At 41.8% G+C, this 121,213-nt stretch overlaps 1 long non-coding RNA gene across 1 annotated transcript; it reads right to left on the bottom strand.

Moving 5' to 3' along the window:
- Positions 1–33,636: 33,636 nt before the first annotated feature.
- Positions 33,637–91,779, bottom strand: LOC117369252. The gene is made up of 3 exons (XR_004541105.1): positions 91,574–91,779; positions 40,143–40,261; positions 33,637–33,771 (listed from the first exon to the last, which is right to left on the bottom strand). It is a non-coding gene; the product is annotated as an uncharacterized LOC117369252 (long non-coding RNA).
- Between the last annotated feature and the right edge of the window lie 29,434 nt (positions 91,780–121,213).

The following is a 121,213-nucleotide window of genomic DNA, read 5'->3' as shown; positions in this document are numbered from 1 at the left end:
CTGCTATAAGCAGGGAGTGCCTCAGATAAGGATGCCTACTGGCGACTAAGTTCACTTTAAGCACCGCTAGGTACAATTCTATAAAGCAGGGATCTCAAAGTCCCTCCTTGAGGGCCGCAATCCAGTCGGGTTTTCAGGATTTCCCCAATGAATATGCATTGAAAGCAGTGCATGCCCATAGATCTCATGCATATTCATTGGGGAAATCCTGAAAACCCAACTGGATTGTGGCCCTCAAGGAGGGACTTTGAGATCCCTGCTATAAAGGGTGCCTAACTTAAGATTGACATGCATAGGGTTGCCAGATTTCCTCTTTGAAAAAAAAGAGGATGCCTGGCCCCGCCTCGTTCTGCCTCCAGCACCACCCTGCCCCCACACAAAACTCCCCGAGCTCAAAGGCCGCATATGGAAGCCTTCATGCATACGCGGATGTCGAAGCAATGATGTTGCATGCATGTGCACCTGCGGATGATGTCGTCATGGTGACAGCCGCGCATGTGCAAAGGCTTCCAGTCGTGGCATCCGAGCTCAGGATTTCCAAAATCCAGACAAACTGAAAGGTTTTGGAAATTCCTCTGGGCGCCCGGACAGTCCTCTAAAAAGAGGACATGTCCAGGTTTTTCCCCGGACCTATGGTAACTCTAGACACGCAGTAAGCACTGCGTTCCTCGCCACCCATGAATTAGGTGCTGTTTATGTAATTGAGGCCATTTATATTGTAGGTGGTAAAGGTTAGGGTTGCCAGACCCGCCCATTCCCTCCCCAATCCCGCACCCAGTCCCACCCTAGCCACGCCCCTGCTGCCCACTCTTGCTCGTAAATCGCGTTGGACAGGGAGGAAGTCTGCACATGCACGGATGTTACACGATGATGTCACATGCACGCATGTGATATCATCGCATGACATCGTGTATGCCCAGACTTCCTCCCTGTCCAACATGATTTGAGAATGTTTTTCAAAACCCGGACAAAGCGCCGGGTTTTGAAAAGCTTCCGGACCCCCGGACATGTCCTCAAAAGGAGTACATGTCGGGGGAAATCGAGACGTCTGGTAACCCTAGTAAGGGTTCATGTGGCATCCGTGAGTTAACCAGTTAGGACTGGTTAATGTAGATGCACTAACTGGTTAGTACAGGAATGCCCATTTTCCACCCCAATGCCCCCGCCAAAAAAAAAAAAAAGAAAATTTTTAGCTTGTAGTTAGAGCACACATATTTCAAAGTTACCGTAGGACATCTGAGTACATAATAACATAAGAACATAAGCAGTGCCTCTGCTGGGTCAGACCAGAGGCCCATCAAGTCCAGGACCTGTATAGTAATCCTCTATCTATCCCCTTCTATCCCCTTTTCCTTCAGGAAATTATCTAATCCCTTCTTGAACCCCAAAACCATACACTATCCTATTACACCCTCTGGAAGCGCATTCCAGGTGTCCACCACCCTTTGGGTGAAGAAGAACTTCCTAGCATTGGTTCTCAATCCGTCCCCTCTTAATTTTTCCGAATGCCCTCTCGTTCTTGTAGTTTTTGAACGTTTGAAGAATCTGTCCCTCTCCACTTTCTCCATGCCCTTCATGATCTTGTAAGTCTCTATCATGTCCCCTCTAAGTCTCCGCTTCTCAAAGGGAAAAGAGCACCAGTTTCTCTAATCTTTCAGCATATGAAAGGTTTTCCATACCTTTTAGCAATCGTGTCGCTCTTTTCTGGACCCTCTCGAGTATCACCATACCCTACTCTTTTTATTTATTTTTTTTAGTAAAGGACCCTTAAATGCATACTGACAAAGGCAAAAAAAAAATCATTTGTACCTTACCTGATAGCATTCTATTTTTTTTTTATAAGCTTTATTTATTGGATTATTCATTACAATACCTTAGTAACAAACATTCATGAATGAACACAAAAAATGCAAATGTAAATTCCCTACAAGGAACAACAAAATATATAAGGAAACTAATCAACCATATTCTAGTCCACATTATTGCTGATCGCCAGTACTTTAAAATAAATAATCAAATCAAATCTTCCTATCTACTATCTAGGAACAGGCAAATGGCTTTTATATATATTATACATCATCCTCCAAAAGTAAACTCAATATTAGAAATTAAACTTTCAGCAAAGGTTTCTCTTTAATAAAATCTTCCATCTGGGCTGGATCAAAAAACACATATTTATCACTTCCATATGAAATCAAGCATTTACATGGAAATTTCAAAAAGAAAGTAGCTCCGACTGCCAAAACCTTTGGCTTTAGCTGAAGGAACTGTTTCCTCTTGAACTGAGTTTGTCTAGAGACATCTGGAAAAATTATCACCCGTTGACCACAAAACATCTCTTGTTTTTTCAGGAAATATAATTTCAAAATATCTTGTTTTTCAAGCTCTGTCTTAAAGAAGAGTTGCTCGTTTATCAATTATGTCTTTAGATGACTCCAAAAACTGTGATACATTCAAACCTGATAGCATTCTTTACCTTTTTTTTTTTTTAGCTAGTAATATCGCAGATGGAAACTGTCTTGCATGGTGTCTACTAAAATAGCCTCATACCTGTCAACACTGTATTCTTTTTCTGTATCCACTCCAACGATGAATGCATGTAAAGAGAATAACTACTGATCAAATGCTGGCCTTGGACCATTTGTCTGAATTGGCAAACTCCTTCTTGAAACAATGACATGAGTCCTAATCTGTTATCAGTCCCGGTGCTGCCATAGTGCATTAGAGCTGGGATTCGCAGCCTATGCTTTGGTTTTGCCTCTGTCTCAACTGTTTTCTGGGCCAGGTTTGATTTACTTTTTTTTTGTCCATGCAGCTAAAAGTATGACTTTTCTTGCAAGCTAAGAGGCACATTTGGGAACTTTTTGCCTCATTAAGGGATATTCAGTTACACTGTGCCTGTAGGTACCATTTTGCTTCTAATCCTTCCAGACACTTCTTTATTTGTAAATGATTTAGTGAATGAATCTTAGAATACTTTTAGGCACATGCTCATTTTCCTTTCTATATATTTTTCAGGAACACTCATTTTCTCCATTCTATTACTGCTAGGAAAATGTTTGCCCTTAGCCCTTTTTATTCTCATTTCTATCCGTCATAAATGGTAATAAGTCTTCAAACTCAACATTTAGCGCCAGATTCACCATTAAGATCCACGCTAACAGGTACATAATCAAAACAGAAATATGTCTAAAAACCTGCCTAATTCGGCACTTGGATGATCAAAAAGACAGGTCATCCAAGTGCTCTTAATCAAACTGGGTTTTTTGTAGGCCTTTTTAGTGCCTCTGTACGCCCAGAGTGAAAAGGGGCATATTTGAAGGAGTGGTTAGGGCGGGAGGTAGGCGGGATATGGGCCGACCTAGACTTACTCCCTTTTTTACAAAAGTGCGCTAAGCTTTTTAGCACGCGCTAAACATTAGCATGCAGTAAACACGCGCTAAACACTAACGCGTGCATGTTAAAGAAGGATTGGATAAATTCCTGACAGATAAAGGAATTGAGGGATATAGATAAGGATAAAGATAGGATATAGAAAGGGTATCAAGGCAAATTTTAAGGGATCGCATACAGGTCATGGACCTGATGGGCCGCCGCGGATGCGGAGTGTTGGGCGCGATGGACCACCGGTCTGACCCAGCAGAGGCGACTTCTTATGTTCTTATGTTCTTTGATGCGTTAGCGGTTAGTGTACGCGTTGATTTAGCATGCACTAAATCTGTGCTAAAACACTTAGCGCACCTTTGTAAAAGAGGGCCTTAGTCGTCTTGCAGCGATAATCAAAAGTTCAACGAGATTTCCTAGACAGAACTTATACGTTGTGACTTAGGCAATCTAAAAACAGGTCTAAGTACCCAGAAGGTATACAAAGTGACCAGATAATCACTGCAGGGACAAAGTACAGACCCCCACACACTCCCCCAGTGATCACTGACTCTCCATACCACCATAAAAATTGGAATAAAAACATATATACCTGTCTCCAGAACATCAGCACCTGGCATAGGAAAGCCTAATAGAGTTACACAAAGGTGTCTTATGTAGTCTGGGGGATGAGCTAGTGAACCATAGAGAGGATGACCCAGGCCCATAAACCACTCTAACCACTGTATTCATGGTGAAGCATGTGCACCCCCCAAAACCCTACTGTACTGCTATACAGGTAACACCTGCAGCCATAAGGGCTGTTGGGGTGATAGACAGGTGGGTATAGTGTGTTTTGGGGGGGCTCACCATGACCTATAAGGAAGTTGTGGTGAGATGTTTATGTAGCACCCTTTTTGTGAAGTTCACAGCAGTGCCCTGTAAGGTGCCCCACTACTCTGTTGCCATGTCTGGGTGTCCAGTCCATCACTTTGCTGACCCCTCCCATGTCCAAAAGGTCTTGTTCTAGGCGTTTTTGACTTGGTCGATATTTTGGACAAGAATGGTGTATAAAGATAGATGACTTAGCAGTCTGGATGATCAAACGGCTGGACGTGGAAGTAGACAATTCTTGGAAAAAAGTATTTTGGACATATATTTCAAGAATGGACTTTGGACGTTTCTGAGTTTGGGCATCTAGTGACTTAGGCTCAAAACGGACTTAGACTTTTTTTTTAAATTATGCCCCTCCACGCTAGTGTTCTGTAAAGCAGTGAATCGCAAACAGTGTGCCGTGGTGAGTCCGGTTTCCTACATTCATTTATAGGTGTGCATTAGTGGAAATTGTAGTTGAAATCACCCATTATTATTTTGTTATTCAGTTTGTTAGCTTCCCTAATTCTGATAACATTTCAGCATATCCATTCATTCTGGTCAGGCAGATGGTAGAACACTCCTATCACTATCCCTTCCCCCTTTTACCCATGGGATTTCTACCCATAGTGATTTCAAAGTATGTTTCAGCTCCTGTAAAATTTTTAGTCCATTCGATTCAAGGTCCTCTTTAACATATAATGCTACGTCGCTACCAATTCGATCCACTCTGTCACTGCGATATAGTTTGTACCCCAGTGTGAAAGTGTCCCATTGGTTATCTTCCTTCTACCCGGTCTCAGAGATGTCTATTATATCTATTGTTTTATGCAGTACACTATATTCTAATTCTCTTAGCTTGTTTCTTAGACTTCTGGCATTTGCATACAGACATTTCAAACAATATTTGTCATAACTATTTACAATTTGCTCAGCAGTTGGCATGAATAATTTGCAATCTTTACAATCAGCCTGTTCTGTATTTAAGGAAACCTGGTCTACTGTGGCCTATATTGTAATCTTGCTATCAGGATGTTCTGTCTTCCCTTTTATGAAACATGCTCTTTTGAATGACAGCCTTCCTTCAGTTTCTAATTTTAAAGCTGCTTTATCTTCTTTTTAAATGTTGATGCCAGCAGCCTGGTTCCACCTATCTTTGCAGAATAGGTTCCCCCTTCCCTAGAATGTTACCCAGTTTCTAACTAATCTAAATCCCTCCTCCCTGTACCATCACCTCATCCACGATTCGAGACCCCAGAGTTCTGTCTCTTGGGTCCTGTGAATGGAACACTTTTGAAAATGCAACCCTTGAGGTTCTGGATTTTAACTTCCTACCTAAGAGCCTAAATTTGGTTACCAGAACCTCCCTATCACATTTCCCTATGTCATTGGTACCCACATATACTAAGACAGCAGACTCCTCTCAAGCACTGTCTAAAATCTTATCTAGATGATGTGTGAGGTCTGCCACCTTCATACCAATAAGGCACAGGAACAAGCGATCCCCACACCCACCAGCCACCCAGCTATCTACATACCTAATGATGGAATCTCTCACTTTAATGACCGTCCTAATCTTTTGCTCCTGAGCAAAAGCCCATGGAAACACATCTTCAGTGCGAGAGGCCATTGCATCTCCTTGTGGGCAGGTCCTGGCTACAGGATTGTCTCCTACTTCACCAGGGGTGATGCTCTCCTTTAAGAAGACTTTCCTCCTCTGAGGCAGCACAGAGGCTACCAGACTGGAGATAAAACTTCTTTATAAAATCCCTGTAGGTCTCATCTATGTACCTCTCTGTCTCCCTCAGCTTCTCCAAGTCTGCTACTCTAGCCTCAAGAGATTGGACCCGTTCCCTAAGTGTTGGGAACTCTTTGCATTGAGCACACACATAAAATCTCTCACCAACTGGGAGATAAATATATGACACTCAGTGCAAAAGACTGGAGAGCCCCCATCTTGATGCTAGACTGCTGCCTGCATCTTAATATTGATGATTTCTTTATTAAGATGCTAAGGGAGTTGAAATATGTACACTAAGGTCCCCTATGATTGCTAGCTATATGTTAGGTTATGGTAATGTTTAATTTTTATTATTACTTTACAATGTTGTATTTGGTAGGTTACCCTCCAATAATTTATTTAAGAACATAAGAACACAAGCAGTGCCTCCACTGGGTCAGACCAGAGGTCCATCGTGCCCAGCAGTCCGCACACGCGGTGGCCCAACAGGTCCAGGACCTGGACTGTAATCCTCTATCTATACCCCTCTATCCCCTTTTCCAGCAGGAAATTGTCCAATCCTTTCTTGAACCCCAGTACCGTACTCTGCCCTATTACGTCCTCTGGAAGTGCATTCCAGGTGTCCACCACACGCTGGGTAAAGAAGAACTTCCTAGCATTCGTTCTGAATCTGTCCCCTTTCAACTTTTCCGAGTGCCCTCTTGTTCTTTTATTATTCGAAAGTTTGAAGAATCATCATATTTGAATATTTATTAAGAGCTAATTACTACCTAATAGAGATTAGCTAATTACTTTTTTCCCTTCTAATTGGTTAAAGGGCCTATAAATCAGAGATCAGAAAATGGGTGGGTGGGAGTTGGATTGGGTGGGAGGGAGGGAGGGAAGGAATTAAAGTCTAAACTGAAACCGTGTCTATTACCTGTGCTTTTTAGCAGTTTTAAAACATGCCCTTGAAATGCTAGCCTATGTACACTAATAGACACTTCCTATGCTAAGAAAAAAAAACAAAAAAAAACCCCTGTCCTTAAAACTCCATTGCTAAGTGAGCAAAGTACTTTAAATTAAATTAAATAAGTCCCTGAGCTTTTCTATTATCTTTAGAATTCCCTTTTCCCAAGTTTGTAATCAATATCCCAGCATACTCTTACTCCGTCTCTGAAAGTCCTCTCACGTCACCTCTTCTGGACTGAGGAGGAGAGGGTGGTGGGATCAGCAGTGCTCTGTTTATGTGCTGCTAGTTCCTTGCTGATTCACACTGCAAATAATATGTCAGTGGGCCCTTTTGAACTTTTGTCTTTTGCCAGTCACTGTAGTTTGATTGACAGATAACTGAACACAGTGTTTTTCCTGGTGCCTAAAGAAAACTCCTGCAAGATTCTCTGTAAAATGTATTCTCTAGTAAATACTTTAAACTAGATAGTCACAAATAGCTTGCTTTCTGTTTGTAATGATAATTCTGTCTTTGAAAAGGCTAAATTACAAAAAAAGTTCAAACTGAAGCTGCCTGTACCTATTAGCTGTGCTTTATACTGATACTATAGCAATTTTAAAACAGCCCCTTGAAATGCTAGCCTATGTACACTAACAGACTTATCCCTAAAACTCCCTTCTTAGTGACAAAATAGCATGTGCTAATAAGTGTAAACTTAATTTATGGCACACAAGACTCTTAAAGTATATTATATTTTTTAAAATGTTAATTCAGCTGTAAATACTACTGTATACAGTATATAAGTGAATCACAAACTGTGTGCCAAGGCGCACTAATGTGCCGCAGTCAGATTGCAGGTGTGCCCCGCAGTGGCGTACCAAGGGGGGGGCGGGGGGGGGGAGATCTGCCCTGGGTGCAGCCTTAGGGGGGGGTGCACAGCCGGCCAGGTCCAGAAAATTCTACTGGGCTGATCAGCCTGCCTCTCCCTGACGTCATTTCTGCCATCAGAGAGGAAGTTCGGGCCAGCCAATCGCTGCCTAGCTGGGTGGAACTTCCTCTCCGATGGCAGAATTGACGTCGGGGAGAGGAATACGGGTCAGCAGGGAAGACGCAGGGAAAGAGAGCTTGAGGCGGCAGTGGCTTTGGAGCATGTTACCCGATGGCGGTGACTTGGGGGTCTGTTCCCCGATGGCGGCGGCAATGGCTTGGGGAGGGCAGGGAGAAAGAAAGGGGGCAGAAGGAAAGAAGGGAAACAGAAAAAAAGAAAGGGGACATGAAGAGAGAAAAAAAAGAAAGGGAGGCAGGGAGAGAGGAAGAAAAAGTTGGGGGAGGGAATGAAGTCTGGAGGAGAGGAAGCATACAGGGAAAGAAGGGAAGAAAGATTGGATGCACAGTCAGAAGAAGAAAGTGCAACCAGAGACTCATGAAATCACCAGACAACAAGGTAGAAAAAATGATTTTATTTTAAATTTTGTGATCAAAATGTGTCTGAATTTATATCTGCTGTCTATATTTTGCACTATGGCCCCCCTTTTACTAAATCACAATAGCGGTTTTTAGCACAGGGAGCCTATGAGCGTTGAGAGCAGCTCCCTGCGCTAAAAACTGCTATTGTGCTTTAGTAAAAAGGGAGAGGGGGGATATTTGTCTATTTTTGTATGGTTGTTACTGAGGTGACAGTGCATAGAGTCATCTGCCTTGACCTCTTTGAAAAAAAACCCAGAATAGGAATAATAATTAACATTTTCTCAGCGTACAGTGTGCTTTGTGTTTTTTAAAAATTTTTATTGTTGATAGATCATTTTGACTTGGTTATTTTAAAAGTAGCTCGCAAGCCCAAAAAGTGTGGGCACCCCTGAGCTAGAGCATTGAAGCTGCGTGTTTCTGCCGTGAAGGTCATCTCTGACGCAACCGGAAGTTGCATCAGAGACGACCTTTAAGGGAGCCATATGCAACTACAACGCTCCGGCTGCTGTAAGAAGGCAATTTAGACATCGCCGGCCTCAGAGCAGGGAGGTTTGTCGGACCGGGACTGTTGTTCGGGCCGGGGGAGGGAGAAAGCGCCACAAAGGTAAGGGGCAGGGAGAGAGAAAGGGAGAAAAGGTGGGGTGGAGAGGAAAACAGGGTAAAACAGAGAGGGGAGAAGGACGCTGCAAGCACATGGGGAAGACAGAAGGGGGAGAAGGACGCTGAAAGCACATGAGGAAGACAGAGTGGGAAGAAGATGCTGAATGGAAATGGGGAACAGAGAGTGGGGAGAAGATGCTGAAGGAAAATGAGGAACAGAAAGGGGGAGAAGATGCTGCAGGAAAATGGGGAAGAGACGCTGATGGGAAATGGGGAAGAGAGAGTTGAGAGAAGACGCTGGCAGGGAAGAAAACAGAGATGCCAGACTATGGGAGGAGCAGAGGGAAGAAGATGGGTGCCAGACCAATTTGGAAGGAGGGAGAAAGGGAGAGGCACAGTAACAGAGCAAATGGAAGATGCAGAGAAAAGAGAGACAGTGGATGGAAGGAAGAGACTAACAAGAAGATGAGGAAAGCAGAAACCAGATAAGACAAAGGTAGAACAAAAATTTTCTATTTATTTATTGCTTTAGGAGACATGTGTCACTGTTTCTGTGGTGTTACATTGTATGCAGAGTCCAGCTTCTTGCTGGTTCAATTTAACCTTTGTCTATGTATTTCTATTTTATCCCCCTTGTACAAAACTGTGGAGCATTTTTTTAGCGCCAGCCGTGGTGGTAGCAGCTGTGATGCTCAGAATTCTATGAGCATCAGAGCTGTTACCACCGTGGCTAAAATCCACACTACAGTTTTGTAAAAGGGGGAGGGGTTAGTTTGTGATGACATATTCCATACTAGGCGAAGGTGTTTTCTGTTGTCTGTGTGTTCGAAAGACATGGTTTTCTGTTAGGATTGATGGTGTACTAGTTTGACTTGTTTAGTTTTACAATGGGTGTATTGATGTTGTACTGCTCACTGCAGTATGTAAGATGCTGCCTTTTCCTAGGTACTCATGTGTGACATGTGGCTTGTTACTAAAAATCATGTTTTTCGTACAGATGGGGGGGTGCCAAAAAATGATGGGCCCCGAGTGTCACATATGCTAGGTACACCACTGGTGCCCCGAGACGTAGGTGAGAAAGAGAATTGTTGGTACTGGCTGACTTCCTACAGAATGTGCCTCTCACAGACAGTCTCTGCGCCTCACCTGTTGAGCACCCCCCCCCCCCCATTAGTGGCTCAAGGCCTGTCTGCAGGGCCTTCGCAAATGCGCAGATGGCATGATGATGTCACGCATGCATGTGATATCATCGCGTCAACGCCCGCGCACTTCCTGGTGCCCTCCAGTCGCGGCCCCCTGCTTAAAGTGCTGTGGCTCCGGATAGTTTGCCAGACATTGGTATATATTGTAAATATTTTCTGCAGTTCTGAGGTGGAATAAGGCTGCCAACTGTTTGCCGGACAGGTTTGATCCAGGCCTGTGTTTACTCCTTTGCATAGAGGGACTTGTTCTGATTTCCCCACTGAATTTCTCAGAAAAGTAATGCTACATATCCCAGCATACACTGTTGTAAAACCAGAACTGATCAACCCTGTCCTGTCCTTTCTAAAAGCAGCAGGAAGCTAAATCTAGAGAGGAACAAAGTGGTGTTTTAGAACAGTGCAAACATCTTGCAGGCTTTTTGTATTCTTGCCTTATTTTCTACAAAACCTCAGTCCGGAGCAAAGCATTAAAAATGTACTGTATAGCACATAAAAATAGATGATCACTCAATGCTGCAGAAAATGATCACAATATGTAGTCTTTAGTCTACAGCTGGAAAAACATTGTAAAAAAATATAATATAGTTTATTCTAAGGGTCCTTTGTGTCACTTGTTAATGATCCTTGTTCTAATTGACTGATTTTGTCCTCTTATTTTTGGCCTGTGGAGGGAAAGTAAAATGGATATAAAATGATTCCACTTTATATTTAACATGCTGCTTTGGCCTATAGAAAAATAAGAATTTAAGTTGTAATGCTGATTAAATAGCTGCATGCCTGCTTATAGTGCAGTCCTGTTTACAACATGCAATTTCATTTATTTGTCTACAGAGATAGGAACCCAGGCAGCAGCGGCAGCTGGCAGACAAGAGAAGAAATAAGACCTTCCACAGTCATTGTCCGCCAGGTTACTGCCCTGACATTTCTCTCATCCATTGGAAATCATTGCGACTCTCAAACAAATATGTTACCCACAATTACAAGTGTGCCTTAAATGGCAGAGCAAGACCAGGAAGTGACGGGGGCAAACCTGTATGCTTTGAAGTGATTCTTTTAAAAAAAATCTCAATAAATATTTTCTAAATAGTAAGATAATAAAGAAAAATAAAGAGCCAATATCCAAAATGATTAAAGTTTCAAGTTTTTATTAGAATTTGATGTACCGCTCAGGGTACTAGCCATCAGAGCAATATAAGTAGTATACCATATAATATAAGTTTACAATATAAGTAGTATACCAGAATTGCTTTGCTACATTCACAGCCCCTGTTATCAAGCTGCACTAGCGATTTTTTAGCGCAGGCTGGTGTGGTAGGTGCTCTGACGCTCACAGAATTCCCATGAGCATCAGAGCATTTAACTCACCAGCCCATGCTAAAAATCTCTAGCACAGCTTGATAAAAGGAGGGGTCAGTTAGAGAAAGGTAATTATAAATTAAAAGAAGAGTCTCCTGGCCGGTTAAATCACCTGCTAAATATTCAGTTGAATTTAACCAGATAACACAGCTGAATCAGCACTAACCACACTATCCAAACTTGGACAGTGTGGAGGGCACTCTAAGGGCAGAGGTCTGGGTGCACTAAACTCACCATGTGTGTAACAATCGTCACTTAACCAGCTGAACTGGGTTAGCAGCAGTCGTAAGTTACTGACTAATGTCTACAATGGCTCACTGAGGGCTTTTCCTTGCGTTCATTGCAGCCTCTGACTCTGCCATGCAAACAACATCATTAATATTAAAATGAGATCATTAATATTTAAATGAGCACCCCAATCGATGCCGTAACATTACTTAGGCATGCACTAAAAAAAATGACTACTAAAAGCAACATGGAATTGCTGACAGGTTGAGGGGAGACCCAAGGGGAGGGGCCTTAGGTGTTTGAGCCAATCAGGGCCTTAGGCCCCTCACAGTGTATCTCAGGATATACCCAGAAGGGCCTTGGCTTGGGCATCTAAGACCCTTCCCCCAGGGAGGGGCCATAGGTGCTTGAGCCAATCAGGGCATTAGGCCCCTTCCAGTGTATCCCTGGATGCACCTTGAAGGGGAAGGCCCGCCATTTTGGAGAGGCAGACCTGCAGGCAGAAGGGAACAGGCATCCCTCTTGCTGGATTTCTTTGACAAAGTAAGAGGGGGGTTTGGGGGAGTGCTTAAGCTGTAGGGGTTCTGAACTGACTTCCCCAGACCACCAGGGCCTGCAGTCTCTTGAGGACTTATTATTGGGGTGGTGGGAGGGATCAGCAGGGAGGGCTTTAGTATCAGGGGGGATGTCACCTTGATGATTACAATTTCAGCAATTCCAAATAATTGAGAAATGGTATGACACACAGATGAATAGAAACCCGGAACCCTACACTGTCCATGTTTCGGCTATTTGTCTGCCTTCATCAAGAGTCTGCAACTGTAAGTCCAAGGCCAAAATAAAGAGTGCACTCAGAACAATGGAGGTATGAAATGCCGATGTAGAACACAATTGCTGAACTGAGTGTTTTTTGTGTGCACACTGTGTATACTCAAATAGAAACTGACCCGAATATAAACCGAGGTAACTTTTTTCCCCCCCAAAAAGGAAGAAAAAAGGTTGACTTGAATTTAAACCGGAGGGGGGGAGGGGGATGTTATTCAAGTGCCAGGCTCTGCACCCTGTTATCCCTCCCTCCCTGCTCTGCTGGTCTCTGCATCTAGCCCCTTTCCTCCCTCCCTCCCTTGCCAAGCTGTGCACCCAGCCAACCTCCCTCTCTGCCCTGACAAGTTCTGAGAGGGGGAGGGAGATAAAAGTTAGTAGAGTCAGCCGGGACAAGAGACGGAAGGGATTCCTCCTGTCCTGGCCCACCACTGCACCAGCAGGTCTCATGGCAGGCCCAGCAGAGGCCTGCAACAGGCTCGGGAGGAGGAAGGCAGGTCAGTTCTGACCCAAATATAAACCAAAACCCTTATTTTCGGACCCTTTTTTTGGCCCAAAAATCTCAGTTTATATTCAGGTATATACGGTACTTTATATAAGGGCATGCTTTGTATGGGGAAGATGTTTTCAAAAAATTGCCCTTCTGTGGTATGTTATATTGATTATATACAGTTTATATCATTTCTACCCTTTTGCAGTTAAATTCTATAGTTAATCCTCTCACTTCAAATGTATATTAATGATTATAATGCAGTTCCCCTGTTGTTACTAAAGTTATTTATTTTTGCTGTAACAGCCTCAATGAAAATATATATAGTTGTGTTTTCTCAGGAAGAAAACCCACCAGAACAGTAATACATTGTATGCTGGTTATCCAATTATGGCTTGTTAAAGAATGACTTTTGTCATATATTTGTAGGAGGTTAGTCCTTGTATATTAGATGAAAAACTAGAAACAATCAAATAAATTAAATCATCCTTTTCATTCATCCTGTATCTTTTCTGATAAGTTCAGTGTTTTCCATGTTTTACAACTGAATGTCGGTTACTTTGCAAAACACCACTATGAGTTTTGACAATATACTAGAAACCCCTAAGGAATCCAACTAATTTCTGTTCAGTGGAAATCATTTTCACATTAGTCTGCATGGAGTGTTATACAACCCAATTATCACAATATGTAGACATGTATAATAAATAAAGTATTAAAGATCCGGTCTAAGGCAAGCTTATGTGAACAAAATAGATGAAGCACTTTACAGTTGAAAGTTTTAATACGTTATTGCATATTAAGCCCCCCATGGACCGCTATAAATGCTGGCTTTTTCTAATTATGACCGGGATAGCCATGCAAATGATTACTCGCAATTGGAAGAATTGGGATCGCCTTAGTTTTCCTTTCTGGTGGGCAAGTTTATGCTTAACTTATAAGTATGAGAAAATGAATGCTGACATGCTGGGGCATAATAAGATATTCAAATTGGTTTGGGGTCCATTGACGTCTTTTGTAGATTTGTTATAGTTGCCCTTTATCTTTATTTTCCATTGTATTGCACCCACACATCTGGGGGTGGGAACGGGAGGGGGGTATATCTTTTGTTTTGGTATTATTATTCCTGATGATAATGATGGATGGGGGAGGGAATTGTTATCTTTTGTATAGATTCTGATTGTTAATAAGTGCTTATTTGATTATTATTATTATTTGTATGTAAATTGTATTGCACTTTTTGTTGGCATTAAAAACTAAATAAAGTTAAAGAAAAAAGAAAGTTTTAATACAGCAATTAGCAAAAATTGAACCAAGGTGCTAAAGTTGCAAAATTTGCTCACAGTAACTCTTTTAAGATAATTTTGTTAACACATCTAAGACTCAAAAAAGTGTGACTGAAATGAGCAGCATAATTTTGTAGACATTATCCTACTGATTTTAGAGTTATCAATTACTAAATGATAGTAAGTTTCTATGTATCTAAGGGCTCCTTTTATTAAACCACAGTAAAACTTTTAACAGTGGGCAGGTAAATGCTCTGACGTTCATTCAAATCCTATGAGCGCTGGAGCATTTACCTCTCCAGCTCATGGTAAAAAGCTCTACCATGGTTTGACAAAAAGAGCCCTAAATTACTTCTTGGTTTCAGCATAGTTTTTGTAAAAAAAAATAAATAATAAAATTTATTGATTTTCAAACTACAAATGCACAATAAATGATTCAGCGCAACAAAACTTACAAATATTACTGCACAAAAAAATTTTCCCCCACCCTCCCAGTTACTAAAACACATTAAATCAAAACCTTCACAAAACTATTCATACATTCCTATATCAATACCATTCCCATTCCTCATAGAAACATAGAAATAGACGGCAGATAAGGGCCCACGGCCCATCTAGTCTGCCCACCTTAATGTCACTCCCCTACCTTTGCCCTGTGAATAGATCCCATGTGCCGATCCCATTTGGCCTTAAAATCAGGCACGCTGCTGGCCTCAATCACCTGTAGTGGAAGACTATTCCAGCGATCAACCACTCTTTCAGTGAAAAAGAATTTCCTGGTGTCACCTCGTAGTTTCCCGCCCCTGATTTTCAACGGATGCCCTCTTGTTGTCGTGGGACCCTTGAAAAAGAAGATATCTTCCTCCGCCTCGATGCGGCCCGTAAGATACTTGAACGTCTCGATCATGTCCCCCCTCTCTCTGCACTCCTCGAGCGAGTATAGCTGTAATTTGTCAAGCCGTTTTTCGTATGGTAGATCCTTGAGTCCCGAGACCATCCGGGTGGCCATTCTTTGCACCGACTCCAGTCTCAGCACATCCTTGCGATAATGCGGCCTCCGGAATTGCACACAGTATTCCAGGTGGGGCCTCACCATGGATCTATACAATGGCATAATGACTTCCGCCTTACGACTGACGAAACCCCTTCGTATGCAGCCCATGATTTGTCTTGCCTTGGACGAAGCCTGCTCCACTTGATTGGCAGACTTCATGTCCTCACTGACGATTACCCCCAAGTCTCGTTCTGCTACCGTTTTTGCTAGGATCTCGCCATTAAGGGTATAAGACTTGCATGGATTCTGGCTGCCCAGGTGCATAACTTTGCATTTTTTGGCATTGAATTTGAGTTGCCATGTCCTAGACCATCGCTCCATCCCAACCCCCCAGGATGTGTATGTTTACATGTCCACAAAATGAAAAATTATTTCTCTTTACAATATTTAGCCAATGGCTCCCAAACATCCATAAAATTCTTAAATCATCCCTGTTGTATGGCCATGCAACGCTCCATTTTATATGTATAGCACAGGGATTCCCACCAGAATGTGTAGTTCAACCTATCCCAGTTTTTCCAATTTCTTAAAATAAGCTGCATGGCAACCCCTGTCATTACTAATAGAAGCTTGTTATTTCCCATTGTTCAGCATTGTTTTTCACATCATAGCAATTTAGTAAATGGTGGCAGATAAAGACCCGTGTGATCCATCCAGCCTGCCCAACAGTCTATTTTTTTTTCTTTGATTTTTCTCTGAAGTAGCCTGGCACTGTCAATAGGTTCCAGCTACTGGAGTTGCTGTCCAATCTCACTCCAGCCTTTTAAAACTATCCCAAAGTATTGTAGTTCCCGTCGAAGCCCATCCCAATCATACGGTCATATACGATATGTACATTGATCATGCAAATCTGCTCAGTTCCGGCCCTAGTTCTTCAATTTATACCCTTCACTTTCTGATTAGAGATGCTCCGGGTTTGTCCCATGCTTTCCTGAATTCTATCACCATTTTTCTCTCCACTACCTAACCTCAGGAGGGCATTCAAGGCATTCACCAGAATCAAAGAAAAAGCGTCGGGATCACAAAAAGGTGTTTATTAATTTTTACTAATCATGTCGTGACCATACTTGGACTCTTCAGGAAGACACATAGGTTGAAACACGGACCGTGTTGGATCCCCTTCCAAGTTGTGGGTACAATTTATTGACTCTTCTATTTTGAATAAAGGTCTCATTCAGTAACATCCATCACCTCAGTCTTTTTGGCTTTGGTTGGACAGCATCTAAGCCCATTTTTAAAAAAGGGCTAAAAGTGATCACTTTTTTCAGTGCATCGGGAAACCATGTTAGGGCATCCATCGCTCTACTGGTTTACATGGCATTTTAATATGGCTGGGAGGTGTTACCTCATGCTCCCTACAGTCCAGACATTAGTCCACCAGACTTTGACCTTTTTTCAAAGTTGAAACAACCTATGCGTGGACATTGTTTTGCATCTCTGAAAGAGCTTTCTTCCGCCGGTACTCGAGCCATTCGGCAACTGAACAAAACGGTGTCTTGGATGGAATAATGAAGCTTCCCAGACTATATTGAAGGATTGTAAAGAAATACTTGAAAAAAAAAACAAACAAACATGTAAATTTAAAAAAATAGTGTGCATTATTTATTAAATGACCCTCATAACTAGTCAAACAGACATAGTGGCAGAAATACCTATAAGATCACTTATGTTCAATGAAACTTGAAAACGAGTAACAGGATTTAAAATGTTCCATAAAGCACTCCATAAAAATATTTTGATAATAATCTAAAGAAGTGTATGTATTTTCAAAAATCCTCAAAATACTTTTAATTCAAGGAAAAAAAAAAACCCTTAAACTTATCTTAAATAGAACTTCAATGTATGGCTTCTCTTACAAGTCTGAGATATACACCCAACATCGAGATGTTTTGGGACAACCATTATGTTTTGGTACAACCATTGTGTATAACACTCACAATTCCTTCTTGCAAAAAAAATAAAATTAAAATATATATATATTTTTTTCTTCACTTAGACTAGAATCACCAAACATCTGGAAAACAAGTGATTCTTACAGATGATCAAAAATGAATGAAAATGATATGTGAAATTAATGTGTCCATGTACACAAGTTTGAAGGACTAGAAAAATATGAAACCGTGTATTGAAACCAAAAGGTTCAAAATCAGCTATTCAAAAGAGTGTCTCAAACTTCAATAGTTATGCTGACGAACATTTTCAAACACAATACAGACACCAATTCGCATGTACTGTTTCCATGGTTTCACAGGAAGTGTTGCAATGCAATGTGATGGAATTAGACACCTTTATGAGCAGATCTGTTCATTAAAAGACAGGGTACACAATGAACATCTGTACAAGTCATTAGTATACACGTAAACCTAATTAATGATGTACAATTGATTTGTGCATGTTCTAATATGTGTATTATGCTCGCATTACAGATAAATGTATGATATGACCTAAAAAGCACATGCAAATAGAGAAAAAAAATTGAAACCACTCCCCCCAGCTGAATATTTTTAGGCCTAGCGTATCTCTACCTAGGCAACAAGATACAAAGTAGGGAAGTAGGAAACAAAATACAAAGACAATCACAGGCAGACATATTGTTCTGTACTACTGCTAAAATGAGAAGTGAATAAAATAAAGAAAAGAATATCTTTGAGGTGAAAGCAACCTTATGGAAAACACATTTAGATTTGATAATGCCAATGAAAGAAATGTTTACTACTTTATACTGTCTGTCTTGTTCAAGAATTTTCCCGTAAATTAGCAATTTTACTGTGGCCACAGTTTCTTAAGAGTCTAATGCTGTGCTGAGGATTGTTGCCTCATTTGTGCTTTAATGGAAAGATGTGCCTGATTTAATATCGCATCTATTTCTCAATTTAAGGATGAAAGCTCATACTATTTGAGAGGCCTGCAGATGTGTAAAAATGTCATCAATTGTCTTTTGTGGTCTTGTTATAATCATAACCTTATCATCCTTAATGCAGGAATACATTTGTCTTACCTTAGTTGTCTCAATCAATATGTCAACATTTCTCAGGCTTTGTCCACTTTCTATTAAAGTCTAGAATTTGCCCAGGAACATGTTCTAGTAGATAGATTTTTTAAATGCAAATATAAGATACGGTTAACTCATTTAAGTTTTTCAAGAAATTAACCTTATTGTTTAACTTGGGAAGGGCTATTTTTAATTCCACCATATTTAACATTTCTCTAATGGGGAATATATATTCAACATTTTTCATGGACAGATTGCTAAATAATCTTCCTGCTGTTAACGAGGAGATAGAAGTTGGTTACCTACGTAAAAGGACCCATGAATGAGGGGACAAAATCGAGAACATGTAGCCACCAAGTACCAGTAATCCCGTTGCCCATTAATTTTTTACAAGCTGAAAAGCACCTGCAGTTTATCAATCACTTTTGTCTGCTATTTGTCCAAAATAGTTCAGCTCTTAACTGCTGCACTTATTCTGTTAGGTTTTACATATTTACATATTTCTTATTGCACAGCATCCTCTAAGATGGACCAAAAAAGCATTCTAAAATCTCAAAAATAATAATAATAAATTTAAATTTTTATAAAACACCTCTCCTGATTGTACTCAGTTTCTAAAGTTTTCATTTCTGTCAATTTTTCTTCCTGTTTTTCCAATTTCTCAGTCGCTTCTTTTAGAGCCAAATCCTGCTGCTCTACTTTGGAGTAGATAGTCCCATAATCCGTGTTTAAAGTAGAGAAGGAAAGCTTAAGATTTGCATCCATAACTGAAGTGGCCTGCCAAAAGGCTTCCATGTCTATCTTATCAGGTCTCTCCAAAACCACAAAATTGATGTTAGACCCGCCAGTAGGACCTATCACCTCAGCCCTTGTGTGGGGTAATTGATGGATTTCTCCTGTCACTCCATCCCCTGGTGAGGCTGGTGTGGCTGGCCCTCCAACGCTGAGGTCCAAAACCTCCTGCGCGGGCTTCGGCTCCTCAGATGCTCCCTCCACCAGCTTCCTTCCTGTTTGGAGTGGAGCTGACCTTTGCTCTGGGCTTAGCACCACCCGTTCCTGTAAGCCGAGTTCGCCCGAAGAACTCGGGCTCTTCCCTGAAGTAGTTGTAGCAGGTTCACCTGATCGCAAAAAGGCTCCCTCTATAGTCGTCTGAATCAGCCGTTGTGGAGTCGCCGCAATCACTGGAGGGTTGGTGCGAGGGCCTCTCTTCCTCTTCCCCATATTCATATGGGGATCGTTGTTCAGCAACTCCGGTAAGGACAATTTAGCGGAGCCTCCTTCTCAGGCGTCCACTCTCATCGCCATCTTGATTTCGTCCCCGCCCATTATATTCTATGGGCGCTTTAGTATTTAGCACACGCTAATCTTTAGCACGTGCTAAATCAATTAGCATACACTAAATCGTTTAGCTCATGCTAAATCGGTTAGCGTACTTTAGTAAAAGGACCCCAGAGGATCATTTCCTTCTTGTTATTTTATATTATTGGTCACTGTTAGAAACAGGATACTGGGCTAGATGGACCTTTGGTCTAATCCCAATATAGCAGTTTTTTATGTTCATATATCTTCATTTTAGTGATAATATTTTTATCTCTGTTTGTAAAGTGATATGCATTATTGTTTTAGTAATGTTTCTAAACTGTGTACTGCCTTGAGGCTTTTTTTTGTTGTTGTTTATTGATTTTCAAACTTTGATAATGCAATACAATTGGTAAATCATAAAATACTGCATAGAACGCACTAATAACTATACAATTATTATATTAAACAGTCATTTATTCCCATCCTCATCTTAATTATTAATACCATAAGTACATTTCCCTCCCTGGATGTGTAAAAAAATCTAATGAAAAGGGAAGAAACATGACCCTTACTGTAATGCAACAAAAGTAGTCAATGGACTCCATACATCATTAAAAAACTTATTAGTCCCCAAACATTCCACCATCATTCTTTCATACTTATATGTGGTACACACATTTACCCACCCAAAAAGGCTTTTATTGGAAAAGTGGATTATGAAAACTGGGGGGAAGGGCCAGGAGGGGGCATGGCTATAAAGAGTTACAGTTTCCATGTTATAATATTATAATATTCTTACATACTAGTGAAATATTGCACATCAGTTTAATAAGCCTCCATTTACATTTTAGCAAACAGATTTTCAACTTCTGCTTACATTGAAAATGCAAAACAGAAATCTCTGCGGACAAGTCTAATTTGTTCCATGACCTTTATAAATCATTCATTTATAGTAATAGAACAAGATGTTATTTTGTAGGTCCCCAGCAATGTCTTTATCCTTTAATCAGCTTTGTTTCTAGTGAGGATGAGTAAAAATGTCCATTTTATTGCAGCAGCTTCTATCACTTAGATTTTGTAATTATTTTTTTTAAGGCAGAAATATGATTTGGGCAAAGTTAATAAAACTGCAAATAACTATTTATGCCTTGAAAAATATAATTTAGCAGTGCTTGATTCATGTGAGCTAAAATGTTCAAATATACTTTTGTGATTTGTACTGAAGAATCATCTCTTGTTTCTATTTTATTATTGGAAATAAACCTGATATACTGCTTCTATAACATTGAGATTTTCAATAAAAATAATTCAAATAAAAACAACCCATTCCCTTATTCATTCTCTTTCCACCTTTTCCTTACGCTTAGCCTCCCTTTCACCCCCACTCCCAGTCATACAAATTAAGAAAATGTTGATCTATTGTAGAATAGGGGGTTTCAACTCAGTCTTTGGGAAACACCTGGCCAGTCTAGTTTTCATGATATCTACAATAAGCATGAGATAGATTTGCATACAATGAAGGCAGTGAATACAAATTTATTACATTACATTAGTGATTTCTATTCCGCCAATACCTTGCGGTTCAAGGCGGATTACAAAAGAAGTTATCTGGCAATTTCCAGAGGAATTGAAGACAAGGGCGAGTTGTTTCAGAGAATTGGGATGAGTCTTGCAGTGTTAGTTTGTCTTCAAGGATTTCTTGAATAGAATGTTTTTTATTTCTTTTCTGAATAATTTGTAGTCTAGGGCCGTTATCAGTGAGATGGAGAGTTGGCAGTTCAGTTTTGCTTCTTGTGTGGCTAGAAGGCCATCGTACAGTTTTTTTTCGTTTGACGTCTCTTATTGGGGGATGCGTGAACGGTTTGTGTGTTCTCCTGTGTCTGCTTGAGGTAGTTTGGATTAGCTCAACCAGACATGGAGAGCCCACAAACCGTTCACACCTCCCCCAATTAGAGACGTTAATCGAAAAAAACTGTACGATGGCCTTCTAGCCACACAAGAAGCAAAACTGGACTGCCAACTCTCCAACTTCATTCAGATGGTGTAAATTAAATCACCATCCCTCAAGACCTAATCTTAGATTGTTCGATCCCCGATCCTCAGAAACAACACACTAGGCTCAAACTTTTCATTTACCTAGTGATTAACATGTCGCTTCGTCACTGGATCAAATATTATATATTCAATGCTTGCATTGAATTCATTTAAATCCTAATTTCTTCATAAATATTCATTGTATTTTATATTTTTAAGTTATAAAGATATTTGTACTTAGTTTTTGTGGTCAGTTTAGGGATAAGTATTATGTCAACATGTTTCACTGTTACATTTTTGCAAGACAACAAATCCCTGCAATGAAAGAGCAAAAAATTACATTCCTGCACCTTTTCTAAACCTAAATGCAAAGTAGTAGATCCTTTACAAGCTTTCATGTACGGGAACAGACTGCTTACCCATTATTTATCTGCCAAATCTAGCGATTAAAATTAATTGGAATATTTTACAGCTCCATGAAGGGTTCAGCCAAACCCTGTTGTTTGCCTGTAGACGGGGGAAAACCATTCAACAGATTTTAGGACAGTATAGTCCAGGCAGAATGGGGCTAATAGGGACCAGTCATCAACAGTGCCATCACTGTCAATGGTGCACTCAAACATTGGAGGGTCACCATTGGGAAGACCCTCAAATGGGCCAAATTATAAGATCCAAGGTTAATACGGATTGCAAATCAATGAAGGTAGTGTATATCCTTACATGTTTGTGCAATTTAGCATTCATAGGACATACGGAATGTCCAATTCATCTCAGGTTAAATGAACATAAATATCGTATGAACACCAGTAGGTTTTGCAGGAGTCCTTTAAGTAGCCCCATTGCTCTGTTGATATGTCTACATGGCCAGTCCAATATAATTCTAGCCCCTCCCATATCTAAATGGTGCCGATTTGGATGTTTCTGACTTGGAGAGTTTTGTGATTTAAAAAAATGAGGCGGTCTAGACGTTCTGGTGGCCAAGATGTCCAAGTAGACCATTTTCAAAAAATATATATTTGGACGTCCAGTTTGAAAATGGCTGTTTTATTGGCCTTCGATTTTGAACGTTTTGCTGGAAATGTCAAAATAAGGCTTAGATGTTCTGTTTGAAAATGATGCTCAATACTTTGACTTGCATATTATTATTATTGCTGCAATTTTTTTTTTACAGTGTTACCAGCAGATAAAAAATTTTATTTCATTTTTTTGGGAAAATACACAACTGCTAGAATATATTTCTATTTAGATTAATCACATGAAACAATGGCTTTTGTTTATTTTAAATCTAGATACCTCAAGTGAGAAACTCTGTTTTCACAAATAAAAAAAAAGTCACAGAAAATCAGAGACTAATGCATGTTAAGATATAGCTAAGATCCTACATCAGGGCCTGAAATGCTGAGGTTCAGCAGAACACAAGTTTTATGATGGCAATATCATGAAAAGGGCAACTAGAATCTGGAAGAAATTAAGGAGCCTTTTTCTTGAGAGGAAAATAAAATCTGTATTAAAAATCTTTCTGTTTTACCTAATTGAGGCCCTGAATCACATAACTGTACTTTTACACCATTAGAACAATAATACCTTTTACCTTTGGGACTTTAAACATGAAACTTGGAAAACGTACAGACTTATATTTATCCTTTTAATATGCTACCGTGCTTTCTCCTGCTTGTGAATGCTTGCTGTTTACCTTCTTTGCTCCCTTACAAAATGTTTAATTTTCATTTGTTTAACAAGTTTGCCAGTTAGCGCAAATCAAATTGTGTGCACTTCAGCAACTTAGGAGACAACTTTCCTCAGAAATGTGTATATTGAGAAGCTATGATTCCATCTACCGTAGCAAAAGGTGACAATTTAAAACAAATGAAATAGGGGTGTATGCAGGTATAAGAAATTCAGGAGCCCTTTTATTAAAACGACATGCAAGTAGCATGCACAAACAGGCAAATTACCACAAAATGCTTAACGTGTTTTATGGTAAGCTTTAATACATGGTTAGCGCACCCAAAAGGCTTACCATAAAACGTATGAAGAATATTGCGTTAATCTGCCTGTTGGTGTGTTCCGTTTGCATGTTATTTAATTTTTTTTGCCAGTCAATATTCAAAAAGATTTAACCCACCAGAAACGACTGCTAATAAGAAATCATGGAAACACGTTGATTTTTGGTATTTTGAGAAATACAGGAGGAAGGAGGGTTTTTTTAGCCAATTATTTTTTTCCCCCTTTCTACAGTCTGTTATCTTAAAACATATTGCAACAAATGGGAATCTGGTACTTTTTCTCCTTCTACAGCAAATGACTGTCCTTATACAAGATTTTTTGATCAAACGTTTACATTCCAGACTAGCTAAATCAGGGGTAGGGAACTCCGGTCCTCGAGAGCCATATTCCAGTCGGGTTTTCAGGATTTCCCCAATGAATATGCATCGAAAGCAGTGCATGCAAATAGATCTCATGCATATTCATTGGGGAAATCCTGAAAACCCGACTGGAATATGGCTCTTGAGGACGGAAGTTCCTTACCCCTGAGCTAAATGAACACTTGGTGGAGTACTCTAATTCCACTAAGCTCAATCTTATTCTTTTAGAAAAGTATTGAAAATCTATTTGTTTGATAAATTCATATCTTGATCGTTTAGTACTGTATTGATGATATGTATATGCTATGTATTTATATGATTTACTGACTGTTCAGCTTTTCTTGATGTGAGCCGCCTAGCACTCAAGGGTATGGCGGTATACAAAAATAAAGTTTATTATTATTATTTTTGATAGAGGAAATATTTGATTGTTTTTGAACCCCACTATTTACTCTTATCCACTGAGAATGGATGGATGGATGATGATGCCACTGACTCATGGCAACACACACAGTGAGGAATCTACTCTGTGATGTTTCATGGCAGAGTACAGGAGCGGTTTTGCCATTGACTTCTCCCGTGCAGTGTATGGATGCACTATGTTGCTGCCCAACATACAGTAGAACCCCTCAGTCTCCTGTCCAGGTACTAGCCAGGTCCAACCCTGGCAGATCCATAACTGCACAACATGGTATGGTTCAATCTCAGGAAAGGTTTCACTAAATCTACCACACTGACCAAGGTCCTCAAATTCAAGGACACAAACTTCAAAGAAATGGGAGACTTCATTCACCAGGCGCTACAAAGCCAAGCAGAAACCGATAACGTGGAAGAAATGTGGTCGACTTTGAAAGCCACCATACAAGAAGCAACAAACCGCTATGTTAAATCAGTAAGTAAACGGCGAAGGAACAATAAGCCACAGTGGTTCTCTGCGGAGATTTCGGACATCATCAAGGAGAAGAAAAAAGCATTCATCTCTTACAAACAATCAGGGAAACAGGACTCTAGGTAAGTCTATCTGGCCAAGTCAAAAGCCGTCAAAACAGCAGTTAGAGAGGCCAAATTCCGCATGGAGGAGTCTCTAGCGAAGAACATCCAGAAAGATAAATCCTTCTTCAGGTATATCAGTGACAGAAATAAGAACTCAGGCGGGATAGTACGTCTTAGGAAACCAGACGGAGACTATGTAGAAGCGGACTCGGAAAAAGCCCAACTGTTAAATGAATACTTCTGCTCAGTCTTCACTCGCGAGGTGCCAGGACTCGGCCCTCAGCTACAGACAAGGGTTGACGCAGATGACCCGTTTAGTAATTTCGAGTTTACACCCAGCGGTGTCTACTGCGAGCTGTCAAAGCTTAAGGTTAACAAGGCAATGGGGCCTGACAACCTACACCCCAGGGTGCTCAGGGAGTTGTGTGATGTCTTGGCGGAACCGCTATCCGCGCTCTTCAATCTCTCCCTTAGTACGGGTAATGTCCCATTGGACTGGAAGATGGCTAACGTCATTCCACTCCACAAGAAAGGCTCCAAGATGGAGACAGCAAACTACAGACCGGTGAGTCTCACATCAATAGTGTGCAAACTAATGGAAACTCTAATCAAACATCAATTGGATACGATCCTGAACGAGGAGAATCTACGGGATCCCCGTCAACATGGATTTACTAAGGGGAGATCCTGCCAATCCAACCTGATCAGCTTCATTGACTGGGTGACGAGGAAGCTGGATGTTGGGGAGTCCCTGGACATCGTATACCTGGACTTCAGTAAAGCATTCGATAGCGTACCACACTGCAGGTTGCTGAGCAAGATGAGTTCTATAGGATTGGGCGACACATTGATGAAATGGGTTGGGAACTGTCTTGGAGGTAGGCTTCAGAGGGTAGGCTTCAGTGGTGAACGGCACCCCCTCCGAAATGACGGAGGTAATCAGTGGAGTGCCGCAGGGCTCGGTCCTGGATCCGATCCTATTCAACATCTTTATAAGAGACTTGGCAGAAGGGCTGCGAGGTAAAATAACATTATTCGCCGATGACGCCAAACTAAGCAATGTAGTGGGCAAAAGCACAACAGACATAAATTCAATGTCCGACAACATGATGCACGACCTACTCCTACTGGAGCGCTGGTCTAGGTCCTGGCAACTCAACTTCAATGCCAAAAAATGCAAAGTCAAAATCCATGCAAGACTTACACCCTTAATGGCGAGATCCTAACAAGAACTGAAGCAGAACGAGACTTAGGGGTGATCATCAGTGAGAACATGAAGACTGCCAATCAAGTGGAGCAAGCTTCATCCAAGGCAAGGCAAATCACAGGTTGCATACGCAGGAGTTTCGTCAGCCATAAGCCTGAAGTCATTATGCCATTCTATAGATCCATGGTGAGGCCCCACCTGGAATACTGTGTGCAATTCTGGAGGCTGCATTACCATAAGGATGTGCTGAGACTGGAGTCGGTCCAGAGAATGGCCACCCGGATGGTTTCGGGACTCAAGGATCTCCGGTACGAGGAACGGCTGGATAAGTTGCAGCTGTACTCACTCGAGGAACGCAGAGAGAGGGGTGACATGATCGAGACATTCAAGTATCTCATGGGCCGTATCGAGGTGGAAGAAGATATCTTCTTTTTCAAGGGTCCCGCAGCAACAAGGGGGCAACCGTGGAAAATCAGGGGCGGGAAACTGCACGGGGACACCAGGAAATTATTTTTCACTGAAAGGGTGGTTGATCACTGGAATAGTCTTCCATTTCAGGTTATTGAGGCCAGCAGCATGCCTGATTTTAAGTCCAAATGGGATAGACACGTGGGATCTATTCACAGAGAAAGGTAGGGGAGGGTCATTGGGGTGGGCAGACTAGATGGGCCGTGGCCCTTATCTGCCCTCTATTTCTATGTTTCTATGTTTCTATCCTCTTTAGTTTGGCCTTCTAATAGAAAGAGTGGGTCTACTCAGGGTGGCCAGGCCACAGGCTATCCATTCAGAATATTGATCATTTAATCCTACTTTCTGTTTTCTATCTTTTAATTGAGGGGTGGCAAAGTCGGTCCTCAAGAGCCACAATCCAGTTGGGTTTTCAGGATTTCCCCAATGAATATGCATGAGATCTATTTGCATGCACTGCTTTCATTGTATGCTAATGGATCTAATGCATATTGATTGGGGAAATCATGAAAACCCGACTGGATTACGGCCCTCTTTAACCAGTTCTTAATCCACAAAAAGTCATGATCTCATATCTCATGACTTTCTGATTTCCTCAGGAGTCATTCATGAGGTACTTTGTCAAATGTTTTTTGAAATTCCAAACACTTACTAGCCTTTTACTAAGTCCTTTAACTAAAAATTAGCACGCGCTAAATGCTAACATGCGCCAATGCATCCATAGGATATAATGTAAACGTTTGCACGCATTAGCATTTAGCCAGGATCCAGGATATTACCACTAGCCTAGACAAAATTCTAAAACCTAACGATCATTTTCCCATGTTTCTCATCCATGTAGGCACAAACGACACTGCTAGGAACGACACAGAGAACATCCCCAGAGATTTTGGAGCGCTGGGAAAGAAGCTGAAGCAGATAGGAGCACAGGTGGTCTTTTCGTCAATTCTTCCAGTGAGAAACAGAGGCAGAGCTAGAGAAGAGTGTATTCAACGGACTAACGAATGGCTCCGCGAATGGTGCATAGAAATGAACTTCGGATTCCTGAACCACGGCGAGATGCTCCAGGGACTGCAGGGACCAGACGGACTCCACCTGACCAGAAGAGGTAGAAACGTATTTGGACATTGATTAGCCCGCCTACTCCATAGGGCTTTAAACTAGGTAAGTTGGGGGAGGGTACATACTTATATCCCAGAGCAGTAAGAAACCACCCTGAGGAGGCAAGTGGCATTCACACTACCAAGTCTAAGGTAAGTACCAAGGATACCCACAATATTTCAGGGAGAAAGATCACTGATAATTTAGGAGCCACACTAACTCATAAGGGAATCTCTTCACAGATATGGAGGGCTATGTATGTTAATGCACACAGCTTGGGCAATAAAATTCTAGAATTAGAGACTGAGATAACAAATGCCGATCTTGACGTGATAGCGATATCCAAAACCTGGTTCACGGAATCGCATGGGTGGGATATGGTTATACCAGGGTACAACCTACTTCGTTGCGACCAAGTAGGTAAATTGGGAGGAGGAGTAGCGCTATACACTAAGGAAAGCATCAAAACCACCAGAATCACAGATATTAGATACACCGGGGAATCCCTCTGGGTGAACCTGGCCAGAGGGAAAGAAAAATGCCTATACCTTGGTGTGATATATAGACCTCCCAGGCAACAGGAGGACAAAGACATGGAATTAATTGAGGACATAGAGAACATCACACTGCGCGGGGACTCAGTAATGCTAGGAGACTTCAACATGCCAGATGCAGATTGGAACACACTCTCCGCAACTACGGGTAGCAGCAAAAGAATATTAAACTCCATAAAGGGTACATGTCGCAAGCAATTGGTGATGGAGCCCACCAGGGACCAGGCGTTACTAGACCTAGTCCTCACCAACGGAGATAGCGTCACGGAAGTCTCAGTAGGAGACACACTGGCCTCCAGCGACCATAATATGGTATGGCTCAACCTCAAGAAAGGTTTCCCTAAGACAAACACAGCAACAAGGGTTCTCAACTTTAGAGGTACAGACTTCAATCGCATGGGAAATTTTGTCCATCAGGAGCTACATAAACAAGCAAAATCTGACAATGTGGAGGATATATGGTCGTCTCTGAAATCCATACTTCACGAAGCAACAGACCAATACATAAAGACAGTAAGTAAATGCAGGAGAAACAAAAGACCCCAATGGTTCAGTAAAGAAATTTCAGACCTAGTTAAACAGAAAAAAGACGCATTTATCACCTACAAACATTTAGGCAGAGAGGGGGCAAAAGAGGACTATCTAGACAGATCTAAAGCTGTCAAAACAGCAGTCAGAGAGGCCAAACTCCGAATGGAGGAAGAGTTAGCACGGAAAATTAAGAAAGGGGATAAATCTTTCTTCAGCTATATTAGTGACAGGAAAAGGAACAAAGATGGGATAGTACACCTGAAGCAATCGGACGGTAACTTTGCGGAATCAGATTCTGAGAAGGCAGAACTACTAAACCAATACTTCTGTTCAGTATTCACCCGAGAAGCGCAGGGAGTTGGTCCAGAGCTGCAGACAGGAGATAACCAGAAAGACCCGTTTCAAGATTTTGAATTTACGCCCAGTAGCGTCTACGACGAACTATCAAGACTCAAAGTAAACAAAGCCATGGGACCAGATAACCTACATCCCAGAATGCTCAGGAAGTTAAGGGAAGTCCTGGCAGAACCATTATCTGTTCTTTTCAATCTTTCCCTAAGCACAGGAAGGGTCCCCTTGGACTGGAAAACCGCCAACGTAATCCCACTCCACAAAAAGGGCTGCAGGACAGAGACAGCAAACTACAGACCAGTGAGTCTCACGTCTATAGTGTGTAAACTCATGGAAACACTGATCAAACAGAATATTGACACAATCCTAGACGAAGAAAAACTGCGTGATCTACACCAACACGGGTTCACCCAGGGTAGATCCTGCCAATTTAATCTGATTAGCTTTTTTGACTGGGTTACTAGACAACTGGACGCCGGAGAGTCACTGGACGTAGTGTATTTGGACTTCAGTAAAGCATTTGATAGCGTCCCTCATCGAAGATTACTGAACAAGCTGAAATCGATAGGATTAGGAGACACTCTAACTACATGGGTTGGGGATTGGCTGAGCGGCAGACATCAGAGGGTGGTGGTGAACGGTACCCCATCCGAAGCATCAGACGTGATAAGTGGAGTGTCGCAGGGCTCGGTCCTGGGTCCGATTCTATTCAACTTATTCATAAGAGATATGACGCAAGGACTTAGAGGAAGGGTATCACTGTTCGTCGACAACGCCAAACTTTGCAACATAGTAGGCAGAAGCTTATTACCTGATAATATGACACACGATCTACTGCTGCTGGAACAATGGTGAACTACTTGGTAGCTAGGCTTCAATGCTAAAAAATGCAAGATAATGCACCTGGGAAAGAGAAATCCGCGTAGAACTTATGTACTAAATGGTGAGACCTTGGTTAGGACCACAGCGGAATGCGATCTAGGAGTGATCATTAGCGAGGATATGAAGGTTGCCAATCAAGTGGAGAAGGCTTCCTCCAGGGCAAGACAAATGATGGGGTGTATCCGCAGAGGTTTTGTCAGCAGGAGACCTGAAGTTATGATGCCGTTGTACAGAGCCATGGTGAGGCCTCACTTAGAGTACTGCGTTCAGTTTTGGAGACCACACTACCGAAAGGACGTGCTGAGGATCGAGTCGGTACAGCGAACGGCCACCAGGATGGACTTGGGGCTCAAGGATCTCACGTATGAGGAAAGACTAAAGAAATTGCGGCTGTACTCACTTGAGGAAAGAAGAGAACGGGGAGATATGCTTGAAACATATAAGTATATCACGGGACGCATCGAGTCAGAAGATGATATCTTCCAGCTCATGGGACCCTCGACCACCAGAGGGCATCTGCTGAAAATCAGGGGAGGGAAGTTTCATGGCAACTTCAGGAAGTATTTCTTCACCGAAAGAGTAGTGGATCATTGGAACAGACTCCCACTCCAGGTGATAAAGGCCAGCAGCGTGACGGATTTTAAGAGAAAATGGGATACTCACGTGGGATCTTTAAGGGAGTAAACTCAGGGGGGGGATACTTGGAATGGGCAGTCTTAGTGGGCCATAGCCCTTTTCTGCCACTTTTTTCTATGTTTCTATGTTTCTAATTTTTAGCATGCACTAAAACGGCTAGCATACCTTAGTAAAAGGGGACCTTAATATCAACCTGCTTATCTTTATTCACATGTTTATTCACCCATTCAATGCTATAGATTGCTGAAGCAAAATTTTCCTTGACCAAATCCAAGTTGGCTTTGTCTTATTAATCCATGCTTATGTATATGCTCTGTAATTTTGTTTTGTATAAGTCTTAACCATTTTGCCCGGCATTGACGTCAGACTCACTGGTCTATAATTTCCCAGATCACATTTGGAATTATTTTTTAAAATTGGGGTTATATTGGCCACGTTCCAGTCTTTTATGTTAGCATTTTTTTGCAAGTCCCATGCACTAATGGAAAATTAACACAGGACCTGGCAAAATAAAAAAATAAGCCCTGTTTTAGGAATGCACTAGAAATGGACTTAGCATGGTGAAAAGTCTTACATTGGCATCTACTAAGCTCATTTCAGTAAAAGGGCCCTTCAAAATATTTTTGTTTTTTGCAGCAATATTTCCTGATTGTCATTTTTGTGTGTGTGTGTGTTTGAGGAGGGGGGTGGGGCTTGTTGAACATATTCATTTTAAAAGGGAATTTTTAGAATGGACTAAATTTATTAATAAATGATAAGTGACATCAAGGAATGCTAAGTTGATCAGTGTCCGTTAAATCAATTAAGATTGAACTAAAGGGTAGATTTATAACAGTATTCAAGCAGGAAGGGAGACTTATGTCCTTTAAAACCCCCACTCAGTGGGCCATCCCTATATTCAATGGCTTAGCCAATCAGGGGCTGATTCTGCAAGTGGCACCTGCCATGGCAGGTGCTCGTTTTCTAGGTGCCTTCTGTGTGTCAATCACAACCAGGCGCCACTTTTAGAATCAGGATACTGGCACCTAGCAAGGACCCTAGGTGCCAGAAATGTAGGCAAGGGTTTTTCAGGCCTACGTTTTTTGCCCCTAGGGTCTTTGCAGAATCGTGGCTAGAGTTGCCTATTGACACCAAAGTCCAGCACTGCTACTAAACATGCCCACTTCTGGGCTTCATCGTCACTAGGCAATACTAGGCACCATGAACACAGGCGCCAGTCCTGGAGGCCACCTAGTGTCACCTTGTTTTGTTTTGACAAGGCTTTAATTGGTTTTTAATGGCGCAATCAATTATCATGCCACTTAAACAGGGTTGTCAGATTTCCTCTGAAAAAAGAGGATGCCTGGCCCCGCCCCATTCCATCCCCAGTCCTGCCCCCATTCCGCCTTCATCTCTGCCCTGTTCCTCCCCAGCCCCGCCCCCCCACACAGACTTCCCCGAGCTTGAAGGCCGCATTTGGAAGCCTTTGCGCATGCGCGGACATCGACACAATGACATCATACGCATGCACGTGAGCGTAGGACATCCTTACAGTGACAGCCGTGCATGTGCAAAGGCTTCCAGGTGCGGCCTCCGAGCTCAAGATTTCTAAAACCCAGTCAAACTGCCGGGTTTTGGAAATTGCTCTGGATGCCCAGACAGACCTCTAAAAAGAGGACATGTCCGGGTTTTCCCAGACATATGGTAACCCTACTCTTAGAACTAATTAAAACCCTTAAGTTAGTCGCCAGTAGGCCAGTAGGTGCTTACTGGTGACTAACTTTTGGCGGCTTTTCATGAAACCAGCCCTTAATGCTGCTAAATATCCCCTTTGATCACTGCAGCACTGAGCAAGTAATTTCAGAATGGTCCGTTGAGGTTGAGTTGAGGTTGAGCTGGCAGTTCTGGCTTTGCCTGCTTAGCTAGGTATATGTCAACAATGAATATATGCTAGCATCTAGATCAGGGACGGGCAACCACAGTCCTAAAGGGCCACAACCCTACAGGTTTTCAAGATTCCTACAATGAATTTGCATGTATTGTTTCTGTTTTATGCAAATCAGTCTTACACATATTCATTGTGAAAATCTTGAAAACCCAACTAGGTTGAAGCCTTTGAGGACTGCATTTGCCCACCCCTGATTTAGATACTGTAACTTCTGACCCCCAACATAAGAACATAAGAATTGCCATACTGGGACAGACCGAAGGTCCATCAAGCCCGGTATCCTGTTTCCAAGAGTCCAACCCAGGTTTCAAGTGCCTGGCAGAAGCCAAGAGTAGCAACATTCCAGAGCTGAGACTGTGATGTCATAATGCCTCATTCCATCAATGTATAAGAGCCAAACTCATCAGTGATGTCACAATGGCTTGAATGTGCTATACTTGGCTCACATAAGAACATAAGAGCTGCCATACTGGGACAGACCAAAGGTACATCAAACCCAGGTCCCAAGTCCCTAGCTAGATCACAAGTAGTAAAACAGATTTTATGCTGCTTATCCTAGGAATAAGCAGTGGATTTTTCCAAGCCATCTCAATAATGGCCTATGGACTTCTCTTTTAGGAAATTATCCATGGAAGGTCAGCAGCTTTAGAAATCACTGACCACTGCTGGATGAATACTGGGGTGTAAATATTTTAAACACTCTAATGGATACAACGTGCATTAAAGAATTCACATACTTACAAAGGAAAACACCATGGGGCAGCTAGAAAAGGCAGAAAAAAACGGCATAATGAAAAGAGCACAAAGGGATAATAACATTGTACATACAAACATAAAAACAGGCTGCTTCTGTTGTATTCTTTTTCTCTTGTCAGGGATGTCAGTTTGGCCTCAGAATGACTTCCCTCCTCTTTATTGCTTACAAAGAAACCTTTTTGCACAGATAGGTTGCCTGCTGAATTAAGATGCTCTTTTCCACAGTATATTGCTTCTGTCAGGGCCGATCCGTTGTTTCTGCAGATAATAATGCCAAATACGTGAACAACAATCAGCGCAGTGTACTAATGAATGCACCTCCCTATCAGATTAGCTTGCCGAAAGACTTTCTACTTAAATTAAAGCTTGCTCAGGCATAATACTAAATCATGCAAATGGTCCTGGGCTTTTCAGGTAATACCGTCATATATTAATGTAATTTCTATCCACCAAAGCATGCAGATGGTTCCAGTCTCTAGCTGCTTGTCTCCAAAGCCTTTCCTGGGCTGCCATTTTGTAATTACAGTGCAGGCAGGTTGTCTGCATGCTGCCGCTAGATTTCCCATGGTGCACTAGCAGGCTAGGCAATGTATTTTAAAATTATTCTTCTTGTGTGGCCCTCATAACATAAATGTAAATCTTTTATGCTAACGCTGTCAGGGGTTTAGCAGAAGGGCTCAGAGGTGCTCTGATGTAGAAATCACCAGTAATCCATCAACTGAATACCATCTGGGATGTGGTAAATGACTCACAATTTGGAAGCACTGAAAGCAAACACTTTACAGTAAAGTTATATCATACATACAGTACTGTAGCAATTTTGCTTAATGGCGAATGCCTAAGATATCTACGCATTCCAGAGCTTAACATTGTTGTTCAGTGGCTTCCTTCTAAACCAGTATTTTGTAATTATTACCTGACGATGAAAAAAAAAAATACTGAAATTTCCCAATATTTTATAATTATTACCCGAGGACAAAAAAAAAACCCCTGAAATGCCACAATTTTTTTTTTTTTAATGTTGCTGTCAGACCAATACCCTGGTCTGACCCTTAATGCACATGTTAACATTTCAGAATTACTGGTATTCAAAAGAAACTGTTTGGAAGGAGGTTTTTAAGTGGGGGAGGGGCTGCACGGTCTATTTGCTCTATAATTCAAAAGGAAAAACCTACAAGCTTTGGAGCACTCAGTGGTATGCAGTATGTCTGTGTTCTGTGCCCAGCAGTAGCTGGGATTTATGACACAGACATCTCGGAGGACTGTGCCTAAAACAAGCAACAACCCATCTGAGACCACTGCAGGAACAACGTTATATTGTCTGTACCGACTGACTGTCTTACAAAGAAAGGGGCTGCTTGCTGGGTTTCCTGCAGAAGCAGCAGTATACTTAATTACACTGACTGCCAATATCTTGTAGTCTCCTGCAGCTGACTTTTGCAGAGCATTTTGTGCCATAGGTTTAAGAAAAATAATCATTGTTATTTTGGCTTTATAAAGCATTGGTGTATCCAGCAAAATCTCAACCTTGCAGTCATGACACTTGAGGCAATGACACAACCAGTATCTAGCTCGTGAATTTAATACCTCTCGGTTCCCATCACTCTTTTTGTTTTGGAAAATTATTTTTACTTGGGGGATTTAGATCATGCCTTTTCAGCAGTAGGTTCAAGATGAGCTACATTTAGATATAGTGTTTTCTCATCTTTGTATGCACTAATGTAGGCTGTTTGAAAATTGCTCCCTTTGTTTGAACTTGGCTCTATGATATGGCAAATGAATTGTAGAATGACATAAAAAAGTAACAGTAAAGCATTGAGCTTGTGAAGAATTCAAAGTGCCAATAATATTACAAATAACTATGTTATCCTCATTTTTTTTTTTCACAGCTCAGATCCTCTGTAGTTTGACCTTGAACAACTAATGGTTTCAATCCTTAGGGAGAAATATTTTTTTCACTCAGAGAATAGTTCAGCTCTGGAATGCATTGCCAGAGGATGTGGTAAGAACGGTTAATGTAGCACAGCACATGAAAAACATAGCTTTAGTTTTCTTGCTAAAAAGCTACCCTGGGGGTCTTCAGGTCGCAGCGGGGGGGGGGGGGCGCCCGATCATGGCGGGGGGGTGTCCAATCACGGAGGGGGTGCCTGATGGCGACGGGGGGGGGTGCCCAATGGCGGCAGGAGGGGGTGCCGGATCATGGGGGGATTGTGTCAGATCGTGGGGCCTTCGGGGAGAGCAAAGCTGGTTCTCATGGGGGGGGGAGCAATGCCGGTTCTTGTGGGGGGGGGAACGTATCAAAGCGAGTTTCCATTATTTCCTATGGGGAAACTCGCTTTGATAAACGAGCATTTTGGATTACGAGCATGCTCCTGGAACGGATTATACTCGTAATCCAAGGTACCACTGTATCTGTTTTGATGTGTCCCGTTTATGTGGTGCCTTATTAAATGTATTTTGAGCTTAATAAAGCAAAAATAAAAACCCAGAGAGCTATTTAGCAGATCACATTAAGAACATCCAAACTGTACCTAAGATCTGGAAGAACGCCCAAAGAGTGCCTACGTTCCGTCCATAGAACTCAGGTCTATCTGAAGCCTAAACTGTGCTCAAAAGTAGACTGCCTTACAATGCCTATAAGACCCAGTTTTACAATTGCTATGTAGCTTGGTAGCACACTGGTTAAACCTATACCCTTCTATCCTAATGTTGCTGGTTCAAATCCCAATCACTCTATCTGATAGAAGAGAAATAAATAAAAGCATTAAACAGATCCAACTCCTAGTATTACAATTATAATGAAAAACAGCATAAAATCACCATTCTAATAAAATATTATAACATTAAGAACATTGTTTGAACATCTAAATCTCACCTAAAACCTGATTCCCTAAAGGATGCCTAAAAAGTTAGAAGCCTAAACAGTGCTGAACTCTGCTGAGTGTGATTCTACAAAGGGTGCCTAACTTTAGATGCATTTTGTAGAATCATGGCCTCTCTGTCCATAGTGGACTCACAATCTAAGTTTATATACCTGGAACAATATAGAGGGTTAAGTGACTTTGGAGTGGCAGTTGGAATTGAACCCAGTTCCCCTGGCTCTCAGCTCACTGCGCCAACCATTATGCTACTCCTCCATTTATAGATGTATCTCGGATCTATGTAGAAAACTCCATTTTAGAAAGCTGTGATTTACACGTGTAAATCTGCAATGCATGCATATGAAAAGGGCATGGTTTCGGCAGAATTAGGGCAGAGCCAAAAATATGCATGTATTCCTCATTTCAGTCTCTGAGATTAAAGTTTAATGTTGGGATTTACAGTGGCTGCCGTGGACATCTATGTTTTGTAAAAGTGCTCAGTTTTGGCAACACTTGACAAGAGGTATTAAGAGAGCTTGCCCTATTAATCCCCCAATTTCAGAACTGGCATTCTTAGATTCTTTCATTTCTAGGGATAATGCAAGCTGATTGTTTGGATTTCAATTTTTGATGTTTGTTTCAAAAGGTTATTTGGGCAGAACGACTGCTAGTCATATTGGGCCTGATATTCAGGCCACTTTTCTGGCGTACAAAGTGAAGTGCTGCTTGACTGTCTTTTTTTATGATGCTAGCCATTTGGCTAGTGCTGTGAAACAAATACCTGGCTTGTGACTATCCATTCAAAGGTAGACTGGCTAATTTGCAGTCCTAATTTTAAATGAACAACTTTTCTATTTACTAAGGCCTGAATTCTGTAAATGGCCCTGTTCTCAGCGGCCATTTTAAAAAAATGGCCACCGATCACTTGTCAGTCACGCAACGGCACCATTTACAGAATTGCAGCTACACGAAAGGTAGGCATCTAGAACTGTAGGCCAGAGTTTTAATTCCGGCACCTACCTTTCATGAGAATCACCTCTACAGAGGCGCCTCACAACACCTAATGCCACTTCCGGCGTTAACCACCCCTACAATGGCATTTAGCGTCATAAGGCGCTACCAAAGGTGCGATAATGGTGGCATTTGTGGAGGCTTCTTTAGGTGCCTCCATATTATTAAGTTGAATTTTAATAGGTTTTTAATTGGTGCACCGATTAAACCAATTAAACCCAATTAAGTTACTTGGTGTTAGGGTGTCTACTGCTGCCTTACTTTTGGCACAGTTTATAGAATTGGGTCTTAAATGGACATGGCTTCTAAGGTCTAGATTATGTAAATGATGCCATTATCAGCGGCTGTCTAAAAAAATGGCCGCTGATGTAATGTAATGTAATTTATTTCTTATATACCGCTACATCCGTTAGGTTCTAAGCGGTTTGAAGAAAATATACATTAAGATTATAAATGAGAAGTAAGAAGGTACTTAAAAAATTCCCTTACTGTCCCGAAGGCTCACAATCTAACTAAAGTACCTGGAAATTAATAAAGAAGAGAAAATAAAGATGGTTGAAAAAAGAAAAATTCTATGTGAATTTATAGGATGGAAATTAAACTGACAGTGAAGAACTGTATGAAAAATACATATGGAATTCAGTTAGAGAGGGTAGGTTACAATCTATTTATGGTATTTGTTTAATTGGAAGGTGTTAAGGTGGGTAATTTGGGGGAAGATTATCTGAAGGTAGGTGAATCTTCTGGAGGTAAAAGAGGAGGGGTTAAGATATTTGGATGAATTTTTTGAAAAGCAGGGTTTTGATTTCTTTTCTGAATGTTTTGAAGTTGTCTGATATTGTCATAAGATTGGAGATGGAATGGTTGATTTTTGCTGCTTGTGTTGCTAGAAGGTTGTCAAACATTTTCTTGCGTTGTGTGCCTTTGAGTGGGGGGAAGGCGAAAGGGTTCGAGGTTCTTCTGTGTCTTGATCACATGTCGATCACACAACGGCACCATTTATACAATTGTAGTTTTTGTCTAAGGTAGGCAGCAGAAATGTAGGCCAGGGTTATTAAAGCCTAGATTTCCAGTGATGAGAATCACATCTATAGAGGTGCCTTAGAACGCCTAAGGATAACCATGCCATCTTTGACCTTAAGCATTCTAAGGCACCTCCATAGATGTGATGAAGGCGACATTTGCATAGGCACCAGTAGGCGCCTACATATTTTTGAAAACAATTTTAAAATTGTTTTTAAATGGCTCCGATGCTCATAGCATTCTTATGAGCATCAGAGCTTTTACAACAGCGGCCGGCGATTTAAAAAACCCATTGCGCTGCTTGATAAAAGGAGTCCTTAAGGCGCCGTTTATAGAATATGGACCTAAATGCATAGATGTAGGCTCCATCTTTGCTTCCTCCCCAGAGCCAGCTCCTTCTTATATGGATAAAAGCCGGCAAGTTAAATGCCCAATTTTATCCATATTAGGGCTGAAAATAAAAGATAAGCGAGTTACGTTAATAAACTTATAATTTCCTTTAATATTAGACCCAAAATTGTTGTGGTTTTATTAAATTACATATGATAGTAATTTAATGCTACATTTTTTTTGTAACTCACTTGGGGCTATTCGAAAAGCAAGCAATTACAAAATGAAGATAAAAACACACCCACATTCAATAACGTAATTACATGCAGTTCATTTTCAACTATGCTCACAGAGGCCACAGAGAAATAGTGTCTCTTCAAATGAATACATCCCCCTTTTACAAAATTGTAGCGTGGTTTTTAGCACTGGCCGTGGCGGCAACAGCTCTGATGATCATAGGAATTCTATGAGCATCGCCGCTGTTACTGCTACGGCCGGCCCTGAAAAACACGCTACGGTTTTGTAAAAGGAGGGGATAGTTCTTTCTGTTTAAGTGATCATGTTACAAGAAAAAAATCTAGAAGTGAACTGTACGTAACTTTAATTCTTTGAATATTATACAAAATATCTTTCAAGCAGAAAAAGAATAGCAAAGAAAATATTCAGTACTAAAAGTTGCTTCATGAGAATTTTGAAAATATACTTTTAGATTTCCGTAAATTATATCATCTTTTATGTGGGAGATACTATACAAAAGTGCATGGATTTATTTTTAGTAGCTGTTCTGGATCTGACAACTAATAAATATTAGTACTAACTTTATTAATACAATTTATTACCTTACAGCCCTAGCAATCATTTCTATTGTAGTCTTGCCATCTGAGAATTGATACAATGCAAATATCATTTATACGGTAAAATGAAAGAAAATGGTGAAAGATGTAGCAGTGTTCACTCTATATATATCTTTCAACGTGTTATTGTGACCCCTTATTATATTTGCCTTTCGATCTGTTGCTTGCAACTTTATGAAATCAATATTAATGCAGTTTGTTCAGGGGAAAATAGCTGGCAATATTTGTTTGGTGATGTTTGCTTTGACCTTATGGTCGTTTCATTGCTCTGCCTCGTTTCCCCATGATCATGGGTTTGAAAACTAAAACTACCTCTAGTGCTTAAAGAGAAGTTCTAAAGAAGAAGATATTTAGTATTTATATATCTCTTATAGCCTTATATACCTGGGGCAATAGGGGATTAAGTGACTTGCACAGGGTCACAAGGAGCAGCATGGAATTTGAACCCACAGCCTTAGAGTGCTAAGGCTGTAGCCAGTGGTGTAGTAAGAGGACATGGGGGTGGACTACCCTAGGTGCCGTCTTTGTTCATCCGCTCAACCCTGCGTACCTCATTAAAATTTCACTGGCACGAGTAGCATCTTCCACTTGCTGCTCGCACTGGCCTTAGCATCCTTCTGATGTCACTTCCTGGTCACCACACACTCACCAGAGCAGGTAATTCTGAAACTATAAAGGAACACAGGTGCTTGCTTTCCTTTACAGAATACTAATGTTAACAGGCTATTTAAATGTATATAATTTAGGCAAGAGCACTTAAGGCAGCTATAGAGTTGGTATAAGCATTCACATGTAAAATGCCAAAGAAAGAAGTGTAACCTATAAGCAGTGTTTTCTAAGTTGATCCCAGACTACACCCTTGCGGTCGCCGGGAGGGTGGGGAGGATCGCGTTTGTCAGGGAGAGAGGGCCCTTGGCTGTTTTTTGACAGGTCTGCCTGTCTTTTCTTTCTTTTTTTTTTATGGAGCAGATATTTTGCGTTTGTAACAAACGCAAAATATCTGTGCCATGGAAAAAAAACGAATAAAAAAGATAGGCAGGCCTGTCAAAAAAACCTGCAGACCTGTTGGTAACTCAGTTACCGTTACAATATCCAAAATACTGAATGAAGTGTGTAATAATTGCTTAAATTATCCTAAAAGCCTCAGCCCCACCACTCCACCGCTACATGTTTCTTAAAGCAGGAAGAATTACATGGTTCTCATCACCGGCTTTCCGCTAGTATCTTTGCTGAGCCAGATGGCAAGGAAGGCTACGGGAGGCTCTTGATAAAGCACAGGAGTGCAAAACATGTCGGGTCGATTCTCCCAAGTCATGTCAGCTTTAAAGATAAGTGGCTTTAAACACTAAATGGTGATATTATAGTTTTAAAGAAAAAAGTAAATTAAAATAATAATAAAATAAAGCAGCAAAGATACTAGGGGAAAGCCAGTGATGAGAACCACGTAATTCTTCCCGCTTTAAGACACATATAACAGTGGAGTGGTGGGGCTGAGGCTTTTAGGATAATTTAAGCAATTATTACACACTTCATTCAGGATCTGGATATTGTGACTGTTACTGTCATTCCGAATTAAGGACATAAAAAAAAATTTACATTACTGAGGAGCTGTTGGTAACTCAGTTAACGACAAGTCTGCCGCAGTCGGGTTTGACAATAGTCAAACCTGATTCGAAATAGCCAAGCAATTGTTAGTGAATCAATCGCTTGGCTATTTTACATGGGGGTTTTACTTATTTGCATGCACAGATTGGGATCGGATCACTACACAGGTTCGTGTATCCGGTTGGAGGGAAATCGGGTCCCAAAAAGCTCGCAAACTGATTTAGGGGATCAGGCCGGAAACCACTACCTGGTGGCACACTTCAGCTTTCTGCACCCCATCAGATTCCCTGTCTCACTACCTCAGACCTCACCATCCGCCTCCGTTATTTTGACTCGGCTGTTGCTTTTACGCTCATGGTTGCATGGTGTTTGAATAGTTCAAAGTAGCAATCAGGCCCCAGATGGCAGAAAGTAAGATGTGGCCTGAGGTGCTGCACTGCATTCTTCCCTCTACCAGTCTAAACTAGAGCATGGTGTGGACGATGAATGAGGAGAAAGTAAATGAACTGAGATGGGAGGGTATGATGGAGGAAAGAGAGGTCTGAATAAAGAGGATGGGAGGATGGTGTAAAAGAGGGGTTTGAGAAATGGAAACTTGGGGAAGAGGGATGGGTGGTGATGTGTGAAAAGGAAACTGAAGAGAACTATGAGAGGGGCTGGGGAGAGTTACAGTATGTGAAATAGGAGCTAAGAAATGTGAGTGATGTAGAAAAAGGAGTAGCGTGTTTGTGGAAGGGAACTTGGAGCAGGATGTATGAGAAAAGGGGAGCAGAGGGATAGTGGATCGGTAGGTATGTGTGTCTATGTGTATCCGAGCATTTAGAATGGGAACCGAACGGAATTGAAAGAGAGCTATGGCTTGAGAGAAATGGAGAGGACCATGGTAGGAAGGAGGAAGGGTTTATGAGGGAGAGTAATACTGGAGGTGGGAAATAAATATCTCCCTTCTCTCTAAATTCCATAAGAACATAAGCAATGCCTCTGCTGGGTCAGACCTGAGGTCCATCGTGCCCAGCAGTCCGCTCATGCGGCGGCCCAACAGGTCCAGGACCTGTGCAGTAATCCTCTATCTATACCTCTCTATCCCCTTTTCCAGTAGGAAATTGTCCAATCCTTTCTTGAACCCAAGTACCGTACTCTGCCCTATTATGCCCTCTGGAAGCGCATTCCAGGTGTCCACCACACGTTGGGTAAAAAAGAACTTCCTAGCATTCATTTTGAATCTGTCCCCTTTCAACTTTTTCGAATGCCCTCTTGTTCTTTTATTATTCGAAAGTTTGAAGAATCTGTCCCTCTTTACTCTCTCTATGCCCTTCATGATCTTGTAAGCCTCTAGCATATCCCCTCTAAGTCTCCTCTTCTGCAGGGAAAAGAGACCCAGTTTCTCCAATCTCTCAGCGTATGAAAGGTTTTCCATCCCCTTTATCAGACGCGTCGCTCTCCTCTGAACCTTCTCGAGTAACGCCATGTCCTTCTTAAGGTACGGCGACCAATATTGGACGCAGTACTCCAGATGCGGACGCATCTGCCCGATACAATGGCAGGATAACTTCTTTTGTTCTGGTTGTAATACCCTTTTTGATTATGCCTAGCATTCTGTTTGCCTTCTTAGCAGCCGCTGCGCACTGTGCCGTCGGCTTCATTGTCATGTCCACCATTACCCCCAAGTTCCATTCTTGGGTACTCTCATTTAATAACATCCCTCCCATCGTATAGTTGTACCTCGGGTTTCTGTTTCCCACATGTAATACTTTACATGTAATACTTTCCACTCCCTCAAAATCCCAGGACAATTTTCTGACTTCTTCCCCCTTCACTCCTTATCCTTAGCCACGTTTCCTTTCCCCAAAATTTCCTTCCTATTTTTAATCTCCTCTCCCCACTCCACCCCAAGATGTTTTTCTTTCCCTGAGTCAGAAATTGCACTCTCCAACCCCCCCCCCACCTCAAGTAAGGGACTGATTTACTAAGATTTTTTTTTCAGTGGGGTAACAATCATGATTCTAGCTAAACTAATAATTCAAAAGTAGTATGCTAGTCTACTTTAATGCACAGAAATAAAGATTTAATAAATTTAAAAAATATATATTTAAAATGTATCCTTTTTACTGGACTAAGTACTTTTCTCAACTAGGCTTATTGAGAGCTAAAGCACTTTTTCCTCAAATCAGAACAAGATGTAAGAAAGTAGAGGCAGTGAGACCAAAAAAGAGAGCCACATGGCAGCTTAGGCAGGAGAACAGAAAGGTCAGTGCTGACTCAGGCAAAAGTCATCCTCTGACAGAATGCAAATTATTCTAAAACCTGCTCAGAAGCTATAACTGCACAGCACTGCACAGGAGAAAATACAGTTGGACTGTTCCCTGTTGTGACTGCTGGGTTTAGTTATAAGAATGCTTAATTATAGCATCAACAGATCAAACAGTGACAGGTGAGATTTATGACTTGCCATCTTTTCTACGGCAGCTTTCTCACAAAAAAAATGCTGATATAAAAGATTCTGAACCCAATTTTTGTTTTGGGTGTTCAGGTTGCAATTTAGATGTACAGTATTTCGGCGTATATATGAGTATATCAAACTACCAGAATTATGGGGCTGTGGCAAAAGCTGCAACATTCACCCTTTTCCTTGGAATTGGCAAGCCTTTAATAAAAAATTGGCATGGAATACCCCACTGGGGGGGGGGGAGGCAGAGCTGAAGCTTCATTGTTGGCAGTAGTCATGGTGGCAAGGATGCATTTTTTGTCTCCACACCATAGCCCGCTGCTCCAGTACTTGTACTTATCACTCTACATCACCTAGGGGCTTAGAGAACATGACAGTGCAGTGGATCAAGCCATATTCTCCATCTAGGCCAGTGTCTCTCAAACTGTGGGCCAAGGCACAATGGTGTGCCCCGAAGAGATTCTGGGTGTGCTATGAGAGATTCCAGAATTTTACTTTATTTAAAAAAAAATCCCTTCATAAGTATATACTAGCATAGATGACCATGTACATCGCGTATGCAAGAGTTTGTCAATGTTACCGTGTTTCTCCGAAAATAAGACCTACCCTAAAAATAAGCCCTAGCATGATTTTGGGGGTATGTCTTAATATAAGCCCTACCCCCTGAAAATAAGCCCTAGTAGTAGGCAGCCGCGTTTCTCCCCGCCCCGCCAGCCGTTCCCCACCATTCAGCCAAACTGCCGAACCCCCACTGACACTCCATCCTTCCCTCCCAACCGATCCCTGCTGACCGTGACCATAAATACCTTGGGTCAGCAGCATTCACAGACTGCTTCATAGCCTTCTCGCTGGGGCCGTCTGTGTACTAATGACATCACCAGTACACAGATGGCCCCATTCTCTTCCATATGACTGCCAAACTCTACATTCAATGTGCATGTCCAGTTCTTTAAACTTGTTGTAAACCGCATTGAATCCCAGCTGAAAAATTGTGGTATAGAATAAAAATATATGGCATGGTATCTAACGTTTATTGTCCTTTATAAAATCATCCCATATACAACCTTGCTCCTGCAATGAATAAATTAAAATTATCAAAACAAACATTTCCCCAAAAGACATGGGGACTATCTGGACTAATGCAAAAAGTTTGATGAGAAATATGCACAGGGATTTCCAAATGAAATCTCTACACCTGAGATCCTCAAATCCAGTGTTTGAGGTCCACAACCCAGCCTGGTTTTCAGGATTTTCACAAAGAATATGTATGAGATCTATTTGTATAAAATATAAGCCTCAAATTCAGCTGGATTTCATACATATTCATTGTGAAAATGAAATGTATGCATAGAAATTCTGAAACCAGGCTCACAGTTATGGACCTCAAAGACTGGATTTCAGGACCCCTGCTCCACATGCTGCTTGCTGCCTTCATTCTATTTCTGCTTCTTGAAGGAGTCTTGTGTGCTGTTTCACACTGTGCCTGTTCTTATCCGGAGAATGGAAGACAATTTTCAGATGAAATTTGCAGAAATCATTAAAAAATTGCCCTCTTAAACCTAAGGGCTCCTTTTACAAAGGTGCGTTAGGGCCTTAACACACGGAATAGCGTGCGCTAAAATGCCATGCGCGCTAGCTGCTACCGCCTCCTCTTGAGCAGACGATGGTTTTTCAGCTAGCGAGCGCTATAGCGCGCGCTAAAAACGCGAGCGCACCTTCGTAAAAGGAGCCCTAAGTTTTTCTAAAAAAAAATTGTAGAATAGAGTATTATTAGTATTACTCATATTTTATTTTTACTTTAAATTTCACCACGCGCTGAATTTCTTCCAACCTAGACCTCAAAGTTGAATAGACTTGCCGCCTTCTGAAAAATATAGACCAAACTTGCTCTCAAGTTAAGATCTTTGGACTTGTTAAATAATTTTCTTGTCAAAACCCAGCATAATTAAAGCAGAACATCTGAGTAAGGATTTCCAGAAAACAAAAGAGCTGAGCTGTTAATGTCTGAATCAAGAAACCCAATTTTGTATGCAGCAGGAGCGCTGAATGGTGAATTGTTAGATCACCCTCCTACACGTTCAATGTCACTGGAGAATGAAAGCATTGTCAGGCACTACTTGGAATTCTTTGGCAGACTGTTTTTTGTTGTTGTTGTTGTTGTTTTAAATCTGGACCCAAGTGGAGGAACATAATCAGAATAGGAAGATAAAATTAATTTTTATGCCAACTACTAAAACTCTTACAGAACAGGGAATTGTTTATACATGAGAGGAGGCCAGTGTGTCATTTGCTGCATGTTAAGCAAATAGTACTAGCAACTTTTATATATATATATATATAGCTCAGCAACTAAAATAAAATGACCAAGATCCTTTTTAAAAAAAATTTAAGCTTCTTCCCTAAGGAAATATTTCTGTTTAATGATACTGAACACTTCTCCCGCTTAGCTCCCCTCACTGTTAGAATCAAAGACATCGGGGTGCCATTGTGTTGGTGTTTATCTGAATCCCTTGCAGCTATCACACTGATGAACATAAGCCATAAATAATATCTTATGAAGAACTGAAAGGAACGTTTGAAAAATGAGACTGTTAAAAATGGGGAAACGGTGAGCATGGCAGACAAATACCATTGAGCCCATCCAGTCTGGTGATCTCCATCTTTCGTCCTACTTCTGCAGATCTTCATTGATCCTTGGCCTTTCCTTGTTCCAGAAATCTTCCAATACTTTCTTAAAATCTAGCATTTTCTTTGCTTCTGTTATCTCATACGGGACTCCGTACCATGGACCCATTACTCTATGCACAAATACTCCTGAGTCTCTACTTTTTATCCTCACTCATAGCTCCCCCTCATTATCAGGACTGGATTTGTGATTTCAGCTAGAACATAAGAACATAAGTATAGCCTTACGGGGTCAGACCAATAGTCCATCAAGCCCATTAGCCCGTTCTCATGGTGACTGATCCAGGTCCCTAGTATCTAGCCAAAACCCAAGGAGTAGCAACTTTCCATGCTATCGATCCAGGGCAAGCTGTGGCATCCCCATGTCTTTCTCAATAACAGACTATGGACTTTTCCTCCAGAAAATTGTCCAAACCTTTCTTAAAACCAGCTACACTATCCACTCTTACCACAACCTCTGGCAATGCATTCCAGAGCATAACTATTCTCTGAGTGAAAATTTTATTCCTTCTATTGGTTTTAAAATTATTTCCCTGTAACTTCATTGAGTGTCCCCTAGCCTTTGTAATTGTACCCGTTCTACTCCACTCAGGATTTTGTAGACTTTGATCATATCTCCCCTCAGCCATCTTTTTTCCAAGCTGAAGAGCCCTAATAACCTTTTTAGTCTTTCCTCATAGGAGAGGAGTTCCAGCCCCTTTATCATCTTGGTCGTTCTTCTTTGAACCTTTTCTAGAACAGCTATATCTTTCTTGAGATAAGGAGACCAGAATTGAACGCAATACTCCAGATGAGGTCGCACCATGGAGCGATATAGAGGCATTATAACATTTTTAGTCTTGTTAACCATCCCTTTTTAAATAATTTCTAGCATCATGTTTGCTTTTTTGGTCACTGCCACACATTGGGTAGAAGGTTTCATCGTATTGTCTACGATGCCACCCAGATTCTTTTCTTGGGCGTTAACCCCCAAGGCGGACCCTAGCATCCGGTAACTGTGATTCAGGTTTTTCTTTCCAATGAGCATCACTTTGCATTTTTCCACATTAAATTTCATCTGCCACTTAGATGCCCAGTCTTCCAATTTCCTAAGGTCTGCCTGCAATTTTGCACACTCCACATGCGTTTTGACAAAGTTTAGTATCATCTGCAAATTTAATCACTTCACTCATTGTTCCAATTTCCAGATCATCTATAAATAAGTTAAATAGCACTGGTCCAGAGGTTAAAGGCAAGGATCTCATACTAAAGCTCAGGGAGCCAAGGGAGAATCCCTGGAGAGTGAAGTATAGGGTTGGTAGTTTTGGAGAGTGCCATGGTAGCATCACCTAAGAGGTAAAGGGTCGTCTAGGATTTGATATACTGCTTTCCAGTGATACTGTACAACCAAAGCAATTTATATTTTATTATATACCTAAGAATTGCCATACTAAGACAGATCAAAGGTCCATCCAGCTCAAAATCCTGTTTCCAACAGCTGATAATCCAGGTCAACAAGTATCTGGCAGAGAATCCCAACAAGCAGGAAAGTCACATGTAACTTACTCCCAAGGATAAGCAGTGGCATTGCCAAGGTCTATCTTAATCATGTACAACCTAAAACTAGTCACCCCAGCAGTATACAGTAATATAATGAAAATCAATAAAAAAAATACCGCTAATAGCAAACAATACACAACAGTATTGTTAGCCCGACAAACTTGAAGGGCTAGGGCCTCAGAATCGGAGCCTACGCACAGCAGTGAAACTCACAGACTGAGGATAATCCGCGTAGTGATACAGCTCCTGCTCCAATCATTGGCCGATGTATATATTTTTTAAATAGTTTTCTAAAGCATTTCAATAAAGCTAAAACTGCCTCGTCGTGGAGGTCGTGGTTTTGGATCTAAAAAATCCTCGTCAGAATTAGAACTGAAATTAGAGGATTCAGAGGTGTGATCAAACGCTACTCTCTTTTCGGTAGCGTGATCTCCAGAGTCAGATGATTTTACCCAGGGATAGACTTTATGTTGGAGATAGTCCTGTTCATCCCATTTAAACTTCTTGAACTTGTCTCTCTGAATATCAGTTCTGAACATATCCACTTTCAATTTCAGATCATCTTGGTGTTGTTTAAATTCGTTCTCATTTGAATTTTGTTTTAACGTTTTTAATTTCTCTTCTATCTCTTCTTTAATCTTAGTCATGGCTTTCCTGGTACGATCAATAATCAATACCATCAAGTCCAGAGCACATTTATTTAGGATCGCTATCCAATTCTGGTTAAACTCAACATCACGCTACCGAAAAGAGAGTAGCGTTTGATCACACCTCTGAATCCTCTAATTTCAGTTCTAATTCTGACGAGGATTTTTTAGATCCAAAACCACGACCTCCACGACGAGGCAGATGGTGAAGAGGGAATGGCCGTGGTCAAGCTCAATACTCTTATCAACATCAGAATCAAACTCAATACCAAAACCAACGTCCACAGACGCGATCCCAAAGAGGACAAAGATATCCGTAAATAGGACACAAATAAAGAAGACAACGGATATGAAGATTGTGAACTTATCCGAACATATAATAACTGCTGATGAATATAGTCTGTTGATTAAAGGTCTATCATTCGTACCTACGACTCCTGTAGATGTTTTTCAGAATAGGATTGATTTAGAAAAATTTTTTCGGACCTTTTTCGGATTAAAGCATTTTTTTCTACTGAGGCCGTGTCTGAACAGCTAGACACAGATTCAAGAGTAACCCCTAAATCCACCTGGGTTCCGCCTGGTCCGGTTGATTCGCTGATTACTGCTTTCCATAAATTGGTTGAAATGGATATCCTAAAGAGCGCCAGTAATGCTAATGATAGAACTTACTATAATATCAGTAAGGCCGAACATAATGCTATCAAGTCTCTTACTGATGATACAGACTTAATCATAAGGAAAGCAGATAAAGGCGGGACGATTGTCTTGTTAAGTAAAGAGTCGTATCTAAAAGAGGCTCGAAGACAGTTGTTTAGTTCTGATTATGATATCCTTTCTGAGGATCCAACTGAACATCTTCAATTGAAGATCAACTCTTTAACCAAGAAGGCTCTAGATGAAGGATATCTAACCAACAGAGAGTTTCGGTTTCTAAATGTACGTCACCCCAAGATTCCGATTTTCTATCTACTTCCAAAGATACACAAGTCCTCCACTTCTCCCCCAGGTAGACCAATTGTGTTGAATCGTGGTGCTTTACTTGAAGCTTCTTCCATCTACATTGACAAATTTCTTCAACAGTTTGTGTGTCAGACCACTGCGTTCACCCAAGACACGACCCAGTTTTTAAAGAAATTGGACACTATTAGGCCTGTTCCGCATTCCATTCTAGTGACTATAGATGTGTGCTCTTTGTACACAATTATACCTCAGCCTGAAGCACTACAAATAATTCATGATACCCTAGAGAAAAGACTGAACCCTAAAGTACCAACTAAGTTCATTTGTTCTCTAGCGAATATAGTGCTATGCGACAGCTTTTTTATGTTTGAAGAGCATCTCTTTCACCAGAAATCGGGTATTGCAATGGGGGGGATCACGATGGCCCCCGCTGTTGCAAATTTATTTATGGACAGGTTCGAATGTGACTGGGTGCATGGGTGTGAGTTTTTCAAGTATGTGGCCTTTTGGACCAGATACATTGATGATATTTTTTTAATCTGGAATGGCAGTCCGGATGATTTGGAAATATTTTTTGTGTATCTGGACGCCTGTCATCCTAAAGTACGCTTTACCCATTCTTGTAGTACTAACCAGATTTCTTTGCTCGATGTATCTGTTGAAATCAGGGATGGGGTTTTCTATACATCAGTTTTTACTAAACCTACTGATTGTAACTCCACTCTCCATTACTCAAGTGCCCATTCCAGCTCATTGAAAAAAAGTCTTCCCTACTCCCAGTTCTTACGGATTCGCAGGATTTGTTCCTCAAAATTGGACTTTAAAAAAGACAGGCTGATGTTCTTAAACAAAGATTTTTAGCTCGTGGCTATCCCCTAAAAGTTGTTTCTGCAGCATATAAAAGAGCTTTATACTGCGATAGGGAGAGTTTGTTTGCCCCTAAAAGATCCGATTTTCAGAAATCAGGTGAACAGTTTATGACATGTGTTGTAACATACTCTAGCCAGTGTCACCGGATGGTCCGCTCATTAAAAAGACACTGGGTGATTTTACAGACCACTGGTATCTTTAAAGCCTACAATCTGAGAATAGCTTTCCGTAGAACTAGGAATTTGAAAGAGATTTTATGCCCTTCTGTATTGCCTAATGTTAGATCTGGGCGTGAGTAGGTGTGGGTGGGCCACAAAGCGTGTGGAACATGTCAGATGTGTAAGCTCATGATATGTACCAATAGTTTCTGTAATCCTAGAGACAAAAAAGAGTACAGTTTACGTCATAATTCTGACTGCAAAACCTGTGGTGTGGTATACATCTTAAAATGCCCTTGTGCTTTAATATACGTGGGTCAGACATCTCGAAAATTTACCACAAGACTCACAGAACATAAGAGCAATATCAAGAATAAGATAGTTGGGGCTCCACTAGCTAAACACTGTATTGAAAGAGCACATGATTTGGGGTCTTTAAAAGCTTTAATCCTGGAGGTGGTTCAGCCTAGGAGTAGAGGGGGTGACTTTAGAAGGTATCTTGCAGAGAGGGAACAGCGCTGGATCAATAGGCTTGACACACTGTGGCCAACAGGCCTGAATAGATCATTTGAATGGCAACATTTTTATTAGTGTTTTCAGTGTGTGTAGTGAACTGTGACGTCATTACGGTGCGTTACGTAATGGCTATAAAACGTAGCCGGCTGCCATCTTTTCACGATTTGAAATTCTGTGACCGAGTGAAGTGATGTGAGTGTTGTTATATTGCTTTACTATTTCTTTGGGTTTTGGGAGTTTGAATGTGTTAATTCTGTTCTTAATTTGCAGTGAGCCTTGATTTAGAATGTCCTGGTGGCCCTGACGCAGCGGATGTTGTAAAATTCCCGCGAAACGCTGGCCGCGTCGGCAAACAAACACTAGTGACTGAATGAATCTTTAAAGACAAGTCAGCAACAAGATAAGTCTTTTTCTGGTCTATGTTTTTCAAATCCTGGCTTGCACTTATACACAGTACCCCTGAAAAAGTTTCTGAAGTTCAGGGTGGAGTTTTAGCTTTATTGAAATGCTTTAGAAAACTATTTAAAAAAATAAAAAAATATATACATCGGCCAATGATTGGAGCAGGAGCTGTATCACTACGCGGATTATCCTCAGTCTGTGAGTTTCACTGCTGTGCGTAGGCTCCGATTCTGAGGCCATAGCCCTTCAAGATTGTCGGGCTAACAATACTGTTGTGTATTGTTTGCTATTATCGGTATTTTTTGATTGATTTTCACTATCTTAATCATGGACATTTCATCTAGGAATTTGTCCAAACCTTTTCTTTTTACATTTTTTTAATTTATAAATTTTCAATAATTATACAACATAAAAAATTAACCAAATATAACAATAGCTGCATTAATAATATAAATTGCAAATGTATACATAACAACCTCAAAAGTTAACCAGGTCAGTGAGTACAATCTGTGTCTAAGATGTTCCAGTTTCTAATAAAGGATGATATATGATTGTGCTTTAATGCTATAATCTCTTCATATTTCCTATATGCACATAAGTTATTCCGCCATTCATGATGGTTGACATACTGATTATTCTTCCAATGGAGGATCACAATATACAGAGCCAGAGCTATCATAAAATCAAATAATCTGGAACTAGTGGATGTAATGTCAATCATAGGATTAGACAATCGTAATATAACAATGTCATATGATAACGGAACAGATATAGAAAATATAGTATGCCATACTTGAGACCAATATTGCGACAAATTAGTACAAAAGAAAATCATGTGAGATAATGAGCCTATTGAGTTATTACAAGACCAACAGGTGTCAGGTGTTTTACGTGGAAGCTTAGCAAGTTTTGCAGGAGTCCAGTAAGCTCCGTTCACCTATATGTGGACTCTTCCGGCATGCCTAAGTACGCCTAAGTCGCATCTACCCAACTCATGGCCAACTAATGCCAACTAGACCTGGTTTTGCAACGCCTACATTTTAGGTGAGAATGTAGACAAGTTAGGATGCTGAGCAGCGTGCGATTCTGTAAATGGACATCTATTTTGAAGCCACATCCATGCCACACTGACGCCTATCACATTAGCTGCAGCTTTTTCCGATGGGCTTCCACAAAATTGTGGACGCCTATTTTGTGAATCGCATCCAGCCTTTGGACGTCTAACTTCCAATTATTGCTTGTTAAAGTCATTAATTGGACTTATTTTCTACTTTATTTGGACCCCTAAGTCAATGGACATCCACATTGTGGACACCTAAAGTTAGACGTCCTTTACAGAATCTGCCCCTTAATGTTTTCACCATTTGATACCCTAGGCTGATGCCTCTGTTTATGCCTTAATCCAGACCTGCTCAATCAAGCATCTTTCCCTTGAGAAAAAGCCTTCTGTAATGAATCAATATAGATATAGTCATGCCAAATATATGCAGGAAAATGGAAAATAAAAAAGGAAACCTGTGAATAAGAACAATCAAGGTGATATTTTGAAGAATATGAACAGTACTACTTTGCTAAACAAACTGAAAAAAAAAAATGCATCGTATGTGTGTCTACACTACATTATTACTCTGAATATGAGCTTGGTAAGTACATTAATGAAGTCAAACTCTATGATAATGAAATGGTGAGATTGTGGAAATGAAAAAATAATAAGGTTAACCGTCTAATCGGCCTTGACAAGCCAGAGAAAAAGATAAATAGGCAGACAGCTGGAGAGAAATGTTATATCAATTACTACACGTCTTTCATTAGTTCACCATTTGCTACTTTTAAACCATAAAGAAATATTAGAGGATTAAATCCCCAGGTGGGCAGTGCCCACGGAAATTAGACACATCCCAATGCTTATTCCAAGCAGTTTTAGTTTTTCATTTTTGACAGGCTGAGACTGTGAAGTTCATTTGGGATGTATTTGCTGGAAAATTAAATACAGAACTAAGTTTGCATTGGTTTTCAGAATTTTTTTAACCATTTTAGCAGCTCTGTTCATGCTTCTCTACTAATATTTTCTGCCTCACTTTCCAAGCTACGTCGGAGGAATCACCAGTCTCAATACAGTCCAGTTGTTCCTGAGGAAGGGGGTGTGCACCCCCGAAACGGAGTCCCGCTGGACGGATGATGTCTCACATCGGCTGGCTGTTCTATTGTTCAGAGAAGTTAAGTACTTCCTTTCATTGATTGGCTTGGTTCAGATTTGGACAGATTTGGACACTTTCCTTCCTTGTTTGGCCCCCCTGACAAGGAGTAGAGACAAGAGTTTTTTTGACTATATATATTTGTGTGTTTTTTTGATTCATTAATATCTTTTTTCACACATAGCACTTTTTGGGGGTGCACTTGATTTATTCTCACAACATAACAGGAAGAACCCGGGGATGTTTCACAGTTTACACTCTTTCTGAGTGTTAGCCGGTGACAGCCTTTCCCCAAGTGGGCGGCTGTGTTACTGAGGGTTCTCCTGTTTTACATTATACCTTCTGTAGGTTTATTCAGGTCAAGGTCAGAGTTCTCTTGTCTCTCCCCCTTGTCGGTTTGTTTTTTCTTGGGGTTGGGGAGGTTTTTTTGCTTTTCTCTACTAATATGGCAGATACGTATTGGAACCCATATTTTCATTGAGAATCCATCGTGAGCCCAAGCAGTATTATATACACAGACTTTATAGGACAAACTAATAATAAATATTAGATATCAAAAGCCTCATCTGATTGTCAGGTTGGATATATTAGTGAGCTGCTAACTAGATTCCCTAACCTGTCCTGCATATATTTGGCATGACTAAAGCTATATTGATTCATTATAGAAGGTTTTTTTCTCAAGGGAAAGATGCTCGATTGAGCAGGTCTTGATTAAGGCATAGACAACAGAGGCATCAACCTAGGGTATCTAATGGTATAAACATTAAGGGGCAGATTCCGTAAAGCACGTCTAACTTTAGGTGTCCACAATGTAGACGTCCATCGACATAGGCGTCAAAATAAAGCGGATAATAAGACCAATTAACAATAATTTTGTGGACGTCCATCGTAAAAAGCTGCACCTAATGGGATAGGCGTCGGCATGGCATGAGCATGGTTTCAAAATAGATGGTCATTTACAGAATTGCACACAGCTCAACGTCCTAACTTGTCAAGCATGGAGAAAACAATGATGAGAGCAAGTAGCTCCAATGCAAGGACACACCAACGGTACAAACTAACCTTCCCCTCCCCCTTCACGCTTATGTAGGAAGAAGCTGCATGAATTATTTGTGTACCAGGGACCCAAGATATGGAATGGTCTCTCTCTTCACCTACAACAACCATGCCAGTATTATATCTTCAGGCAGAAACTTAAAACCCACTTTTTCTCCTTGGACCTACAACAAACTTTCAGGAGCCTACCTCCTATCCTTCATTCAATGTTCACGTCCTCAGTTCTTAATCTTGATGTAAACCACATTGAATCCTAGTTGAAATGTGTGGTATAGAAGAGCAATGGTATGGTGGAAAAGACTTCGATGTAGCTGGGAGTATGGACACCACAGCAATACACTCACAACTCTTTGAACTAGCACTGGAAATATAGATACTTCAAATACTACAAGTAGATCAAGATCTGACAAATTAAAGGTTAGAAAGAGGTGGATTTAAACCTAAAGATAAGAGACTGATAATTACAGTTCAGCATAGAAGACTATGGATGAGATGTTTCACAGCAAGCACAGAAAACTGGTAAAACAAACATATGACTATGGCCAGGATTCACTAACCTGTCCAATCGGGCCCGATCTGGGTAGGTACGACAAATTCTGCAAACTCTAACATGCAGATGAGAGCGATCGGAGGAACGCCACCATCTGCAGGCACAGATCGCGCTATAACGATCCCCGCGCATGCGCAGACCATCTGTAGATGGTCTGAGCATGCGCGGGACCTCCGGGCCGTAGGAGTTGTTGTTGGGGGTTTTTTTTGTTCTTCTATTTTTTAACACTGAGCACAGCAAAAGTGCTGCCTGCCTGCCTGCCCCGAACATGCCTGCCTTCCAGTCCCGGACCCGAACACTCTGCCTACCTGCCTCGACTCTCCCACCCTTCCTCGCACTGCAAGGCGATCAAGGAACTTTTAGGAGCCCATGGTTTTAACCCCCTTAAAACCACAGGCTTGCAGTGCGGGAAAGGGTGGGAGGTTCGGGGCAGGCAGCGTGTTCTGGGCTTCAGGATAGGGGCTGACAGAACAGAGAGCAGGGCGGCAGAAGGCAGGGCAGCCGGAAAGGGCTTCAGCGACTGGTCCTCAGCAGTCACTTTTTTTGATCATCCAGCCCAGTCGGTGTTGCAGGGTTTTCTTTAGTGAATCGCGTCCCTGCCTATTTTGCATGCCGTTGCCCTCATTTGCATGCGTGAATCGGAGGGTGGTCGGAAGACAGGTAAGTGAATCGGGCCGGGGTCACTAAGGGGTCACAAACCAATTGGTACACGATCGGTTTGCTTAGTGAATCTAGCCCTAGGTACTGTAAATTCTACAGCTTTGAACTGAAAACAGTCACGTATCTCATCATGGGGTGTGAAATGGTGATATCAGAAAATTTGCACACAGAAAGATGCAATAAGATAGCATGTCTCATCCACTGAAATGTATGCAAATGCTGTTATAGGGAAACAGGATGGGATTTGATATACAGCCTTTCTGTGGTTTCAGTCAAACTAGTTCAATGTTATATACAGGCCCTTATTTTGTACCTGAGGTAAGGGAAAATTAAAGGTCCTTTTACTAAGCCACGCAGTCAAGCGCCTTGCGGCAAATACTACGACACACATTAATTTCCTATGGGCATTGGAGCATTTACTGTGCTGGCCCGTACTCAAGCTTAGTAAAAGAGGAGGAGGGAGGGGTTAAGAATCACAAGGAGCTGGAGTGGGAATTGAGTCTTGTTTTCCAGGTTCGCAGACCACTGCGTTAGCTATTAGGTTATGCCTCCATTGTTATACTGTGTTGGAAGTACTGAGATCATGATTTGGACCAAAATGCAAAAAAATGAAAGATGTGATTAATGAGGCTTTCCGATTCCCACTGATAAAAAAATCTTGATGTGAGAAAACTGGACGGTGGTAAAGAAGAAGAAAATTTACAATAACAGTACTGTTAATAGAAGTGTCAGTACCGAGAGGCTATGTGTGGAGAAAGGGAAGATCCTCGAGAAGCAATATAGTGCAAACAGAAACCAAGTAAATGTGGTAGAAAGATATACAAATTATGACAGTTTTATTGGGCGTCACCAGCCCGATTAAAAAGACTCTCCAAGCATATCTTGATATGTTTCCTGTGATACTCCTTATGAATTTTAGGAGGCAGCTCTCTTTGGGCCAACACAAATGTTGAGGTAAGAATTGCAGTGAATCTAAGAGATGGAAAATATTTTCAGTATATTCTGGCATAGGAATAATGTTTAGTCCTGTCATGATATGCACAAAATTAACCCGTTTGGAGCCAGTTCTCCTGATTAGTTGATTGCACAGCTACTTTATACTAAAGTGTTATTAAAGTGCTGGCATGTGTTTGTTTTTTTCTTCGTTTATGCTTCACTTTTTGAAGCATAGACAACATTTGTAATGTTTTCGTTATACATATAAAAATCTATAAAATTGTTGAACTAAAAGTGCTGTGATAGTGAGGAAACCATGTTTTAATGTTACTGCAGGTGACATCCCCACAGATTGTGAGCGCTCTAGGGACAGAAAAATGCCTACTTCAGCTAAAGAAGATCGATTCCTTTGAGTGTTGGTGCTGGAGAAGGATTTTATGCGCGCCTTGGAAGTACTAACAAATCGATTCTGGACGAGATCAAACTGGTTAGGTCACTCAAAGTCCAAATGATGAAGTGATGACTGTCTTATTTTGGTCACACCCTCAGAAGAGAAAGATCATCGGAGAAGGACATGTTTAGGAAGATCGAAGGAACCAGGCAAAGAGGACAACCTGTAATCAGATGGCTGGATATGTTGAAAACAACGTTAGGGGTGGCGTGACCAGGAAGTGACTAAACTAAACCTTAAGTATATATACCGCATCCTCTCCATAATTATAGAGCTCGGCACAGTTTACAAGAGTTTAATAAAGGAAGGAGTAGCATAGAGGGGTTGGATGTTGATTCCAGGGATGAAGAGAACATTACAATTATGTGAAGAGCCTAGTTTTCAAGTGCTTACGGAATAATTGGAAGGAGCCCAGAATCCGCAGTGGGGCAGTAAGATTATTCCAGAGCTCTGTGGTTCTGAAAAAGAGAGATTTGCCCAATTTTCCCGCAAAGAGGATACCTTTTAGCGAGGGGGAAGGATAGTTTAAGTTTTTGGGTGGGCCTGGTGGTGTCAGGGCTCGAGGAGTTCCAAGAAAGCGGGATTAGTGGAGGGAGGATGCCGTGTAGGATCTTAAAAGCTAGGCAGGCGCATTTGAAATGAACTCTGGAAATTATTGGGACGTCAGAAGGGAGCCGAGGCCAGCACCACCAGAAGGTGGAAGATGCTGTTCGCACCTGTGAACATTGCAGGACGTTTTGCCGTGGATGGGCAGAAGTGGAGAGGCGCTGGTACCCCCAGCAAGATGGCATCTGGGGCGGTCTGCGCCCTGCCCCTTACTATGCCACTGCATGATATAAGATCTATTATTGGGCAGACCTCATGGAAATTAAATGTGAATCTCACTGAAGACAAAATTGATATTATTAGATGGAATTAGATGCCTGTAGTTTAATCATGAATTTTTTTGATCTAAGGGTGGTGATTTTGGACTGTTTGCCCAGAGGGAGGAGAGGAAAGGATTTTAAAAAAAATACCTTGCATAAAGAGAACAGTGATGGATCTATTGACTAAAATCGATAGAACCACAAGGTTTGAATATAAACTTTGAATGGCAACATTTTTATTAAAGTTTTAAGTTATAAAAATAAGCAAAATGAGACATGTCCGGACTAATAAAGGGTGTGTCGCCATCTTTGTACAGATCAGCGATTCTGCTCTGAAGTCTATGGAGTAAAAGTTAGTAATGGATGTTAGACTGACCCCCCCCCCCCCTTTTTTTTTTTTTTTACAAAGTTGCAGTAGCGGCTGCTGAGCGGCATATGGGTGTCGGAGTGATTATTGTACCACACTTTAGTAAAAGGAGCCCTGAGACAATATGAACCCTTATTTGAGTTAGGAGAGTCAACCATTTTTGCTGTAATAGATTAAAGAACTGATTTGAGTCCGAGGAGCCGACTGAGGAATATTCCGACGTAGTGGCTAAATTGCAGCAAAACGCTGTCCGAGTCCGTTTTGAGGAAACGCAACAGAGAGCAAGAACTTTTGAATTACGACTATAAGTGTTTGCCTCGAGCACAACGTTGTATCCTCTCTACCAAAAGATAAGTTTAATTTTTATTAGTAAGACAAGCTGTTAGGATTTTTGCTGATGTTTTTGATAGAAAGGAGCTGGTGATTCTTGAGGATCCAAGAGGAAAAAAAAAAAAAATCAGTGCAATGTTCTTTGAATGAAAAGGTTTTGGTGCAAAAATTGGTGAAAAGAGACCCAGGAGCGACTAGCGGGGGGCCAGCTTAAGATGGGGGGGCTCTTGAAGGGGGACTGAGGCAGGATGGGAAAAAGGGAAGGGGACCCAACCTTAAGTTAGTAGTAAATGGTAGGAGGCAGGGTTTTATACTGTTGACTGAGTTGTGGTGTAAATTATATATATTTGTAAGACTGTGGGGCATTTCCTCTTCTTTGTTAGACACCAACAATATTTTAAAATAGTGCAATTGAGTTATACTTTAGCTAACTTGGGTTTATTGACTACTGACCCCCTTATATGTTTAATAGTGAAGTTTTATGTGCTAATTTTACCATTAGTGCATAGTCATTAAAACAAATTAGCGTATGGGCACTTACAGTCACTCATTATGTAAGTGATAAGGGCCTGATTCTATAAATGGTACCTAACGATGCCAGTCAGCATGGTTGTCAATCAACTTCTAGGTGCTGTTTATAGAATCATGCTTAGGCATTGCTAGGTGTCCTTATGGTATACAATGGTACCTCGGTTTACAAGTGCACCGGTTTGCGAGTCTTTTGCAAGACGAGCAAAACATTTGCAAAATCGGTGCCTCAGAAACCGAGCATGGCTCGATTTACGAGTGCCCCCCCCCCCCCCCGCAATCTGGCACCCTCCCCCCCACCACGATCCGCCACCCCCCCACCCCCCCCGACGCTTCTCCCCTCTTCTGGGCACCGTCACAGGCATTTCCTGTGCTTGGTGCTGGTGCCCGAAGATCAGCCTCCTCTTCTGCTAGGCCTTGAACATCTGAGCATGCTCAAGGCCTGCAAGTTCACATTCAGATGCTCAAGGCCTAGCAGAAGAGGCTGATCTTCGGGCACCGGCACCAAGCACAGGACATGCCAGTGACGGTGCCCAGATGAGGGTAAGAAGCGTTGGGGGGTGCCAGATCGTGGCGAGGGGCTGCCCAATTGCGTCAGGGAGGTGCTGGATCATGGCAGGAGGGTGCCCAATCAAGTGGGGGGGTGCCGGATCGTGGCAGGGGGGGGTGCCGAATCGCAGGGGGGGTACCGGATCGCAGGGGGGCCTTCGGGGGGGAGCAATGCCAGTTCTCGTGGGGGGGAGGGGAACGCATCAAAGCGAGTTTCCATTATTTCCTATGGGGAAACTCGCTTTGATAAACGAGCATTTTGGATTACGAGCATGCTCCTGGAACGGATTATGCTCGTAATCCAAGGTACCACTGTATTTGGCATTGAATTTGGCATATAGGGATTAATGAGCATCAAAGCCCCTCACTGCCCAGCACTGAAACGCTCTACTGAGGCTTGATAAAAGGGGACCTAAATGTTTACACAAGGGTGAATCAATAATTAAAAGCAGTTGTTAAATAACACAATAACCAGAACAGAGCTAGTGAAATGCAACATATGTACTTGTACGTTGCCTGTTGAACAGTTTGTCCGTATACAGTACAGCGCTAGGCCTTTAGTTGTTTGACAGTTATGAGGTCAGAAACATGGACGTTCCATTGCAAGATTGCGCCATTGAAGAACCACATACAGTAGCGCGCTTTCTTTGGGCAGAGGGAGTGAAACCTGTGGAAATTCACTGTCGGATATTGACCCAGCATAGCACCATGAATCAACAAAAGGTTTTTGAGTGGCTAAAAAGGTTTAAAACGGGAAGAACAGGTGTAACCAATGAAGGTCGTTCTGGTCGCCCATCAACACTGCGCACACAAGAGCACATTGACAGGGTGGATGCCTTGATTAGAGAAGACCGACGGATCACGGTGTCTCCATTGGCCGCAAATTTGGATATCGGCTATGGCTATGCATTTGCTACAATGCATGATGGCTTGGGACAAAGGAAAGTCTGTGCATGATGGGTTCCCGGCTTACCGATCTGCACAAGCAACAGCGTGTGGAGGCTGCGACCCAGTTCCTGAGAAGGTATAAAGAAGATCTGAGTATTCTGGAGAGAATTGTCACTGGCGACGAAACATGGGTGCATCACTCTGACCCGGAGAGCAAAAGACAAAACGAGATTAAGTAAAGGAAGTGGTGCTTACCTGGCTTCGGTAGCAGACGAAAAACTTCTCTGCAGGAATGCAGAAGCTATTTGAACAATACAACAAATATATGTCGCCTTGCATGGGGACTAGGTGGAAAAGTGATACTCTATGTTCAATTGCTCACATTTACTTTCTTAAAGCCGATAAATGTACTTTGCCTTTACTTTTGCAGTGCCCATCCTTTTGCAGTGCTATCTGCAGTTCTGTTGCTACTGCTGTAGTACTATTAAAATCTCTTAACAAGGGCAAAATTAAAAATTTAAATTTTAGAACCAACCCCCCCCCCCCTTTTTTTTTTTTTACAAAACAGTGGAAGCAGTTTTTAGCGCAGGCTGGTGCGCTGAATGCTCTACGCTGATCCTGAAGATCAATTCTATGAGTGTTGGGAGCAGTGCAGAGCACTAAAAACTGCTTCCGCAGTTTTGTATAAAGGGGGGAGGGGTAAAGTTTAAAAACACATGTTTTTTCCAAAAACACTGTCATCTCTGGCACATTTCTCTTAGGAGGTGTATATGGAGAGAGAAAGAACAAGCTCCGAACCCGTATAGGGAGGAGCGAAGCCAAATCGGCCGAAGCCGGAGCGAGAAGATGGGAGAGATATTTAGGGGCAGCAGAATGAACACACTTGTAGGTCAGCAATAAGATCTTGAACTGTATGCGATAGCAGATAGGGAGCCAGTGAAGAGACTTAAGGAGAGGGGTGACATGAGCGTAGCGAGTTTGGTAGAAGATGAGACGTGCAGCAAAGTTATGCACAGATTGCAAGGGGGAGAGGCGGCACTGAGGGATACCAGTTAGGTACTGAATTGAGTATCTGAGTTTATGAAGCCAGCTATCTCTTATGCAGTTAAGTGTAATATCAGCACTTATCTGCCTAAGCAATACCACATTAAGGGGTCCTTTGATTAAGGCTTGTTAATGGATTTAGTGCATGTTAATAATTAGCATGCGCTAAATGCCATGCAGTCCATTCAGTTCCTATGCACTGTGAGGCATTTAGGGCTCCTTTTACGAAGGTGCGTTAGGGCCTTAACGCGCAGAATAGTGCGCGCTAAAATGCCACGCGTGCTAGCCGCTACCTCCTCCTCTTGATCAGGCGGTAGTTTTTTGACTAGCGCACACTATAGCACGCACTAATCCAGTGTGTGCGCTAAAAACGCTAGCGCGCCTTCGTAAAAGGAGCCCTTAATGTGTGCTAATTGTAGGTGATTCTATAAAGCAGTGTGTCTCAAACATTTTTAGCTCCAGCACGCTAAAAAGAGCAAATGTTTTTCGTGGCACACTAATTGGAACAAATGTTTTTTTTTTGCAGCACTTTATTATTTTTTGTTTTTTTAAGTTCAATAAATTTTATTATATAATACTTATAGATACAACCAAATCATAACAGATTACATTATAGATAGGAATCAACAATCGTCCTATACAATAACAGTTATATAATACATCAGAAAAAAGAATTAACACGATTAAAACAAAGCACAAAGGTAGCTCACTAGCAACTACCAAAAGATAATAACAATAATCAACATTCTGTTGTTGATCTCACTGGTATTGTTATTGCACTTCATGTTACTGTGTAATATATTGTACTGAATTTGAATGCTATATCTGAATGAAGTGGGAAAGGGTGTAATTGTTATATATACGAGTGTGACTGAGGTGCGTTTTCCTGTACACTTTGCAGCACTTTATAATTGAAATTATGAAATTGTAAAACCAACAGAAAATTAATGCAGTTAGTAAACACATGTTATAAACTGAACAAGAAGACAGCAACCATGTCAAATAGTCTCTAATTTCTACTCATTGTGCTTCACTAAGATATCATCGGATTAGGGAACAGCAGTTCAACCCCCCTCTTTAATGCTACATATAGAGAATAAAGAACTTATCTTAGATTTTCGTCTATTCTGTGTCATCCATAACTTTCTTAGATTTTACAGTCTTTTAAGGCTTTCATTACCACTTTCTTATCACCATTGCCACTTTGCTATCACCAACGTGGCCAGCATTTCGCGGGGATTTTTATTACCCCGCTGTGTCAGGATATTTCATCCAGCAGCATTTTTCTAAAAGCAAACAACAGATATCATCACTATAGTAGGTCATTGATTATGAGTCAATATGTGTTTATTTGCATACACATCCAGGGAAGGATGGGGAGGGGCTATTTCTGTTTTTATTTTGACTTTTGAGTATTTCCACCCGGGGTGGGAGGATATTATTAATCTGAATAAGGTGGGTTATTGGGAAAATCTATGTCTCTATGTTTTATTCATTGAGCATTGGGTAGGGGGGGAATGGTTGCTTATGTTTATTTGTAACTTAAATGTGCTTTTATTGAATTATCATATGTTATAGATTTGTGTCTTGAACTATTGACATTTGGAAAATCAATAAAGAATTTTTTAAAAAAACAAAAAAAAACAGATATCTATAGCTTCTTTCTAATTGCATTTCATATTATTATTCTATTTAATTCATGTTTAGTTGTCACTTGGACCACTAAGTCATATTAGGTGTTTATTGTCTAAACGCGTAAACATTGCAATATTTGAAACATTTATGCTAAGAGTGCATAAGTGGTTCACTAATTTACCATAATTTTCAGAACCCCCTTTAAGCTTGACTCTGATTCATTTCTATTGTCAGTCTGTTACATAGTACAGACCAGATTTTATCAAGTTATTGTTTTGGTGAGACAAGTCATGTCAGAAGTACATGCTGGCTTGCAAAAATAAAATAAAATAAATTTGAAAACCCATAAAAAATAGGTAGTATTGATTTTTCACCTCAAATAACTGCCAACACAAGCCACTAAGTAATTTATTTAATGTATCCTTGGAGGGCACAGTATATTCTTTGCCAGTATTGAAAAACAGATGAAGTCATTCTGTACTGAAAGGTGAGATATATCATATACTGGAATCTGCTAGCTCATTTTAATTAGTTTTGGGTTATCTTAGCTCAGGGTTTTTATGTATCATTGTTGTGAGGATGTCTTACTCATTATTATGGCTATCTAAGGGAGAATACATTCTTGGAAGCCAGAGTTTCTTAAGGGATTCACTAGCAAAATCTTAGCAGCCTGTCCAGGAAATGCTAACAAAGATCTGCTTCCCTGAAACTGAAAACTCAACAGGTGAGATTAGAGAGAGAATTCAGTGTGCCTATACAGGTCTTCAAAGGAGAATGTGGTGAATTCAGTTTAGCTTAGCGGGATTAAAAAAAGGTTTGGATAATTTCTTAAACGAGAAGTGTTTTTTTGGGGTTTTTTTTAATGCCAAATGACATTTTGCTCCTTTACCAAACTTCACCATTAAACCCTGATATCTGTATGTGACTGGCTCTTTGCATATAAACTGACAGGCTAAAAAAGCTGGGGCTATTCTCCCTTGAGAAGCGGAGACTTAGAGGAGACATGATAGAAACCTTCAAGATCCTGAAGGGCATAGAAAAAGTGGACAGGGACAGATTTTCAGATTATGGGGAAACACAAGTACAAGGGGGCACTCGGAGAAATTGAAAGGGGACAGGTTTAAAACAAACGCTAGGAAGTACTTTTTCACCCAGAGGGTGGTGGATACGTGGAACGCGCTTCCAGAGGCTGTGATAGGCCAGAACAAGTTACAGGGCTTCAAAGAAGGTTTGGATAGGTTCCTAGAGGACTAGGGAATTGAGGGATACAGATAAGGATTGGGGTTAGGTTATAGGGATAGGAGCAGAGATAGGTTATAGAAATAGTCAAGGACCACTGCTCAGGCAATGGGCCTGATGGGCCGCCGCGGGAGCGGACCGCTGGGAGCGATGGACCTCTGGTCTGACTCAGCGGAGGCAACTTCTTATGTTCTTATGATTCTGAACTGGGGAAAAAAAACATTACTTGCTGGCTTGAAGGTGTAAGCGATCTATAAACTGATAAGGGGCCACATGTGCAGGGACGCTTACCTAGGAACCAGTGCTGGAGAATTGAGTGTATATATAATAGCACTGTAGGAATGTAGGGATCTGCTCTATACTTCCCCAAATCCAAGCTCTACCCTGCACAGCCCAAAACCTAGCAAGCAAGAACCCAGACAAAGGGAGAAGTAAGGTCATGCAAATGGATGTTGAAGTCTCCTAATATGATTTAACAGGGAGAATTCATGCAGTGGTCAGTAAGAGTAGTTTGAGGCAGTTGAAAGGAAAGTGAGGTAAGTGGGGGAAGGCGATATATGACAACAAAAAGTCTGAGAAAGGGGATGCGATAAGCCGAAAGGGAAGAAATTCCAAAAGAGTGTAAAATTGGTATGAGAAACATGAGAGTTGAAGATGTGAGGAATAGGAACATAAGAATAGGAAATAGGAACATAAGAATAGAAACTGGAATAGGAAAATAAGAACATAATAATAGTCAAATTGAATCAGACCAATGGAATATATAGCCCAGTATCCAGTTTCCACAGTGGCCAATCCTGGTCACGTGTACTTGGCAAAAACCCAAATAGTAGCATCATTCCATGCTACCTAGGGCAAGCAGAGCTTTTCCTCCAGAAATTTGTCCAAACCTTTTTTTTAATCAGTTACATTAACCTCAAGTCTCAATCAACTGAATTGGTGGATAGGTTGATGAATACTTCTGCCCCTTGTCTAAATATCCCACTGTGCTTGCAGAGCTCACAGATATGGCATACCCACGGTTATTTAAAAATGTAGACTGGAAGCGAATGGAATGGAGTTCATCCAAATTCCCCCACAGAAAGTCCTTGTGGGATTTTCAAAATGAAGGGCTCATGAGGAGTTCCCTTCCCTGGTCTCCATCTACCCACATCTATCCCTTTACAGATTCAGGTGAAAGTGAACCTTTTGAGAAAGGGGGACAAATTCTCAGCAGAGCTTTTCCTGCAAGTAAACAGTTCTTTACTAGCAAGAAAACGCGGGCATGGGTCTCATCCTATATATGATTAGTAATGGAATGATTTGTGATCTGACTAGTGAAAGATGTCACTGATTACATTCAGTTTTGTGCAGGGCTTCACATAGAAATTCTGTTTTAGAAACTGAGCACTTCTATAATTGCTTCGGAAAGTTTGGTCCATGGAACCAAAGCTGTTCCTTGGATTTATCTGCTGTTGCTTCTCTGCCATTGTGAGCATCAGTGTTTGCTGGTACTTAAGAAAAGCAGTGTTTCCAATATGGTAGGGAAAGAACAAACCCAGAATGGTAATTCCACTCTGAAGAGCATAATGTTCTAATCTTGAGGCCACATTCCTGAAGTAAAAAATCCAGTCAGAGGTTTTTTATTGCTCTCTCTGGGCTATGGATCATTAAGCGGGTTTGTTACACCTTGTGGCTTATGCTTGCATTTTTTTAATCCATTAATTCTTACTGTCTTTTCTGTCGACAGTGCATGTTGGAGACTTATTACAGCAGGCAGATTCATTAACCAAGTTTTCTGCTTTTTTATTCAGAAACTTCACTTTCTCCACATGAAATATGTGATTCTGTGGATTGTTGTGATGGGTTTTCTCCTTCCACATAAATATTGGAGGGAGGAGATGTAATTAAGAGGATAAAGAAGTGACATGTTCTAGTGACTTAAGCTACACTAAAACACTATTAAATGCTTCAGTTTAGGTATAATAAAAGTTCCTACTTAAACTATTTTTACAAATGTTGTTCAAGTCTGATGAGCAGCTCAATAATAGACTTTGAGTTTCCTTTAATACATGGTGAACATAAGAACATAAGCAATGCCTCCACTGGGTCAGACCCGAGGTCCATCGTGCCCAGCGGTCTGCTCACGCGGCGGCCCAACAGGTCCAGAACCTGCGCAGTAGCCCCCTATCTATACCCCTCTATCCCTTTCTTCAGCAGGAAATTGTGCAATCCTTTCTTGAACTCCAGTACCGTACTCTGTCCTATTACGTCCTCTGGAAGTGCATTCCAGGTGTCCACCACACGCTGGGTAAAGAAAAACTTCCTAGCATTTGTTTTGAATCTATCCCCTTCCAATTTTTCCGAATGCCCTCTTGTTCTTTTATGTTTTGAAAGTTTGAAGAATTTGTCCCTCTCTACCCTCTCTAAGCCCTTCATGATCCTGTAGGTCTCTATCATGTCTCCTCCGAGTCTCCGCTTTTCCAGGGAGAAGAGCCCCAGCCTCTCCAATCTTTCAGTGTATGAAAGGTTTTCCATGCCCTTAATCATTCGTGTCTCTCTCCTCTGGACCCTCTCAAGTATTGCCATATCCTTCTTAAGGTACGGTGACCAATACTGAACACAGTACTGGTGCATTTTGATCTAGTCCAGTGTCTCTCAATGGTGTGCCCCGAAGAGATTCCTGATGTGCCAGGAGAGATTCCAGAATTTTACTTTATTCTTAAAAATTACCTTCATAAGTATAAAGTACGCTAGAATGGATGACATGTACGTCTGGAAGTGAATTGAACGCTAAGCCCTTGTGCCAAAAAAAGAAAGAATATAAAACATAGAAGTCTGGGAGGATGCCAATGTTGAGAAGTACCCAAGAAAGGAAAAGCCTCCAAACGGTAGCATAAGCCACAGGTGAAGACATCTGTATCACCTGGAGAAGAGAAGAAATAACCTGCTTCGAATAACCCTAACACGTCAACCATGACTTTTCAAAAACTAGGTCGTAATACCAAAGTAGGACGAATATCCATGTTGATTGGACCCTTAGGTGAGTAAATCCGGAGATACCTTTTCGTCTTCTCAGCCAACAGACACAAGAGAAGCTCACATTCCAACTTTGTTTCCCCCCCAGTGAGAGGTTGTAAACTGAAAAAACACCATGAACATCTTCTCTCGCACCAAGCAGCATCGTGGGGTAAAGACCTAGAACAATTGCTTTCGCCCACTACTTATGAGGAATTTAGGAAACGTCTGAAAACACACCTGTTCCTAAAGTATCTAGACAACTGATCCTATCTTCTCTCTCCCCTCTATAGCGATTAACTTGTTCTATTGATCACTCTCTCCTCAAAAATGGATTTCCTGTCCTATTAACCCTCTTTCTTCCTCCCCTCTTAAAGTCAATCAATTTGTACCTTTGCTTAATCTTTGTAAACCGCATAGAACTTCACGGTATTGCGGTATATAAGCTGTTATTATTATTATTATTATTATACCGGGAATCTCACCAGTTCAGCCATCGAAAGACTCATCAGATCCGCATAGCAAGGACAGCGCAGCTAATCCGGAGATTCTCTGATTACTGTGCCCTGAAAGCGAACTCGAGATGGCAAATCTATCCAATCATCAGCCAGGGGGAAACACTGAAAAAAGGGAAACTAGAGGCGAGAACGAAGCAACGCTGCTACCCCCTCTGACTGCCACTCCCTGTGTCTACTGCAGAAGCTAGGAAGCTGGAATGCCAGAGTGAATTGTTCCCAATTTCCAGGATGTAGAAGATTTTACTACTACTACTACTACTATTTATTATTTCTAAAGTGCTGAAAGGCGTATGTACATTTTAACATACAATAGACGGTCCCTGCTCAGATTTTGTGGTGAGAAAGTCTATCTAAACCCTTTTCCTGTCCTGTAAAATGATGTGAAGTGCCGTTATGACGCTAGAGATCCCCCAATTCGTAATCTATTCGTACTATGTCTGTCAATGTTATGAGTGTCTGTGTGCGTAGGGATACAACCACCCAGACAAGCATCATTCTTTGACGTGATTGGTCCTTGAAAACTAACAGCAAGTAAATTTATTTTTATTTTTTATGCAGTAGTTATCCTAACTTGAGCAACAAAGCAATCAAGGCTTTATTACCATTTAGATCTTCTTATCCTTGGGAACCTGGATTTTCAGCTCTGACATAAATGAAATTGAAAAAAAAAAAGAGAACGACTGCAGATGGTGGATGATGAAATGTGTGTTTGCTTTCGACTATCAAGATATGTTTTGAGTTAATAGCTCATCTATCGCATTAATTAGCCATTCTATTCTATCTACTCAGGAAGGTCTTTTTCTGCCGTCATCTATTGTGTTACTGTGCGTCTTACTTTAGTTTCACCATCGTGACAATTACCCATACTTAGTTTTAAAAACTTTAAATAAACAACTCTCAATTTTAATTTTTTTTTTTGTTTTTGCAATTTTATATTTTCAATTATAATGTGCCACAAAAAAAAAAACATTTGCTCCAATTAGTGTGCCGGAGATTAAAAAAAAAAAAAAAAAAGTTTGAGAGACATTGGTCTGGTCTATCTAATAATATCTTGCAATGGGATTTCAAGCAGTTTTCTATATCACTTTGGGGTCCTTTTACTAAGGCGCTAAGGCCCAAATTCTGTAACCAGCGCCTAAAGTTAGGCACCTATTTCGGAGTCGCCCAACTAGATAGGCGCCTATCTAAATTGAAAGAACAAGCTCAATTAGGCTTTTTAATCAGCACTGATTGAAACATAGGCGCCTATCAAGAAAGAGCGATTCTGTAACAAGGCGCCTCTAAAAATTTAGGCAGCCTTCAAAAAATTAGGCGCTATGCATGTTAGACGTGGGCGTGGCTTTGTATCAGGCGCCTTATTACAGAATCACTGTTCTTAAGCATGCTTAAGCGCTCGCACGGGCACCTAACTTTTAGTTGTGCCTAGAGCTGGCCTATTTATTGGGCGCCTCCCAAATAGGTGCCACTCAGCGTAATTCAGTAAACAGCATCCAATTTTACTTGAATCGTGCTGAATGGTGCCTAATTCAGTGCCTAACTTTTGGGCGCTTCTTATAGAATTTGCCCTTAAATGCTAGGGTGCCCATTATATTCTATGGGTGCCTTAGCATTTAGGGCCTGATTCTCTAAAAGTGCATCCCGATTTTAGGCAGCTGTAGGCGTCCTACAGCTGTCTAATCAGCCAATCGGGATGCACGTTTTTTAAAAAAAAATGCTCCCCAGGCAGGCCGCCTATATTGAAGGCGAGGCCCGCAAGACACCTAGGCCCTGATTCTGAATAGGACGCCCGGGAGAGGCGTCCTATTCAGAATCGGCCTAAACTAAACCCCGATTCTGTAACCGGCGTCCATGTTACAGACGCGGGTTAGAGAAACGGGTTAGATTAGAAACGGCCCACTACACTTATCGCGGCAAGGGATCTCTCTGCCGCTATAAGTATAGCGGGCCGAGGCCCCCTGACCAGGAGGGTGCCCAAACCCTCTGCCTGAAGACGCACCCCCCGACACTACCGACCGCCCCCCTGACACTACCGACCGCCCCCCCCCCCGACATTACCGATCCCCCTCCCGACAATATCAATAGCTGGCAGGAGGGTGCCCAATCCCTCCTGCCCGAAGACACACCCCTCCCCCCAGCGCTAAACCCCCCAAACCTCCACTCCACCAAACCTGTTCTTAGATGGGTCTTGCACGTCTTGAGCCGGCAGGCATGCCTCGTCGAAATGAAGCGGGCCCGCCCCTTCCCGGCCCATCCCGCCGAAGCCTAAGGCCTGATTGGCCCAGGCTCTAGAAGCCTGGACCAATCAGGCCTTAGGCATAGCGGGTCCGCCCATCCCCACTAAGTCTAAGGTCTGATTGGCCAATCAGGCCTTAGATTAAGTGGGGATGGGCGGACCCGCTATGCCTAAGGCCTGATTGGTCCAGGCTTCTAGAGCCTGGGCCAATCAGGCCTTAGGCTTCGGCGGGATGGGCCGGGAAGGGGCGGGCCCGCTTCATTTCGAGGCGTGCCTGCCGGCTCAAGACCTGCAAGGCCCTTCTAAGAAAAGGTTTGGTGGAGTGGAGGTTTGGGGGGATTAGCGCTGGGGGGGGTGCATCTTCGGGCAGGAGGGATTGGGCACCCTCCTGCCAGCTATCGATATTGTCGGGGGGGATCGGTAATGTCGGGGGGCGGTCGGTAGTGTCGGGGGGGCGGTCGATCTTCGGGCAGAGGGTTTGGGCACCCTCTTGGTCAGGGGGCCGCGGCCCACTATACTTATAGCGGCAGAGAGATCCCTTGCTGCGATAAGTATAGCGGCCGCGTCTACTTACAAAGTAGGCCAGCATTTTGCTGGCCTACATTTTAAGCTTCTCCTCTACTAGGGAGACACGTAGGGCCACCTAGGTTCAGCCTAAGGCCCGCCTAATGCCCTTAGACGAGCTTAGGCATCTTGCGGGTATCCCTAGGCTCCCGGAGGTGCCTTCAGGCTTGCCTGGGGAGCATTTTTTTTAAAAAAAAAACGTGCATCCTGATTGGCTGATTAGATAGCTGTAGGACGCCTAAAATTGGGAATGCACTTTGGAGAATCAGGGCCTTAGTGCGTGCTAAACTGATTACCGCGCCTCAGTAAAAGGACCCCTTTATTTTGTTTTGCTATTTTACTTCTTATTACCTATTTAATCATATACTGTATATATAGTAGCCAATATTTGAAGGATTTAAGGGCCCCTTTTACAAAGCTGTGGTAGTGATTCCTAGCATGGCAAACGCGACAAAGCTCATAGGAATTGAATCGGCTGCATTGCATTTGCCACATGGGACTCGCTACTGCAGCTTTGTAAAAGAGGCCCTAAGGGCCTGATTCTGTAAGCAGTGCCTGCCGCGTGTGAGCGGATCTTACTAAATTAGATTGTGGACGCAGAGAGAGGGGTGACATGATCGAGACATTCAAGTATCTCATGGGCCGCATCGAGGTGGAAGAAGATATCTTCTTTTTCAAGGGTCCCGCGGCAACAAGGGGGCATCTGTGGAAAATCAGGGGCGGGAAACTGCACAGGGACACCAGGAAATTCTTTTTCACTGAAAGGGTGGTTGATCGCTGGAATAGTCTTCCACTTCAGGTTATTGAGGCCAGCAGCGTGCCTGATTTTAAGGCCAAATAGGATAGACACGTGGGATCTATTCACAGAAAAAGGTAGAGGAGGGTCATTGGGGTGGGCAGACTAGATGGGCCGTGGCCCTTATCTGCCGTCTGTTTCTATGTTTCTATGTTACCAGAATCAAAAGATAAATTTGAATTTAAATTATTTAAAGAATTAAGTGATAAAATCACTGGCTAAAAGATAGTTTTGTAGCATGCCAACCTTTGCCTATGAGGAAGCATAAGCGGCTAAAAGAACTCTATTATGTTTTTGCGTTTGATACACAATAGAGTCCCGCTTCTGATGGCTTTGGTGGTTTAAGAAGTAAAGACTGGTGAACTAATAAAGTATGACAACAATGTTATATTTATTTATGCCCTTCTGACATACTTGGACTAGAAGAGTGGATACGGGTCTAATATTATCAATGGTACACTTCTGAGCTTCAACATCACTAGGCCTTGCTAGGCACCATGGACCCAAGCCCCAGTCCCTGATTTGTTTTTATGAGTCTTTAATGGCACAGCCATTTATCATGCCACTTAAAACCAATTAAAACACTTAAGTTAGGCACTGGTAGGTATGGCACATAACTTTTTTGAAGAATCTAGCCCTAAGTGCGTTAAAGTCCATTTTTGTTGTGGTCGTCTTGACTAGGTTGGAAAAGGGTGTCCAAGTTGCAGCATTCACAATTTGCAGTATATTTTACAAAAGGTTTGCTAAATGTGGAGCCTTTCATAAAATAAGGTGGATGGAAATGTATATTTTGGAGGCAGAAATAATTTTTTGTGAAAACCACAACATATGATAACCCAATATTTATAATGTACAAACATACAGAAGACAACATCTTCACAGGATAAAGCATCCAGAGAATCACAGTGGAGATGCCCAAGGGGGATAAAAACTTTATTGACTCAACAAAAAAGATTTTAGTACCCTTGGTCATCTTCGCTGTGGTTCTCAATGTACAGAAGGAACACATTAAACAGAAAAAGCCAAATAACTTTAGGCTTTTTTAGGTATCACCAGAATTTGATATCTACATATGTATGTGATCATCTTATGCATCTAAATATCAGAATTAGCAATACTGCATGTCCAAACTGTTTAAGCTTGGACATGCAGCTTCAAAACTGTCATTCTTATGTCTTGAGATAGTGTTGGAACATGTGGAATTACTGATTTGCAAATTCTAGTGCCAACAATCTACATTGCTCCTTTTTCAAACATACACTTGTGTCACCAATTAAAATAAGAAGTTATCAGTGTGGGCTACTGTTAAGATGTGTTATTTCACTGTTTAACCCCAGTTGCATTGTTCTATAGCTAAAATGCTTCAGAAAGAATTGTAGTGGAACTTTGCTAATTATGGGTCACTGAGAACAAAGCTGATGCTTAAAACTGTTAATTGGCTCTAGTTTTCATGATATGCTACTGGGTCAGAATAAAAGACCCTTCACTTGCAAATGGCAGAGGATAAGCGAGTTAGAAAGGGAAGAGATCTCATTTTGAAATGGAAATGACTAAAGTGCATCTTTGACTGTATCTATGAATAAATCATTGTCTGGGTTTGAACAGTACTTGCTTTTGAAGTAAACCAATGAATGATGCAACCTGAATGTAATATGGCATTATTCTTGTTATGAATTGCTTTGTGTTATTCATAGAAGTCATGGATTATGCAAAAATTAACGCAGCTTACATCACTCTGTTGAATACACTTCTAGAGATAACTTGTCAGCATTTGATTTAGCAAAGGGACACATTTCTGTTTAGCCAAAGAGATGCCACAAACTTGTTTGAACAATGCAGATAACTTTTAATAATGTTTGTGGTGAAGTAACTTTTCCATCACAAAAGCAGTGCATATCTGATGTGGTTAAGAAAGCCCCTCGCCTATATTTTGGCTGCAAAACTGGCGATCAGAACAAGAGCTGGGTGCATACATATGCTGCAACACTTCTGCTACAAATCTTCATCGATAATTGAACCGGAATGCAGTGCCTTTTGTAGTGCCAAAGATTTGGAGAGAGCAGCCATATCACATCAGAAGTTGTTACTTCTGCACGATGCCTTCATTTGAGAAAAAAGACTAGACTATAGCAGTGGAATCTCCTGGTAGGTGATGTTAGGGTTTCTATGTTCCATGATTGTCAAAAATGATCTTATCCTACTCTTCAAGCACAAGAGATTCCTTGATCGAACACTATCATTACAAGCAGGCAAATGGAACAAATGTTTAACCAACTTTATTTCAAACACACTTTATCATACTTTCAGGAAGCCAATCAAAACTTATCTCTTTGACAAATTTCTCCGACTCCACTTCTGCCTTGATTATTCTTTTTTTTTAATAAAAAACTTTATTTAGTTTTTAATGCCAACAAAAAGTGCAATACAATTTATATACAAATAATAATCAACCAAGCACTTATAATCAATCAGTATCTATACAAAAATAAAATTCCCTCCCCCATCTAGCATTACCATCAGGAATAATACCAAATCAAAAGATATACCCCCTTCCCACTCTCCCCCCCCCCCAGATGTGTGGGTATAAAACAAAGGAAAATAAAGATAAAGGACAACTATAACAAATCTACAAAAGACGTTAATGGACCCCAAACCAATTTGAATATCCTAATATGCCCCAGCATGTCAGCATTCATTTTCTCATACTTATAAGTTAAGCATAAGCTCGCCCACCAGAAAGGAAAACTAAGGCGATCCCAGTTCTTCCAATTGTGAGTAATCATTTGCATGGCTATCCCGGTCACAAGCGATGTATTCTTATAACACTCCCAGATAAACTCGATTAATCTTAACCAGTGGCGTACCAAGGGGGGGGGCGGGGGGGCGGTCCGCCCCGGGTACCAAGCCCTGAGGGGGTGCTCCCGGTCCGGTCCAGTTACCCCCCCCTGCGCCGGGTGTCGCGTCTGGAAACAGCCTGCAGCAAGATCCCGATGCCAGAGATCTTTGCCTGCTTCGACTGTTTCCTCCGCCACGGTCCTGCCCCTCCTCTGATGTCAGAGGAGGGGCGGGACCACGGCGGAGGAAACAGCCGAAGCAGGCAAAAATCTCTGGCATCGCGCGATCTTGTTGCAGGCTGTTTCCCCAGGGCAGTAGCGTACCAAGGGGGGCGAGGGGGAGGTCCATCCCGGGTGCCGCCTTGGGGGGGGGTGCACAGCTGGCCCGGTCCCTATCGCGCTCCTACCCTCCCAGCGAAAGCAGCATCGGCGCCATTATCGAAAAAGGTAATGGCGCCAGGCCTTGGAGCACCAAGGCAGACCGCTTCTCCCCCCTCCCAGCCGAAACCCCGCTGACCATCCTATCTCTCTCCCCCCCCCCCCAAGTGAACCTTTCTGACCCTCCCAGCGAAAGCAGCAAACCTCCCTCCAGTAGCGTCGGCTTTATCCTCCCTCTGCCGCATCACTGATGACGTCATCAGTAACGCGGCAGAGGGAGGAGAAAGCCGCGAAGGAGGTTTGCTGCTCTCGCTGGGAAGGTCGGAAAGGTTCACGGGGGGGGGGGAGATAGGGGGGTCAGCGGGGGTTCGGCTGGGAGGGGGGAGAAGCGGACTGCCTCGGTGCTCCATTACCTTCTTCGGGCAGCAGCAGCGTTTACAATTCGCTGCTGTTGCCGGCTTCAGGCCTTGTTCTCTGCCGGGTCCTGCCTACTTCCAGTTTTCATGAAGACAGGACCCGACAGAGAGGAAGGCCTGAAGCGGGCAACATCAGTGAATTGTGAATGCTGCTGCTGCCCGATGAAGTTCAGGACATCAGGACATCGGGGAAGGAGCAGGGAGAAATCGGCTGCTGGCTTGGGGGTGAGGGTAGGGAAAGAATCGTGGAAGTGGAGAAATCGGCACGATGGCTTTGTGCAGGCTAGGGGGAGAGAGAAAGAAAGGAAAAAATAAAGAGGGGGGGCCAGGGGGAGAGAGAAAGAAAGGCAGAAAGAAAGAGGGGGACCAAGGGGAGAGAAAGAAAGGCAGAAATAAAGAGGGGGACCAAGGGGAGAGAAAGAAAGGCAGAAATAAAGAGGGGGTCAAGGGGGAGAGAAAGAAAGGCAGAAAGAAAGAGGAGGGCCAGGGGGAGAGAGAAAGAAAGGCAGAAAGAAAGAGGGGGACCAAGGGGAGAGAAAGAAAGGCAGAAATAAAGAGGGGGGTCAAGGGGGAGAGAAAGAAAGGCAGAAAGAAAGAGGGGGGCCAGGAGGAGAGAGAAAGAAAGGCAGAAATAAAGAGGGGAGCCAGGGGGAGAGAGAAAGAAGAAGGATCAGAAGAAGGACCAGAGACTCATGAAATCACCAGACAAAAAAGTAGGAAAAATGATTTTATTTTCAACTTAGTGATCAAAATGTGTCCGTTTTGAAAATTTATATCTGCTGTCTATATTTTGCACTATGGCCCCCTTTTACTAAACCGCAATAGAGTTTTTTAGCGCAGGGAGCCTATGAGCGTCGAGAGCAGCGTGGGGCATTCAGCGCAGCTCCCTACGCTAAAAACCGCTATCGCAGTTTAGTAAAAAGGGAGGGGGAATATTTGTCTATTTTTGTATAGTTGTTACTGAGGTGACATTGCATAAAGTCATCTGCCTTGACCTCTTTGAAAACCCGCGGAATATAAATGATAATTAACATTTTCTCTGCGTACAGCGTGCTTTGTGTTTTTAAAATTTTATTGTTGGTAGATCATTTTGACTTGGCCACAAAGGTAAGGGGGAGGGAGGGAGGGGAACTGCTGAAAGACATCTAATAATCCTTGCAGGCTTGACTGCAGGGAATTATTTTTGTAAAATCATGTTTTGTTATGTGACTGGCATTATCTAGACTTTAATTTCTATGAATGAATAGAATGAAAATGATATAAAATTACTTGCTTGTTTTTATGTGCGTGCGCTGAAGGAAAGTGGAGAGAGAGTGGGCTGAGGATGCTGAAGGGAAATGGGGAAGAGAGTGGGGAGAAGACGCTGATTTATAAATTGACAATTGTACAGAATATTGTTTCTTTTTATACTTTAATATAAACAATTCAAGGCTTGTGTGGATGGAATCAGGTGGTTTGCGGGGATGGGGACCGAGCTTACGGGGATTAGTCCAATAAAATTGTATTTTTTTATATCTCATTATTTGTTTTATTTTTATTTGTTAATTTATAAAGTGGTGATTGTTATGTATCAGTTTTTTCAAATTTACATCTACTGTCTTTATATTTTGCACTGTTTTAGAGGACATGTGTTACTGTTTTTTGTGGTGTTGCATTGTATCCAGGGTCTGGTTTCTTGGCGGATCAGTTTAACTTTTGTCTACATATTTCTGTTTTTAGTTTGTGATTATTCCATTTTGGGCGAGGGTGTATCTCTGTTCTGTGTGTATGAAAAAGACATAGTTTTCAGTTGGCATTGACTACAGGACCAATTGACTGTGCGGGATCTGGCTTGTTTAGTTTTACAATGTATGTGTTGGTGTTCTAGTGCTCACTGCAGTGTTTAAGATGCAGCCTTTTCCTAGGTACACTCTTGTGGTGCGATATGTAGATTGGTACTAAAAATCATATTTTTCATATAGATGGGGGGGGGTGTCAAAAAATGATGGGCCCTGGGTGCCACATACCCTAAGTACGCCACTGCCTGCAACTACTCCATATGTACTTCTAATGTCATGACAATTTAGACATAATTTATGTTTTGTTATGTTTGGAATAATGGTTACATATATGAGGTTCAATAAAAGAAAATTTTCACTGCCTGTTTCTATTCTGACCATTTATTCCATTTCATGGTTATTGCAAAAAAAAAAAAAAAAAAATTTTTACATGGGGGGGGGGGGGGGGGGGTGTCAAAAAATGATGGGCCCCGGGTGCCACATACCCTAGGAACGCCACTGATCTTAACATTCTAATGTAATTTCAAAAGTTTTTTGTATTATCGCTCTGTAAACCGCTCTGAGCTATTTGTGGTATTGCGGTATATAAAAATAAAATTATTAACAATATTAATAGTCTAATGGTAGCCCTCGGCATTAAGGAATCCAAATAAAGAGCAGAGAAGTTCAGGTCTTCAAGGCAAAGGAACTTTAATAATAACCATATAAATCAGGTAGTCGCATAACTTGAACTGAAAAGGTATGACGTGATATAAAAAAATTAAGCTATTATAACTCGATTTGAAATGGGCCATGTTGAGTCCTTATAAATGAATCATCAAATCACATATGATGCTAAAATTGTAGCTAAAATTGATTGGCTTGAAGACCTGGACTTCCCTGCTCTTTATTTGGATTCCTTAGTGCTTGTGCAGAGGCTTACATTCCCTTCTATCTAGTGCAGGGGTAGGCAATTCCGGCCCTCGAGAGGCAGAGCCAGGTCAGGTTTTCAGGATCTCCTTTCATCACCTTGATTCAGCTTTTCTCTTTCCTTCTCTCTCTTCCTTTCCTCTAGCCCCCTTCCCATGAGTCTAACACCTCTATCCCCTCCCTTTAGTGCCCAGGTGTGGATCTGGCACTTCTCCCTTCCCTCCAGCTCCACTCCACCCACCACATGGTCCCAGCACCTGTTTTCCTTCTCCCCCCCCAATCCCTAAACCAGATCCAGCAACTGCTCCCTTCCCTTCAGCTCCAGCCAGTCCAGCAGCCCAAGCAACCCCACCCCCCCCTTTGCGGGTGCAGCAGCAACGCCCTCTCACGAGTCCAACAGTCCCCCTCCTTATCTATCACGGGTCCAACAGCCCCTCTCCCTCATGGTTACTGGCAACAACCCCCAAACCTGCGACTCCCCCTTCAGCCAGGTCAGGTTTTCAGGATCTCCACCAGGAATATATATGAGATGGATTTGCATGCACTGCCTCCTTGAGCTGCAAATCTACCTCATGCATATTTATTGTGGATTTCCTGAAAACCTGACTCTCAAGGACCAGAATTGCCTACCCCTGGTCTAGTGGATTGAGCCTTCAGCATTAATCATGATCCAGATGAGTAAGGACTACTCGTTGAAGGTGAGTCTTAAAAGCAAAGTTTTGCCATCAATTCAGTTGCTCATGAACTTCATATGAATGAAACCTATGATAACATTAAACAACGTTTGCGGTGCAAAAGCTAAGACCAGCATCGTTGTAGTAGTAACTTGGAAAGTTGTTGCTCTCTTACTTGCTCTGCAGACTGGATACACAAAGTAACGTTATTTTTTTCTGTGATTGGGATAGTCATGCAAGAGATTTCCATTAGAGAATGACACGGTGGCGGTTTACCCGCGGCCACCGCATTTTAGCCGCGGGTCACCCGCCGAAAACGGGGAAGAAAACTAGCAGTCGCTGCGGCGACGGGGACAAGGCCATTCACCGCCCGCGGGGCGGTGAATGGTCTTGTCCCCGCAGTGAGGCATGAAGGATCGCGCGGTCCCCGCAGCTCACACCCGCCTGCCCAATCGATTCTAGTGTTTAGCCAGCTCTCTCCCTTCTCCTCACCTTAGTTTGTAGATTTTCTTTTTCGGCGACCCGCACGCTATCAGAGAGCCGCGCACGCGCGACTGCTCAGTGTTCAATCTTCTGCTCTGACGCAACCGGAAACAGGAAGTTGCAGCAGAGCAGAAGATTGAACACTGAGCAGCCGCGTGTGCGCAGCTCTCTGATAGCGTGCGGGTCGCCGAAAAAGAAAATCTATAAACTAAGGTGAGGAGAAGGGAGAGAGCTGGCTAAACACTAGAATCGATTGGGCAGGCGGGTGTGAGCTGCGGGGACCGTGCAATCGCTAGTGTTCCCGGCTCAAATTGGAAGGAGGGAGTGAAAGGGAAAAGAATTCTGGCGGGGACGGTGACGGTGACGGGGCAGTGAATGGGATGGCAGTGGCGGTGACGGGGCGGTGAAAGGGATGGCGGTGACGGTGACGGGGCGGTGAAGGGAACGGCGGTGACGGGGCGGTGCAGAGGATGGTGGGCCGGTGACGGGGCGGTGACGGGGACAGATTTTTTCCCCGTGTCATTCTCTAATTTCCATTACACTGAGAGAGACTGGCCAACCAGACCATCACTGGAACCTGGGAGGAAAAGTGTTCAGCATCTACCGCTTGTGGAATCGAAGAAGATTTTGTTTCCACATCTTGATCAAAGCCATGAACTAGATAAAAGCATCTTTCAAGTATCTACATGGAAATTTTTCCAAGGGTAAGTCAAGCTAAGATAAAGGAAGGTGTCATTGTATGTCCTCAGATTCACCAACATTGTCAAGATGATACATTTGATCTGTATTATGTGGCAAGAAACAGATGGCGCAGAAAGTCTTCCATTTAGTGGAATGAAATTTTCTTGGAAAAAAAGCACACAAAAGTCTTAGCTACAGCATGTCGCTAAAGATACATTTTCAGTACTTTCATCTAAAATGTATTTCCGCCCAACTATGGACCTATGAGAGATGAGCATGATAAGCGATTTCACTAGGACATTGCAGGAATGGAGCAAAGCTAGCAGAGCAAATGGAGCCCCATCTTAAAGTATACTCTTAAAATGAATGGGCAATCAATGCAACTGTTTCAATGCCAGATTCCCTTTGATTCTGTGTAGCTCTATGATTTATTTGGTAGGAGATAGACATACTTCCTCAATTATCAATATTATATTATATGATTTGATCTCCTTTTTCTTTTTTTTTTTTGTTCTGTTTAGATTTTTGTTCTGTTTAGATTTTTATCCCGTTTTCCCAGAAGCTCAGAATGGGTTACAATTTGACATTCACAATCAATTTAAGAACAGAATAGTCATGATAACAATTAGGTTACATTTAGACAGTTACAGAACTGTTACAGAGTCCAGCCTAGACATAGCAAAGAGTAATTGGAGAGTAAATTGAGGAAGCTGTTCAATTGAGGAAGCTGTTCAATTGAGGCCCTATTATTGGACGAGGAAGGTCTTTATTGCTCTACGGAAGGATATTAGTGAGTCTAGTGACCTTATTTGTGTGGATAGCTGGTTCCATAGCTGAGGGAGGAAATGGCTGTAGGAGAGTTTACGTGCTGTACTCATCCAGAGTGATCTCCCTGCGGGAATGCTGAGTCTTTGTTCTGATTTGGAGCAGAGGGGGCGGTTAGGGGTATATGGGCGCAGCTTTGAAGATTCAGCACATTTTGACTGGAGTAATGGGGTCACGGAAGCCGAGGTTGTAAATAATAATAATAACTTTATTCTTATATACCACCATACCCAGGGAGTTCTAGGCGGTTCACATTTGTTTATCAAAAAATTACAAGTGGTTCACAACAATTGAACAAAGTTGGAAGCAACGAAGTAGTTGAAGTTAGCAAGAGAAGGAACTGTTTGAAAGCGTTTTAAGTCCCTTGCAGTGATTCCATTGAATAGGGAGTAGTCTAGACTAGAGAGTACGTCGGTATAGAGCAGCTGGGCTAAGTCAGTTTCTGGGAGGAAGGGTTTGATCCTTCGCGTTGGCGTAGGTACTAAAAAGATATATGGGATAACTGATTAATTTTACTCAGTTATCTTGATTGTTTTATTTTTGTCTGGTTGTATATAGTTGTGTACTCCATTTTTCCATTTCAGATTGGATACTGTTTGAATGCATATTTGAACAATGGTTAATACAAAAGAAAAATGTTCATGTAAACACCGTATCCTTCACAGTCCTGCAAAAAGACAGTTGAAGAAAAGTTCATCATAAGTTTGAAAAGCCACATTTCAGCATCATCCTTTTTGGGCCCCTTTTACAAAGTCCGAGTAGCTATGCTGCCCCAATATATGCACCGAAGCCCATTCAATTCCTATGGGCTTCGGTGCATTTACCACAGCAACTTCACTACCTCAGCTTTGTGAAAGGGCCCCCTTAATAAGCATGATTTTGTGTTTGGAGGGCTGGGCAAGACAGTATGAGAATTCTTCACCTCCTTTAATCTGGCAGAACTTGAATTCCAGCACTGAATGCGGTACCCTGTTTTGATCTTAAATCATTGACTTTGATGGGTTTGAACAATTAAATGCATGTTTGATATATGTAAGTGCCCTTAGTTTAATATGAGTTAAATTGCAAAGTTATATAACTAATCATATCAGCCAAAATAAAAAAAGAGGAATGATTGATTGCTTATTCTTCTCTTTCATTATTAACATAATTTTATTCATGTCCCCAAGGAACTCTTTCCATATTGTATGAAAAATAGAAAAATTATATAAAGTTAAAGGACTGTGCACAGTGTTCATAGACGCTGGTTAATATAGTACTATATATGCATCCTTAAAGGTGATGTACTTCTAAGACCAGTGTCTCTCAAACTGTATGTCATGGCACAGTGCTGTGCCCTAAAGAGATTTCAGATGTGCCATGAGAGATTCCAGAATTCTAAACAATTCTCTTCATAAGTATACACTAGAATAGATGACAGGTATATCCCGTACGCAAGAGTCAATGTTATGAGTATCTGTGTTCATAAGGATACAATTGCCCAGACAAGCATCATTTTTTTATGTGATTGTCCTATTAATGCCCCCTCCCTTCTGTGTCCAAAGTTCTTGCCCCCTCTCCCTCGCTGCCTTCCAGCCTTTGTCCCACCCCCTTCCTCCCTCAAAGCCAACCGCGCCGAAGCCTGCCTGGCCCCAAGCCGACTCACCACTGATTCCTCCTCCCCCTCCTACAGTCCACCACCCGCCAGCTCCATTCAATTATCCCCCACCGCAACTCCAGGCGTCTGCAATTGCATGCTGCCAGCCCACAAGCTTTCCCCCTGACATCAATTCTGATGTCAGAGAGAAGGTCCGGGCCAGCTAATTGCTCTAGGGGTCTCTGACTAATACAGTAGACTCTCTGTTAACTGGAACTCAAGCAACCAGCAAAAAAAAAACCCCAAAAACAACCCAATCTAAGAAATACTGTAATACTTTAAATAAAAATGAAAATAAAATCAATTTCTGGCAGAAATTTAAGTATAAACTTGGCACACCACACCTGAGTATGCCCATACTTTGCCTACCACATGTCTGGTAGTTTATCTGGAACAGTTTATGGTTTGGCATAGTATGGGGTATAGTATTACTTAGGCCTATTTTTATAGTAATTCTCAAGCAACCCGAAACTCCGTTTATCTGGCATCTATCAATCCCCATGTGTGCTGGTTAATTGAGAGTCTACTGTATAAGGACAGGCAGCACCATTGCAACTTTACCAAAAGGGGTAAGCTGCAACCAAATGACATATATCACCTCTCTACTTTGGAATGGTCCTGAATGAATAGACTAGTGAGGATCCTGAATATCGGTCAACAGACATATATATCATTTAACAGAACAATCTGGAACTGAACCCTGCCATTGACCCACTTTCTGACCTCAAGAATTCTTTTACCTTCATATCAGTTTGTCCAACAGCGGTATGCACTGCTTCTTTTCTTATAATGTATTATCACTTTAATGTTATATGTCAGTTGTTTATTGATTTTATCTTAACTGCCCTAATAATTTTAGCAGATAACACCTAAAAGTGTTTCCTATTTGCTTAATGGGATGAGAGCACTTTTTTCTCCAGTGATGTTGCTAGCCAGCAGTGATACAAGCTAAACAGACATGTGATATGTTCACTTTTGTTTTTCCGAGATGTCATTTTCGCATTAGTATAGCAGTTATTGGTACACTTCAAGTTATGATTGTGTTCTATGAAAACCACTTCTCATTGCGACAAGATGCGTACAACCTTGTCATCCTGTAGCAGAAAATGGATCATTTGTTGGCGACACAGACTATAATGATCTGTCTTTGAACTGTCGCATCACTTGACATTCAGGAACACTACATTCTAATGGGTAAGTCCACAACTCTAGTACAATGTGTATTCATTTAAAGATATCGATTATGTTCCAAATAGACATATTACTATGTATGTATCGTTGGGACCACCATTCAGTCATACAAAACTGAAATCATAAAAAATGTAAAGTAGAGAAAAACAGACCTCAATAACTTGGCTCATGGATGTCCTTAATAGCCCATATCATCATGGGGCTGTAAAAAATATTCCACATAACATCAAAATCAATCGTTCATACTTTAATTTTCTCTTTCTTCAGTGTATGTCTTCTTAGAAACAGTCCACAACAATAATTTAGTGGTAACGGTAGTGGATACATGTATGTTTAGGAGTTGAATACGTAAAAGTGATTTTAGCAAATACTTATAAACGATATCCCCCAAAAATAGAGGCTTTTTTTTTTTTTTTTTTTTACTTATCTCAATTGCTGCTTCTAATGTTCTTCATAAGAGCAGAAATAGATCACCCAAATTATAGCCCAGTTTAAATGAATGGTGGTTCTTTTAATGCCCTGGTGCCAGATACTTGGCAAATCTATCATTTTGTTCTCATGAAACTCTAACAGAAGACTATAACTTATTTATCCATCATTGTAAACAGGCCATTCTATGGAATTTGGATGCTAAACATAAGTTAGATTTCAGGGGATTAATTTTATGTTTTTAGAGTAGGAAATGCTTTGGCTTATTTTCTTATAGCAAGAACTAAATTACAAAAGTGTTTTTATTCAGAGTAAACAGAAAAAAAGACTTATTTGGAGCCCGTAGCATCATGCCTCTGTAATGAGCCTGATGCCAGTCTACTAATAAAGTGCAATTATAATTACTTTGTAGATAGTTTCATGAAACTTTGCTGAAATGTGTAACCTTGAACTTCCTGTAATCAGCCTTGGATTAACCATTAAGCAAAATAAGCACATGCTTAGGGCATCAAGGGAAGGAGGGCATCACACAGATGGTTTTTCCCCCTAGCTATCATGCCCTGAACTCTTTCACTGCCGTCTGCCACACCCATTATCCTATATGAATTTCAGAGGGTTTTTTTTCCTAATCATTATAACTGATATTTTGTTCATACTTGATGACTTTTTCAGCACTTATTGAGTCTTAATGTCTTTTCAATTAAGTAATGGAAGGGCCTAGGGGCATCATTGTTGGGCTGTGCATAGGTCGTTAGTTGGACTTAATCCATCCTTGCAACATTAACTTCTCTGGTCTCCCTGCAGTATCATCCAAATTCTCAGTCTCAGTCACTTTTATCAACAAGTACCATTTATTCTCCAAGGACAAGCAGGCAAAATATTCTCACATGTGAGTGACGTCATCCACAGAACCCGGTAAGGACACTTCCAAGTACACTCTCACTTTAAATCTTAAGTCAGTGCCCATGTCTCATGGGTGCTGGTGCCTTTCTGCCTGACAGCTTGCAGAACTATCAGTTCTTCATTTTCCACAGAGCTGAGAAGCTGTGTCTTCAGGTTTCTTTTCAGTGGATCCAACCTTTATCATTCTTTTATGCCTTTCTGAACTTATTTTTCATTGTTTTCCTCATAATTTTTTATCCTGTTCCAGTATTTTACACAAGTTTGGTTCATTTTTGTCAAGTTTTTGTTTTTTGGCCTTTGAGCCTTCTGGCGTCCTAGTTACTCAAAGCTTCTCAGCCTTTGAACCCTTTGACTTAGCATCAGTTGTTTTTCCTTCAATGTTAATGAGGGTACCAAATGGCTTTAAGAAATGTTCTTAATGTAATTGAACATCGGGACATTTGCTGTGACCTCTGCTCCCATGTACAAAAAAAGTCACAGAAAACCCAAAAAACTTAAGTTTATAAAACTTTTTGGTACCATGTTAGGATCAGATTGAGCATGGCAGGGGACTTGGAACCTGACACTCAACCACTGACATCAGGCTCATTACAGAAGTTTCATATAGTCTCTCTGGGAACCCTTCTACCTCTACTGGAAATAGGCAATTGGCCTCTTCTTTCTAGATATCAAAGAAGTCTAGACTCACATATCCATCCTACATGCTCACAGAAAGTCTTACCCTTCGTACTGACTTTAGCCTCACTCGTCTTCATGAAATGCTTAGTGGTAGTGGTGGCAGTTCTTCACACAAGAGGGTGTCATGTATTCCCCTACTTGGACAATTGGGCTTCATCATCACAAACAGTTCAGAATGCCATCATCTAAACAGTTTGTCTACTGGAGCTGCTCAAGTTTGCTGCAAACTACCAAAAGTCACATTTACACCTTTCTTGGGTGCTAGAGTTCATAGCAGCTCTCTTGAATACTGCACAAGGTCAATCTTTTCTACTGAAGCAGAAAATCAACAAATTTCATTCACCTATGTCAAGCATTCTCCAGCCTTCAATGCACTTCCACATGTCAGATGTTATGCCTTCTCAGTCACATGGTCTTGATGGCACATGTCACTCCACTTGCATGTCTCAGAGTCCCACTGTGGATCTTGTTAACCAAATTGTCTCAAGCCATGGGACATCTGTCTACTCCAATCCAAGTTACCTCTGTCACTCTCTCCAATGGTGGACAGTTCCTCACAATCTTATTCAAGATCTTCCTTTCCAGCAATCCCCCTCAAAAAAAACAACCCATCAAAAGCTTCTAACAGATGTATTGATGTTAGAATGGGTTGCTCATCTGGATGGCTCCCACACTCAAGAAATATGGTTGCCATGTTCTGTCTGAACAAACAAAGGGCATGAGATCTCACTCCCTTTGCATTGAAGCAATCAAGATTTGGAATTGGGCAGCTGCTCACAGCATATTTCTCAAAGCAGTTTATTTAGCGAGGAAGTGGAATGACTTGGCTGACAAACTGAGCAGAGTTCTTCAGCCTCATGAATGGCCTTTCAGCACAACTGTCATACATCTGATTTTCTTCAAATGGGGAACACCGGTCATAGATCTCTTTGCTTTCCCTCAGAACAGCAAACTTCTGCAGTTCTTTACCTAATGTCCCTAATCACATTGCATAAGATGCCTTTCTCATTCATTGAAGGGACAGTCTTCTCTACACATCCACACTTCTTGAGAAAACTGTAATCTAGCTTCACCAGGATCAAGGCAACATGATACTCATAGCACCACATCAGCCATGCCAGGTTTGGTTTCTGCTCCTCTTAGAGCTCTTGACCAAGAAACCATACAAGTTGCAACCATACCAACACTGCTGTTGCAGAATGAGGGATCCCTCTTTCACCCCAGCCCCTGCTCATTAACACTAAAAGTATGGTTTCTTTCACCAGCCAAGTAAATGTTTTTACCCTCTCAGCTGAGTATCTGCTGTCATTAAAGCATCTATAAAATCTTCCACTCAGCACTGTTACTGCTTCAAATGGATGTGATTTTTTTTCCTGGTGTGTATCACACTAGAACCCATCACATGTCCACTTCCATCCATACTAGTCTACATTGCCCATCTCCCTAACTCTGTTCTAAAAGCAAATTTGCTGTCAGTGTCAGTGTCTCCCTTGGACAAGAAACCTCTATATTTTCATCCCTTGGTAGCCCATTTCATGAAAGGCCTATTCCACACAAAACCACCTATCAAACCTCCACACGTTGCTTGGGATTTTAATGTGGTACTGTCTACTCTTATTCAGTCTCCATTTCAGCCACTTACATCTTACTTTTCAAATTTCTCACTTGGAAAGGTTTTTTTCCTGATTGCCCTCACCTCTGCATGCTGAGTAAGTGAGTAAACTTCAAGCTCATGTATCAGATTCTACCATGACAGAGTAGTTACTTCAAACTCATCCAAAATTCCTTCCCAAAGTTGCCTCAGAATTCCAACTCAACCAAGCCATAATTTTGCCTTTTTCTTTCCAAAGTCACATTCCCATCCTGGAAAAGCAGCTGTTCACACCTTGGACTGCAAACATGCTCTGGCATACTACCTGGACTGGATTAAACCTCAGAGGATCCTCCCAGGTCTTTGTGGCTTTTGACCCTAACAGACTTGGAGTTCCTGCTACCAAGAGAACCTTCTCTAATTGGCCAGTGGATTGTATACACAGACTGGGATGACACTACAGGGCTGTGTAACAGCCCACAAAGTTCAAGCTATGGCTGTCTCAGTGGCTCATTTCTGCTGTGTATCTATAGAGGACATCTGCAAAGCAGTTAGTTAGCTAGTTTTATAGCCTGTTCTCCCAGGAGCCTTGAACGGGTTACAAGAATACGTACACAGTAGTTTTCAGGATCAATAACATACAAGCTACAGGATCAATAACGAGCTACAGAAAATTGAGATGGATTTCGACAACATACATGCTATGGGGAAACTAAGAACACATGCTATAGTGAATCTATATGCTACAGGAACAGCACATATGTGTTACAGAAAATTGAGATGATTTTTTTTTATATATATTATGACACATATGCTATTGGGGGGGTTGAGAACCCCTATGCTTTAGTTAAACTATAAATGCAAACAATATAGAGTCTCAGAATGGTATCGGCATGGCTATAAAAGATAAGAGCACAGTATTGGCTGACAGATTCAGGTGCCTCAAGTTACGTAGTGCCAGTTCCCGGCCAGTTAAAATTTGAGACCAGGACTGAGTTGGTTTGTGAACGTTAGCATCTTTACGGCCTTCCGGAAAGGCAGTAGGGGCTCCTTTTACAAAGGTGTGCTAGCGTTTTTAGCGCACACACCGGATTAGCGCACGCAATCTAAAAAACTACCGCCTGCTCAAGAGGAGGCGGTAGCAGCTAGCGTGTGCAGCATTTTAGCGCGCGCTATTCCGTACGTTAAGGCCCTAACGCACCTTTGTAAAAGGAGCGCTAGGTTGTCAATTCCCCTTGGTCCTCAGTCCATATCTTTACTTCTCAGTACTGTTTGGAACAAAATTCCAGAACAGACTGTTGGTTTGGACAAGCAGCTCTGCTGAATCTTTTTACTTCCTAAGTGCCAACTTTCCCTCCAACCATCTTAGGTGTCATCAGGCTCATGTTTCTATATCCATTGTCCTCATCCAGAGTCATGAGCCTGGCAGCTTGGGACCTATGTGAGAATATAATGCCTGCTTGTCCTCAGAGAAAGCAGGTGTTTTCTGAGGACAGCAGGCATAATTCTCACAACCCACCCACCTCCCCTAGTTGGCTTCTTTTAGCTTTGTTACTAAATTGATGGTACTGCAAGCTGATGTTGGGTAGGAAGGCACCAGCATGTGCGCAGTATGGACACTGCCTAAAGATTTAAAATGACAGTGCGCTTGGAAGTGTCCATACCAGGTTCTGTGGAAAGCATCACCCCTATGTAAGAATATATGCCTGCTGACCTCGGAGAACACCTGCTACAGGTAAATATCTTTGCTTTATCTCCTGAAAGTCAAAGCCAAAATGCTGAGATCTGATATATCGTTAAAACAAAAACACTTCCACCATTAATGCAAGAGTGGAAAAGGAATCTGATTTTCTGACTTGAAAACAGAATGCAAAGTGAAAACCAATTAAGAGCTGAATGTTGGCAATTTTATAAACTGAAGAAGCCAAAAAGCTTGATGGGAGGATATGAAGATAAGTGCAATTTTAAAAGAATGAGTAAGAATGATAAATATTTGGATACCTGCCAATAAAAATAGCTCATAAGCATTGTAATAGGAAAGAGAATCATTACACAGGAAATGGTATTCTTTTAGTAGTTGCTGCCATGCAGCCAGTGTTTTTTATTATTTTTTTTTTTTTAATGAGAGCATAGCAATATAAGTGAACTGGAAAAAAATTGCATTACAAAGAAAAAACCTTTATAAGATTTCAGCCAAATGAGCACAGTTACCAGAAAAGTACAGTAGCTTTGAATTATGTATGTAGATGTCATAGATAAGATTAAAGATATTAAAGATGTGCAAATTAAAAAAAAAGAAAAAAAAAATAAGCCTCTTGAACAAATCCTTAAGATTCTTGCAGGTTTATCAAATTTGTTCAGTGAACCTTAAAAGGAGACGTAGAGAATTCAATTGAGACCCCTCGAATTAGAGAATCTCTGTCAATCTACAGTACATTCCCGCAAATATGTATCAGATCTAATACATCCTCCTCTGGATGTGATTACAGTACAGTTTTCAGTTAACTTTCCCTTTGAGGTTGAAATTAATTTCCTCAAAGGTTTTAAAGGCATTTGAAGCGGTGCACAATGAGGCAGAAATACATTTCTGCCTTATTTAATTAATCTCAAATTCATTTGAAATTTAACTAGATAGGCCTTTCAACCTCATTTGAGAAAACACATTTTTATTTGGGGATCTAATTTTCTCCTTCCTCTACACTTCAGCTTTCAACCTAATGGTAACCAGCCCAGGGATCTGAAAGTGGATTGTCACGGGGCTTTGCTCATGGTAGACATTTTTACTGTCAACTGGTCACCACCCTCCCCTCCCTCCACCCCTATCCCATATCTATTCCAGCTTGACAGTCTTGAGCTGGGGACAATTCACAGTTCTTTTCAAATAGGTTGGAGAGTTGAACACGAGATCCGGGGATAATAGGCATTTAAGTTTGCTGTTGCAATGTTTAGAGGTTAGGTTTCTTGTGCTGCAAATCAGCCACCTCATCTTTAAAGCATTGAGAATCTGAGAAGCTAAATTTACACCTCTCGTCAGGAATATTTTGAAAACCTTTAATATATCTGTCAAGTCCTTATTTATTATATCTAAAGCTAACTATTGTAGAAAATAAACCTGTCGGCATGTATACTACTAACCTGGTACTGATCAATACGGTGCTTAGAAACATAAAGCCTGTTTGTTAATTAAATTCCTCTTTAATTTTCTCTCAAAAAATTTTTTGATTGACCATCCCCCTATTATAGTGGTCTAAGAAGGGGAAAAAGAAATAATTTATTGTATGAATTTGTAATACTTCTGTACTGTTTTTCCTCCCTGTGTTTATTGTAACAAGATGCAGTCTTGTAAATTTTGTTGAATAATTGAAATAAATAATTAAAAAAAAAAAATTAACTTGCATCATATGCAAATAAAGTTTTAGTTGGCACACACACAAAACATCATATCAAGCTAATTTTACATGAACATGAAGGCTTACAAATTTACATGTGCCTCAGTTCATGTGTTAGATCTGTGAAGGACAATTTTATAAATTGGTGCCTAAAGATAGACACCATCTATGGGTCAATATTTAGCCTGTAACAGTCAGCATTCTTTTAAGTGTTAACTGCAATGGGCAGAATTAGCCACAGCTATTTAATACTGGGCCATGGCCAGCCACTGGCATTGAATATTGTAACCCACACTGTGGTCCGACCGGAACTCCACAGCACTCCCAGTGGTTACAATGAAAAACAACAGTAGCGTGTGACCCGGCCTGGAGTCACCCTGCAGGACTGGACTGACACCAAAACAGGAACCAAAATCAAAACACACAAAAGAAGTATAAATGAAAATATTTCAATTTTACTGGTCCAAAACATAAAGGTCAGAATGATATGACTAAAGTAAGGTGAGGGAAAAAAGCACAAATTCAAAACTGTCCAACTTCAAGAAGAGAAGAAAAATAAACAGTTCAAAATACAGTCCAAAACTTTCTCCTCTTTTCTGGCTCAATCTCCTACTGACTTGTAGGCTTGGCTCTCCTAAAGAGCCTGTACAGCCTGCTACCAAGCAGGTTGCTCAATCCATAACATAAAGTTTCTAGCACTGGTTTTCACCCTTCACTGGGTTCCAAAAATAAAGCCTCGGGTAGCCTATTGTACTACTACTGGGTACAGGAGAGTGTCTCAGGGTTTTTTTAAACAGCTTTTACACAAGCCTTCAAAATTCCCTCCCTGGGTGACAGCAAACCTCTCCCCACAGACACTTCTAGCTTTGAGAAAAACAAAATACTGAGCTTAATCCAACTAGCTCCAAAATCAAACAGTTCAAAAGCAAACAGTTTCCAAAAGCAAAACTTACTGCTTGCAATTATGGTCTGCAGCTGGTGCATAAGCTAACCTCCATGTCCTCAATTAGGTCTTCACCAACTTCAGGAAAGCTTTCTTGAATTTCCATCAGAACTTCCGCATCCAGCAAAGTTAGTTCCTTCGCTTGTTCAGACTCCTCTATTTCCAAAGGTGCAGGCCTATTGCACCTGTTTGACCCAGAGAGATCCTTAGGGAGAAAAAGTTGGAACCTTCTCCCTAGCCTGTCTACCTGTTTGTTCTCAGCTGAGAGCTTTTCTAACTTAGGGACACGCCCTAACCTAGCTGAGTCAGCAGGATACTGTGGAGCTCTTGAGTGCCTCAGGTGGTGACCTGAATACAGCTTGTCTGATAAGTTTTTGGTGCTTTCACCACCAGGGGGGTGGTCAGCCTGAAAATCATCCAGATCAACACAAGGACAGACTTTGTACACTCCCTTCCAGGGTTTTCTATGTGTCTTGGCTTCAGTCTTGACTGGAACCTTGGCAGGCACAGTGCCTGGCTGGTTACAATATCCAGGACTAATTCCCCATTCCTAATTGCTAGCTGCCAGAGCTTACATAGATCCTAGTTGATAGCCAGATCTGGCATAAGATACTTGTGCGTGTTTCCGCTGAATATTGCCTGGGACCATGATAAGAAGATCTACCCCTTTCCGATTCTCTGCTTCCCCCTTTCAGCCCCCCTGGGAGCAAAGCAAAATACCCCCTCCCCCGCTGGATTCCCCTTCCACCCCTTCCCCTGGAACAGAAAGCCCTTCCTTCCCCCATAGCTGTGGACCCCCTCCAGTGTTCCCTCTAAGCGGGCGGGTGTTGTGAGCAAACTTTTTTCACTGTGAGCTAAAAATATCGGGCGCCAGCAAGTTATGAGCCAAATAAATATGTTGCTTTCTACCACAGAACTTCCTTACGTTTGTATGGAATCTATCCCCTTTCAACTTTAGAGAGTGCCCTCTCGTTCTCCCTGCCTTAGCTACTAAGTCTATTCCCTTCAGTACCTTGAATGTTTCTATCATGTCCCCTCTCAATCTCCTCTGCTCAAGGGAGAAGAGGCCCAGTTTCTCTAATCTTTCGCTGTACGGCAACTCCTCCAGCCCCTTAACCATTTTAGTTGCTCTTCTCTGGATCCTTTCGAGTAGTACCGTGTCCTTCTTAAAGTACCAGTGCTGGACGCAGTACTCCAGGTGAGGGCGTACCATGGCCCGGTACAGCAGCATGATAACCTTCTCTGTCTCTTCAGTCCAGCATCTGCCCCTTCCATTCACTGTCTGTCTTTCCCTGCCATCTCTCCTCCTGCCCCCCCCACCCCCCAATTTGGTCTAGCATCCATCATCTTCCTTCTGTTCCCCTCATGGTCTGGCATCTCTATCCTTCCCTCCCCCCTGTGGTTTTTAGCATATCTCTCTTCTCATTTCCTCCACTCAGATCTGATCATTCTCTGCTCTCTCTTCCCTTTTCTTCTCTGGTCTTCCTTCTCTATTTTCTGCCTCCATCTAAATTAAATTCTTTCTTACTATTTAGTCCCGTTTCCCTCTTTTCACTGTGTCTACACACAGCTTGTCACCCCTTTCCCTCACCCCTCCATTATCTTACTATTTTCTTCCCCCTTTATTTATCTCCTCCTTCCATCCAGTATGTGTTCTTTCCCCACTTCCATTCAGCATCTGCTCTCCCTTCTCAACTGACATCCATCTGCCTTCTGCTCTCTCTCCCTTCTTCTCACTTCCATCATCTGTCCCCTTCTCTCTCTCTCTCCTCTCCTCCATTCCCTCATCTGCCCCTTCTCTCTCTCTCTCTCTCTCCCACCCCCCCCAACTTCCATCATCTGCCCCCTTCCCCTCACCTTTGTGGGTCACTTTCTTTCCCCTGAGGGTGGCTCATGTCACAGGGGAAGCTTTGGCCGAGCAGAACCGCTTGATTGACAGTGGAACTTACTTGATTGATGTCGATGCTGGGGCCCGTTGCCGTTTGAAGGAAAAAAAAAAAGGTGGAAAAAAGGAACCTGTAAAGGCGAGAGGAAGGGAAACCTCCAGGACAGCTGCTTTTTGCCCTCCTTCAGCGGCCCAAGAGTTCAGACCAGCAGCGGCAGCTCTGTATGCTTTTAACTTCGGCACAGAGCTGCCCCTAATCAATAGTTTAGCGCGGTTTCATGAGGCAGCCTCGGGGCCTTTGATAGCCGGCCCGCTTCGATGATGCGATGTGGGCCGGCCTAGCAAAGGCCCCGAGGCTGCCTTATGAAACCGCGCTAAACTATTGATTAGGGGCAGCTCTGTGCCGAAGTTAAAAGCATACACAGCTGCCGCTGCTGGTCTGGAGGTGCGGAGACAAGGCAGGAGGCAAACGCGGTGGAAGGCAGGAGTCCCGGCGAAGGCAGGAGTCCCGGCACAGCGACTACAACAGGAAGTTGCAAGTCAGCTGACGCCGGCCTTTCGTTGCGGCGGGGACCGAATCCTTCGCGGACCGGCAAGATTTTGTTTGCGGACCGGCGGTTGAAGAACTGTGCTCTACACTGTGTGCGCTGTGACGAGAAACTTGTGCGCTGCGAGGTAATATTTTGTGCGCCAGCATGGTCTAGAACGATACCCATTCAGTCCCATTAGCCTAGAAAATTGGGCAAATCTAACTCATCACAATTCTTTGGGAGCTGTAAAATGGTCCCATTGAGATGGGGTACTTTTCCCCACACACACAACCCCCCTCCCCCCCAGTAGAGCTCTAAAAGTTTCTTTAGGAACATCACAAGGAAAATACTGAAACAAATACAAAATCACAGAGTAGGTGAACCGTAGCCAGTAAGGAAAGTGGCAGCTCTAGCCAGTATTCCTAATGCACGGACTGGGAGAGGAACCTTGATGTGATAGTGTTGGAGGATCTCAAGGCTGCAAAACAATGTGATGAAGTGGTGGTCGTAGCCAGAGGGACGCTGGGCTGCATAGAGAGAGGAATTGCCAGCAGAAAAAAACTGAGGGGTTAATGCCCCTGTACAAGTCATTGGTGAGGCCCCACTTGGAACACTGTGTTCAGTTCTGGAGGCTGGATCTTATTACGGATGCAAGAAAACTTGAAGCAGTCGAGAGGAAGGTAAAACAAAAAGCAAAACATCATTGGTATAAAGGTCTATCTTGAATAAAAGAAGATGATTCCAATTTTTGCGCAAAAGTCTCCAGTACTAGATCAAAAAGTAGAGGAAGGGCCTTAGTCATCTGAACCAATCATGGCCTTAGGCCCCTCCCCGGTGCATCCTGGGTTGCACTGAGAGTGGCCTAAGACTCTGAATGGCCAGGGTGATCTTGGGGTGTCGGGAGCCATTCAGGAAGTGTCAGGGGGATATTGGGGTGTTGAGGAGTGTCAGGGTGGAGTTGGGGAGTGTTTGGGTGGCTTCGGGGGGATGATGGGGCCAGCGGCAGGAAGGAGTGGGCATCCCTCCTGCTGGGGGATGTCTTGGGGGTGGCGGAAAGAGGAATTGGGCACTCCTCTTGACACAGACCTTTGGGGAGGGGGCTTCGGGGGTTCCGGAGGAGGGAGTGGGCATTCCTCCTGCCAGCCAACTTTGTAGGGGAGTGTGTGTTCCCTGCTGTGGCCATGGCTGCTAATCTGATCTCTACAAGAAGATTCCTGCACAGCGATCAGTTCAGTGACAACGGAACTCTCTAACCCCTAACGGAACTCTCTAATCCGGTGCCTGTGACATGGACATCGGATAGAGAATTGGGGATTTTAGGTGGGGTTAGGCATCTCTCCATCAGAACAGGCACAATTCTATATAGGACGCCCAGGTGCAGTTCTCAAAAGCTGCTTAGGCGGTTGCTGAGTCCGGGCGTCCTATACAGAATCCAGTTCTTAGAGGCTGATTCTATAAACAAGCATCCTGATTCTAGGCAGAGGTAGGTGTCCTACTGCCATCTGGCAACCAAGCCAGAAGCACGTTAAAAAAAAAAAAACTGAGGCAGGACACCTACACTGTAGGCATTTGTCATGGGTCTAGAGAGATGGGTGGGGACATTTAAGTTTGCCTAAGGCTGGGTATGAGCATGGTTTTGCCTGGACGTGGCCTTGGATTAACTTAAGCGGCCCTAGGCATCTCCCTAGGGCTATAGCAGACTCCTGAAATGTAGGCCAGCAACATGTTAAAAGCAGAAGCTGCCTGATCAGCTGAGCCAACAGGACTCCCTGAAGCTGCTACTATCTACTTAGGTGCAATTCTACAAAAGATAAGTACCTATCGCGATCACATGTCTAGCGCTCACTTGTTTTGCGCTCAAATGTCATGCTCATGCTTTTTGCTAGAAATCATTGGCGCTGAATTGTCTTGCAATCACATGTCTTGGCACTCACTTGTCTTGGCGCTAACTTGTTTTGCGCTCACTTGTCTGCTCCCATTTGTCCACACGCTTAAGTCTTCATGCAGTTATCTTACGCTCTCTTGTCTTGCGCTCATCTGTCTTGCGCTCACTTGTCTTCGTGCATTTGACTGCGCTCATTTATCTTGTGCGCATTTGATTTGCCACCCTAATCGCAAGGTGCTTAGCAGCACCTAATACCGAAGCAGGCATATTTAGGAGTGGAAAAAGATGTATCCCCTGTTTTACTCAGGTGCGCTAAGCATTTTAGCGCGTTTAGCGCGTGCTAATTATTAGCGCACACTAACCGCTAATGTGTCCATAGACTAACATGCATGCGTTAGCATTTAGCGTGTGGTTAGTGTGCGCTAATATTTAGCGAGCACTAAAAAGCATAGCACACCTTAGTAAAAGAAGCCCTTAGTCACCACTAGGCATGATTCTGTAAAGGAATTAGATGCCTACAATGTAGATTTTTAAAACGCTAGCCTATATTACAGGCACCTGAGTTTTAAGTTAGGCACCACTAAACATGATTCTGTAATGGGTGCTAAGAAACATAGTAACATAGTAACATAGTAGATGAGGGCAGATAAAGACCCGAATGGTCCATCCAGTCTGCCCAACCTGATTCAATTTAAATTTTTTAATTTTTTCTTCTTAGCTACTTCTGGGCAAGAATCCAAAGCTCTACCCGATACTGTGCTTGGGTTCCTACTGCCAAAATCTCCGTAAACACCTACTCCAGCCCATCTACACCTTCCCAGACATTGAAACCCTCCCCAGCCCATCCTCCACCAAATGGCCATATACCGACACATAAGAACTGCCATCTCTGGATCAGACCTTCGGTCCATCAAGTCCAGCGATCCGCACACGCGGAGGCCCAGCAGGGTGTACACCTGGCATAATTTTAGTTACCCATATCCCTCTATGCCTCTCGTAAGGAGATGTGCATCTAGTTTGCTTTTAAATCCTAGAACGGTGGATTCCGCAATAACCTCCTCTGGGAGAGCATTCCAGGTGTCCACCACTTGTTGCGTGAAGCAGAACTTCCTGATATTTGTCCTGGACTTGTCCCCCCTTAGCTTCAGTCCATGTCCTCTTGTCCGTGACACATTGGACGTTGTAAATAATTTTTTCCTGCTCTATTTTGTCGATTCCTTTCAGTATTTTGAAAGTCTTGATCATATCCCCTCGCAGTCTCCTTTTCTCAAGGGAGAACAATCCCAGTCTCTTAAGTCGTTCCTTGTATTCCAAGTTCTCCATATCTTTTATTAGCTTCGTTGCTCATCTCTGCACCCTCTCCAGCAGTTTTTTTTTCCTTCTTTAGGTTGGGAGACCAATGTTGGACACAGTATTCCAAGTGTGGTCTTACCATTGCCCTATAAAGCGGCATTATAACTTTCTCCTATCTACTCGTGATTCCTTTCTTTATCATGCCTACCATTCTATTTGCTTTCTTTGCCGCTGCCGCGCATTGTGCCGACGGTTTCAGGGTCCTTTTCTGAGTGTACTGATAGATAGGACTCAGAATCCGTCGGCACAATGCGCGACTAAGTGTGATTGACATACAATAAGCATCTAACTTTAGGCTCCTTACCTTTGTGGGCCCCAATTACAGAATCTGGCCCTAACTGCATTACTGGGCCAACTGTATGGGCTATGCTCATTTCTTATCTCATGGTTTTTTAAATACCTTTTCTTTTCCCTCTCTAAGTCTGTCCAGCAGCTTCTGTTCTCAGAGACTCGGGAAAACAACCTAGGATAAAGCCATGTATTAAGCAATACATTCCTATTATGTTCATCCTCTGTCATTTCTGTTTGCACTAATTAAATTTATTTCCCCTTTTGTTTGTGGGAATCACACTATAAAACCCTCCTTGACTGCAATCACTTTTAATCAGCAGCCTTGCCAACATTTATAAAGACATAGTACCATAATCAAAAACTTCTCACTTGTTTTAGTGGGATAATATTTACCTTAAAATGAAGAATTGCTTTATGGATGAAGCAAACATCTCCAATTACTCTGAGGTTTTAAAACCACCAATATATGCCTCAATGTACTTACTAAATAACTTTTTGTCAAATTTCTTAAGAAAATGCATGCAGCCCAATATTTTAGAAATCTGTGTTTTGGATGTCCAAATTCGATTTTTACCAAAGCCAGGATATAGACATCTAAATCTAAAGTATGTCCATATGGGAGTGTGGTCTGGGTGTATTTTGGGAGTGTGTGGGGCAGTGGTTAAAGCTACAGCCTCAGCACCCTGAGGTTGGGGGTTCAAACCCACGCTGCTCCTTGTGACCTTGGGCAAGTCACTTATTCCCCCCATTGCCCCAGGTATATTAGATAGATTGTGAGCCTGCCGGGACAGATAGGGAAAAAATGCTTGAGTACCTGAATAAATGAATGTAAACCGTTCTGAGCTCTCTTGGGAGAACGGTATAGAAAATTGAATAAATAAATAAATAAATAAAAATGTGGACATCCAAGTCCAATTTCAGAAGGCATTGGATTTCAGCTAGGCATTGGAATTTAGACTTGGTGCCCAGAACTGTTCCCGTTAAGCTTCCAGTAGGGGGTGCCCTTTTACTAACACATTTTTAATAGTGAGGGGAACAGGTAACTTCTACAAGACTGCGTGGAACCTGCCTGTCCCTAGTGATTGAAAATTCAGTATTGAAGCACCATCCCCCACTGGCTGCAATGTAGTTAGAGGACCTCCCACTCAGCTTAGAGGGAACAATGATACCTAGCATGTCCAGATTTCAGATCTCTATTGGAGGAATTAAGGTTGCTGTCCCTCCCTCCACCAAATGTGAAACTGGCAAGGATCTGTGACAGCTTCCAAAACTATTCTCCTAATTCTATATGTGCTCAAAATCACACATAAAAATTTCCGCTGCCGGGCCAAACCAGTGGTCCATCGTGCCCAGCAATCCACTCACGCAGCGGCCCTCTGGTCAAAGACTAGCCCCCTAACTGAGACTAGCCCTACATGAGTACATTCTGGTTCAGCAGGAACTTGTCTAACTTTGTCTTGAATCCCTGGAGGCTGTTTTCCCCTATGACAGACTCCGGAAGAGCATTCCAGTTTTCCACCACTCTCTGGATGAAGAAGAACTTCCTTATGTTCGTACGGAATCTATCCCATTTCAATTTTAGAGTGCCCTCTCGTTCTCCCTACCTTGGAGAGGGTGAACAACCTGTTTCGATCATGTCCCCTCTCAATCTCCTCTGCTCGAGGGAGAAGAGGCCCAGTTTCTCTAATCTTTCGCTGTACGGCAACTCCTCCAGCCCCGTAACCATCTTAGTCGCTCTTCTCTGGACCCTTTCGAGTAGTAAATTTGGGTGAAAATTTAATTGCTTAATGAGGGAATTAGCATTGATATTTGGGCGCTAACAACCAATTATCAGTGCTAATTGGTATCAATTAGAATTCACGTGCACATCTTGCTAAGTGCTATTCTTTAAAGATATACACACAAATTCTTATGCATTATAATCGGTACAAAATGTCACAGCTAGGTTAGTAATGGGAGTTGACCCGGATGGCACATATTACGCCAATTCTGAAGCAATTCCATTGGTTACCACTTGTATTTCAGGTGCAACATAAAGTTGTTTCTATGGTCCATCAGACTACTATCAAACACCATGGTACTTTCGACAAGTTGTGGCACTTTATATGCTTAACTGATCTCTACAACCCGAAAATCAAAAGCTATTAATTCCAATAGTGCAGGGAAATTATGCAGAAACTAGAGTGATGGTTTTCTGTATTGCTGGTGTCAAAATGTGGAATGCCCTGGTGGGTCAATTGCGACTGTGTGTAAATTGGATACAATTTAAAAAGCAGTTGAAGAATCAGCTGTTTGTTACCGTATTTTTGTGATTTATTAGTTGACATTGAAGAGAAGAAATTGTTTAATTATATAGATTTTATGACATGGTTTGTTTTTATTTTATGTATGTTTTAATTGATGTAAACCATTTAGGGCCTCTTCTATTAAACTGCGCTAGCAATTTCTAGCACGGGGAGCCATGCTGAATGGCCCGTGCTTCTCCCAACACTCATAGAGTTCCTATGAGCATCAGGAGCAGCACGGGCCATTCAGTGCGGCTCTCTGCGCTAAAAACTGCTAACGCACTTTAATAGAAGAGGGGGTTAGTTTTTTGTAAACGGTATAAAAACATTTTAAATAAAATAGATCTGAAAATGGGCCATAACTATGGGAGGGCATGGGGGGGGGGTTCATGGGCATTCCAAGATTGCCAATCAAAAGAAAATATGCACAGTGGTTCTACAGTGAAACAAATGGAAATCCAAAACAAGAAGAGAAACTGTGGACACTATTGATAACACTTTATTTCATACAAGCAGGTGCAATACGGACCCAACACGGTCAAAAAGCCTCCTTGAAGGTTCCATATGAAAGCATAAGAACATAAGAATTGCCGCTGCTGGGTTAGACCAGTGGTCCATCGTGCCCAGCAGTCCACTCACGCAGCGGCCCTTAGGTTAAAGACCAGTGCCCTAACTGAGACTAGCCCCTACCTGCGTACATTCCGGTTCTGCAGGAACTTGTCTAACTTTGTCTTGAATCCTTGGAGGGTGTTTTCCCGTATGACCAACTGCGGAGGAGCGTTCCAGTTCTCTATCACTCTTGGGTGAAGAAGAACTTCCTAATGTTCATATGGAATCTATCCCCTTTCAACTTTAGAGAGTGCCCTCTCGTTCTCCCTACCTTGGAGAGCGTGAACAACCAGTCTTTACCTACTAAGTCTATTCCCTTCAGTACCTTGAATGTTTCGATCATATCCCCTCTCAATCTCCTCTGTTCGAGGGAGTAGAGGCCCAGTTTCGCTAATCTTTTGCTGTACAACAACTCCTCCAGCCCCTTAACCATCTTAGTCGCTCTTCTCTGGACCCTTTCGAGTAGTACGGTATCTTTCTTCATGTACGGCGACCATTGCTGGATGCAGTACTCAGGTGGGGGCGCACCATGGCTCAGTACAGCGGCATGATAACCTTCTCCGATCTGTTCGTGATCCCTTTCTTTATCATTCCTAGCATTCTGTTTGCCCTTTTCGCCGTCACAGCACATTGCGCGGACAGCTTCATCGACTTGTCGATCAGAACTCCCAAGTCTCTTTCCTGGAGGTCTCTCCAAGTACCGCCCCAGACATCCTGTATTCGTGCAAGAGATTTTTGTTACCGACATGCATTACTTTACAGTTATCCACGTTCAACCTCATCTGCCATGTCGATGCCCATTCCTCGAGCCTGATTATGTCACGTTGCAGATCTTCGCAATCCCCCTGTGTCTTCACTAGTCTGAATAACTTTGTATCATCTGCAAATTTAATCATTTTACTTGTCGTACCTATATCCAGATTGTTTATAAAGATGTTGAAAAGCACAGGTCCAAGCACCGAGACCTGCGGCGCCCCACTGGTGACGCTCTTCCAGTCTGAGTATTGTCCATTCACCCCCACTCTTTGTTTCTTATGCTTCAGCCAGTTTTTAATCCACGTGAGTATTTCACCCTCGATTCCATGGCTCGCAATTTTCCGAAGTAGTCATTCATGTGGAACCTTGTCGAACGCCTTCTGAAAATCCAGATATACAATGTCGACCGGGTCGCCCTTGTCTATCTGCCTATTTACTCCTTCAAGTGCAGCAAGTTCGTCAGACAAGATCTGCCTTTGCTGAAACCGTGCTGGCTGGTCCTCATCAGACCGTGTCCATCAAGGTGATCAATGATGCGATCCTTTATCAGCGCCTCTACCATCTTTCTCGGGACTGAGGTCAGACTATCCGGTCTGTAGTTTTCTGGGTCTCCCCTTGAGCCTTTTTTGAAGATCGACGTAACATTCGCCACCTTCCAATCCTCCGGAATCTTTCCCGATTTGATCGACAGATTGGCTATTAGTGGCACCGATGATAAAAGCAAGTATTGGATAAATGGGAAAAAAAACCCAAATTGCAAACGGCAAGTTGTGCACCAGGCATTCCAAGAATGCACCCACTTATAGAATGCACCTGATTGGTGACAAACCCTCTCTTTTACAAAGGAGCACTAAGCTTTTTAGCGCACACTATACAGGCGCTAAACGCTAATGCATGCATGTTATCCAATGGATGTGTTAGTGGTTAGTGCACACGTTGATTTAGTGCACGCTAAATCTGCGGTAAAATGCTTAGCGCGCCTTTGTAAAAGAGGGCCCAAATTTGGCACGAGGATTAACACCAGGGATCTGTTGGTGTAGCTTCTCTAGGCACGGATCTCAACACTATGCATTATTCTATAAACATCACCTAAATCGGCCAGCGCCTAGAAAAAATGGCGATGGCTATATCTCAATCACTCTTAGGCACTGTTTACAGAATCATGCTTAGCAATGCCTATGTAAAAGGTGCTGGAAATGTAGTCAAGGGTTTTAAAGGACTACATTTCAGGGGGGCCTAAGCTTTTAGCAAGTTTCACACTCCGTCCATAAAAATGCCCACTTAGGCATTAGGGTGCTGCCAAGCGCCATACAATACGCATCTACCTTTATAGAATCAGGTAGATGCCTATCACCCTAATAAATTTTGTTTTAAATTATTGAAACTATTAAGGGGATTTTTTTTTTAAGTCCAATAAATTTTATTATATTTGCAAGTGTGGACAAATCATGTATAAACAAATCACAATAATAAAGTTGTTTTTTTTTTACAGAAATCAATGCACTGATAATAGCTACCATGAACTAAGAATACCAACACATAACTAACAGCATGGATGTACATTATTAATTATGAAGAGATGATATTGAACATTTTAAATGTGATATGTCACTATATTTTATGAGATATTTTGAAATGTGTGCAAACAACCCTTTTTTATTCAGCAAACGTTCTTTCAAATTTAGCAGTGAGGCTTACTGAATTCCACCAAGCAATATATTCAACACCTGAAAAATCCTTCCAGTGATTAAGAATTATTTTTATTGCTAAGTTAAGCATAATTCGTAATAATTTAGCCTGTTCATCCTTGACTGATGTACTTATACTATTAAGGGAATTTTGCCAAATACGTTAGGCACCCTTTAGAGAAGCTGGCCCTTAGGGCTCATTTTTTGGCACTTTTTGAAGGATATCAATAATGCACTATATTATTTTTTAGTCACATTTCTATTCATATACCTTTTATATAGAATTGCCCTTTTAGGCCCAGATTTTGTAACTGGTGCCGTTATCAGCAGCCACCTTAAACTGCAGCCGCCGATTGCATGTCAATGACATGAAGGCACCGGATACAGAATCACGCCTCTGGCAAAGGTAGGTGCCAGAAATTTAGGACATGGTTATTCTTGGCTTACAATTCTGGCACCTACCTATGATGTGAATCATGCCTCAATAGGTGTGGTTCCCAACCCTGTCCTGGAAGACCCCCCCTCCTCCCAGCCAGTCAGGCTTTCAGGATAGCCCTAATGAATATGCCTGGAGCAGATTTGCATACCTGGCACCTCCATTATATGCAGATCACTCTCATGCATATTCATTAGGGATATCCAGAAAACCCAACTGGCCTGGGGGTACTCCAGGACAGGGTTGGGAACCACTGCTTTAGATCGCTTAACACCACTTCCAGAATTAGCCACGCCCACAGTGGCGTTAGACGGCCTAAAGCGCCTATGGAGGTGCAATTACAGCGCCAATTTTATTAGGCACTGGCAGGCACCTTGAAACTCGGGTAAAAATGTCATTTCAATGGTGTTTGTCTACTGATTGTGGGCACCTACCAGCAAGCCTACTAGCGCCTAAAAAATCAGCACCGGTTAGAGAATCCGGGCTTTAGAGGCTGTGTACAAACCAGTTAGCACACTGTGAAAATAAGCGGATCATACCTTATCAGGATAAACATAGTAGAAACAGATCAGTTTTTTTAACAGAATTCTAAAATCATCAATCGTGTCCCTAATTTCAGCAGGAAGAGAATTCCAATATTGAACAATAAAATAACTCAAAGTTTTCTGTGGACAATTTTTAGAGAAGAAAACTTAAGAATATGTAACACAGTTGATTAAATATGTATTTTTTCATTGATTAAAATCTTAAGGGTTCCTTTTCCAAAGCTGCATTGTCGATTAGCGGTGCGCTGAGTGCAAAGAAGCTCATTCTATTCCCATGGGCTTCTTTGCATCCAACATACCGCTAATCGGTTCCAATCCATGAACAGTTTTAAAAGTAAAACAGAACGGATTAAACACGATCCTGACCCGAAACGTCAGCCAGTGGCATTTTCTATTAAAAATGGGGTTGCTTGTCCCCAGCGCTCTCCCTTCCGTAACAGTTTAACTCATATTTTGTAAAACCTATCATCTGTTCATCATCCTGTCTGAAATTGCAATATACTATTACAGTAATCAAACCATGAGAGAATAAGTGCTCGTATACAATGGCGTAGCAAGGGTGAGGTGCCTGGGGCAGTGACGTCCCTCTGCCCCCCCACCCCCACCTCCATCCACTCCTTGCCCACCACCTCCTGCCATGCGTGTACACACATCTTCCCTTTAATGTTCCCAGCGTGAGCAGCAACTCCAAGTTGCTGCTTGCGCCACTTCCTAGGTCACTTTGACGTCACTTCCTAGGTGCAGTAGTGGAGGTGGGTGGAAAAGGGGCAGAGAAGAAAACAGGTGTCGGCACCCCCACCACGGCGGCACCCAGGGCAGACTGCCCTCCCCCCCCCCTCCCCGCTACGCAACTGCTCGTGTAATCACAATAAAATGTCCTCAAGTTAAAAGTATTCTGGGCTGATTCATATTGTAGATCCTAAGAAAACTATATACCTTTTGGCCTTGCAAAGACTGCCAAAAGTAACTGAGGCCAACATTCTGAAATCAATGTAACAGAAGGTTGTTTCATTGGAAAAACAATTATATAATCCTGTGCCAGGAGCAATTTGGTATCCCACCAATTGGAATTCACGCAATTGTCCCAGGCTGGGACCACCGGTGCCAATGCTGCCTTTGCTACAGCCCTGACCTCAGCTGAGCCAGCTAGAGAAGGTATTGACAAATTATATTGAAGATGATAAACTACTCCTATATCTAAATGCTAGGATCCCAATTGGAAGACAGATGCACAATTTGTAGGTCTTTGCTACGCTGTCAGAGAAGTCATTATTTCTCCTGACTTGCCTTGTGAGTTTAAACATTCATCATTAATTATAGGATAAAATGGAAATATATAGAAATAAAACGGAACAAAAGAAAAAAAGGTGAAACTTTTGTTTTATTATTGTATTAACAATACATGATTTATTAGATTTTGAAGGTAACCCTCTTTCTTCGGTTCAGAAATAAGCACCTATTGACAAATATCAGAATATATAACTGAAACATAAAAGCATTCACAGGAAGAGGGAAAGGGAGGCAAGGTGAGAAACAGAGAGAGCTGGGTGGGTGAGAGGCAGGGTGAGATGGATGGGTAATAAGAGGGCAACGAAGCAGTATAATTTTATGGTTTGTATTGCGACAGACCACACAAATCTTTGTTAAGTCCTATTCGGTGGGTGGTCAAAATACTTTAAAAGTAAAATGAAAATATGACAACAATCTGACAAAATCAGTGCTGATAGCACCACAACTGCTTCTGGTCGTTTCTGACAACCCGAGAACAAAGGGGCTGATTCTGGAAGCGGCGCCTACTGTGGCAGGCACCTACAAAATGGGCACCTGCCTCGTGTCAATCACTGACAGCTGCCACTTTCAGAATTGTAGCTGCCACAGACCCTAGGCAACTGAAATGTAGGTCAGGGTTTCAAATGCCTACATTTCTAGCACCTACCATATATACTCAAATATAAACCAACCCAAATATAAACTGAGATAACCTTCCCCCCCAAAAAAAAAAAAAAAGGAGGAAAAAAGGTTGATTCGAATATAAATCGGGGAGGGGGAGGGTTAATATTCAAGTGCAGTGCCTTGCCTTGCCCTGCTAGGCTCTGCACCTTGTTCCCCCTCCCTCGCTGCTCTGCCAGTTTCTGCATCCAGTTCCCTCACTCCCTCCACTCCCTCCACCAGGTCTGCCATGAGGAAGCACATGTAAAAGGAGTGGGGGGGTAAGAGCAGAATTTTTACCTCCCGCCTCCCTGGTGGTCCTGCAGTGAATTGCAGCAGGAGTGACCTTCCTTCGCTCCTGTTCATGCAGAGCAACTAGCTGATTGGCTGCTGTAAGTTCTCATGGTCCCTTGAGAACTCCTGGTAGCCAATCAGCTAGCGGCTCTTCACAGGCAGGAGCGATTCATCGCTGGACCACCAGAGATACTAAAGGTATATATGTACTTGTTTGTAGCCTCTTAACTACTTGGATTTTTTTGTGTGACTTTTATGTTTTTAGATTTAAGACAGCAATGGACCCTATAAGATCTCTGAGGAATGCATTTTTATTTTGCCAAAACATAGCCCGTGTTGGGTCATTTTTATTGTATACATTATCCTGCGGATCACTTGTGACTGTATATACCCTTTGTGGATTGCTTTTATGATTACTGTTTTTAAGTTATTTCAGGGGTGTCAAAGTCCCTCCTCGAGGGCCGCAATCCAGTTGGGTTTCCAGGATTTCCCCAATGAATATGCATGAGATCTATTAACATACAATGAAAGCAATGCATGCAAATAGATTGCATGCATATTCATTGGGGAAATCCTGAAAACCCGACTGGATTACGGCCCTCGAGGAGGGACTTTGACACCCCTGAGTTATTTGGACCCTTATTAAACTACAAACTGGTACATCCAATCTTTTGTTCCACAATCTTTCTGTTGTTTTGCTGCTTCATTTCCTTTGTGGAACCTTTTGGCACTATTTGGATGTTTTGTCTTCTGGACTTTACACACACACACCCCTCCCCCCAAGTAATAAATGTTAATCTGCGGTAAGTACGCTTTAGTACTTACAGCAGCTTAGTAAAATGGCCCCTAAATAGAATAGTACAGATCAAAATGAAACAAAAATAGCCAGCATGAAAATATACTTCCATAGAACTTTGGCAATCTCAATTCCACCTTGCAGTGTCCAATTCAGAGTAAACCATAAGCATATAAGTTTATAAGCATATTGAACCAGCAAGTACATTTAAGTTCCCATGCATAAAGAAACCCCTAAGATTCTATTTAAGGTAGTTGGCTGCAATCTCTATTGGCTCTAAGAAAGTATTGTGCTACGACCTATGACCAGTAAGGTAATAGCAGGAGGAGAACCCTTTCGAAAAGAAACTTAGACTACTGTAAAAGCCAAGCCCTAAGTGGGTTGACTGTACTTGGTTTCTGGTTCCTTGGCCATTGCATTGTACTATAAGAGAATCAAGATCATTGGCTAGTGCCAATGGAAAAGTAGTGAGAGGCAACAACAGAATTTCTTGAAAATGTGATCTGGTTAATTGTATCAGCACACCACTGCTTCTAAGAAGAAAGAAGGAAATTAAGCATCTCTGGTGTACAAGAGAGCAGCAGGAAAAGTGAAGGAGAGGATACAGCATATATCAGTTAGATCTGAGCAATTTAGGCTAAGTAGTCAGAGAAAACTGCAATTGTGACCCTATCTGCGTTCAACCCAGCTATAAGAGGTATTCAAGATTTAATCCATTTTGGAAGTAGAGCATCAACGGGCTACATATTATTTATGTTGGATTAATTTGAGGACCAAGTAAAGGAGAACCATAATGGTTACATCAGTGGACTAGGAACCAGAAGGCCCAGGTTCAAATTCCACATCAACTACTTATGGCCTTGGCAAAATCATTTAGCTGAAACATGGGCATTGTCGGGTTTGGAACGAATCCAGAGATATATTACTTGTATCTAAGATTTTATATTTTAATATATGTTTATATTCAATAATCTCATTTCTACTCAAGGTTGATGTGTACTCTTCCTTCTCCACTCTTCTTCTCAAAGTCATTTAATCTTCCATGCATCAGGAGAGAGTAAAGGCAAATCATTTCTGTATGATGCTGAGAAAAATACAAGGTGGGTCCCTCATTGTGAAGTCACCAGACATCAACCTTGAGGGCAGAGCCACTGTGGCAGTACGGCCTTCCTCTGCTGTTCTCTAGCCTTTGAGATCTGACAGCTCTACATGCACACTCCTCTGTTATCTGTTGTCTAGTTTTTGTCAATAGCTGCCAATATCTTAAATCCAGCCCTGTACATTTGAGTCAGAGGCCTAGTTCATTCCTAGGCCTATACTATAGAGAATCTAGTACTACTTCAGCTGCCATTGCTGTCATGGAGAAAAATATACTCCTTATTTCACATTTTCACACTGGGATGGACCTACTGCCATAAAATCTTTAATGCCAGAGGATTATTCCATTCTTGTGTCAAGATAATGGCACAGGGAAAAAAAAGAACATGACAAAATTAAAATGGAGCTTTTAAAAATGTTTAGAGATACAAGCACACTCCTGATTTATATTTGATTTACGAGGCTCATTGAAATGACATTTATACTCACTGTTGCCTGCAGTGCTTAGGAGTCCTTGGGGATTCGCCATCTTATGAGATAAATCCTGTGTATCCTCTTTTGTAGTCTAGCTGTGGCATTTTTGAAAAGGCACATCAAGTCAGTGGGTTACCATGTCCCTCAGGCAACCAGTTTATTACTCATCAAGCACTGTCCTTCAGTAAATGCAAGGAAAGTGTTCTGCAGATGCACTGAAATGACTTAACCAGAGCCAATGAGAACCTCAAAGCCTGTTTATGATTAAGCTTAAAAAAAACATAAATGTAAATTGATTGTTCTTACGAAGCCTTAAATGTGTTACTTTTATATTGCTGAACTATTTTTGTTTGAAACTCATTCTAAAATCTAAGAATGCAATAATCTAAGGAAATTTTCCAATGCTATAGATGTATTAGCTGCCAAATAAATATCATCGAATACAGGTATAACATTTTTTTTAAATAAAAATCATGACAGTAACATCAGGACCATGTATGTCTGCGGGCTTTGTAATTTTTTTATGTGATTTTTGAGCATTGCTTTTTTAATGATTTTTAATTGTGACTGGCCAACCTCTTCCCACTGACAACTACCCAGAATAATTAATTTCTCGTCCAACAAGACAAATTTTTCTCTTTCTGAGTGTGTCCAGAGCCATATGTGAAGCCCAATTTTGCATAGGTTGTCTAAGTCAGGATCTGCATAATTCTGCAGTATTTTATACATGCTCACTAAACTGAAAGCCTTTTGCAAATTACATAACATAAATGTTTGTTTATATATCTACACGGTTTCCAAGTTTCCAAGTTTATTTCAAATTTTATAAACCACCTAATCAAAATTCTAGGCAGTGTACAATATAAAAGAGATGAACTGACCAGTCAGTGAGCTACAATAGATAGAATATTGGCATTGACAAGTTAACAGCAGTTTTACATCAATATACTACTTTGGAAGGATTATACGGATACCAGGAAATTGCAGAATGATTTTTTAGAAAGGAAGAGTAGCACTATGTGGGTTTTAAACATGTGCCTGATTTTGCAAAACTGTATGTCCTGAAAGAAACAATGAAGATCAAGGTGGTGATTTTAAAAACCAGAGAGGTAAGCTCAATTGCTTCTTCATTCACTCATAATAATCCTGAATCCAATGGGCAGTTAGGAGCATTAAAAAAATGACAGCAGATAAAGATCAACCGTATCAACTGCTAAGGTCAACAATCTCGTCTTCTCCCTCATAGATCCTCTGTGTATGTCCCACACTTTCTTGAACTCAGACCAAACAAAAGTGGATCCGCTGCTTATTACAGAAAAACCTGATGGAAAAATCACAAAAGGAATGTAAACAGCCAAAGTTTATTAGCCATAAAAGAATATTTGGGTTTTTGTCAGGTACTAGTGACCTGGATTGGCCTCCATAAGGCTACATCAAAGAGGGAATTGAGTCTACTGGAGAGAACACACCAGAAACGAAGAATAAGTTAGTCTCTATGGGTCAAAATTCCGGGAACAAATGGAACAGGAATGAAGATCGGCATCTACTACCAACCCCCATGGCAATCAGAAGAAATTGATGGAGAGATGACGGATGAGATTAAACACAACTGCAAGGAAGGCAACACAGTTATAATGGGTAACTTTAATTATCCTGGGATAGACTGGAACCTAGGCACCTCTGGCTGCGGTAGGGAGACCAAGTTCCTGGATGCTGTAGGCGATTGCTTCCTGGAACAACTTGTCAAGGAAAATACGAGAGGAAATGCAATTCTGGACTTAATTCTAAATGGACTACGAGGACCGGCGCAAGGTGTAGAAGTAGAGGGGATGCTGGGAACCAGTGATCACAATATGATCCGCTTCAACCTGGATACAGGGGCGAAACATCGATCCAGAACAACGGCCACGGCACTGAACTTCCGAAAAGGGAATTATGAAGGGATGAGACTCATGGTGGGGAAGAAGATTAAGAAAAGGATAAGCACTGTAAAAACAATAGAGTAAGCATGGTCCCTTTTTAAGGACACAGTCAACGAGGCGCAAAATCTATATATACCACATATCAACAAGGGATTCAAGAGGAAAAAGAACAAGGAGCCAATCAGAGACAAGAAGACTTTGTTTAAGGAATGGAAAAGGTCAACAACGAATGAAAACTGGAAAAAGCACAAACAGCATCAAAGCAGGTGCCATATGGTGGTAAGAGGGGCCAAAAGAGACTACAAGGAAAATATAGCCAAAGAGGCAAAAAACCTCAAGCCATTCTTTCGCTATATTAAGGGGAAACGACCTGAGAAGGAAGCGGTGGGGCCGTTGGATGACCATGGAATAAAGGGAGTGCTAAAGGAGGGCAAAGCCATCGCCGACAAACTGAACACATTTTTTGTGTCTGTATTTACTGAAGAGGATATACACAACATACTGGAAGCTGACAGGCTATATGCAGGAAACGAAGACAGGAATCTGACAGGGTTGACAGTAAGTCTAGAAGAGGTATGCAGGCAGATTGATAGGCTTAAAAATGATAAATCCCCGGGATCGGATGGCATCCATCTGAAGGTAATCAAGGAACTGAAAGGGGCTATAGCTGAACTGCTTTAACTAATAGCCAATCTGTCGATCAAATCAGGAAGGATTCCAGAAGACTGAAAAGTGGCGAATGTTACGTCGATCTTCAAGAAAGGTTCGAGGGGAGATCCAGGAAACTACAGACTGGTGAGTCTGACCTTGGTACCGGGAAAGATGGTAGAGGTGCTGATAAAGGACCGCATCATTGATCACCTTGACAGACACAATCTGATGAGGACCAGCCAGCAAGGGAAGATCTTGCTTGATGAACTTGTTCCATTTCTTCAAAGGAGTAAACAGGCAGATAGACAAGGACAAGCTGTATATCTGGATTTTCAGAAGGCGTTCAACAAGGTCCCGCATGAACAACTACTTTGAAAAATTGTGAGCCATGGAATCGAGGGTGAAATACTCATGTGGATAAAAAAAAATGGTTGGAGTATAGGAAACAGAGAGTGGGGGTAAATGGACAATACTCAGACTGGAAAAGCATCACATATTTATAAACAACCTGGAAATTGGTATGACAAACGAGGTGATTAAATTTGTGGCTCATACGAAGCTATTCAGAGTAGTGAAGACGTAGAATAGTGAAGAAGGATTGTGAAGACCTGCAACGGGACATAAACACGCTCGAGAAATGAGCCGCGACATGGCAAATGAGGTTTAACGTGGATAAGTGTAAGGTGATGCATGTTGGTAACAAAAATCTTATACACGAATAACGGATGTCTGGTGCGGTACTCAGAGAGACCCCCCCTGGAAAGAGACTTGGGAGTACTGGTCGACAAGTCGATTAAGCTGTCCACACAATGCATGGCAGTGGCGAAAAGGGTGAACAGAATGTGAGGAATGATTAAGAAGGGGATCACAAACAGATCAGAGAAGGTTATCATGCTGCTGTACTGGGCCATGGTACGCCCCCACCTGGAATACTGCGTTCAGCACTGGTCCCCCCCCTCCTATCGTACCTTACTTTTTATGTTTACTTTACTTTAACTATTGTAGTTCTACCCTTTTTCCTCTTGTCCCTGTCCGTTTAAAGTTAGTGTCTTACTTGTTTTTTTAACTCTTTATGAGGACCACGTATGTAAGTTTGTATTGTTTGTTCCTCATTAGTACTTATTTGTACACTGCTTAGAAGTTTGATTGAGCGGTATAAAATTTTTTTTTAATAAAACTTGAAACTTGTGTGAACCCCTACCACTACCTATTTTGTAGGTGGTAAAGGCTTAACCGCTAACTCTGCACTAATAATTTAGAGTACAACAATGTAGCTGTGCTAACTAGTTAGTATAGAATATGCTTACTCTCTGCCCTCAAACCATGGAAAGCATATGCAGAGTACAAAATTACCTCAGGGTGTCTAAACGCGCCGTAAACACATACTAGTACTTACTGCAGCTTAGTAAAAGGGCCTCACTGTGTTCTATCTGCATGATCTTACTGCAGCTTAGTAAATGAGGCCTTTAGGCCCTGATTCTATAAAAAGCATGCCTAGCCGATCTAGACACCTAACTTAGGGGTCCTTTTACTAAGGCTAGTAAAATTTGACTGAGATTTGTCTATTTAGGGCTTTTCTTTGTTAGATTTTTACTGAATTTCACCTTTATTTTCTATTCTTCTCGCCCGCTTGAATTTGTGGACTGAGGATTTGTGTTTTCTTTAAATTCTTATTTTCCTGCATTTTAGTAGATGAAAAACAAGCTCTGTGTTTCTTTAACAAGTGATTTAACTTGTAATAATTTAAAAAATTAATAAAAATAAAAAAAAGAATTATAAATGGTGGGGCATTCCAGATCATTTTGATTGTTGTAGTAGAATACTATTTAGAACAAGTTAGAAAGGCTTCACCCATTTTGATTGAAGCTTGATGAGGTACTCACTTGGGAGAAACAAGACATTTGTTGGTTTTGCCATTTTTAGAATCGATTGATTTGTTGCAAGCCCAGTGAGACAACCCCATTCTTTTGTACATGTTTGTCTTCATTATGACACTGTATTCACATTTGATTTCTTCCTTCCTTTACAAGCTATCAGCCGTCTCAAGTTTTATGCGTAGGCTTTAAGGTTTTGCAGTGTCTTTAAGCTGGCATGGTGTTTACTGGAGGGAAACAGAACTCTTCTGGTGATTTTCAAAGTTGAGGATATATAAATATCAAAAGTGTTTTGGAATGATGGTATTATTTATCTCTGCATTTATCTCTGTATCTCACTTCATTATTTTAGCCTGATTATAGAGTCAACTTGCTGTTGATAGGGCAGTCATTTTTACCAGACAGATTGAAAAGCTTTGTATTATCCCAAACCAAACAGAGAAGTCAATGTCTAATTCTGCAAGCATATCTGAGGATCAGGGGTATTGTGAATAATGCAGGGAAGCCAGAAGTCTTCTGATTTTATTGCTGTTATTACAGTCTGGCAGTGGATTCTGGGCCAGACTAAACTGAAAATAACATTGTCAACAATTTAAAAAAAAAATTCTAGTTAAGATGGCAAGAAAAATAAATAAATTAAAAAAAAAAAATATATATATATATATATGTACAGTATATATATGTATATATATATATATATATAAGAGAGAGAGAGAGAGAGAGAGAGAGAGAGATGCCCACTCCCTCCTGCCTGAACCACCGATGTGCCCTCCCCCCCGAGAAATCCCATGGTAGGAAGGATGCCCATTCCCTCCCCTTCCTCACTTTACCAAAAATCAGTAGATGGTATGCCCACTCCCTCTTGCCACTGAATTTTGGGTGGGTTTTATCAGTAAAAATTTCTTTTTTTTTTCTTTATTTAGTTTCATGTTGTCAGCTCTTTCAACAACTAGACGAGTGACTTCCTCTACTGATTTGTTCATCTATTTTTTTTTTTTTCATTTCATATTTCATTGCCCCAGGTACATTAAGTAGATTGTGAGGCAGCCAGGACAGACAGGGGAAAATGCGTGAGTACCTGAATAAATTAATGTAAACCGTTCTGAGCTCCCTTGGGAGAACAGTATAGAAAATTGAATGAATAAATATTGAGAAAAATAAATAAAATATTACAAATTTATAAACTGCCTTATTCCAAGATGGTATACATCAAAACATGCATAATGGTTAAAATAAACAAAACAAATGCAGACATCAGAGAAGTCCCATCCCACAGTCTTGTAGAAAGAAATACATATTGTAATATCATCTGTGTGAGGGGACATGAGGTTGTTCTTGTCTAAGAAGTGTCCGAGTGTTGACATGAGTATTTCGGAAATTATTGGGGAGATTTGTAACCTTGGGGTACTCTGCTTACTTCCTATATTTCTCCATTCATTTTGATGCTTTGTGTTCTGTTTGTTAGGCATCCTTCTAGCCAAGTGTGCAATTTAGCATTTATTCCTTTAGGATCCTTAATAGGAGTTGATGGTCTACCACATCAAGTTGAATTGTAGTACAAAGGTTTGTTGTCCAGTGTTCATGCGTGTTCTACATGGATATCAGGGCACTGAGTAGTGTTTCAGGGCTATAGTGTTTTCTGAAACCTGATTGTGTGGTGTGTAATAATTTATGGTGTTCCAGGTACTTTGTGATTTGATTTGTTAAAATGCTTTCTAATAGCGTGACATGAGGTGGGATTGAAGCTACTGGTCTGTTATTCGTGACATCATGTGTTTCTCCATTTTGATCTTTTGGGATGGGTGTTAGAATTATTTTTCCTAGGTGTTTGGGGAATATTCCTTTTTCTAGTGAGTCATTTAGTCTAATAGATAATTAAGAACATAAGAAGTTGCCCCCGCTGAGTCAGACCAGAGGTCCATCTTGCTCAGCGGTCCGCTCCCGCGGCGGCCCATCAGGCCTAGTGCCTGAACAGTGGTCCCTGATTAATTTTGTAACTTACCTCTAATCCCATCCCTATAATCTACCTTTACTCTTATCTGTACCCCTCAATCCCTTTGTCTTCCAAGTACCTATCCAAAGCTTCTTTGAACCCCTGTAGCGTGCTCCTGTTTATCACATCCTCTGGTAGCGCGTTCCATGTATCCACCACCCTCTGTGTGAAAAAGAACTTCCTGGCGTTTGTTCTAAACCTCTCCCCTTTCAATTTCTCTGAGTGCCCCCTTGTACTTATTGATCCCCTTAATTTGAAAAATCTGTCCCTGTCTATTTTTTCTATGCTCTTCATGATCTTGAAGGTTTCTATCATGTCTCCTCTAAGTCTCCGCTTTTCCAGGGAGAAAAGCCCTAGCTATTTCAGTCTGTCTGTATATGAGAGGTCCTCCATGCCCTTTATTAGCTTAGTTGCTCTTCTCTGGATCCTCTCAAGTACCTCCATGTCCTTCTTGAGGTACGGCGACCAGAACTGAACACAGTACTCCAGATGCGGGCGCACCATAGCACGATACAGTGGCAGGATGACTTCCTTTGTCCTGGTCGAGATACCCTTCTTAATGATATCCAACATTCTGTTTGCTTTCCTTGAGGCCGTGGCACACTGCGCCGACGCCTTCAATGTTGTGTCTACCATCACTCCCAGGTCTCTTTCAAGGTCGCTCACCCCTAGCGCTGATCCCCCCATTTTGTAAGTGAACATTGGGTTTTTTTTCCCTATATGCATGACCTTACATTTCCCTATGTTGAAACTCATTTGCCACTTTTTGGCCCATTTTTCCAGTGTTGTCAGATCTTTTTGGAGATCTTCGCAGTCCTCCATGTTATTGACCTTGCGATATAGTTTGGTGTCATCCGCAAATTTAATAACCTCACATTTTGTTCCTGCTTCCAGGCCGTTAATGAATATATTGAATAGGAGTGGTCCCAGCACCGACCCCTGTGGAACTCCGCTCGTGACCCATTTCCAGTCTGAGTAATGTCCCTTTACTCCAACCCTCTGTTTCCTGTCCGCCAGCCAGTTTTTGATCCATCGGTGGACCTCCCCTTGCACCCCATGGTTCCATAGCTTCCTTAGTAGTCTTCGTGTGGCACCTTGTCGAAGGCTTTTTGGAAGTCAAGGTAAATGATATCTATGGATTCCCCTTTATCCACCTGGTTGGTTACCCCCTCAAAGAAGTATAATAAGTTTGTGAGGCATGACCTGCCCTTGCAGAAGCCATGCTGGCTCGACTTTAGCTGCCCATAGTTGTCGATGTGTTCCCAGATGCTGTCTTTAATCAGTGCTTCCATCATCTTTCCCGGGACCGAGGTCAAGCTCACTGGCCTGTAGTTTCCTGGGTCTCCCCTTGAGCCTTTCTTGAAGATGGGCGTGACATTTGCTATTTTCCAGTCTTCCGGAATCTCTCCAGTTTTTAGGGATAGGTTGCATATTTGTCGAAGTGGCTCAGCTATTTCATTCCTTAGTTCCTTGAGTAGCATATTTTGATGGATTTTGGTAGGAAAATTGGGCAGACATTTGATGAGCATTGAAATTTGTGGGTAGTAATCTTATTAACTCTGTCTCTGAGAATGGGGAAAATTCCTCCTAGTACCTATCTGCTGGGTAGTGCCGTAGTAAAGGGAGGAAGGGGGTTCCACCCAGGTTCCATCTTGGGGAGGGTGCAGGCACCTGTCCTCCTCTCCGCAACTCCGCTCTGTCCACGCACCCCCACTGCTGTACATGCGTGCCGCTTCTCTTCCCCCGAACCTCTGTAACGTCCCTGGCATGAGCAGCTACCCCCAAGCTTCTGTCGCATCAGCACTGGCTCTTGATCTAATGTCACTTCCTAGACCCGCACCTAGGAAGTGACATCAGAGGAAGAGCCATCGCTGGCATGACAGTAGCTTGGGGGTTGCTGCTCACACCAGGAACATTACAGAGGTACGGGGGAAGGGAAGCTGCTCACGTGTGGCAGGAGGGGACAGGGAAGGAGCGTGTTGAGGTGGGGGACATGGAGAAGAGGGCGAGGGAGCAGCATCACAGCTCCGGTCGCCTCTCACCCTCGCTACGCCACTTCTGCTGGACATTTGTTTGTGGAGGGTTTCTCTCTCTTTTGATTTTGTGCTATTTTTTGTTAGTGTCAGTTCTGATGTGGTCTACTTTTCCTTTGAAAAAGGTTACCCACTCCTGCCCGCTGAACCTCTGGGCCACCAGGGGATTGGCACAGCAGGTACGATGGACAGGGTAGGGAGGCGAGGGAAGGAAGGGGGCTGGGTGCAGTGCCTGGCAGAGAGAGGGCTGGGTGCAGAGGGTGAGAAAAATGAGGAAAGGCTAAAGCAGCCAGGGATCTTCAGCTTGGAGAAGAGACAGATCAAGGGTGATATGATAGAGATCTATAAAATACTGTGTAGAGTGGAAAGAGTAGATGTGAATCGCTTGTTCACTCTTTTCAAAAATACTAGGACTAGGGGCATGCAATGAAGCTAATAAGAGAAAATATTTCTTTACACAACGTGTAATTAAACTCTGGAATTTGTTGCTGGAGAATGTGGTGAAATCAGTTAACTAAGCGGGGTTTAAAAAAGATTTGGGAAATTTTCTAAAACATAACATAACTTAACTTTATTTTTGTATACCGCCACAATCAAAAGAATTCTAGGTGGTTTACACAAGAGATAAAAACTGGACAATCGGCGAAGTACAAAATATTAAAATAAGAATACAACATATTAACTAAAAAGACAATAAAAATTTAAATTAATGCAGTAAAAATATTATGTTAAGGATAAAAACATCAAGTTACGAGATAAATTTATCAAATAATACTGTCTTAATTTTTTTTTTGTAAGGCGCCGTAAGATAACATATCTCTGCTGATATAGTTACCCAACCAGGACTGTTGTTTACTTGCTTAAAATGCTAGCATTCTATCTAAAAAGGACCTAACTTTACAGCCTATAATCTTGGGGTATGCAAATAAGTTACAATTCCTGGTTACCCTCATGGGGTTATATAGCATGAAATGAGATAACAGGTAGGCAGGGGCCAATCCCCAAAACCAACATGAAACATAAACATGCAAATTTAAACATTACTCGTGCTTCTACTGGCAACCAATGTAATAATCAATAATACGGGCTAATATGATCGCTTTTCTTTAGCCCAAATATCAGGCGAACAGCAGTATTCTGCACTATTCTCAATTTTCTTACCACTTTCTTTGGTGCGCCCAAGTAAACAATATTATAATAGTCCAATATGGATAGTACCAATACCTGCACCAGCAATCTAAAAGATAAAGGGTCAAAATATGTTTTGATGCCTTTAATTTCCATAGCGCAAAAAAGCACTTTTTCACCACCAAATTTGTATGTTCTACCAAAGTAAAATGGGAGTCTAAAGTGACTCTTAATATTTTTATAGATTTTAAAATTGGATAATCATGCACATATAGGTGAAGCGATGTCCTAGTTATTTTGTCATTTGGAGTTGCTAAAAAAATTTTGTCTTTTCTGTATTCAATTTCAATTTAAAATAGGTTGTCCATTGCTCTATTTCTGTCATAATGTGAGAAATTTGTTCTAAAATTTCTTTTGTTATGTTATTCAGAGGAATTTAAAAAAAAAAAGAGACATCCACAACCCATTATTGAGATGGCTTGGGGAAATCCACTGCATGTTCCTAGGATAAGCAGCATAAAATCTGTTTTACTACTTTGGATCTAGCTAGGTACTCGGGACCTGGGTTGACCACTGTTGGAAACAGGATACTGGGCTTGATGGACCTTCGGTCTGTTCCAATATGGTAATTCTTATGTTCTTATGATCATAAGCAAGTTTTGACATACTGTACAGTAATACTTCCAATACAATTCTAGGCTTTATTCTTTTTTTATATTTTGCCAAATTTTATGGGGCAATTTTCATGCCTTCATTTTACCTTTGATTGAAGTTATGAAATTGCCCCTTGTAATTTATTTATAATGTCACTGGGGTACTAATAGTTAAATATTAGTGGAAGTCAGAAAAATATTAGAGTTCAAATAAAAGAACTGTCTTCTCATTCAAATTGGTAACCAAACTTCAGGATTGCAACCGTCACGTTTGAAAGTCACTCAGAGGTATAGAGTTCTTCAAGAAGAGAGTTGCGCCCTCTAGTGATGAACCAAAGTATATTTTTCAGTCGTTGCAACTTTATTAGTTCTGGTTACGCTCCAAGTTTGATTACAAAAGTAAATAAATAAATAAATGTCTTTACAGTCTTTCAAACACTTGTATGAAAATACTTTGTTTTTTCTTATCTTTACAAATCTTTTCAAATGATCATCGCTCTGTGAGAAAATTGAGAGCAGTTTGATAATTCAGTTTATAACAGGTTCGGGGTCTCTACGTGGCCCCGTTTCGATTCCTTCTTCAGGAGACCCTATTGTATGTAAATTGAAAAACCTTTTCAATGCTGGTAGAATGCTTCAAGTTTGCGATGTGGTAACATCGTCAAAAGAACGCTGTCGGTGCTGTGAATTTAAACTGTCAGAGGGCGCAACTCTCTTCTTGAAGAACTCTATACCTCTGAGTGACTTTCAAACGTGACGGTTGCAATCCTGAAGTTTGGTTACCAATTTGAATGAGAAGACAGTTCTTTTATTTGAACCCTTGTAATTTATTGGCATTCCACTAGAGTAAGGTATGAAATGGAAATAATGTTGTCATTTTGTTCTTCACTGGGATCATTACATCAAGGGGTTCATTGTCTATAAAATGTCTGTAAAAACCTGATTTTTTTTTTAAATTTATATTTTCCATTTTACCTTTCCTAATCTAACATAGCATAGAGTAGCCTCATAGGGGATAAATGAAATGAAAGATAGTACTGGTGATGACCGTGATGAAAACAGTGTTCCTGCAATAATAGTTCACGACAAGAGCTCTTGGAATTTACCTTATCATCGAGAACTTGGAAAATCCTAACTTCTGCACATTTTAAGTTTGAGACAGCTGCCAAAATGAAGCCGATTCCCCCTTTTCAAAGCTTGCTTATTATAGAACTAGACTTCAGCTGTTGACTAGTGCCAGCATGGATGCTATCAGTAACTTGTAGCATAAGGCAAGAACTGCTTACAGAAATTGGTGCAAACTGGGAGGCAGCGGCTAATCGGATTAAGGAAAAGTCTATCACAGCCTAAACCTCAGTGGATTTCAGCAGACTTTTTTTTTATCGCTCTTGGTGGGAGGCACAGTGCAGAGGAAATCTGAAGAAGAAGATTGAATGGTACTTCTATTTAGTAGCTCAATCTGATAACTGTGCTTCAAAGTTAGAGTAGTTGGTTGACAGAGATACATAACTTTTGATGTGATGCTTCTCAAACAAAGTTCTAGCTTCCAACTTATATCTACATATAGTTCAATCTTCCATTGCTCCCTACAAATGATTTTTTTCTGGTACAGTGTTTTGTCCAGATAGCTCTCCAAATTATTGCTGGGTTTTACTAAATGGCGATAGAGGTTTTTAGCATGGGTTGGTGAGGTATATGTTCTGACGTTCATAGGAATTCTATGAGCATCAGAGCATTTACCTCACCAGTCTATGCTAAAAACTTCTAGCATTGTTTAGTAAAAGAGTCCTATATAGATAAACCATTTTGGGCTCCTTATGCAAAGCCACGGTAGTGGCTCTAATGTGGCAAATACATGAAAGTCCATAGGAATTGAATGGGCTTTGGTGCACTTGCTGCGGGAGGATCTGCACTATGATTTTGTAAAAGCAGCCCTTTAAATTTCAACCTTCATGTCTGCATTTCATAATAGCTCAAACGCCACGCACCACGTTTTCTTCAGAATGGAGAGAGACCATAAGCATCAAATTAAAATAAATTCATCCCCTTTCAATCAGTTTTCAAATTGTTAAATATTTATAGTGTTTTTTTTAATTCTTGTCGGATCTATCAGAATAATCAAATGTTCATCCCAAGTGCAACATCTTAGTGGCAGAGCAAACATATTCATTATTGATTCATTTTAATCAGGTTTTAAAGAAAATAGCGGTCCTTTTACTAAGGTGCGCTAACCGATTTAGCGCGTGCTAAACTTTAGCATGCGCTAAAAAGACTAGAATGCGCTAAATCGGTTAGCGTGCCTTAGTTAAAGGACCCCGTAATCATTTAATTGCATATCTCAAAATTAATACAAACCACAAAAACTAGATAAACCAACCCCAAGAGAAACAGTACATGAAAAGGAAACCAAGTGTGGAGTGGGACTGTACAAATCAACCTTGGAATCAACAAGTTTATTAATGTAAACTCAATTAAAAACTGAATACATATAAATGCATAAATATAATGTCCTTTGTCTTTAGTGACCCGACACGGTCCGTGT

This window comes from Geotrypetes seraphini, chromosome 11 (assembly GCF_902459505.1).
Source record: "Geotrypetes seraphini chromosome 11, aGeoSer1.1, whole genome shotgun sequence".
NCBI lineage: Eukaryota > Metazoa > Chordata > Amphibia > Gymnophiona > Dermophiidae > Geotrypetes > Geotrypetes seraphini.
This window is presented reverse-complemented; position numbering and strand designations above follow the sequence as displayed.